The sequence below is a fragment of the Biomphalaria glabrata genome, chromosome 10 (genome assembly GCF_947242115.1).
Source record: "Biomphalaria glabrata chromosome 10, xgBioGlab47.1, whole genome shotgun sequence".
Lineage (NCBI taxonomy): Eukaryota > Metazoa > Mollusca > Gastropoda > Planorbidae > Biomphalaria > Biomphalaria glabrata.
Window position 1 is genome coordinate 15,264,025 of NC_074720.1, and position 120,187 is coordinate 15,384,211.

The window sequence follows — 120,187 nt, forward strand, 5'->3', positions numbered from 1 at the left end:
TGTTTAGGATCAGCAGGGGCGTCCCAGGCTCTGGCAGGGTGTAGCACTGCCTAAGGTTTCCCTGCTCCTGGGTGATAGAAAAGATGAAAGCATAATCATTGTAGATAAAATGTAAGTTGATCTTTTCAAAATCAATTTATATCATTCAAGTATATCAATAATCGTTTGCAATTTTAAGTGATGTGCAAACAGGGCACCTAATGTCGAAAATCAGGTCATCACCAATCGACCTCTTCAACATCAGGTCATCACCAATCGACCACTTTAACATCAGGTCATCACCAATCGACTACATCAACATCAGGTCATCAACAATCGACCACTTCAACATCAGGTCATCACCAATCGACCACTTCAACATCAGGTCATCACCAATTGACTTCAACATCAGGTCATCACCAATCGACCACTTCAACATCAGGTCATCACCAATCGACCACTTTAACATCAGGTCATCACCAATCGACCACTTAAACATCAGGTCATCACCAATCGACCACTTCAACATCAGGTCATCACCAATCGACCACTTCAACATCAGGTCATCACCAATCGACCACTTCAACATCAGGTCATCACCAATTGACTTCAACATCAGGTCATCACCAATCGACCACTTCAACATCAGGTCATCACCAATCGACCACTTCAACATCAGGTCATCACCAATCGACCACTTCAACATCAGATCATCACCAATCGACCACTTCAACATCAGGTCATCACCAATCGACCACTTCAACATCAGGTCATCACCAATCGACCACTTCAACATCAGGTCATCACCAATCGACCACTTCAACATCAGGTCATCACAAATCGACCACTTCAATCATCTGGACGTTTTGAAACCAAAAACAATTTTTAGTGATGTAAACAAATAAATATAAATATAAATAAAAGATTGTAAAATTTGAAAGTCTAAATGTAGAAACACCTCGAAGCTAAACAAAGTCAAAGTGTAGAAACACCTCGAAGCTAAACAAAGTCAAAGTGTAGAAACACCTCGAAGCTAAACAAAGTCAAAGTGTAGAAACACCTCGCAGCTAAACAAAGTCAAAGTGTATAAACAGCTCGAAGCTAAACAAAGTCAAAGTGTATAAACAGCTCGAAGCTAAACAAAGTCAAAGTGTATAAACAGCTCGAAGCTAAACAAAGTCAAAGTGTAGAAACACCTCGAAGCTAAACAAAGTCAAATTGTAGAAACACCTCGAAGCTAAACAAAGTCAAAGTGTAGAAACACCTCGAAGCTAAACTAAGTCAAAGTGTAGAAACACCTCGAAGCTAAACTAAGTCAAAGTGTATAAACAGCTCTAAGCTAAACAAAGTCAAAGTGCAGAAAGAGATTTCGTGAAACAACGACTAAATAAACACCTTTTTTTATTTAAAATCTATTAACAAGGTGCATAGGAAGTCAAGATATTGTTCTAAAGAATACATTCACCAAAAAAAAAATATTTCGTAGTGTTCATAAGTTACAGCTTTATCAGATGGCTGAAGGGTACACACTCAATAAATAGCATATTCCAACTCTTCATTCACTGCTGTATTTTAACTCTTCAGTCACTGGTCTATTTTAACTCTTCAGTCACTGGTCTATTTTAACTCTTCAGTCACTGGTCTATTTTAACTCTTCAGTCACTGGTCTATTTTAGCTCTTCAGTCTCTGCTGTATTTAACTCTTCATTTACTGGTCTATTTTAACTCTTCAGTCACTGGTCTATTTTAACTCTTCAATCACTGGTCTATTTTAACTCTTCAGTCACTGGTCTATTTTAACTCTTCAGTCACTGGTCTATTTTAACTCTTCAATCTCTGCTGTATTTAACCCTTCATTTACTGCTCTATTTTAACTCTTCAGTTACTGGTCTATTTTAACTCTTCAATCACTGGTCTATTTTAACTCTTCATTCACTGCTGTATTTAACTCTTCAGTCACTGGTCTATTTTAACTCTTCAGTCACTAGTCTATTTTAACTCTTCAGTCTTTGCTGTATTTAACTCTTCATTTACTGGTCTATTTTAACTCTTCAGTCACTGGTCTATTTTAACTCTTCAATCACTGGTCTATTTTAACTCTTCAGTCACTGGTCTATTTTAACTCTTCAGTCACTGGTCTATTTTAACTCTTCAATCTCTGCTGTATTTAACCCTTCATTTACTGCTCTATTTTAACTCTTCAGTTACTGGTCTATTTTAACTCTTCAATCACTGGTCTATTTTAACTCTTCATTCACTGCTGTATTTAACTCTTCAGTCACTGGTCTATTTTAACTCTTCAGTCACTGGTCTATTTTAACTCTTCAGTCACTAGTTTATTTTAACTCTTCAGTCTCTGCTGTATTTAACTCTTCATTTACTGGTCTATTTTAACTCTTCAATCACTGGTCTATTTTAACTCTTCAGTCACTGGTCTATTTTAACTCTTCAATCTCTGCTGTATTTAACTCTTCATTTACTGGTCTATTTTAACTCTTCAGTTACTGGTCTATTTTAACTCTTCAATCACTGGTCTATTTTAACTCTTCATTCACTGCTGTATTTAACTCTTCAGTCACTGGTCTATTTTAACTCTTCAGTCACTGGTCTATTTTAACTCTTCAGTCACTAGTCTATTTTAACTCTTCAGTCTCTGCTGTATTTAACTCTTCATTTACTGGTCTATTTTAACTCTTCAATCACTGGTCTATTTTAACTCTTCAGTCACTGGTCTATTTTAACTCTTCAATCTGTGCTGTATTTAACCCTTCATTTACTGCTCTATTTTAACTCTTCAGTTACTGGTCTATTTTAACTCTTCAATCACTGGTCTATTTTAACTTTTCATTCACTGCTGTATTTAACTCTTCAGTCACTGGTCTATTTTAACTCTTCAGTCACTGGTCTATTTTAACTCTTCAGTCACTAGTCTATTTTAACTCTTCAGTCTCTGCTGTATTTAACTCTTCATTTACTGGTCTATTTTAACTATTCAGTCACTGGTCTATTTTAACTCTTCAATCACTGGTCTATTTTAACTCTTCAGTCACTGGTCTATTTTAACTCTTCAATCTGTGCTGTATTTAACTCTTCATTTACTGCTCTATTTTAACTCTTCAGTCACTGGTCTATTTTAACTCTTCAATCACTGGTCTATTTTAACTCTTCAGTCACTGGTCTATTTTAACTCTTCAATCACTGGTCTATTTTAACTCTTCAGTCACTGGTCTATTTTAACTCTTCAGTCTCTGCTGTATTTAACTCTTCATTTACTGCTCTATTTTAACTCTTCAGTCACTGGTCTATTTTAACTCTTCAATCACTGCTCTATTTTAACTCTTCAGTCACTGGTCTATTTTAACTCTTCAATCACTGGTCTATTTTAACTCTTCAATCTGCTGTATTTAACCCTTCATTTACTGGTCTATTTTAACTCTTCAATCTCTGCTGTATTTAACCCTTCATTTACTGTCTATTTTAACTCTTCAATCTCTGCTGTATTTAACCCTTCATTTACTGGTCTATTTTAACTCTTCAGTCACTGGTCTATTTTAACTCTTCAGTCACTGGTCTATTTTAACTATTCAGTCACTGCTGTATTTAACCCTTCAGTCACTGTTGTATTTAAGCCTTCAGTCACTGCTGTATTTTAACCCTTCATTCACTGGTCTGTTTTAACTCCTCAGTCACTGCTCAATTTTAACGGTGTACTTTAATTTTGCAGACAAAGTTTCAGGGAGAATTTTTTTTAATGCCTTAGCTTTAGATAATATCAGTGTCAGTCTTAGTCTAGTCTTAGGGGAGATAAATGACCATGAAGATGACTTGATGATTAGTCTCTCTGTAGTTGAAAATAATCTTCTAGTAGGAGACAGCTAATGGTGTTGTTTCGGGGGGATGATGTGACAGGAAACTCTGACGGTAGAGAACATGCTGGCCTTTCTTTTCAGTCACTGATTTTTTTTTGTCTAGCTTATTTTTTTGTTTCTAATGTTTCACAAACAGACATGCCAACAGAATGTTTAAAGTAGCATGTGTGACTCTGGTTATGTGTGACTCTGGTTATGTGTGACTCTGGTTATGTGTGACTCTGGTGCGGTTCATACAAATATGTACTTCTAGACCTAATCTAGTGACACAATGTCCATGCGTAAGTCTGAAATTCGTAAAGTAGCATTAAATCAATACAAATCTACTTTAGAAAAGTGAATATAAAAAATAAATAACTTGAATTGTATAACAACTAGGCACACTCAGTACCTAAACTATAAAGACACACTATTAAACAATCTAAGTAATAAAGCCACATTAACAATTGTGAAATGAAGCACCATACATAAAAGATCTCGAATTTTCACGTGTTACCTTTTTTATACACTCGACCTCAATATACTTCTGGTAAAATCTGGATTTCCATTACATACCCTCACAGAGTACATTTAGATTCCCTAGGCTTCAAGAGCTATTTTTACTGCTTCCATAAGTTTTCAATTTGTGTTCTAGAAAATTATTCTAACAAAACAACTTTTGTTATTATTGGTGACATTGACACGTTTCATCACGTGACAGGATGCAACCAGTCAGAAAATAGGTCTGGGTGAGATAAACAGGTTGATAGATAATATAAAATTCAGACAAATGTTACCTAACATAGATCCTAGAATTTACAAACTTAAATGTAAATGAAGGTTGACATTGACAGGTGTCACATGCTTAACAACATACAATTCTCATTTCCATTATCTTCATAAAATTAAGTTCTGAAATATACACTATAAAACCATATATATTTTTTTTTAAATGTTCATGATATTGTGGGCTTTGTAAATGTTTGTGGTATTGTCTGCTGTCTACATGATCACAGCATTATGCAGCAAACTCTCTGCTAGTTTTTGTTTGTTTGCTTTCAATGATATTACAATGAGCGTAACGAGTTTCTTGTCTCTCGTCTGACAAAAGCAAATCTTCTTTGTCTTCTGATGCCAGTCCACTCTCTCTGTTTCCTCACAACTTTGTCTTCTGATGCCAGTCCACTCTCTCTGTTTCCTAACAGAACAAAAAGATCTTCCTTGTCGTTTGCTGTATGAAAACGTCACGTGACACAAGTGCATGCTTTGATTTGTACAGCAAACAAATCCTCGACATTCTATTGTTGTTTTTGTTGTTGTTGGTGTTGTTGTTTATTCCAGTCGTAAAAGTACAACCACAAAGACAAGACTGCGTCACTGTTTTCATTAGCCATTAAAGTTCGATAACTCATAGACCTTACGAGAGCTGGAATAACAAAAAAGAGGCGATCATTACAAACAAGGTTGTTCTCTCGTATCTCGATAAGATTAATTCCACCTATCCCCCACCCCCGGCTACAATTGTCCAACGTCTTTAATCAATTGGAAGGTCTTAGAAATCCTTGCAAGTCAATACGCAAGGCTCTATAGCTTTCCTCTTGCTTTCTTCTACGCCTTTCTTTCTTTCCTTTTTACTATGTCTTCTCTCTTTCCTTCTCTTGTAATGTGGAGATTTCCTAGTACAGTCACGTGCCATTGAACCTTCCCAGGCTGCCTACAATGCCGGAAGTGTGGTCCTGACGAGGGAAGTGACGTTTCCACTCTTGCTTCCTTCCATGAAAAGGCCATTAATGCTAGCGTCTAGCCCCCCGTCTCCTGGCCCCTATAATCTATAAATATAGACAGATTAAAAAGAGCAGTCGACCCGATTTCTCGGATATTATCACCTCGTTTGGGAGAATGGATCAGTGGTCATTATTTACAAATTAGCCTGTGGGATACCTCGCTGTCTGCTGGATATACATTTTTGTTAACCCATGACAGACGACGATTGGGCCGCAAAGTGTTCGTCAGCCACAAGGATAAAACCTTAAACAAAACTTTAACTTGTTTGTCGAATCTGTTTGATCTAATTGTAAGTGTGTCGATGTCGTCACTTGTTTATACATTTTTTTAAACAGCTATCAGAGGACGAATGGGCAGACCTTTAAAGTCGGCTATAAACAAACAAACAAAACAGTAGACACAATGCTTGCTTGTTAGACTGATGGCCTATGTAGTGTAGAGTTCCTACATCAGCCTAACCCCAAGGTAACACACCAGATCGCTTTTCTTTCTTTGTTTTTGTCTTGTTTGACATGTTTCTGATATTCCTTTAGAATTGAAGATTGTTACAACCTAGTTACAAACTCCCAAAGGAAAGCGGAAGTTCTAGCCCGGGCCTATATAATATTTAAAATCGAAATTCCGGGGTTATGGAGTGCATGTGTTTGTTTCTATGGTGACGGTCAGGAAGAAGTTAGCGATAGGTTGGTGGCTATGCAGTGGGAATGATGCAGTTGAGCGTCATTGTCTAAAACTGTCTTTGGTAGGCCAGATGATTCCAGAAGGCCAGAGTGAAAAGACGTGTTTTTGTAGTCAGTTAGAGTTTGTTCAAAATACCATTTCATATTATTCTAAAGGTCTTCTACATTTATTTCAGTTGATCTCAAGCTGATTTTGTCTATATTGTAATAAAAGTTACGCAAAGTATTGTTCACAAACAAGTTATTCAAGATTTTACACTTTGAAATATAGTCTTTTGCAGTTGCGGCTGTTGTGAAATAACGGGCGAAGCCGGTGAGTAATGCTAGTAATAATAATTTTTAAAATGGTTTTACAATTGGTGTGCATGACAAATAACAAGTCGTTGTAAGAGCACACAATGTATTCGATGGCAAATTACTTAACAATCAATTCATTACAGTCTCACTGCTACAGACATTACATATGTTACTTCATCACGGAAATTACTTCATTACAGTAATTACTTCATAGCAGATATTACTTTATCAAAGAAATTATTTCATCGAGGAAAGTACTTTAACATAAGGAAATCAACAGAAAGTACATCACAGAAGTACTTCATCAGGAAGTAATATACAGAAGTAATTCTGCAGAAGTACTTTCTTTATATATATATACATATATAGTTAGAAAAAAATCTAGTTGCACTCTGAGATCGAGGTTAATTATGACTGGAAACAAAATTCCTATCACATAACGTTAGGGATCCTAGACTTGCGCAGCTTTAAAGAGTACCGTACATACCAATGTACCTATGTATTCTATGTATACCTATGTATTCTATGTATACCTATGTATTCGCTAGTGTTTGCCATACAAACATAAATTGTTACAAAATATATAAATAAATGTAAATATATTATACCCAGGAACTTGCATCTAGCCAAGAAAAAAATCTAGCATAATCTGTTCTACCAATACAGTCTTGATTTTAGATATAAGATATTCTTTAAATCAGTGTTTCCCAAACTGTGTTCCGCGGAGCCCTAGTGTTTCGTGAGGCCTGGATAGGTTTTACACGAACTACTGGACTAATGAACTAGAAGGCCCCTACGTGAATTAAACTCTCTTTAAAAAATAAGTAATGTGTTTCGCTAAATGCTCAGAATGTGCGAAGTGTTCCGTTGTAGAAAAGTTTGGGAACCACTGCTTTAACTCATTGATTTTCAACGACCACTTAACTGACAAGGTAAAACTCAAGATGTTTTTTTTTTTAAGACAATCCACCCAGACCTACCCAACGAGAGTTGTGAACAGCCCTTCACGTCGCGCCACAATCATCCCAATGCACACACAATCTCAATCAAAACGATCAAACTGGTTCTGTTGATGTCCCGGGAACAGCAGAACATTTCATGTAATAGCAGTTAATGTGTTTCAAACGCACAGTTAAATGCGAACAGGGCCCGTAACCAAGTTACTGCCCTCCAAACAGTTTGCTCCGGTTCTTAAATTATGGCTAAAAATAAAAATAAAAAGAATAACATCTCCCCCCTCCCTTCATAGGCTGGTCATCAAATTTCCGCTTGTTTTTTTTAGTTTTTGATATTTATTCTGTTTCTCTTTTTGAGTTTGACCAATTCCGTGACTTGTAGATACCAATATAGTCACTGTTTAGCATTTAACATATTTACATGTAGCATTGGACTCAGAACGAGACTAAAATAGGACAAGAAAGAAAGATCAATTCATAATAATTCATTGTAGACTACAAGTCTAGTTCTGTACACTCACTTTGATAGCATAGAAAGTTTAGTTTAAAAAATAAAAAGTGACAACAAAAACAAATAAGCAAAATCTGAAAACTTTCGGTTGGAGATGAATCGACTATAATGAAATTGTATAAATGGATTCCTCGGTGTACTCGGTATAAGACACACAAGTATTGATGAGCTGCTATCTAGTTGCATAAAATTCTATAACTTTTTGTCTTTGCTGCACATCAATGTAGAATCCAACTGGTAAGCTCATTTGCTTGTAACACTATCTCATTAAATAGTTGGTAATAGTGATCGTCCACTAGAGCGTCTTTGACATTGTTTAGTTGGTCAGATCATTTCAAAATCTCTACAGTTCATTGTGCACAAAGAGTGGTCACATATACACCCTAGGGAACTTGAAAAAATTTTTTGTTACAGGTCATTGTGCACAAAGAGTGGTCACATATACACACTAGGGAACTTGAAAAATTTTTTTGTTACAGGTCATTGTGTACAAAGAGTGGTCACATATACACACTAGGGAACTTGGAAATTTTTTGTTACAGGTCATTGTGCACAAAGAGTGGTCACATATACACACTAGGGAACTTGGAAATTTTTTTTGTTACAGGTCATTGTGCACAAAGAGTGGTCACATATACACACTAGGGAACTTGGAAAATTTTTTTGTTACAGGTCATAGTGCACAAAGAGTGGTCACATATACACACTAGGGAACTTGAAAAAATTTTTTGTTACAGGTCATTGTACACAAAGACTGGTCACATATACACACTAGGGAACTTGAAAAATTTTTTTGTTACAGGTCATAGTGTACATTGGCCACATACACCGTAGTAAACCTGGTGCTTCCTGTTACTGGTCACTGTGCACAAGGAGCGGTCACGTACACCGTAGGGCAGAGGTTCTAAAACTGAGGTACGCGGATCCAAAGGAGTCGTCGAAAAAAGAGGAAAATTGTATACAACTAAATTAACCTCTTCTCTAAAAGCTGTTTATCCGGTCAGATAATTTTAATAATAAACTGACCCCTCACTACTGTCCAATGTCTATTACATACTATTCTATGACGACCTAATATAAAGATTTTAAAACATTCTTCATTTGGATATTAAAAAACCTTTGGCGTGTAAACAAACGTAGATCCCAAACACATATGAATCCAAAGTAATACAGTAGCAGCTTATTGAAATATTCACAATCAAGGAATTTAAACCGATGTTTGAACAAGACGATCACAAATTCTGGTTAAAGAAACAGATTTCAATTTCATATCCTGCATTGTGAGTCTTTGTACAGACATTTTTGACTGTTTTCCTGTTTGTTTGTTTTTTTATTTGGTACAACGTGAATTCACTGCTACATCGAGCCTCGTCTCAAATAAAAGATACTGCCCGAAATTTGAGATTAGCGGTTGATGCTTACAAACATTGAGCCGGACATAAATACACTCATAAAATTAATTTTCAAATTTTACTTTAAACGAAAGTTACAATCTCAATGTACAATCCTTAAACATTTTTTTTTGTGTTTTTTTTTACATAAATAACTTACTAGACATTTATGTAGCTTTACCACTAGAGGACCGTGGGCAACTTTTAACTAAGGGGTCCTCGGGTAAAAACCCAGTTTGAGAACCACTGCCTTATGGAACCTAGACTTCTTGAAACAGATCATTGTGCGAACAGGAAAAAATTTTTCCATGGCATCTTTAAGCAACTCAGCTAACTCAACTCAGCTGACACAACTTAGCTGACACAACTCAGCTGACACAACTTAGCTGACACAACTCAGCTGACACAACTTAGATGACACAACTCAGCTGACACAACTTAGCTGACACAACTCAGCTGACACAACTCAGCTGACACAACTTAGCTGACACAACTCAGCTGACACAACTTAGCTGACACAACTCAGCTGACACAACTTAGATGACACAACTTAGCTGACACAACTCAGCTGACACAACTTAGATGACACAACTCAGCTGACACAACTTAGCTGACACAACTCAGCTGACACAACTTAGATGACACAACTTAGCTGACACAACTTAGATGACACAACTTAGCTGACACAACTTAGATGACACAACTCAGCTGACACAACTTAGATGACACAACTCAGCTGACACAACTTAGATGACACAACTCAGCTGACACAACTTAGATGACACAACTCAGCTGACACAACTTAGATGACACAACTCAGCTGACACAACTTAGATGACACAACTCAGCTGACACAACTTAGATGACACAACTCAGCTGACACAACTTAGATGACACAACTCAGCTGACACAACTTAGATGACACAACTCAGCTGACACAACTCAGCTGAGACAACTTAGATGACACAACTCAGCTGACACAACTTAGATGACACAACTCAGCTGACACAACTTAGCTGACACAACTCAGCTGACACAACTTAGATGACACAACTCAGCTGACACAACTTAGATGACACAACTCAGCTGACACAACTGAGCTGACTCAAGTTTGCTCGACTCGGGTTTCGAAATCTAAATATGTAGTCAAGTGACGTCTCAGCCATTCATCCCGCCATTATTTATAATATAAATAATAAACATAACACAATGTATAGATAATTTATTGAACTACATTTTAGAATCATTCTTACTACGCTTTTTGTTTCTATTGGCCGTTGTCATTGGGTCTGCTAAATCTTATTCCTAGAAATCAAATCTTTGTTTACATTTTTGATTTGTTGATTCAAACTTCATTCTTCAGTGCTAAAAATGTACACGACATTGGTGCTCTGTTGTACAAATGTTTAGGTTAGTCATAGTTTTGAATAGTTTTTTTTTTTTGGGGGGGGGGGGGGATTTATGAAAATCTTCACTACATATACCAAATTAAGTGAGGCTAAGGGTTTAAGAATAGATTTAAAAAGTTAACGGCCAGTGAGTGATAGTCATTGAAATTTAGTCATAGACTGCAGATAGAAAATTAAAAGTTTGTCATGAAAGATGTCACTAGTTCCAGGAATAAAAAAAAATGATGCCGCAATCATAAAGACGTCACTAGCTCCGGAGTAAAAAAAAAAGGCTAAAACAATTATATAAGACGCCATTTACTGCGAGAGTAAAAATTATGGCTAAATCAATCAGCTTCAGAGTAAAAATGACAAAGCAATCCTAAAAGAGTCCATAAGCTGAAGAGAGAAACGCATAAAACAATAATAGAAGGAAATAATAAAAAGTATAATGATTTAAACAAAAGTCCATAAGCTGAAGAGAGAAACGCATAAAACAATAATAGAAGGAAATAATAAAAAGTATAATGATTTAAACAAAAGGCACCATTTACCACATGGTTTAAAAGTATAATGAAAACAAGAATGACGTTTTAGCTCTATTACTAAAAAGTATAAATGAATCTTAAAGGACGTCATTAGCTCCAGGAGTTTATAAAAAAAGTATGACGCTAGAGACCCTTAAAGAATAAGGCTCCTCTGTCTGAACTGTACATCACTCACTTCAGTTCATGGTGGTAATAAGATGGTCAACTCGATACAATGACATGCCCTGTGTCCTGCCAAACGAACATACTGCCTGCCTCGCATATCTTCTGTCACCACGAAGGACCTTTTGATTGCCCAACACGTAGGATATGTTGCGTGTGGATGCAGAGCGGCTGATAGATGTGGTGGGGGGAGGGAAGGGGAAGATAGGGTAGAATTTCCGAATTATCTTCTCTTGATTTGATGGCCATCTCTGCGCAATCTGCACAATCTTAGTGGACAGAGGTCTGCTAGAAATCGTATAAGTTTGCTGTCACCTTTCTGTCACACGCACGCGCGCACAACCAAAGTGTCGGGACTTCATTTTGAAAAGCTGAAGAGGGTAGGATCACAGGCAGAGATGAGATGATATCGTTATTTTCATGTTCTTTGGTTGTTGTTTGCAGTCTCTGAACAGACTTGTTGATATTACAAGCCTGGAGATGAAAATAAAAATATGAAGACCACAGAAAACAGACAATACAATGGTGACAAAAAAAACAAAGACATATTCTTATTAAAAACAAAGCTAACCCAAGGGAAAGAACCGCTAATTACTGCCATTTATCTGGAAAAGTGCATGGTTTTGCTCCCTTTCTGCTATATAAAAAATAATTAATTAATTAATTAATTAGTACTGATTAACTAATTGGTTATTTTTTGTATTGATTCGTGTACTGTCATCGACTAGGAGTAATTCTGCAAACTTTCAACTTCATTCGAGAGTCAGAAGTGGGAGAGAAAATGTGTACAACGTACTAAGGGGATTAACTCCACATCTCTCATTAAGTAGCATTTATTCCCCTTATTCCGATATTAAACAACATAATTTATCACCAATAATTAATTAACGTATTGGTTAATTTTTTTATTGATTCGTGTCTTGCCAGGTTCAATGAATAATTATGCTAAGTTTTAATTTGACCCGAGAATAGGAGTTGTGAGAAAAAACATGTTCAGACTTTTACCAGACAGAGTGACAGAGTGAGTTGATATAAGGTATGTAATACTTTGTGCTACAAGCGAAGGATACTAAAAAGTTTGATTCTACTATAATGAAAAGTGAAACAAAAAAAATTGTATGGTTTATTCAAATACTTTGTGTATCACTGCTTTCGTATTCTGTACACTAGATGCACCATTAAAAAAAGCTTGCTATTTATGGAATCTATTTAAGAAAATCTCTAATGAATTTAACATTTTTAAAAAATTGAAAATTATCTGACCTACATTTTTGAAGTTAGTATTAGTAGTTTTTGTTTACTTTTGGTTTAAAAAGAGTAGGAATCTATTTCGTATGAATACAAGTGGAATATAATTTTAAACAAGAAATAATAAGCTGTGATTCATAATATACAGGATAGGTGCAATTCTATCACCAACCGAATAGTAATAACATCAATAAATCTCTGTATCCTGTCATTAGTCGAACCAACAATACAACAGTATCGGCAACACTTTCGACACACGCACGTCTCTTCTTATTTGTATCGATGGATATGGGATATAGTTGTTGATAGTTTGTAGTCCATAGTTTCTGATATTCTTGCTGAAAATATTCAAACCTGTCTTTTTACCTGCCTGGGTGGGCCACTTCGGAGACCGACCTTAGAGTTTGTGTTTCCACACAAACTTTTTTTTAAACTTGTTTATGTGTTTGTTTTTGTAGGTTTTCTAGCATAATTTTTACTAGTTTTAAAAGTCTTCCTCTTTTTTGTGACTCACTCTACCTCTCTCTTTCCTTCTCTCTTTCCTTCTCTCTCTCTCTCTCTCTCTCTCTCTCTCTCTCCCTCTTTTGTTTTTTTGTTTGTTTGTCAAATGTTTCACATGTTTCTATGTTCCTTCAGAGTTGCAGACGGAGATGGTAGCTGGAAGGGTTTGAACCCACGACCATCGAGACGTTCTGAACGACAGTCCAGCGCGCTTACTGCGTAGTGATCTCCGCCGAACTGTAAACTATCTCAACTTTCTACATCACATTCTGGCAAAGTGTTTACACCATCCTCACTTTATGTCCATCCTAAAAGTTTTGACATCATCCTCACATTCTGTCCATCCTAAAAGTTTTGACACCATCCTCACTTTATGTCCATCCGCAATTGTTGCATCATCCTCACTCTCTGTCTATCCTAAAAGTTTTTACATCCTCTCAAGGTCTAATGAAAAACGACTCAGAATAATGAACGTTTGAAGCGAAGGACAGATGAGAAGGAGCCGGGTCGGAGTGTAATCTCAGTCCGGCAGCCGGTAATCTTTCTAAAAAGTCACTGACACAAGATGACCGGGAAAATTAGTTCCCTTTTCCTGCCAGCGCCTCCCTCCCCCCTTTCTGGCCCCCATTCTTTTCACACACATTTCCAGGCCAGCTGCATAACAAGTTCCGGAGTGTCTCTGGGAGAGGCTGCCTCTTTTTGTATTCACAGTGCATCACTAACAAGGGGGACAACATACAGAGGGAAGATAACTCTTTGTACACAATGCGTAACACTATACAACGCCACCTCAACGGGTTGTAAATATAGGTTTTACGAGCGTTGTCAACTATAAGGCTTAAAAACATTTAGGCAGACAATATGATGTCATTTTACAACACAACATAAGACAGATGTACAAACAATATATCGTAATTGTACAACGCACCTTTTTTTTTTATTTAGCTTTAACAGAACCACGGCTAGATTGTCTTTCCTTTTTGAGGTGCGGGAGAATCTTATGGCTAAGTTTACAGCTTGGTTTTCATAATGATGATCTAATACTTTGCCAAACAGCGTAAAATATATGCCTGTGAATAGGCCAACAGCTTGTACACAATGGCATGCGACTTATAGGCCAACAGCTTGTACACAATGACATGCGAAGTATAGGCCAACAGCTTGTACACAATGGCATGCGACTTATAGGCCAACAGCTTGTACACAATGGCATGCGACTTATAGGCCAACAGCTTGTACACAATGACATGTGACTTATAGGCCAACAGCTTGTACACAATGACATGCGAAGTATAGGCCAACAGCTTGTACACAATGGCATGCGACTTATAGGCCAACAGCTTGTACACAATGGCATGCGACTTATAGGCCAACAGCTTATACACAATGACATGCGACTTATAGGCCAACAGCTTGTACACAATGACATGCGAAGTATAGGCCAACAGCTTGTACACAATGGCATGCGACTTATAGGCCAACAGCTTGTACACAATGGCATGCGACTTATAGGCCAACAGCTTGTACACAATGACATGCGACTTATAGGCCAACAGCTTGTACACAATGGCATGCGACTTATAGGCCAACAGCTTGTACACAATGGCATGCGACTTATAGGCCAACAGCTTGTACACAATGGCATGCGACTTATAGGCCAACAGCTTGTACACAATGGCATGCGAAGTATAGGCCAACAGCTTGTACACAATGGCATGTGACTTATAGGCCTACAGCTTGTACACAATGGCATGCGACTTATAGGCCTACAGCGTGTACACAATGGCATGCGAAGTATACAGTAATGTCACTTTATTTGGTTTTACATGTTACGTATGCTCGTTCAGGATTGAGACATCCTAGCCCAAACAGAAAGCCGGACGGCAGGAGGGCAGGCTACGAAGATGTTGACTGATTTAAATTTTGCCTATGGTCTGGACGTAGCGACGCTTTAAGTCAACAGAGATAAAGAAGACCAAGAGACAAAGGCACATTCCTTTTTTTTTAATGCTAGGACAAATTTGTACAAAGGCCTCTTCCTCCCAAATGCTATTAGAGCATGGAATGGGTTTTTCAGTCAGCCAGGAAAATCAATGGCTTGTCAGAATTTAAGTCATTAATGCAAGACTAGATTGACCTAGAGACACGCCTAGAACGTAATCATCTTTTTTTTTAAGTAACGTCTGTATTTTATAAGATAATATAAGATTATAAGACTAGCTCCCCTAACATCCGGGAAGGAGAATGTTTGCAAGGGATGTATCCGGGTGAGAATGTTTCTAGAACTCATCGAAATGAGCCACGATCTAGAACAGAAGGTGGTGAATATCTGCTTGTACTGCAAACAATATGACATGAACATGAAAAACTATTTGAATGTATACACCACACGCAATGTGTTGATGGCTAGGAATTCGATGAAATCTGGAGAAATATTGCAAACGATCTGGATCGACAGATCTAAACCTATTTCTAAGATGTGTCCACTTCATGAAGCATAAGGAAAAAAAAACAAAAAACGGTGACGGGATGGGGTGGGGAAGGAGTAACCAACAACAACACTCAACAGAGAGGCACAAATTGATCTATCTCGCACAGAATTCACGCCCCGACAATTTTCTCGGTTAATTCCCTTTCTCTAGTAGTACATACATTTTGTTCTCTCCCTTGGATATGAGCAGACGTTATTACATTGACACGACAAAAGAAGTTTATTCAGGGGCCCGACAACCCGCCTAGACAACCCGCCCCAAGCTACCTGCCAGAGCACTAATACCGTTTTTCACTGTATTCGCATATTGGTCTATATACGACAGATATACAGTTATTGATTACCAAAATGAAAATAAAAAATTAGCCAAGCGTACTGTACCTTGCATGGTGTCTTACGATATTTTTAATTATCATTAAAAAAAAAATAGTCAATGTGAAATCTGAATTTAATCAAAGTCAACGTCGCATCGTTGGATGTGAGTGTACCGTGACCTCCGTGACCGACTGTACACATTCACTAACTATTGTATTCCCAACACTGCACACAATTTCCGAAACAGGTTTGCCAGATTGCCCGCCAGAATAAACTGTAGCAGACCAGGAATTTTTTTTTATTTTTTTCACTCAAGTAAAAAAAAAATCTGCTTACAATTTAGAATATCACTAGGGTCTCTAGACGAAAGTTTCGAAATTTATAAAACTACAGAAAAATAAAATTATAATACTTTTAAAAGAAACAAAACTGATATTAAGGGTAGTTGCATCAATGTATCAATTAGTTTGGATCAGCCATGTAATTACATTCGAATGATGGTAAGGACATACAATTATAAATCTGTGCCATTAGAAAGAATATTACCAATGGTTTCTGTTTAGTTCTTAGTTTTCTCAATACGATAAGACCCAAACTAACTGATGCAATTACACTTCGTTTAAGCTTTGTTTTTTCTGTTTTTTTTTTGTTTTATTTTAAGTATTTTTAGCGGCCCTTGAAAGAGGGAATAGACGCTATTACTTTTGTGTGGTCTGTCCGTCCGTCCCGTTTAGATCTCGTAGACTAGAAAATATATGAAAAATCCGACACCATGATATTTTAGAGTTAGACCATGCAAAGTTCTGATGCAACGGCTACATTTTTCTTTTCTGAAAGCGAAAAAATCAACTATGCGGACATTTTTTTCATAAAAATATACCAATTTTACAACTATTCACTATTAATAGTAACAAACACGGGAGGCTATTTAGTAAGGGAGATCGTTATTTACCATATTTTTAACACATCTATGCAAATGATTTTATTTTTTTTAATAAAAAAAAAAATTTTTTAACAATTGTATGGCCAAGTTAAGTAAGTTATTTCATACTAATCACTACGTTTACAAAAAAATAGTTTACTTTTTTTTTAAAGAGAAAAAAACTTATTTACTATGTACATAAATGAAACAATTTAAAACCACAATAAATAAGTAACAGTTTATATTATCACATTCACCCTAGTGTGATACCGTGCACATGGGCCATATAACCAAAGGAAAATAAGGACATTTTTTTTCTTGAGGCTTTGAATAAGAGATTGACCCTTTACAAAACAATTAGATCATTATACAATCATAATATGATATCATTAAGGCCAGGTTCACATCTAACTTCACATTCACTTTCAACTATCCCTTGGTCTGCTGAACAATTGGGGCACCACACAAGATCTGTCAACCTTCTTTCTCCCTTCTTCTCTGTCATTTGCCTTTGATATAATTTTATTCTGATATTCTTTCTGAAAATATTGAAACGTTTTTACCTGGCTTGGTGGACCACTTCGGGGGCCGATTTTGAGTGTGTGTCTCCAGAGTCTCCACACAACTGTCTTTGCAACCTTTTTTTTTTTTCTTGATCTGATATATTTTGGAATGCGAATTTTTTTTATTATTTTTAATACAGAATATAAATGTGCCCAGAAAATTGGACAAAATAATTAAACCCTGTCCATTTTATAAATGAAAGAGATGACAAGGACAACAAAAGTACAGCTGACCCAAAACATTTGTAAGACACGCTTGTACGTGTTGGGCTAAAGAAAATGTCAATCTGTCAACCTGGACACTTAATGTAGGCTTGAGACATGAGAATATTACAGTTCTGGCATATGTCTAGAGAAATGTTCTTAATTAATTTTTGGCTTATCTCACACACCACTTTCGCCAGGTTTCTTGCGAGATAATGAAAGACTCCCATTTTTTTTTCCTAAACATAGCTGTCCACGAGCTTGTGTGTATTATGCTCTTGGACGCGTTTTGAAGTTTGAACTCACATGTTCTATGTGTAATGGATGGTGGACTAGTCGTGTTGGTATGAGCACCGGAGTTACGTTTTGATTGTTCCTCCCCTGCAGTCCATTTATTAGAATATATCTGTTCACCAGCCACAAAACCCCAGTGTAAAGCCCTCAGACCCCTGGATGACAAAAGTGGTCATCATTGAACCACGATGGACGAACTCTATAAACTGGACATTTTACATCCATACAAAACATAATAACATGAATCAACCTTTAAAACAAAATTATTTTTGAATTTTTAGTTTTTAGTATCTGATATAATATTGTGCTTATAAATTATACAGAAAAAAAAACATTTTATTTGAAATTTATATTAACTATCTTGTTGGTAGCAGTGAAATTACAATATGACGTGGGAGACAATTCCTTATCTATATTATATCTGTAACTTACCACTCACTGACGACTCATTGATCAAGAAATCTCTTCAACTGTCGTACGGATCTCAAGAAATTTCATAAACTTCCTTTCATGTAGGAACATTAAAAAGCAGATCTAGAGTCTTTATCTTATCTTATCTTATATAATACAGACGTTGCTTCAAAAAAGAAGATGATTACGTCTTGCGCGTCATGCATTTAGTCATGCATATTAACCAATGACTTAAATTCTGCCAAGTCACTGGTTTTCCTGGCTAGCTCAGGCAACCCATTCCATGCTCTAATAGCACTAGGGACGAAGGAGTATTTTTACAAATTTGTCCTAGCATTTGTCCTAGCATATGGGATAAGGAATGTGCATTTATCTTTGTGTCTTTCAGAGTATTTTATTAAATTTTGTTTTTGTATTTGAAGATTATGGTTCAGTGTTTTATGTATAATTGCTACTTTACTTTGAGTCTACTGTCCTGAAGGCTTTCTAAATTTAGTGATTTTACTAAAGGTGTTACTCTAGTCAAATGTGAATTTTCCTTTGTTATGAATCTCACTGCTCTATTTTGTGTTTGTTCCAGTTTCTTAATGTTTTCTTGAGTTGAGGGGTCCCATACGGAGGATGCATATTCTATTATTGGCCTAACCAAGGTTAGTTTTATGTTCTTATTTGATTTATAGAAATTTCTTTTAATAAATCCTAATGCTTTGTTTGATTTTTTTGTAGTTTCATCAATATGTGGATTCCATGACAGTTTTTCATTTATTATAACACCTAGGTATTTTGCGTTTTTAGTCTGTATTACTGGTTTGCCATGAATAAGATAAGTGGCATTAATTTGTTTTAGTTTTTTTGTTACTCTTAACAACTGACATTTTTCTGGGTGGAAAGTCATGCTCCAATTTGATTCCTATTTCTGTAATTCATCTAATTCTCTTTGTAAAATATCTGTGTCTTGTGTTGTTTTTATTGTTTTATATATTATGCAATCGTCTGCAAATAATCTGACTTTTGTTCCTGAACTAATGCAATTTGGTAAATCATTTATGTAAATTAAAAATAGTAGTGGACCCAAGACTGTTCCTTGAGGTACACCTGAGTTTACTGTTATCGGTGTTGATTTAGAGCCATTTATTATTACAGTTTGTTCTCTCCCTATCAGAAAATCTTTAATCCACTGATGCAGTGGACCATTAATGCCGAAATATTTTTTTTAAGCAAATTATGGTGGTGAACTTTGTCAAAAGCCTTGGAAAAATCTAGTAAGATAGCATCTATTTGTTCACTATTATCTAAACCTTTTGATTATGATAACCTTTTTGTTATGATTAAATGATGCAAAATATGGTTAAAACTAAACATAGAAGCTATATATAGAGTTAAAGCAGAAAAGTGTATGATGATGGATCGATCACTCGAAGGATGCTAAATAAGTTAAGGGTTGTCACTCGAAGGATGCCAAATAATTTAAGGGTTGTCACTCGAAGGATGCCTAATAAGTTAAGGGTTGTCACTCGAAGGATGCCAAATAAGTTAAGGGTTGTCACTCGAAGGATGCTAAATAAGTTAAGGGTTGTCTTTTCTTTAAAAAAAAAAGCCGAAAAGCGTGAAAGATTGTGTGTGTGTGGGAGAGGGTTTGGGTCCAAAAGTAACATATGCTAAATTAAATATTGAGAAGCCGAAGAAAAATCAAAGATCGTATGTAGGACCTTTTTGTTGTGGGTGAGAGTTAGGTGGAACAGGTAAATACTATTGATTATTTGAAAAAAAATTACAATCCAGTCAACTTTAGTTTCCACTTTCTTTTGGTCGATGAAGTATTTCAATAAGTTCAATAATCGAAACGTAATTTTGGTTCTAATTGGAAAATAAATTTTAGATTATACAATGTATGGTTAGTTAGAGTTTCAAATTGATCCATAGTGAAGACTACAAAGATTTAGGTGGAATTAATTAAGAGATATCCTAGTAGGCCTACGCTGATGAAACCATAGACTATATATATAGAGAGAAAGACATGGATGAAAGATAACCTATAGCAAATTGTGTAGACAAACAATATATCAAAGTCGTGATTAATAACAAAGACTCTAGCCTAGGCCTCCAGTAGTGCCATAGTTTAAACAAATCTGCTGTGCGGCGTATAACTTTATAGCTCCGTACAGCTCTCTTACAGTGGCGGCGCAATACCTAAACTTTAGGGGGGGGCGAAGTATATTTTTCGAGGCCCTCTTGTGGCTAAAGTATGTATATGTACAATAAAATAATAAACACGAACCTGGAATATATATAATTTATTTTTAAAAAAAACTACCATTTAAGAAATAAAAAAAGAAGTAGGCCTACTTAAGCAAAAATGTTATTCTCTAAGCCTTACTGAAAACCTATTTTAAGTATTGTAATTTATCTTAGTGGTTCAGAGATTCTGATAATTGAATAGATAAATAGGCCACTTGTGCAGGTGACCTTGTAATGAATAAACCTTCGAAGCGCGAAACACCTAGAAGCGCGAGACGTCCGCAATCGCCCAAGTTGCCTACGCATTGCAAGGTACCAGACTCTCATGGTTTTATCGGATTTGTCCCAGGGTTTCAACCAGTTGTCATGCACTCACCTTCATTGGGAGTGGTAGCCTGGTGAAACTTGGGATCAAGAAAGCGTGCACGGCCAGCGCTCTTTCTCGAATTAGAGTCTAGACTACTCTAGAGCATCAACCGCCTCACAACAGATGTTGCAATGGTTTCTTTTTTAGGAGTTAGATGCATGTTGAAGAGTTCAAGAGCATCAAAGCTAAATGCATGCGCTCGAAAGAGGCGAAGGTCTGGGCATAGGCCCCATACCCAGCTCTCACTGGGTCCTTCAGAACAGACCGATCTGTATAGCCCTCGAAGGGTAGAAATTGTATGTGTTTAACGACATTCGTTTATGTCCGGAGGTCCCTTGGTCTTAAGTTAATGGGAGATTTGAGTACAGACTTCCATGGAGGGCTAGCGCTGAACACTCACCAGTCTCACGTCTTCCCCTATTTCTAATTTGAAAAACTGAATCCCTTTCCTTTTTAGTTTGTTTCTTTACAACCAGATACCCCCCCCCAGGGTCAAGTGAATATCTTATTGAACACACAATTGCATACAACATAAAGGGGAGCTAAATGTTCTTACTGCCAATTAAATAATGTAAATAAAAAGCCAATTATTTTATTTTGTTGGTTATTTAGCAATAACATTTTTTAACAAAACATAACATTTGAATGCCAATAATTTTTTTTAGTAGAAAATATCTCACTTCTGAAAATTGAATGTAAGCTTTAAGTTTAACAATCTATAATGTAAACACTAATTTAGTTACAAAATTGTAAAAAGATATATATATATAATAGCTTCGATATTCAATACACTATACCAAACATCCGGCAGTTAAAAATTGAATATCGCAAATTCTGAGTTTTTCTTTACAAAAACAAAAAAAAAATACCAAAGCGTTAATCGATTTTGTTAAAGATAATTATAGTTATCAAATGACTAATCGAACCAGTTATGGCCTGTTTAATTATCTGCAGCTGATGCAGATGGACGGTGTCCGCTGGGGTTTAAGTTGTTTTTTCGTCTTCTGCACCTGTCGTCGACAATGGCTCAAATGTGTGACGCGGTTTTTGTGAGAGCTCCTCTACTGTCTCTTTCAGAGGCCATCTGCTGCCCTCCTCTGTACCAGCAAGGGCGAAATTACGCCTGAGATGATCTTTATAGCATTTACGGGTAGGGGGGCACATCTATTGCGCCGTCTTCCTTGATGGTCGACAAAGAAGATCGCCCTTTAAATGCGGTCGTCCCCCATGCAGGATATATGTCCGACCCAGCGAAGCTGCCGAATCGTAATTAGTGCTGCTCCACTGTCCAATCTGGCTTCCAGCGGAACTCGGTAATTTCTAATGTAGTCTTGCCAGCGTATGCCCAGTGTGGAGCGAAGGCACCTCTGATGGAAGCGTTTGAGGAGCCTTAAATGTCTTGGATAGAGCACCCAGGTCTCAGACAACCACTGCTTTAGAAACATTGATATTTTGCTGCTAGCTGAAGAGATCAATTCTCCATAATCTCACTTGGAGGGTACCAAAGGTGCTGTTGGCCTTAGAGAGACGCTTGTGTATTACTCCTTACACTGACTCGACACTGTGCTGCCCAGGTAAGTAAAGTGATCAATACTATCACCAAAAAAAAGAAAGAGAAAATTTTAAATTTTTTTTTTTAAATATACAGAAAACTTTTGAAGTGTAACGATCACTTCATGTTTAGTTCTTTTAATTTGAACAATGCTCAATGTTACTGTATGAAGTTTTGAATCCCACAAAGCTATATTTTTATTACATAAAAAGTATATATCTATATAACAAGAACATATACAAAGTATATTCTTTTCTGAAGTAACGTCTGTATTTTATAGGATAAGAAGATAAGATTTATGCTCAGTATATGTTCATGTTATGTTCATCTTGTATACATTTATGCTCAGTTTATGTTCATATTAAGTTAAGTTAATGTTATGTTCATGATATATACAGGTTACGTTCAGGTTTATGTATTCCTCATTTATGGCTTCTATTTTCCCATTCCGATCTCTGAGCTCAAAATGGCGCTGCGGTAGAGGAAAGAAAAAAGGATGAGCTCTTTTCTAATTTACTTCCGGGTCTCCAGGAGCGTTTAAAAACAGTTTATGGCGATGAAGTTCTTGGCGGCTCCTTAAAGTACATTATTGCGGACTTCCTGATGCCCCTGAGGCTTATCAGCCTGATGGCTCCTTCCTTCCCTTCTTAAGAAACTAACAAGTTATCTTCAGGCACAGCCACAGCTGGACTTTAAGAACGGAATGGGGGGGGGGGAGAGTGAGGGGTGACTGGAAATTTTGGAGTTTTTGATTTATTGCGTTATGGCGCCAAGTCATATACGCGATGGAATCGCCAGGGGTCAGGCGGGCAAAGGTCGAACAGGGTCTTTATTTTGGCCACTGTGACTCTTTCAAGTCAATGTATGAAATTGTATGTGTGTGCATTTGTGTGAGTGCGTGTGTGATTGCTTGTCAGTAAAGGCGCTGGTAAAACAAAAAAAAAAAGCACAACATTTATTTTCGTAGAACAGAGCAGCTGGCTAGTTGTCTGTTTTCTTTAAGTTTAAACAATGCAGAACAGCGTGGAGCCTGGTCATAGCTAACGAAATGTCTTTGTCCTATATATTGTTTTTAGTCTTTTCCTGCGTTAAGAGAAAACTAATAGAAATAAAAATAATAGAGAACATAGGTTAATAGAACAGTCTACTAATTCTCCGCTCACTACATTTGTTACATTTGAATTTGGTGGGGACTACGTTTTGTTATATTCAGAAGTTCAATCTGACGACCCAATGTCCAAAATCCTTGAATAGGTTAAAAAAAAACAGAATTCCTCTTACGAAACACAATTATTTAATCCTTCAAGTAAAAGTCATAATTATAATTCAATTTCTACGATAGTTTCACAAAAGTAGACTTAACATAAAGTTTGAAGTTTATGGACTGAATGGATCATAATATTCACTTGTCTTTGCTATGTTTTAGTTTTTCAAACTGAGAGCTCTAGTAGCGGAGCAATTTATTTTCATATTTAATTATCTCCCTTACATTATTAACTCTTCTGTATAGAAACTCGAAGCTAATAGAATCCAATGTATCAAAGCTTCTTATTTGCATTTCTGTCACAACCGTGACGCGTACACCACGTGAGATTAGAATTCATTAGATAATAGTTATTTTATCCAAAAATCGTGTGCTATGTCGCCAAGTCTTCTGCCACTCGATACAGTTAAAAGTCAATTCTGAAAGAAACCATCTCCAAGTTTGTTGTTTACAAGTCTGGCATCGAACATTTCTGATGATCACTCCACCGAATTCGCTAAATATTCCCGAGAGCCAGCGTACTTTAAGTGGAGAGACGCTGAGGACAGTTTGAATGCATCTACCAAACCATTTTAGTTTCTGTGATACTCGCGATACCCATCCTCAACACCTCCCCCCCCCCACCTTCAATCTTGACAGGCACTGAGTTATGACGTCGACTCACTTGAGTGGGTTCATTGGAACAAAATTGTGTTGTCTACGTGTTATTGTTTACAGAGGCGGAGATTTCGTGGGAGTGTTAAAGTGCTTTCTGGTCAGTACAAACAGACATGTTGCAACTTCCTCTTCGTTCAATTTAAATAGAGACTTCAGTATAGAATTGTCAAGAATTGAATTGTATTAATACTAAAGGATCGAAGAAGTGAAACGCTTATTAAGAGTAATCACATGACCGGAAGTTGATGGTAAAAGTAGCGAGACAATCCAGGGGCGTAGCGAGATGAGGGTGGGAGGGGGAGGGCAAAGGAATGCTTCATGACCGGGCGCCACACGTAGAGGAGCGCCACACACAGAGAGGAGCCAAAAAGTCTCCAAGACAAACAAGATTTTCGGGAAATATAATTTTTAAATAAATTGAGTTCTGAAAAATAAGTTTTTAACTAATAATATTGTCTCGCTACTTGCTTCCTGGTCTGTCTTTTAAATTATCCGTTTGTTATTTTCAGTTCTAGAAGACATTCACCATCCTGCCTACCACCCACCTCTTCAAATACCCTCGAGTCACAAATACCCTCGAGTCACAAATACCCTCGAGTCACAAATACCCTCGAGTCACAAATACCCTCGAGTCACAAATACCATCGAGTCACAAATACCTTCGAGTCACAAATACCTTCGAGTCACAAATACCCTCGAGTCACAAATACCTTCGAGTCACAAATACCCTCGAGTCACAAATACCCTCGAGTCACAAATACCTTCGAGTCACAAATACCCTCGAGTCACAAATACCTTCGAGTCACAAATACCTTCGAGTCACAAATACCCTCGAGTCACAAATACCTTCGAGTCACAAATACCTTCGAGTCACAAATACCTTCGAGTCACAAATACCCTCGAGCCACAAATACCCTCGAGCCACAAATACCTTCGAGTCACAAATACCCTCGAGTCACAAATACCCTCGAGTCACAAATACCCTAGAGTCACAAATACCCTCGAGTCACAAATACCCTCGAGTCACAAATACCCTCGATTCACAAATACCATCAGGTCACAAATACCCTCGAGTCACAAATACCCTCGAGTCACAAATACCTTCGAGTCACAAATACCCTCGAGTCACAAATACCCTCGAGTCACAAATACCTTCGAGTCACAAATACCTTCGAGTCACAAATACCCTCGAGTCACAAATACCCTCGAGTCACAAATACCCTCGAGTCAGAAATACCTTCGAGTCACAAATACCCTCGAGTCACAAATACCTTCGAGTCACAAATACCCTCGAGTCACAAATACCCTCGAGTCACAAATACCCTCGAGTCACAAATACCCTCGAGTCAGAAATACCTTCGAGTCACAAATACCCTCGAGTCACAAATACCCTCGAGTCAGAAATACCTTCGAGTCACAAATACCCTCGAGTCACAAATACCCTCGAGTCAGAAATACCTTCGAGTCACAAATACCCTCGAGTCACAAATACCCTCGAGTCAGAAATACCTTCGATTCACAAATACCCTCGAGTCACAAATACCCTCGAGTCAGAAATACCTTCGAGTCACAAATACCCTCGAGTCACAAATACCATCGAGTCACAAATACCTTCGAGTCAGAAATACCTTCGAGTCACAAATACCCTCGAGTCACAAATACCCTCGAGTCACAAATACCATCGAGTCACAAATACCATCGAGTCACAAATACCCTCGAGTCACAAATACCTTCGAGTCAGAAATACCCTCGAGTCACAAATACCCTCGAGTCACAAATACCCTCGAGTCACAAATACCCTCGAGTCAGAAATACCTTCGAGTCACAAATACCATCGAGTCACAAATACCCTCGAGTCACAAATACCCTCGAGTCACAAATACCATCGAGTCACAAATACCATCGAGTCACAAATACCATCGAGTCACAAATACCATCGAGTCACAAATACCTTCGAGTCACAAATACCCTCGAGTCACAAATACCCTCGAGTCACAAATACCTTCGAGTCAGAAATACCTTCGAGTCAGAAATACCTTCGAGTCACAAATACCCTCGAGTCACAAATACCCTCGAGTCACAAATACCCTCGAGTCACAAATACCCTCGAGTCACAAATACCCTCGAGTCAGAAATACCCTCGAGTCAGAAATACCTTCGAGTCACAAATACCCTCGAGTCACAAATACCCTCGAGTCACAAATACCCTCGAGTCACAAATACCTTCGAGTCACAAATACCCTCGAGTCACAAATACCCTCGAGTCAGAAATACCTTCGAGTCACAAATACCCTCGAGTCACAAATACCCTCGAGTCAGAAATACCCTCGAGTCAGAAATACCTTAGAGCCACATATACACACCGACTCAATACATACACTGCACACTGTACACACACGCACAAATACATGCATACATATCCTCACACATATTCAGCCTCCTTCGTGCCCAACTTGCCAGATACTTTAAATTTGTGAAACAAAAGAAGAAAAAGATTTACATTCCTGTATTCTTCGATACATAATGATGAAATTGAATTATACGAAGCAAGGATCTAATTCTTCTTCATTTCCCTCCATTTTATTTCCTTTATGTGTTGTGTCTTTTTGTTTAAAGCATCAATAATATAGGTCGGTGTTTGTCTTAAGGGCTAGCTAATATGTCCAGATATTTTTTTTTATTCAATTTTACAAGTTGCTTAAACTGAATCGTTAAGAGAGAGAGAGAGAGAGAGGTGGAGAGAGAGAGAGAGGGGGGGGGTGACCACATCAATCTAAATTTAAACTTCACTCAATTCATCATACGATTTAGTAAGAAGAAACAAGGTCAAGGTTGATTTTTTAAAGTTGTTTTTCTTTGTTTGTTAGTTAAGTCGTTACTTGTTTGAGCTTGGATTTAGACTTGCGAAGGCCTTAAGCTATTTTGAGATATGGTGACCCTTTATATGCCCAGATATTATATTATTGTTAAATACGATATTCGGATGTCCAGAGGATTTAACTGGTATACAATTGTGATGTATTTAGATAATAAAGTAATAAATCAGTAATTCGAAATCTATATTTTCCTAACAAACTAGAGAATAGAAACTCTGGTTGGTGCTTTCAAAGGATCAAGGAATTTTAATAAACTCATCTCTGTCTTGTCTTGGCCAGTGCGAAGTGACTGATGATATCACCAAATGATAAATTTGTTAGATTGACACCTTTTGTTCATACGAGACCGAGGGGACATAATTTCTCTTGAGTCATTTTTTGTTCTAAATTCAAGGTTTATCCTCTTCTGCTGAGAAAAAGATCTTTCACAGAGCAATGTCATACTACGAAACGATCTTAAAATAGGAATGCAGATTAGACATGAAAGTGTTACACTATACACATCATGGTGTGTCCGACTATCCTATTCCACTCAGCCATAGGCTTGTTTCAAATGTTTTGAAAACAATGATTGTCATTTCCAACAAGGTACTTATCCATATCTAAAAGACATGTCCGTGAAACGGCAGTAGACACCTCACCCTTCCCAGCCAGGAAGTGTAGGGGAGCGCTGTGAGCTTTTTCTTTCTGTAAGTAAATGAAATGCATATTTTAAGATGTCTAGAGTACAATATCCTTCTTCTCTTCTATTAAAAAAAAATGTAGGTCAAATATCAAATCTGCTATTCACTTCACTTTATTAATTAAGCCTAGCGTGTGAAATATTTTATTTGGTGTAGGGCTGAAACTCAAGTTGTTGTTTTTAATCTGTGGTTTGAAATCTTTATCAATGGGTTAAGCTACTGTCAGAAAAGCGTTATTGCTAGGCTAAAATGGTAACTGCCCCATCGCTAGGCTAAAATGGTAACTTTATAAAAGGGGGGGGGGGTATTGGAAGGGACAGGTTACCACAAAAAAAACTTTTTGCTACGCTCATAGTAATTTAGTGATTGTAACTTAGTGATTGCAATTTAGTGATTGTAATTTAGTGATTGTAATTTAGTGATTGATTGTAATTTAGTGATTGATTGTAATTTAGTGATTGATTGTAATTTAGTGATTGATTGTAATTTAGTGATTGTAGCTTTGCTTTTCTTTTTATTGGAAGGGTTAGGTTTTTTTTACCTAAAAACACCCTTGGCTACTTTCATGGAATTTAGAGACTGGAATTGTCATTAAGCTTTTTATTGGAGGGGAGTTTTAGACTCAAGATCCCTCCCATGGTTAAGCTCATGGAATTCGGTGCTTGTAGCTTGATTGTTTTTTTTTTTATATTAAAGAGGAGGGTTTTAAACTGAAATCCTCTGGAGGGAGGGTAAACACATTACCCCCCACCTCTTGGCTACGCTCATAAAATTCGGTGACTATAGTTTGTTCTATTTTTATTGAAAAGGGGGGTTAACCTCTAAACACCCTGGAGGGGGGTAAACTACAACTTTAGCACTTGACATATGGGCGTATCCAGCATTTTTTCCCTGGTAAGGGTCCCAGCTAGGCCAGCCGATACTAACCGGGGGATAAACAATGACCCAAACGGAATCCCTTAGAGTTGAGATTGGGCTCAGTCAGGGGTCCAGAAAAAAACCTTGAGAAACCATTGTGGGGCCAGTAAGAGAATCCAACAGGGCCATAGATACTTTGGGGGGAATTAATAAAATCAGAGGACCCAGGTGAAGTCTTATTGGGGCCAGTTAGGGACGAACATTGAAGGGCCTGAAAGAGTTATACACATAGGGCCCGTTTGAGTCAACGTTCATACCCAAAAGGGCCCTATGCACCTATTAAAAATAATAATTCAAAATACCAGGAGAAATTATATACCTGTACTGGTACACTAAGAAAAAAAAGATTTTAAAAAATGTAAAAGCTACAGTAAACATATTTTCGGCACGGGACCTACTATGAATATTACAGTATACTTTTTTTTAAACAAATTATTTCAAGGTTAGTTACAATACTTCGTTTATTAATTCTTCCACGGTATGCACACCAGAAACACCAAATTAAAAACAAAATTTCTCATGTCGGAGTGTAGCCTTCATGTAGGCAAATGTGGACATCTCCAAGAATAACATTAAAGTATGTTATTTTTTTTTAACTGCTTGAAAAACGTGAAACAGGAAAAATCAGTATGCATTAATAAACAACATAGGTACCTTTTATAAAACTATTGCAATAAGTAGATATATTTCTCCTGTTTAAATCCTCTCAGGCACAATAGAGGCAAGATGGCCCATAAAAGAGGCAAAGAAAAGAGGCCTAAGGCCCAAGGATCCCTATGATGATACATCCAAAACTGAATGGCGCAAATTCTGAGGTTTCCTTTTTAAAAAAAACAGGGTTTTGACTACAAACATTTACAGCATATCTCTCTGGCTTAATGGATGCCATTCTATTTTAAGGTACCTCAGTCCATTATTCCTGTGTGTTATTATTATATGAAATTGATACTTAAGTAAGTAGAATTTTAAAATACTTTTAAAAATGAAAGTTAACATTGAGTGAAATTACAACGATTATTTTACTCAATCTTGAAATTGATTTTTCATTTATCAAGACTAACAATAATAAATAGGTACATGCGCAATCGTCCAATCACACTTGTAGAGCAGTTGGAGTAGGAGGGAAATATCAGAGGAGAATCGCGTTGTTTTTTTCTTAATGTTTTTTTTTCTTTTCTTTGTCAAAATCACGCATAGGTTAAGCTTTCTCAGGACAGACGATAGCATCAGAATTGACAGATGAAAATTGTTAGACACTTTATTTATATAGGTTAGTTATTTAGCGACGCACCATAGAAGACGCATATTGAACGGGACTAGTGACGTTTGGGATATGTTGGGTTAGAGACCGGAAAATCAGTTAGCGATAGAATACTCCAGGGTAACGACGTGTTTAGTGACAGAGACGCTTACTGTGGCCTTTTATCAGAATAAATATATGTGAAGTTGTTCATCAGTGTTGACTACATCTCTTCACTAGTTAAAACAGATGTTTATTGTTTATCTGGCTTGTTGTTCAACTACACGGAATACACCCGAACAATTACACCCAAACGCTTGCAGAGTAATTGCGTTGAAATTCAACAGCCATCCATAGATGACCTCAAGACAGTCTGAACAAGCAACATCACAAAATATAACGCTTTGAAAACAGACAGACAGACAGACAGATAAATAGATAGATAGATATATAGATAGATAGATAGATAGATAGATAGATAGATAGATAGATAGATAGATAGATAGATAGATAGATAGATAGATAGATAGATAGATAGATAGATAGATAGATAGATATGTATATACAATGCATACATAAAGAAATAGATAGATAGACAGACAGACAGACAGATAGATAGATAGATAGATAGATAGATAGATAGATAGATAGATAGATAGATAGATAGATAGATAGATAGATAGATAGATAGATAGATAGACAGACAGACAGACAGACAGACAGACAGATAGATAGATAGATAGATAGATAGATAGATAGATAGATAGATAGATAGATAGATAGATAGATAGATAGATAGATAGATAGATAGATAGATAGATGGACGGACGGGCGGATGGATGGATGGATAGATAGATAAAAGAGTAAAAGATACGTTTGAGATTGTATCAAGGCATGTTGAAATTTAACTTTTAAAAAGACAACATTTACAAATAGTACCGCGTGCACAAAATGTACAAAAGCGAAGTGATTTGTTCCCCCCCCCCCCCCCCAAGAAATGTTCCCCACTAGAGCCAGTAATTGCGCTGCCATTATTGCCAACAATTTGAGACTCCGTGAGGATTAAGTCAGAAATCTCCCAACCTTGTCCTCATACAGAGCCTGTTATTATGTTGGATACTAGAAGCTAAAACACTGCACGCTCGCTCATGAAATAGTTTTGTTTTTGCTTCTTGTACTTTTTGGCTCTGAATTAGCTTTGTGGAAAACATCAAAGTTTGGAGGATCTTAGTAGAGTCTTGAACATGTGACCTTCCATAGAAATATTTAGGGAGACCTCAGCCCACATACTTCATCCGGGTTCATGAAGAGTCTTTTAGATCTTTCTGATTGGACTATTTGTTGTACTTACTTGTGCTCCTACTTGTACGATAACCAAACTTTTCTACCCAGCAACCATCAGCAGTCTTATGAACTTTGTCATCACCTGCTGGTATGGTATTACTTCACTGGCACAAAGACTTAGAATAAATAGACTAATTAAAAAAGCATCGTATATCACTCAAGTACAGCTACCATCTCTTGAAGAGCTTTTTCAAAGAAAGATGCCTTTCCAAATCACTCACGATTCTTAAAGACAACCTGTACCCATTAAACCACTGTTACATCAGATCTGAACGAAGTGGTCGTCTCCTTTCCATTAGGACTAAAACTGAAAGATTTAAAAACTCCTTTATCCCACTTTCGGTCAGAGTGTTACAAGATCAGCTGTCGTCATCGAGAAGTACATAGAAGTCAAATTCATAATGTGAATGTGTATGTGTTTTCGTGTGTGAATGTTGTTCCAATTTTTAATCAATATTGTTTTTGTACAGTAGTTTCACTGAGCTTGTCAATTGTAGTCAGACTGAATTTCCATTAGATTGGATCAATAAAAATTATCTTATCTTATCTATCTATCTACTTAGCGTAAGACAGAACGTCAGTCCAAGTGGAGGACAAACGTCAAAGTCCTAGTGTATGACAAAACGTCAACTCAAGGATTCTACCAGCACCTGTTTGCTTTGTAGCTCATCAATCATTGAAGCCTATATTTATACACAAGTTCCTCAATACCAAAAGAAATTAAATCAACCTCCTTCCTGGCCACTTCAAGAAAGGCGGGGTTTCTTTCGTTGTAATCCAATTGGCTCGCTTTGTTATCATCTTTCAATGTGCTATCGTTTATATCAGTGTTTCTCAAACTGTGTTCCACGAGGCCAGAATACTAGATCTACACAGGAATTAATTCCTAATAAATGCAGGCCAGAAAATACAAATTAATTTTACTAACTCATCTCGGTAAATGAAAATAATTTCTGTAATATCAGTAGTGATGGACAAAAGTTAACTAAAAAGTTAGAAACTTTTAGCTTAAAAAAAATAATTAAGGCCATTGTTTAACAAGAAAAAAAAGGTTAGTTAAATTCGTACTTTAATTAATTTTTTTAGTTACTAACTAAAAAGTTTAATTAAAATTTGTACAAATTTTCAACATGTGGTCAGGGTTGAAACCCACATCCCTGCTTCCTGGTCATGTGATATCAATAACTTTGATTATAAAAAAAAAAAAAAAAAAACCTATTTAGTCAGTCTGCATTTGAAGAGGATTAAGTCAGATGCTGGTAGAAGTTTTGTAAAAAATGTTGTACATGCTTCGGATATCAGTTTGAACTGAACTAGAATTCATTCAGAATTGAGAACTTAAAGCATTGCTTGCTTCATGGTTTCATACAAAATATCGACTGTATGGTTGATTTAATGAGTGACACCGATTTGAGACAGAGATACAAAGGTCGAGTTTGTCAGAGGAGTACCACAATATTTCAAAACAAGCAATCCTTATTTTATTTCCCCTTTCTAGAACCTATTAGTGCGAAACAGGATTTTCCTATTGTATTGTAAAAAAAAAAATCTAAGTATAACAATAAGTCGGTCCCCACACCAGATAGTAGAATTCACCTGACCTATATCGTACCTGTTATCAAGGAACTATGTTCTTCAAGGAACCAATACCTTCAGGGTCGTGTAGGTATATTTCTATATAACTTTGCGTATGTATTTTATTATAGCTTTCTTCTCTCATATCGTCCGCGTAGCGCAGGGGATAGCGCGCTGGACTTCTAATCCAGAGGTCGCGGGTTCGAATCCCGCCGTGGATGACATATTTTTTTGAGGAGGGCGGTGGCTGAGTGGTTAATTGCTTGAGTTCCGAACCTGGGTCCTGGGTTCGAATCTCGGTGAAAACTGGGGTTTTGAGAGCGCCCCAGAGTCTACTCAGCTCTAATGGGTACTGACTTTAGATGGGGAAAAGTGCTGGCCACATGACACCTTGCTCGTTAACCGTTGGCCAAAGAAACAGATGACGTATAGATCACAAGGGGAACTTTACTTTATACTTTCAAAAAAATAATAATAATGCTAAGAAAGGTTTTTTTTTCTTTTTTTGTTTAAACAAGTTTAGAATTGAGCATTGTGTTCTAAATTGTACGAAAGTGCGAAATATTCTCTAGCGGTGTAAGTTTGACTGTTGTTTATTTGCGATTACATTTGAAGATAAAACAAAACCTTTTACTGTTTTGTTGCGTGTAAAATTAAGATGGTTGGTTAGTGTAGTTCTTGTCCAAATAGAAAAAATGTTTGACTGGATGAAGGATGTAATGAAGTGGGGAGGGGTGGGAGAGAGAACGAGGGAGAATTGAACTCTCAAGGGATGCAACTCGTACATGAGAGCTTGTCAGATACATTGAGCTATCGGCTATTAGATTGCGGTTCTTGATCGTGTACAACATTAACTTGGTTGTCTCCCTTCCTTTTCCCCACGGAGATTGGGCCCCAGGATTGGCGAGTCTTTCTCAACACCTTCATCATTGCTGTGGTGATGGGACGCGTTTCAGGAAGCAAGAAGGGAGGGGAATAAGGATTGGGACAGAGCGCTTGAAGTCTCGTATCAAAGGTCAATGCAAAAGATAATTTTAAGAAGAAAACAAAATGTAGAAGTAAAATAAAACATTGACTAGAAGAAACTCAGTTATGCATATTATTTGTATCTGAAGGGGAGACAAACGTAATGCCGCTTTCATAAAAAAAAAAATAACATGAGTTATCTTTCTTCATTTGTTCATGTCTATTTCAATTGACCCACTAAACGGTCCAGTAAGGGGAATTACATCATTTAATTTTAATATCTTGTGTTTGTCTAGAGTCTACGGTGGCTACTGCCCTGGTTTGTGTCATGGTTAAATATACTCATCCTTTTTGTATCATTCCATTAATGAGTTTAGACTCTTGAGGTGTTTCGTTGGCTTGGGTGGACACATCCCAGAACTCATTATATGTGTCTCATTGTTTCTTTGTAGGATCTTTCAAGGCGCTCTGATCAGACTATCTAGGTAGTGGAAGCTTTTTCAAAATCATTGGTCTACACTTAATGCAACTATCGTCTCGTCTTCTCCAAATGTCAGGTGACAAGTAGCTATAATGAGAAGATTACGTACAGTAAGACATTGTCAAAAGTCATTCTCCAAGGCACAGTGGGGGGACACGAAGAAAGGGTCATCTTAAGCAGAGCAGGCTGGACAACGTAAAAGAATGGACCAGCCTCTCTCTCTCTTGATATCCTTCGAAGAACAGCTGCTGACCAGGAAAAGTGGAGGGATTTGGTTACAGCACCCTTACAACGAAAGTGAAGTAACAGAGGATGGTGGCATGTCTGAATCACTCGCGAAAATGTTTCATGTAATCTCAAATCAACTTAATAGTTCCTAAATCTTTGAATCACTCGCGGAAATGGCTCTTGTAATCTCAGATCTACGCAATAGTTCCTAAACTTTTGAATTACTCGCTGATATGTCTCATATAATCTCATATCAACGCAATAGTTCCAGGAAATGTCTCTTGTTATCTCAGGTCTACAAAATATTTCGCGGAAATTAAATATTTAACTTCAGATCAACGCAACAGCTCCATGTCCATTGACATGCTCTTCAATCAACGCGATAATGCAAGGTTTGAACCCTGCCCTTCGCCTTCCATTGCAGGACGTTTGAGCTAAGACGTATTACTCCTCATGACGTGAGGGAACTTTTCAAACAAAACAAAACGTTTTTTTTTAAGTTGTTCACTGGCGTATTGGACATTTGATCAGATCATTAGAATGTTCAGGCTTGTGTAGATCATTAGAATGTTCAGGCTTGTGTAGATCATTAGAATGTTCAGGCTTGTGTAGATCATTAGAATGTTCAGGCTTGTGTAGATCATTAGAATGTTCAGGCTTGTGTAGATCATTAGAATGTTCAGGCTTGTGTAGATCATTAGAATGTTCAGGCCTGTGTAGATCATTAGAATGTTCAGGCTTGTATGAATGTGTGCTAAGGATAATCTAAAAGGTTAAACTATTTGATAGCGAAACAAATCAACCAGAAAACTTCCAATTTAGATTTACTTTTTATTTCGTATGCAGCTAACATTAGGCAGTAACTAAACGATTCAATGGTCGAGATTAAACTGTCACATGCAAATAAACCAGCTGACGAAATATATAATTGACTTTAAGTCACCCTGTATTACTCCGTTCAAGTTTTCTTGACTTTTACTTTTAAATAATAGATTCAGTGCTACAGGTTGTGTAGAGTGAGGTGGAATGTAAGGGTGTACAAGAATTGTGTTTCCTATGTTTAGTATAGATCTAGAATTGTGTTTCCTATGTTTAGTATAGATCTAGAATTGTGTTTCCTATGTTTAGTAGGCCTATAGATCTAGAATTATGTTTCCTATGTTTAATATAGATCTAGAATTGTGTTTCCTATGTTTAGTATAGATCTAGAATTGTGTTTCCTATGTTTAGTATAGATCTAAAATTATGTTTCCTATGTTTAGTATAGATCTAGAATTATGTTTCCTATGTTTAGTATAGATCGAGAATTGTGTTTCCTATGTTTAGTATAGATCTAGAATTGTGTTTCCTATGTTTAGTATAGATCTAGAATTGTGTTTCCTATGTTTAGTATAGATCTAGAATTGTGTTTCCTATGTTTAGTATAGATCTAGAATTGTGTTTCCTATGTTTAGTATAGATCTAGAATTGTGTTTCCTATGTTTAGTATAGATCTAGAATTGTGAACTGCTTTCAAAATGAGACTGCACTCTGTTACATGGAGCGTTTATTCATTAATATAGTCTCCTCGCAGACGACTTGCCATGGTCACTAGCTTTCACACAACAAAATATGGAAATGTATTTTACAAAACAAGAATAATGAATAAGTTATTTTCAATCATCATTCAAGTCAATTTAGCGAGGTCTTAATAGGCTCACATCTACTCTCCTTGAACAAAACCCCTGCAGTGGTGCACATGTCACCATACGCATACAGGTCAAGGGCATATGGCTTCCTAGTTCTATACGCATACAGGTCAAGGGCATATGGCTTCCTAGTTCTATACGCATACAGGTCAAGGGCATATGGCTTCCTAGTTCTATACGCATACAGGTCAAGGGCATATGGCTTCCTAGTTCTATACGCATACAGGTCAAGGGCATATGGCTTCCTAGTTCTATACGCATACAGGTCAAGGGCATATGGCTTCCTAGTTCTATACGCATACAGGTCAAGGGCATATGGCTTCCTAGTTCTATACGCATACAGGTCAAGGGCATATGGCTTCCTAGTTCTATACGCATACAGGTCAAGGGCATATGGCTTCCTATCAAATCGGAATTCAGCGAGTCTCGGACAGCCAGTCTATTTCAATCAGGTATTTTAAACCAGGCAGTTATTAATGAAACCGCCAAAGTATTAGCTAAATAAATTTAGCTGTGTTAGATCTAGTAAACCAAGTCTCGTGCCACTTTATGAAACAGAATCATGTATAATACAGTTTGACTTCACGTTTCAGACACAAACTGCTAGATGTAACCAAACTGCTAGATCTAACCCAGACACAAACTGTTAGATCTAACCCAGACACAAACTGCTAGATATAACCCAGACCCAAGCTGCCAGATCTAACCCAGACACAAACTGCTAGATGTAACCAAACTGCTAGATTTAACCCAGACCCAAGCTGCTAGATCTAGCCCAGACACAAACTGCTAGTTTTAACCCAGACCCAAGCTGCTAGATCTAACCCAGACACAAACTGTTAGATCTAACCCAGTGTAATAAGAAATAAAGGAACACTGAAGAGTAACCTAAAACAAGGCTTTATTAAACTAGAACGACACATGAACTGACGAAAGAGACTTGGACTGTAGCACACTAAATCAATGTTGTGAACACATTCTCACGACGTTACACAAACATAAACAAATAGCAACTATTTCACCACATTCACCCCGCCTAGAATTAAAATAGCAAGTATAGTAATATAGTAGGCCAATAGCATAAATAAAAGAATGCCAGTGCCTGTAATACAATAGATCAATAAATAGTGTCGAAATATTAATTTCTCTTGTAAACAATAGTGAATGGTGATGCAAAGAAACCTAAAAACCAGTAGGCCCTATCTGTTGTATGAATTATAAACAATTGCTAGTTTCTGTTTTAAATATTAACAAATAGTGTAGTAAGTAAACATGTACGTAAATAAGTGAAAAGTAAACTCTAGTATCAGTAGCAAGAGATAAACAATGCCAGTTTATGTAGAACATATGTAGTGCAATAAAGGAACAACTCTAGACTCTATAGTTCGGTCTTGTTCTTCTTTCTCTCAAGTTGTAACGGGGTTGACTATCCTGTTCTACAGTTTGGGAGTCACTAGTGAGTTCCTGAGCGTCAAGTGGGGTATTTTCAAGAGGAAGCGCTCGGAGGTCCTCAGAGCCTACCAGGGGTTCTTTCCTTTCTTGTATCACCGTAGGGGTGTTGACTGGTACTTCCGTGTTTTGAGTTTCTGGAGGATATTCATTATCCTCACCCTGAGGGGAGAACGAAGGTTCACTTGTTGTTGTGGATGGGGAGGGGGTGGGAGCCAAGCGTCTTAGAGAGACCGTCTCCTCTTTACCGCTGGGCAACCGTACGACAGCATATTGGGGGTTGCACATCAGCAATTCGACTTCCTCCGTGAGAGGATCATACTTTGAAGATCGGTTCTCTCTTCTCAGCAACACTCTACCTGGGCTAGATAGCCAAGTGGGGATAGATATCCCGAAGGAGGATTTCCGGTTGAACCGGAAAACTCTCTCATGTGGAGTTTCGTTTGTTGCCGTAGATAGTAATGATCTAATCGAGTATAGGGCCTGGTTCAAGACAAGCTCCCATCTCGAGATCGGGAGATCGAGGTCTTTCAGTGCTAAAGTAACAGCGTTCCATAGAGTTTTGTTTAGTCGTTCAATTTGTCCGTTTCCTGAAGGATTAAAGGCGGTTGTTCTACTTGTAGCTATTCCCCTCTCGTGCAGAAAGGATTGCACCTCCCTCGACATAAAGGACGTACCTCTGTCAGAATGGACGTACTCTGGCATCCCAACAAAGGAAAACAGCTGATTTAAACACTTTATGACAGTGGATGAGGACATATCGGGACATGGGTAGGCAAATGGGAAGCGTGAGTACTCATCCACCATTGTTAATAAGTATTTATTGTGAGTAGCAGATGGGAGTGGCCCCTTAAAATCAATGATTACTCTCTGAAATGGTTGGGTAGCTTTGATGAGGGTGCCTGAAAACTGTTTGAAGAATCTAGGCTTCAGTTCAGCGCAAGTTTTACATTGGTTTACCACTTTGCGGACGTCCTCGCAGGAAAAAGGTAAGTTCTTAGTCCGAACGAAATGGAGGAGTCTCGTGACCCCGGGGTGACAGAGGTTGTTGTGTAACAGTTTGAGGTCTTCTCCAGTCATTGCTGACGCAAAGTGGTTCCTTGAAAAGGTATCCGCCGCAGCGTTTTGTTTCCCGGGTCGATATACGACGTCATATTGGAAACAACTAAGCTCCAGTCGCCATCTTTGAATCTTTTCGTTTTTGATCTTGCCCTTGTTCTGCTGGTCAAACATAAAAGACACTGAGCGTTGATCTGTAACCAATGTGAAGGGTCTACTGATAAGGTAATGTTGCCATTTTCTCAGGGCTTCTACGATAGCGTATGCTTCCTTTTCCACTGCTGAGTGTCTGCGTTCACTATTAGTGAGTGTTCTTGAAAAGAAGGCGACAGGACGGCCGTCTTGATTAAGAGTGGCGGCAATCGCGATGTCAGAGGCATCTGTTTCGACTGTTAGTGGTCGATTGTAGTCTATCGTCGACACAGCAGCGTTTTCAAGTTCGTGTTTTAGCTGTTTAAAAGCTTGTTGTACTTGTTCAGGGGGAGGAAAGGCTTTGTTGTTCACCAATAAATGGATCTTGTTGGAGAAATTTGGGATCCATTGAGAATAATAGGACAGTAGTCCAATCACCCGCTTTTGTGATTTCATGTCTTGTGGTGGAGGTAGGTTTCTCAATGCTTGAAATCTTTCGGGGTCTGGTCTTAATTGCCCTTGTGAAATTTCGTAGCCTAGGAGGCATACTTTATTAGTCGCAATAGCACTTTTATCATTGTTGAAGGTGATACCGTACTTTTTAGCGGCATTGAGAAATCTCTGTAGATTCTGGTCGTGGCTAATGGAGTCAAGTCCGCAGATGGTAACGTTATCCACGTAAGCGAACGTGTCCTGTAGCCCTGCCTCCTCAATTATTGTGTTGATCGTCCTTTGAAATGCGGCGACTCCATTTGTCACTCCAAAAGGAATGCGGCAAAACTGATAAAGCTTTCCGCCAGCCTCGAACGCCGTGTACTGCTTTTCATCATCCCTGATAGGTATCTGGTGGTAAGCGCTTTTGAGGTCAAATGTACTGTACATTGAGTATTTAGATATTTCCTGCACCAGTTCATCCACTTTTGGCACGGGATACGCGTCGAGGTAAGTGAATCGATTGATGGTTTGGCTATAGTCGATAACCATTCTCTTTTTGTGCCTTTCATTCGTTGTTACAATTATCTGGGCTCGCCACGGGGACGTGGAAGGCTCAATAATTTTGTCAGATAGAAGTCTCTTGATTTCAGTTTGAATGAATTTGGAGTCAGGCATAGAATATTTTCTAGATTTAGTGGCTATGGGATGGCAGTTAGGAGCCAGATTAGCGAAGAGGCGAGGGGCTTCAACTCGTGCAGCTTTCAGCGTACAGACCTGGAGAGTGCTTCGTTTTCCTTCAAATGGGATCATCAGTTTTTCGTGCTGGCTGATGAAATCTAGCCCTAAGATTACATCAGATACTAGTCCATCTAGTAGTGAGAGCTTAACACTTTCATATTGTTCATCTTTGTACTTTATTTTAGCGAAAATATGGCCGTGAGTAGTGCGAGAAAGATGTGTAGAGGCCATGTAGATTCTGTTTCTGGACGTTTCTAATTTCCATTTGTACCTTTTAGCTATTGAAGAAGATATATAGCTTTCACTGCTCCCCGTATCTACGAGAGCCTTTAATGGTACTCCATTGACGAGTATTGAAATAGTAGATTTAGTAAGACCGGACGCTGGTGTCGATGCCCAGGAAGATCCAACGGTTGTAGTCCGAGACGTGTCATCTGCTTTCACTATGGCTGAGGTTGTAGATTTGAGTGTCTGTCTGGTCGATTTACAGACTTTCTGGAAATGGCCCCTCTTACCGCACAAGTTGCATGTAGCGTCACGGGCCGGACATCTAAAGCGTTGATGTGGGCTGTTTCCACAAAAGAAACATCTTGTACTAGTCGCCGCACTCACCTCGTGTTCTACTTTTGTCATTGGAGAAAGGCTCTCCACGTCGGCGCTAGCTCCACAGGGAGTTTCAGAGTGGATGTTATACGCCATGGCATGGTTATGGGCATATTCGAGTTGTCTTGCCTCTTCATAGGCGCACTGTAGAGTTAGAGTAGATTTCTCTAAGAGTCGCAGCCTTATGCTGTTTGAAGCCAGTCCAGTAATGAAGGCGTCTCTTACGAAGATATCTCTGTGTTCTTCAGCGGTGACAGCTTTGAAGTCACAGTCTTTGGCCATACTTTTAAGCTTAAGTAGGAAGGAGTCAACGGTTTGTCCGTTCTCTTGTCGACAAAGAGTTATCATGTGCCGTGAAAAAATTTCGCTTTTAGGCTTCATGTAGACATTTTGTAGAACTTTGATTGCTTCTTCGAACGTGGTACACTCACTTATGTACTGAAATACGCTCGAAGAAACGTAGTTTTCCAGTAATTTCTTTTTGTCAATCTCACAGTGAGAGACTGAGGAGATGAAATTCTCAAATGTTCTGAGCCAGTGCAGCCACTTCTCGGCAGCCGATGGCGAGCTAGGCTCTATGTCTAGCTCTTTTGGCCTAAATAGCCGTTCCATTTGTATAATTACTTTTACTTACAGACTGAGAATAGTGTTGAACGAAAATCCAAAAAAGATACGTAAGGCACATAGATCCATAGAATTGAAAATTTCTAGTTTAATAAATTGTAATAAGAAATAAAGGAACACTGAAGAGTAACCTAAAACAAGGCTTTATTAAACTAGAACGACACATGAACTGACGAAAGAGACTTGGACTGTAGCACACTAAATCAATGTTGTGAACACATTCTCACGACGTTACACAAACATAAACAAATAGCAACTATTTCACCACACCCAGACACAAACTGTTAGATCTAACCCAGACACAAACTGCTAGATCTAACCCAGACCCAAGCTGCTAGATCTAACCCAGACCCAATCTGCTAGATCTAACCCAGACACAAACTGCTAGATGTAACCAAACTGCTAGATTTAAACCAGACCCAAGCTGCTAGATCTAGCCCAGACACAAACTGCTAGTTTTAACCCAGACCCAAGCTGCTAGATCTAACCCAGACACAAACTGTTAGATCTAACCCAGACACAAACTGCTAGATCTAACCCAGACCCAAGCTGCTAGATCTAACCCAGACACAAACTGCTAAATCTAACCCAGACACAAACTGCTAGATCTAACCCAGACCCAAGCTGCTAGATCTAACCCAGACACAAACTGCTAGATCTAACCCAGACCCAAGCTGCTAGATCTAACCCAGACACAAACTGCTAGATCTAACCCAGACACAAACTGCTAGATCTAACCCAGACCCAAGCTGCTAGATCTAACCCAGACACAAACTGCTAGATCTAACCCAGACACAAACTGCTAGATCTAACCCAGACACAAACTGCTAGTTCTAACTCAGACATAATTGCATACTATTTTATTTTTAGCGATTAGGTTCAGAACTCAATTGTGTAACGAAGAGAGACCAATGCAGCGACGTAGAGTTTGACCAACACTCAGATCTGCTGAGAAGAAGGAAGTGAAGACACAAAGTAAATGTCCAACACGTTTGTCAAATTGTTTGTTTTGTAGCAGTCGCTGGTGATAGCGTCTCAAAAACAGGATGGGTAATTGCTTCAAATGGTTTCTACATCCATTGTGTACTACTGACTTTGCAGCTAAATAGACAGACAGCTCAAGGAAAAACTAAATAACGTTAGAAACTATTGACATGATCCTGCCCTATCAACATCATTGGACAATTCGCTGGGTAATAGAATGGAGTTTTTGTGTGGTGCATGCAATGTTCTTCAGCAACAGTGGTATCAAGAGACAGAACAGTACAATCATCTCACATTATCCATCTAGTCTCCAGGCAGAGCCTTGTCTCCCTTTCCTCTCATTAAGACCTTCTGCAGGAAAACCATGTCTGATGAACAATGACTAACATGTGATCATACCACTTGTTTTAATAGTTTTATAATATGTTAGTTTGACAAACACTAGGTCTACTCAATATAGTATTGAAGAGTTCCACTTGTTAGTTTGGCAAACACTAGGTCTACTCAATATAGTATTGAAGAGTTCCACTTGTTAGTTTGACAAATTTTGTATAACTACTCAACAATTACAGCCCAAGAAAAAAAGAAAATCTAGTTCAGAAATTGAGTAAGCTGTAGAAGTATTCTGTTTATTGTAATAGGAAAAAAAAAATTGATGGCTGTACAGAACAAATCAAAACTATATTTTGTTGGTATAAAGTAAACAATATTAACAGCACCAGTTTCAATGTGACCATAACCTGTCAATTGTGTTATGACCTATGACCCTTCAAGAGTTCTAGGCTATAATAAAGCCTGTCAACACTGGTTAGTGCTAGAAGCAGTAACAGAATGGTGCATTATTTCATCTTTGCCTTTCCTCCTAACAGTTTCCTTAACTGAAGGATTGTATGACAACTTGAGGAAAGAAAAAAACATTTCCAACTAATTTTAAGGGGGGAATGGGAAACTTGCAATAGAAATCTCTTCCTGGTGTTTTGGAAGAGACAAAAGGTTATAAATGCATGTCTACAAATTTCAAACAAATATACACGCTGAAGAGTTTGAAAACACTTGCCTGACATTTGGCTATGTAAACACAATTCTATTTTTGTCCAAAAAGTTTCAGGGTTATGATTGTTCTCAAGTATTAAGATTTAGCAATGCTAGGAAAACAACAAAAAAAGCAGCACCAAAACAGACCTGTGATTTGAGCATCAGTAATTAGGTCTGTATTTTATACCTGCTGCTAACAGAGTAGGAATCTATCTGGAGCATCAGTAATTAGGTCTGTATTTTATACCTGCTGCTAACAGAGTAGGAATCTATCTGGAGCATCAGTAATTAGGTCTGTATTTTATACCTGCTGCTAACAGAGTAGGAATCTATCTGGAGCATCAGTAATTAGGTCTGTATTTTATACCTGCTGCTAACAGAGTAGGAATCTATCTGGAGCAAAATGGTGAGCCCAGAAAAGTGGAAAAGTGTCAAATAAAACCCAGACTTTGATACAAATCAGATTTAGCAATGAAACAAACACAAATGACTGTATAAGATGAAAAGTTAATTAGTGCTATTGAAAGTGTATTAATCAACAGTTTGTAAACATAGTTACATTTCCCTTTAATTAGAAATCTTTGACCAGCCAACAAAAGGGCAACAGAAGCAACAATTTTCATTTGAAATAAAAAAAAATATAGACAATGTACTAATAGCATGATCTGTTCAGCGCACTATGAAGTCAGATATTTAATTTAATAAAATGTATGCTGAACAGTTAAACACAAAACAATAACATTTAGAGTTGGCAATGTTTTGGAAACAAAAGTTGTCAAAACAAAAGTTGTCAAAGCATAAAGCATCATGTAAACATAAATATATATATAACAGAATTCCAAGACACAAGTATCATAATATATTTAAAATGAAGAGTTTGGTTTAGGTATTGTAAACTTCAAATAATGAGAGTTCCATTTAAAGTGCTTATCACTTTTTATAGAGCTCTGAACCTTTGACTTTCACAGCCAACACAAGACTGCATTTCAAATACATTTGTTATGCCTAAGGGCCACTGGCCAAAGTATGGCAGCTGTCTACATTAAAGTTTGCTAGGTGTTCATATATGAGCCATAAGAAATATTTCCAATTAAAAGATATAAAATTTAATGCAATATGAAAAATTGTTCTTTGCTTATTCCTCAAAAGACTTTTTTGTTGGTTTTAAATAATGAAAGTATTGATCAATTCTCTTCTTCAGTTATATAAACGTATGAATAAAAACAATGTATCCAGAGAACTTCTATAAAGGTATGAATAAAAACAATGTATCCAGAGAACTTCTAAGATTCAGTTAACCAAAAGGTTAATCATTAGAAAAATTGTATTGCTGGCTTTGTTCTTTGATTCTAGTTAATGCAGTTTATTGTTTATTTATTTAGTTTATTGAAAAGAAAAAAAATTAAGCAAGTGCTGAAACAGATTAAGAAATATTTAGCTCTCAGAGGAAATATTTAGCTCTCGGAGGTAAATATGTATAAACATTCCCTGATCACATGACTTATTGTATACATCAATATAGTTCAGTGAATACTTATACAATAACATAACAAACATTTATTTATTCTATTGATCAATAATGTCACCAAATTATGCAGCACAATATATATATATATATGTTTCATAATTCATATAGGAAAGTAAGGCTTTAGTATTGTACTGAAAAGCTAAACAGCCAGACAGACATGCAATAAAAAAAATCGAATAGAAACAGTTCAAATGAGAATCTGATGAAACAAACAAAAAAGGATCATTTATTAAAAATGTAGTGGTGGTAATAAAGAGTTAAAAATCAAGTTACCAATGTAGCGTGGCAGACTGGGTCTACAATTTCAACCAGCAGTCTTGGCTGAGCAAGTCATAGACCTAGAAGACCTTCAGAAGCAAAGAGAGGCCATTTTACTCTAAGGACTAGTGGTAAAATGACATCCAAATGTGCAGTTGGTGTGAAGTGCTTCCTTATATTTAAAGTCTTTCTCAAAGATAAAAAATGAGAAAAGCTTAAAGGCAGCCAAGTTATGATTCAAATGTCAAGACCCTCAACTATATGTAGAATAATAGAATAAGTTGTGCTAAAGGGCTTAAAGAGTTTAAATCCAAGTGAAGACTGGGATTTTGAATTTCTGGAGTTTTAGGGCACCCCTGAGTCTACCTAACTCTAATGGGTACTTGACATTAGTTGTGGAAAAGTAAGACAGTTAGTCACATGACACACTCATTAACTGTGGGCCACAGAAACAGAAGATCTTTACATCTGCAACATAGATGACAAGGTCTGAAAGGGAAACTTTTGATTTTTGAGCTCCTTTTTATGAAACATCTCTACTATATCTACTCTAAGCCCAGCTTAATCTATGAGTCTGCTTCACAGAACAAAACATTCATATTCCAATCTGTTCAATGATTTCTTTTCATAACAAGGTCGGACCATATCAGAAACACATAAAACGCTAAAGGTGTCTTGAAAAAAGTCATTTATTATGCTGCTAACATATATAATAGTAAAAAAAAACAACTCCCTAGCCACTGTAGAACTAAAGAAAAAACAAATTTGGAAGCCCCTTTAACTTCAAAATACAAAAAAGAAACAAAAGTTTGCAATAAATAGAACAACAGAAACTAAACCCTCTACTGTACAGTAATACATAGATAAATACAAAGATAAATAAGAGTGTATATGAATACAAGAATGCTGTCATCAAGGTAAACAATATGAATGGTCAATATGAATGGTCTATATGAATGGTCAATATAATTTATAGAATATAGGAACTAATATTGTAAAAAAAAAACATTTTTAGAAAAAACAAGTTATAAATAAAGTTTGCTCCAAGTCATTTCTCCTAAGATGATCTAAAGATGTGGGCAAGGTGGTGGACAAAGACTAAGGCTTGTTTGGTCATTTTACAATCATACAAATTAGGATCATTCATTATGGTTTGTACATTAACATCATTTCTAGAATAAACACCAGGAGTGAACATGGACATCACACAATGATTTCTATATTGAAATCACTTCTCTTTCATAAAGACTTCACATAATTAACAACACAGTATATACTTGAACAGAATCCAACAGTTCCAATGAAATTTCAAAACAAAAATCTGACAATAACCTAAATAGCATAACAAGCATAGGCTGGTGGTTTTAAATAACATCAACAGACATTAGCAATGAAATTTATATATTTATAAACAGTTGTATTTATATGCTCCACATATTACAACATCCAACGCTATGTCTGACAGTGGCCGTAGCCACATGAAGTACAGCACCCCATTTTTGGACTTGAAGACAAGCCTTATATACACATATATAAATATATAGATTTTATTCTTCCCTTCATGGTCTTCAGGGGTAATGCTAATAACTAAGATATCAGTATCTATTTATTTGACTGTTTCATTAGTCACAAAAAGATAATTGCAATACACTCTGGCAATAGATAATCATCAGGCAAACAGGCAACTTTGGCAGCATCCTATTTTGCTGCATATAATCTGGCTAAAAGTGATTACATTACTACAAAAATAATTTAAAAATGAAACTTTATGTTGAAGGTTACATTTTAAAAATATGAATCCATAAAAAATAAATAATGATGTAAAGTAGTAAGGTAGAAAACCTGAAACACAGAATGAAGTTTAAAAAATAGTGAAATGATATATCACAGAAATGAAAGAAAGGCATGTAACATAATAAATACAAAGTGCATGGTAGCTATTATGTAAGTGACTGACACATATATTTGGCACGAGCGAGAGAGGAGACGAGGCAATCTACAAAACACAACAGGAAGAAACAATCCAGACATTACTTCAACTCAAAGCAATTATTGCACTGACCTATAACAAGGGTAAATATGTAGCAGGTTTTTTTTAAACTGTAGTACTGGGCCATATATTTGTGTATATAGTTGGGGGGGGGGGGGGGGGGCGCAAACTAAATGAATAAAAAGTTAAAAATATAACATATACATGTGAAAATACTTGAAGAATCAGAATTTAAGTTGGTAATTTGCAAACCTTTCTTATTTGATTTCATATTTTTGTCAACAAGTAATTTTATTGCTCAGCCCTTTACCTGTTTGACTTTCATAATTACACGTGAAATCATTCTACATGGTTCACCATCAACATGTCCCACTTTGGTTCACAATATTTCACATTCTATTAGCTATAATGAAATGTCTTAGATTTGTGTGATATATAAATGTGTAAGTCAATAATAATAAATGGCTAGGAATTTCAAAAGAACAGACTTAGAACAAAAAAATTCCTTTTTCGTGAAGATGGACCCAAATTTTGGATAACATCTTATGATTATTTTTAAATGTTCGTAGCATCAAAAAATAAACTTTTTTTTAGAATGTGTATAATTTGAGTATTACAAGAATGATATATATAAATTATTTACTTTCATTGTTTTTTTTTGTTATTGTTGTTTTTTTTTAATGAACATTGTGCAAGATAAATATATAATAGTATTTGAAAACCCTTAGGATATTTCCTGGTTTTCTCAAAAGTAGTTGTGTGTGTCCTTTGTGGTTTGTGCAATCTACAATAAAAGACAATTAAAAACAAAATTTGTGAGTACAATTAAGTAACCAACAATGTTCTGACTTTCAGACGTCATGTAAAATTAGGCATCTGAATCCTGCCCAGTTTGTGCCAGAAGGTGTTATCTTTGACCAAGTCCAAGTCTCGCAGTCTGACATAGACAGCACCCAGAAAGTTGTTCTCCTTCAACACAGCACTGTCCCACACTGTCACCTGGAGGATTTTAGTTCGGATCTCACGCTCTGTTAGTTGGTACTGCAGCTGTGAAGGGAATGCACTATGTAAGATACAGTAAACATATTTTTTTTTTTATTAAACTCATTTGTCAAATATTTATTTATTATTAACCCCTTGAGATTAATGAACAACCAAAGATAGTGTTGTCAGGCTAAGACTTTCTGTTTAAACCAAAGGTATTGAGTTCACATTCTGGTGTAGGCTGAGCTTATTTATCTGGGATGATAAGGATGTCCTCTAATGACACCTGACATTTGTTGAACAAAAAAAAATTTTTTGATCATTGTACTGACCACAAGTCATTCTTTTAAAAAAAAAAAGCAGCCATAGAAGCATGTTACCTTTTCCATACACATGGCTGCCTCATCAGCTACTCCATCTTCAAGGGAAAGTTCAGTTATTGTAAACAGTTTCAAAGAATTTATTTAACAAGGTGACAGCTTTCTTGTAAGAAGTGATTTATTGCATTGATCCTAGAAATGAAATGTCCTAAAACAAATGTTTCATTGTGTATGCATGATAATCCCTTTAAATGTTTGTATTCAATGTTGCTGTTGTCTCCCGTTTAGATGAAGGAATAAAAAAAAGAAGATAAATGCAACAAGAACTGTAGATAGTGGAATGCAGGCCATGGATTACATTAAATATATTCATGTATATATCTGAAAGTGTAACATCAGTTTCCAAGTAAAACTTAAAGCTGTTTCATTAGTGGTCTCATATAGCTGGTTACTGAACGCTGAAGCTGAAAGAAGAATTCAAGCCTTTGAGACTCAATGCTACAGAAAAATGCTGGGTATCAGATACCAGGAGAAGAAGACAAATGAGTTTGTATTTGTACAAGTCACACTTTGGCTGGCAAAAAGGAGGAACTCTTCAATACTGTAAAGAGAAGAAAGCTGAGCTGGTTTGGTCCTAGTGTAAGACATGAGTCACTTCATCCTTCAAGTCCACTGGAGGAAGCACAAAGAAAGGGTCATACAAAGAAAAGCTGGCTGGACGATGTCAAAGAATGGACAGGCCTCTGTCTTGATATTCTACTAAGAACAGTCGCTGACAGTGTAGGGATTTGTTTACGTGAATTGTCACAGCACCTCTAGGGGCTGATGAGAGAAGATTAGATTTTTTGAGACAAATTCAGATGAGCTCCTTAAAAAGATAAAAGACATTTGATTGGTGCACCTACCAGTTCATTAAAAGTTGGGCAGGTGGTGTTTTTCACCACTTTTGTCTTCAGTTTGGTCTGTTTCTCAGGGTCAGGAAGTAAGTAGGTCTTGGCGTAAGGGCTGGGTAATTCTGAGGCCTCAGACTGTGGACACCAAAAGTTATCTTAAGACCATTTTTAAATGACCAGTACTAGAAAAAATATTTAAAAATATGGAGATCTTACAAATTTTTTTTGCATTAAACGGTAATTTTATTTCTAGAAGTAAAAGTCTATTTTTAAAAAATGTAAATGACTGACCAGTCCTCGGACATGCATGACCATGACCTGAAGAGCATCTCGTTTGTACTGGATGGACAGTTTTATCTCGCCTTTAATCCCAGTGTTACCAGCATTGTTTAAATGTTGTACATTCGGTTCTGACATAAAAATAAAATTCAAACAAGATTGGTAAGGCAAGTAGATGTCTGAATGAATTCCTAAGAAACACATTTTAAACTAATTACTATGTTATGAAAGAATATAAGTTCACAATCATGTTTCATCTAGTAATTTTTCTCTACCTACCCCTGAGTTTGGTAACTTGTTTATTTTTCTCTGCCTCCTGCTCATCTCGTAACATGGGATGGAAGAACGTGTATACTAGATCACACTGACAGATGAAAAACAGTGTTGAACATTAGGAGAAAATGGATGTGTGAAATATTTCTAATGATCTAACTAAATTGATTAGGTTTATGAGAAAATGTTTGAAGTAGGTTTTTAACATTTTAACTTCAATGAACTGATGATTTTTAATGGAATGACAAATACAGAAGTAGTGAGAGAAAGATTTTTTCTCTTCATAACCAAGAATGTTAAACAATGGAAACATTATGATAGTAAACAAATAAATTAGTGCTCCTTTTTTTTTTACTTACTTCTGAAATTTCCGCTGACAAAGAACGAAGATACTTAATAAAGCTAACAATTTCTGTTTTCCTACTTTCTGCAACTGGTCTTATATTGCTTCGTCCAATCACAAGCCTTCAAGAAATTAAATGACATGATCAATAAAAATTTTGACTTGTCAAAGTAAATTTATTTATTAGTGTGTCTAGCTATCCTCGATTGTAAAAAAAATCGAGACAGGTGTGAGACAGGGGTGCATCTTATCTCCCTTCCTTTTCCTCCTAGCCATCGACTACATAATGAGGAGAGCAATGAACCAGACTGCCTTTGGTATTCCATGGCATGAACAACTCCGATTGATGGACTTGGACTTTGCTGATGATGTTGCACTACTCGGGGCTACAAATAAATGCATTCAAGAAATGACGGAGAGCCTAGACAGAGAGGCACCCAAAATTGGCCTCCGCATAAACTTGGATAAGACTAAAATTATGCGAGTGGGATATAAGGCAAAGGGTGTCCCCATCAGACTTGGCGAGTCAAAGCTTGAAGAGCTGGACAAGTTCACGTACCTTGGCAGCATCATAACAAATGATGGAGATGCTTACCATGATGTAGCATGTCGAATAGGAAGGGCAGGGAGCATTTTCCAAAGGCTGCAGCCTATTTGGACTAACCAAGCCATTGGACTCGAGACAAAAATACACCTTCTCAACACAATCGTCATTCCAACTGCTACATATGCATGTGAGACGTGGAAGTCATCTGTCAAAATTGAGAAAAGACTAAATGTGGCTCAACAGAGATGGCTGAGACGGATTTTGGGAGTCAGTTACACAGACCGGATCTCAAACAAGGAAATCCTATGCCGAACTGGGAGTCGAACACTTAGTGAGGTTGTCACTGAGCGTCGCATGAGGTTTGCGGGACATGTTCTACGTCAAAATGAATTACGCACACCAAGAGTTGCGATAACCTGGAAGCCAAAACGAGGAAAGCGCAAACAGGGACGTCCTCGTATTACCTGGCGACACACCTTCATGGAGGACCTCAGAACAGTGGACACCAGATGGGAGGAGGCTCCAGACATTGCCAGTGACAGATCATTATGGAGACAGCTTGCCGCCCAATGCGCCGAACGGCGCGGGAGGACCTAAGTCTAAGTAAGTCTAAGTCTAGCTATCCTGGATTAGTAGTTGATTATGATATTATCCCTGGTCTATCAGACCATGAGATCATAAAAATACACAGTCAGATAAAAGCAGTAGCCAATACAAAACCCAAAAGAAAAATCTTACTCTGGAATAAATGTAACCTAACACAACTACACCAAGCTGCATTAAACTTTCAACAAAATTCTTATTAGAAAAAGACATTAACCAACCAGTCGATGACCTCTGGAATTTCATTAAAAACCATCTTAAAAGCATTATAGAAAATCATATACCAACTAAATACACATCAAACAAAATAAATAAATGCTGGTTTAATAATAGACTAAAGAAGCTTTGTAAACAGAAGGAAAACCTATATAGAAAATTTAAAGAAACTAATGCAGAAAGAGTTTACAAAAAGTATATAAAAATTAAACACTTAACCCAAAAAGTAAGCAGACAGCTGCAGAGTGAATACATAAACAATGTAATATCTAAAGATAACAACAAAAACCTATGGTCATACATTAAGTCTAAGAAAATGGAAACAAAAGGCGTAGCGCCATTAAAAGATGAACATAACATAATACATAATGATAATGAAACTAAAGCAAACATTCTAAACAAATACTTCGCATCAGCATTCTCAGCCCCAGGAGACAAAGACATATTACTGAATTTGAACCAAGTAGACAACATAGAAGATATAGTAGTACAAGAAAATGGAATTCAAAAACTATTAGCCAACACCAAACCAAATAAAGCTTCTGGACCTGATGGTATTCCAGCTAGATTACTCAAAGAACTAAGTAATGAGCTAGCCCCAGTGTTCAAAATACTCTTTCAGGCTTCACTTAACCAGGGCAGAGTACCAAAGGACTGGAAAGAAGCTAATGTCACCCCCCTATTTAAAAAAGGAGAAAAATCTGACTCAGGAAACTACAGACCAGTATCACTTACCAGCATCACATGTAAAATCCTAGAACACATAATATGTAGCAACATCATAAACCACTTAGACAAACATAATGTCCTCACACCATACCAACATGGCTTTAGGAAATATAGATCATGTGAAACACAACTAATTGATGATTTTTCAAAAGGTTTAGATAATAGTGAACAAATAGATGCTATCTTACTAGATTTTTCTAAGGCTTTTGACAAAGTTCACCACCATAGTTTGCTTAAAAAATTAAAATATTTCGGCATTAATGGTCCACTGCATCAGTGGATTAAAGACTTTCTGATAGGGAGAGAACAAACTGTAATAATAAATGGTTCTAAATCAACACCGATAACAGTAAACTCAGGTGTACCTCAAGGAACAGTCTTGGGTCCACTACTATTTTTAATTTACATAAAAGATTTACCAAATTGCATTACTTCAGGAACAAAAGTCAGATTATTTGCAGACAATTGCATAATATATAGAACAATAAAAACAACACAAGACACAGATATTTTACAAAGAGAATTAGATGAATTACAGAAATGGGAAGCAAATTGGAGCATGTCTTTCCACCCAGAAAAATGTCAGTTGTTAAGAGTAACAAAAAAACTAAAACAAATTAATTCCACTTATCTTATTCATGGCAAACCAGTAACACAGACTAAAAACGCAAAATACCTAGGTGTTATAATAAATGAAAAACTGTCATGGAATCCACATATTGATGAAACTACAAAAAAATCAAACAAAGCATTAGGATTTATTAAAAGAAATTTCTATAAATCAAATAAGAACATAAAACTAAAATGTTATTTAACCTTGGTTAGGCCAATAATAGAATATGCATCCTCTGTTTGGGACCCCTCAACTCAAGAAAACATTAAGAAACTAGAACAGACACAAAATAGAGCAGTGCGATTCATAACAAACGAATATTCACATTTGACTAGAGTAACACCTTTAGTAAAATCACTAAATTTAGAAAGCCTTCAGGACAGAAGACTCAAAAGTAAAGTAGCAATAATACATAAAACACTGAACCATAATCTTCAAATACAAAAACAAAATTTAATAAAATACTCTGAAAGACACAAAGATAAAGGCACATTCCTCGTCCCATATGCTAGGACAAATTTGTACAAATACTCCTTCTTCCCTAGTGCTATTAGAGCATGGAATGGGTTGCCTGAGTTAGCCAGGAAAACCAGTGACTTGGCAGAATTTAAGTCATTGGTTAATATGCATGACTAAATGCATGACGCGTAGGACGTAATCATCTTCTTTTTTGAAGTAACGTCTGTATTATATAACCCATTAACTACCAAAACTTTATTACTGCATTAAATATAAATTTTCTATTAAATATCAATTTCTATCGGTCAAACTAAGACACTGCAAAAAGAATTTTTGAAAAATTCCATATAGTAACGATTCTGTGAGATGTACACTGGCAGTGTACGTGGCAGGAAGTGGCCCCGTGAGGAACATTATATAAAAAAAATAATATTTTTTTTTTTACAATCTTTAAGTGAAAACAGTTTAGTTAATAACATTGAAAAACACACAAATAAGCATTTTAATGCAAAAAAAGTATATTTTAATGCTTTTTTTTTTACTAAAAATTATAACAATATAGTAAAAAAATAGGCATCAAATGTACAACATTATATGGTACTAACCAGTACTATCCAGCTACATTTTTTACAACAACAAATAATACTACAATAGTGAGATATTCAAAGATCATGTCCATAAGCAAAGATTTTAATATTTGAAGTGCGGTTGAACCAAACATACTTTATATATTGGTATATTCATATATTCGTATATTCATATGCTTATCAGTTATGTAATAATCATAAATTCCATTTTTTTTCGAATTCTTTTCATTGGGTCGCAGTCATAGTTTTGGCATTTTCAAGTTTGTTAGCTTTGATAAAGTCAATAGACTCAATTCCCTTGTGATATTAGCTCTGCTAATTAGCTATACTAAATTGTGACTAAATTGTAAAAATAAGTATACATAATAAATAACGGTGTCATAGAGGTAAACATATTATGTTATGATATAACACAAGGACCTAATAACAAATTATAAGATTCTAATGTCATTGAAACTCAATCATGCTTTTGTCTAATTCATTTATTTACTATTAGATATCAGGTTCTCATCTTGATTCTTAATGATGACATTGTGAACTGTTAATATTTACTTGAGACCCTAAAAAAATATTATAAATATCTATAATTATTATTATAATTTTTTTTTCAAAAAAACATACATCAATAGGATTATAATTTGCTAATGGGACAAATATTTTTCTAAGTAGTCAGTTAAAATACTATAGCCTAGGAGAACTGCATGAAGTAAAATAAAACAAAACAAAGAAAATATATAAAAGGAATTATTATATTATTGTTTATATGTTTTCAAATAATAACCTTATAATCATCATTATTAGTTCTAAAATTCGCAATTATAAGGGTATCTATTATGTATAGCAATAATATATGATAATATTGGTTAAAACAAACATATCTATGTTCTAAATGAAGTCTTGATTTATTTCGATTCATATATCAGTAATCGATTCCTACAGTGGCATATCCTGCCATGTACACTGGGAGTGTACGTTACAAAAAATTAAAATTTGAAAAGACCACGCTATAAATGTTAAATCTATTAATTAATTATAATACTAGGATACTTTATGTTTCTAAATCAAGTAGTTTTATTTGAAAATATTTATATAAATGTGTTATTACTTACATTTTCCGAACAGGTTTCATTTTTTTCAATTTTTGACAATGTTGTCACTTTCAAGTTCAATAAAATACTAAAACGCAATTGTAAAAGTCAAACAGCACGTGGCAAAACGTAGACAAACATGTTCTTAAACGAAAACAAAAGAAAAAATAGAAAAAACTTTAATATTTTTTTTTATATAAGTTTTTGAAAAACGTACACTGCCAGTGTACAAAGACACAAAATAGAGCAGTGCGATTCATAACAAACGAATATTCACATTTGACTAGAGTAACACCTTTAGTAAAATCACTAAATTTAGAAAGCCTTCAGGACAGAAGACTCAAAAGTAAAGTAGCAATAATACATAAAACACTGAACCATAATCTTCAAATACAAAAACAAAATTTAATAAAATACTCTGAAAGACACAAAGATAAAGGCACATTCCTCGTCCCATATGCTAGGACAAATTTGTACAAATACTCCTTCTTCCCTAGTGCTATTAGAGCATGGAATGGGTTGCCTGAGTTAGCCAGGAAAACCAGTGACTTGGCAGAATTTAAGTCATTGGTTAATATGCATGACTAAATGCATGACGCGTAGGACGTAATCATCTTCTTTTTTGAAGTAACGTCTGTATTATATAAGATAAGAAGAAGATAAAATTAAAAAACATTATAGAAAAAAAAAATACAGATACCAGGAAAAGAAGACAAATGAGTTTGTATTGTTACAATACAAATAGAATTCTACAAAATGTAGAGGTTCTTCAAGACTTTTTGTCACTTTTGTGATCATTGTTTGACAAGTGTGAGTTATGAATAATAGCTATTAGTTTACTTTTGTTTGAATAACATCTTCATACATTTATTCAAGTGTGTCTTTTAAATCACAAAGAAAGTCTGATAAATAGTGTGGTACATGGTATGCTACATGTCGTACATGGTGTGGAACATAGTGTCATACATGGTATGCTACATGACATACATGGTGTGGAACATAGTGTGGTACATGGTATGCTACATGTCATACATTGTGTGGAACATAGTGTGGTACTTTGTTTGTTATATCTCTACTAGTTTTGAAATGTATTGGGTTATCTATGAAACTATTTGAGACAAACAATACATATTCAATCATTGCTTTTAAGATAATGTCTTGGCAAGCTAATTTGAGTTTCGTATATACATATATGAATGAGGACAAAAAAATAAAGACCTAACTGGCAAAATAAAAAAATTAAATGTAACAGATTTTGAATTCACCTTGTAGAAAAATTTGGCCATGTGACTAGTGGAAACATTTCATTGAGTTTATCTCTAAATTCAACAAACTCAGAGAAGTGGCGAAATATATACATTGGCACTTTCTGGTTTTCTCTCTCAATCAGCAGGATGAAGATCTACAAAGACAATTAGTGCAAACCAAAACAGTTGAAAGACAATTTGTGTAAACAAAATCAGTTTAAATACAATTAATGCAAGCCAAATCAGTTTAAAGATTATTAGAGCAAGCCAAATCAGTTTAAAGACATATAGTGCAAACCAAATCAGTTTAAAAACAATTAGTGCAAGACAAATCAGTTCAATTTTTTTTTTTTATTCAAATGTTAGCATGTTAGCTAAGCAATAATTGTTTTCTTTAGTCAGAATGGACATGAAGGAAAACACTTTGGAATGCTAATACATCAGAGTTTTAGATGCCTGCCATGTTGTGTGCTCTGGACATCTCAATGGTCCTGGGTTTGAACCCTGCCCACTGCCAAACACCCCCCCCCCCTTTCCATTGTCCTGCAGGTGGCGTGAGCTAGGAGGTAATTGAAAATCTGAAGGAACATCCAAAACATGAAAAACAAACAAACACTATGAAGCCTGTTCCTTCACTCTGGTTGAGGTTTGGTTAAAGAATGTAATACTATGTAAGATATTATTATTATTACATTTATTTTTAATTATAAAGCACTTTTATTAAAGTAGATAAAATTTATTTTTTATTAATAAAAACAGCCCTTAATAATTCATTTTCCTCCATCTTACAAAATCCCTAGATATCATGAAGTCTTGAATAATGTTCAATTAAAACTAGTTCTCTCTAGGTGTTGATCTACTCAAACTAAGGCTACACTTACATAATGTTTATCTGGAGTATATCTCTTCTGGTAGCTGTGCATGACAACATTTGTAATCCTGCCATCTGTGTCTTTGCTGCATGGGAAATAGTTCAAGGCATTTAGTTCTATTTAGGGAACATTTGAAGTTATGGCTAGACTCTTCCATAGTCTACAGCCTCACCTCCTGTTACTGAATTACCATACATTTTTGTTAACTGTGTTATTTAATATCTAACTCCATGACACAGATGAGCCTAAGAGATGAACTGAAAGAAGCAATCTGGCAACTTACAACTTTACAAGCTTACTGTGTCAGTCAGGATTCAAGGTGTGTGTCTTTATCAAATTTATCAAAGGGAATCGTGACTAAAAAGCCCTTAGCTTCCAAACTAAGGAATCCAGAGTTGAATCTCAGTGAAGACTGGAATTTCAAACATTGGGATTATTAGAGCACCCCCCCCCCATGTCCACTCAACTGGGTATCTTACACATGTTGAGGAAGTAAAGGTAATTGTGCTGGCCACAAGACACCCTCATTAACCATCAGCAATAGAAACAGTTGAGCTTTACATCATCTGCCTTATAGATTGAAAGGTCTGAAAGGGTTACCTACCCAAATTTATCAGTATTTTAAAACATCCTCTAAGCAGGTAAATATCTACCTGTGCACTTTGGTCACAAAAGATAAAAGAGTTCCTTCATTATGACTAGAAAATTTCAGCTGGGCCAGATTGTGCAGAAAAAAGTTGAATTGTGTAAACATTGACTTCATGCTTTCTTCAATCATCCTGTAAAACACACAAACAAATGTAATGATCATTTCAAGCCAAACAAGTATTTTATTTTATTCTAGTTTGGAGCTGAATCCTGTTCTTCTTTCGTTAACAAAGTTTTGCCTTGCTTTTGCCTTGAAAGAAGAACAGGATGCAAGATGGGTAGAGCACTTTAAAGAGACCCTTAACCAACTGTCGCCAGACATAACTTACATATTCAAGGACCCCTCTCCAGACAATGATCTCAAGGTCAAAACAGACCCAATAACTGCTGAGGAGGTTACCATGGCCATTGCAGTGCTAAATAATAACAAAGCACCAGGACTAGACATGATATCAGCAGAAATGCTAAAATATGGGGGACAGTGCATTGTTAACAGAATGACTGATCTCTTAAATCTCTGTTGGCGAACTTCAAAAGTCCCAGAGGACTGGCAAAAGGGAGTGATTGTAAAGCTTCCAAAAAAGGGCAACTTGGCAGACTGTAACAACTGGAGGGGCATTACTCTCCTCTCTGTCCCAGGCAAAGTTTTCAGCACTGTTTTGTTGAGACGGCTTCAACAGTCTGTAGATGAAAGGCTCAGAGAAGAACAAGCAGGTTTCCGAAGAGGCAGATCATGTACAGAGCAGATTTTCGTTTTACGAAATATCATAGAACAAAGTTTTGAGTACCAACAACGGCTAACGATCAGTTTCGTGGACTTCAAAAAAGCGTTTGATAGTGTCCACCGAGAATCACTATGGAAAATAGTTAGAGAATACGGTATACCAGAAAAATTCGTCCAGATCCTACGACACCTTTACAGTCAGTCTAGTTGCTGCATTAAAACAGAAGAGGGAACAACAGAGTTTTTTACAATCGAGACAGGTGTGAGACAGGGGTGCATCTTATCTCCCTTCCTTTTCCTCCTAGCCATCGACTACATAATGAGGAGAGCAATGAACCAGACTGCCTTTGGTATTCCATGGCATGAACAACTCCGATTGACGGACTTGGACTTTGCTGATGATGTTGCACTACTCGGGGCTACAAATAAATGCATTCAAGAAATGACGGAGAGCCTAGACAGAGAGGCACCCAAAATTGGCCTCCGCATAAACTTGGATAAGACTAAAATTATGCGAGTGGGATATAAGGCAAAGGGTGTCCCCGTCAGACTTGGCGAGTCAAAGCTTGAAGAGCTGGACAAGTTCACGTACCTTGGCAGCATCATAACAAATGATGGAGACGCTTACCATGATGTAGCGTGCCGAATAGGAAAGGCAGGGAGCATTTTCCAAAGGCTGCAGCCTATTTGGACTAGCCAAGCCATTGGACTCGAGACAAAAATACACCTTCTCAACACAATCGTCATTCCAACTGCTACATATGCATGTGAGACGTGGAAGTCATCTGTCAAAATTGAGAAAAGACTAAATGTGGCTCAACAGAGATGGCTGAGACGGATTTTAAGAGTCAGATACACAGACCGGATCTCAAACAAGGAAATCCTTTGCCGAACTGGGAGTCGAACACTTAGTGAGGTTGTGACTGAGCGTCGCATGAGGTTTGCGGGACATGTTCTACGTCAAAATGAATTACGCACACCAAGAGTTGCGATAACATGGAAGCCAAAACGAGGAAAGCGCAAACAGGGACGTCCTCGTATTACCTGGCGACACACCTTCATGGAGGACCTCAGAACAGTGGACACCAGATGGGAAGAGGCTTCAGACATTGCCAGTGACAGATCATTATGGAGACAGCTTGCCGCCCAATGCGCCGAACGGCGCGGGAGGACCTAAGTCTAAGTCTAAGTTGGAGCTGAAATTTTCCAAGTGAGCACATCACATTTTAAAATCTGGTTACTCAGAACCCCAAAACAATAATTTGGTTGCAATGAGTATACTAAAACTGCATGTACATAATTCTATTTGTTGGTGGATTTATAATGTTGGGATAAACTTTGACTAATGGGGAAACAAACTAACAGCATGAGAGAAATGTTTAAAGTAATATCAGCACTCTTACAATATCAACTGATTGTGAAAATGAATGTGTCCAATTGTCATACCTAGTGAATGTAGCTGTGGCCTGGGCATCTGTCTGTCCAGGAAGGAGTGCATTCTGGACATACTGGACAGCTCGTTCATTGACACCAGGTATCCCAGATCTGATCATCTGTGAAACAAAACACTCAACAATAATTTCTAGCATTCTTATTTAAGTACTAGCTTTATTCTGCCAGTTGTAAGAAATAGAAGACAAACATACAATCTTTACTGGTTTCAGGTTGAGACTGTATCAGCTATGGGAAACATAAAAAAAATGATTCTACTAAAACCCAAACAACTCACCAGTATAAACAGACCCAAACAACTCACCAGTATAAACAGACTTCTAAACAGATCCGCATGATTTCGCAGGATGTTGAAAGCCTGACAACACAAATCCACAAAGTGCTGGAAATTATGACCCTGCTTGCCTCCATCATTGATGACATAGCCCATGTCAGAGGTGAGAACAAAGGGCACCCTGTCTCTGGTCATTTTAAAGTAGTGAAACACACATGAATTTACATAATAACTCACTGATGTAATGTAAGGATCATTCAAAAGAAGTTTTTTATTATTACTTATCAGTAGAGATGCCTTTAATAACTATATAACTTCCCATAAATGCTTGTACCAACTCTCTTCTACATTGTATTCTATAAACTTATGTTTACATAAATAACTAGGACCAAAGATAAACACAGTGGGAACCAGCTCAAAAGCTCTGATCACAGCTCAATATGAAGAAACTACAGAGACTAAGGTTTCTTTATGGAAGTTAAATGACACGCTAAACAAATTACAACTGTCCAAGTCTGGCTTTCCAGGCTTATATTTTAAATACCCTCAAAATGAGAGAACATCTTTTGCTGGTGGGTTATAAGGTTTTACTGAAGGCACATTTCTCCAAGTTACTATCAACCAATAATTTAATGAGAAAACAAAAGAGAGACATTTAGATACTTTAGAGGAAAAATAGAAAGTTTCATACAAATTAAGGTAATTAGGAACAAATTTTATGGTGAATATGTTTGTGAGTATATTGTGGTCAATGACATGATCAATCACTTCCACTTTATTCAAATCAAGTACTGAATATGATTTGTATTGAATGAAATTAATAAAGAAATGCATCCCCAAAAATATAAATTTGCAGACTAAATATTTAAAATGTGAATTAATGGCGCAAGAACTTAGTACAGAAAGATTCTTTAGGCCTTTATTAAAATTAACTATTTCTTTTTACTTTTGCTTTTTTGTAAGTGACACCATTGCTCAACAAAGCATACAATCAAACACAATTGTATCTAACCAAACCATTAACCTTTTCTTTGGCAGAACTTATTTATTCCTTGGATTCAGTAGTTCATTTAATAGTCTACAGGCCAGAAAAATAAACCTAATCTCAATTATGAGGGTAAAACACTCAATCTTGAGGGAAAAACACTCAATCATGAGGGAAAAACACAACTCCTTTGTTTATGTCTGCTCTGTTTATGACTGCAGAATAAAAGCCCAAAGCTTTTACTTTTACCAAGATAGTAAAAAGCACAAAATTATTGTTATTGTTTTAATTAAGGCAGAGGAGTTTTAGTCTAATTACCTCTTGAAGCTGCCAAACATCTGAGCGTCTCCTAAAAATTTGCTGAAGTCAATGTGGAACATGTGACCTGACTGCTTCAACATGATATTGTCATTGTGTCTGTCACAAACTCCCAGCACATAGGTAGCAACACAGTAGCCAGCGCAGGAACGAGTGAAATTTTCAACAGCCTAAACACACACAACCAGAATACAAAAGTTAGAGTGAAGTTTTCAACAGCCTAAACACACACACAGAATACAAAAGTTAAGAGTGAAGTTTTCAACAGCCTAAACACACACACAGAATACAAAAGTTAAGAGTGAAGTTTTCAGCAGCCTAAACACACACACAGAATACAAAAGTTAGAATGAAGTTTTCAAACACACACACAACTAATACAAAAGTTGGTGAACTAAATTTATATCAAAAGTAATTTTATTGAAGATAATTTTTTGTAGTCATATAATTAAAAGTATACAATTATATAGGTTCTTACTGTACTAAGTAAAGAAGACTATAACTAAAGATGGTATCTTATACCAGCTTCAACTAGTCACTTTTGTAAATATGGTATCTTATACCAGCTTCAACTAGTCACTTTTGTAAATATATCATTTAGGGGAGACTGACAGGCTAACAGGCTAAGTTCCTGTGGGGGGTTCCACAGAATGTTCAAGTGAGCAAACATCCAATGTGAAGAGGAGGCTCACTAAACACCCAGCCCCCCCCCCCCCCCACCACCACCTCCTATCTCTCAGCTTGGGTCCTACAAGTAGTGGGAACTAGCATGGGTCAAGGACTCACAATCAATGGCTTGGAATAAATGATCAAGTTGACAGGAGACCTCCTGAACGAAGGGTCAATGAAATGTAAGTATTATATTCTATTTGTTTGGAGAGAGAGAGAGAGAGATTGTCTAGACTCGTTTTTCACCATCAGTGAGGTGACTTGATGCAATGTCGGGCATCTGGGAACGTACCTTCTAGAGCCTACACTTTGTAGATGTATATTACTTAAATTGTATTCATTTATTAAATTATTTATATAACCCCCCAAAAATTGCATTTTAAATAGCAAGAGAATTTTCAATTAGAGACATTGACCAGAAGATAAGAAGTTGAAACAGCAGTATGAAAGAATTCTTGAAAAAAGAGTCAAAAGTTAATGTGGTATTCTTATTTAGTCAGTCTAACTACATTATTGTCAGATTGTACTAATATTACACACCTTTTAGCAATTGAATGTGTTTGTCTGTCTTGTAAAAAATTTGAACATGTTATTTCTCTCACACCCATTCTCGGATCAAGTTGAAACTTTAAACAATTATTCATTTGCAAAGACAATACATGAATCAATAAATAAATTAACCGATTAGTTAATTAATTACTGGCAATTAATTAATTATTTTTCAATACTGACAAAGGAAGTTAATTCTTTAGTATTGAGAGATATGGCTAAATGTTTAGGGCTTTGTCCCCTAAGATAATTGTACACGTTATTTCTCACACAGCCATTCTCAATCAAGTTGAGACTTTAAAGAAATTATTATTGTGCTTTGTTGTTATTTTTTTACATTTTAATTAGTATTTTTCAAGGATTATTCACTGTTCAGATTTCTAAACTTATTCTGTGGATGGGGTTTGAAAGGGTTAAGCTTCAATCTAGTTCAAAGATTTGTTACTTCAGTGTATAATTCACTGACTCTGTATGTAGGCTGAGAGATTTAAAAAAAACAAAAACATTTAAATATTTCCACTCTCACAAACAATGCTACATTTATATAAGACTAGACATGACATTGACTTTGTTTATACAGCCATGGACCTTGTAGTTCTTTTCAATCATATAAGCCAACAGTTTTTTCCCTTTCAACTAAGAAACATGGAAATGAACTAGACCTCATTGTCTGTCCATTAAGTGCCTAGAAGACTTGTAATGAAATGAGAAAAGCCAAGGCATTAGCTAATGAAATAACAAGCTTTTTACCCTTTTATACTCCAACTCTGTAGGATTGTGCTTCTGAAGCCATTCTTTGATTGGTCGATCTTTGAAAGAGCCAGTCAAGCCGTAATTCACTTGAATCTTCCTCAAGGTTTCAGACTCTGTGATCAGCTCTATGATACCTGAGGAGACCAAAAGAAGATGAGCCTCTGCAACCAGTTTGTAGATGTTTATCTTCTTACCAAAAGATCATCAACTATGTTCTAATTCTCCATATAATACATGCAAATGTTTTAACATATGTGAATCTTGTACATTTTCAATTGTTTTTAATTGAATGTTCATTTTATATACAAGGCTTTATGCTGTTCATAAGTTTGTACTAATTTTGCAAATGGTCTCAATTGAAAAATTTCCCTTAAAAAGCTGTACAGATCTTTAGGGAATCTTAAGTAAGAAGACTCCCATCTTGAGGACTATGATTTACATGATGTTAAAAGACCAATACAATGTCCAACTTTGTCAAACAGAAGTTAATGTTGGTTACAGAAATGTCATCAATGAATTGAAATGCTGTACCCCACCATGATATGAACTATTAGATTCATCAGCAAGACAGCACTATCACTCAACATCAACGGATGAGCAGATTTTGACTATTAATTACATGTTGCTAAACCTTTCTATTCAAGTATCTGTTGTTTCTAAATAATGTTTTCTCATAATTCATCAGAGTACATTCACTAGTTCAAGCCCGATACCAGATTATTTTGTAAATGTTTGTAAAATGTTGTACGTGTTTTGAATGTTCCTTAAGAGTTGAAGATAATTTACTTCCTAGTCCAAACTCCTACAGGACAAGGGGGATGGCAGCTGGCAGGATATGAATCCGGGACCATCAACAAGTCAGAACGACAGTCCAGCGCACATACCGCAAGACCAGGCAGCCACCCTATTTTCAGTTCTAAGATATACTAAAACTAATACCAATCTTGTATGTTCAATTCCTCACCTCTCTTGGGTCCAGTAGCTAGACAAGCAAACAGTATCATCCTGAGATCCAAACCCTTTTGTAGCCACAGGTTGTCCATGATACGTATCATCTGCAGTGTCAGCATGTCTTGCCGAAGATCATCCCCAACCTAAATGTATCAATACATTGCAATTACTTTTAACTCTTTCTCTCCTAACCGTTAATATCATCGTTGATTTTATCCCATTATGGAGCCTAATCAGCGATATTATCCTCTATGCTTAAAAAGTCAGTTATTTTGTTATCTTTCCTTACAAAATGCTTTTAATTGGTTATAAATAAATCTTGAGTAGTTTCCTTATGGAAAAAATACAGATTTTTGTCATTTTGATTGTGTTTTTACAAAAAAAAAGAGATGTTTTTAAAGAGTAAGGACTAAAAAAGGCTCTATTTTTCTAAATTAGTGGTAGTGGAATATATATGAGCAAAATTAATAATTCTGTCAGAACGTGGAAAATAATTACAGAGAGAAAGAGTTAATTAATGGAAACATTAAGAAATAAAAGAATGTCTCATCCCTCAGGGTCTTATAAAGGATAGGCTTAGTTTGGCTGTTTAGTAAATGAGTGAGCCATTTGAAATTTAAACATATTACACAAGGTAAACAAAAAGAAAAAGTAAACACCTCGTTGTCCTTAAAGCTATTAATGTAATGTTTGCTTTATTTCTGAGACCCATGGTTTACAATTTAATTTATATGTGTGTTATGTGGATATTGACAAACCAAATTAAAATTTTGCTAATATTAAATCAGGGAGGACTAGGAGACATTTTCGTATTGTATTCTCGAAAAAAAACAACATTTGGAACAACCATTGGCTACCAGCTGGAACATTTAACAACTCTAATCTAATGTCACCATTTCATGTGTATTATGGTTATTAAAATAGAATACTATGAACTTCACTAAATTACAAGAATGATATGTAAAACCTATGCTATGTCAATCCTATTACCTTATATATAATATAATGTGAATCAGCCTTTGGATTAGCATTTTTGAAGACCAGCCTCAGAGGGAATGCATTGGATGTGAAATAAGAACAAGACTGAAATACAGAGACCAGACATTTTACAAGGCATAGCATCATTTATACTGTTCACTTACACAGTCTATACATGACATTGAGTTGTAATAAAATGAAACAAATGAGTGATAGAAAATTTAAAGCTTGAAAATCTTACATAGGAGATGAATTATGATTGATCCTATAAAACTGTTACATAGTGTTTCAACTATGTTCATTAGACAATATTATTTTTAGCAAACAGATGAAGAGGTGCTTGGCTGTGGTCATGTATGTAGAGGGATGGGCGCCATCATTTAGTATCTATCCTCATTACACCAGATGAAATGATGACATATAATCATCACTTCCAGAATTGTTGTACTAATAGAAACTGTTAATAATTTCATTATAATAAATATTGTTATTCCTTTTTTATTCCATAAGTGCTTTAAGATCAGCCATGCCTTTGCCCACTGGACTGTCGTTTGGATTTATCGATGGTCTTGGGTTCAAACCCAGCCCGCTCCCATCCCCCGTCGTCCTGCAGGAGGTTTGGACTAGGAAGTAAACTATCTTCAACTCTGAACATCTGAAACATGTAAAACATTTTACACTAATCTTTACAAAACAGTTAAATTGACCTTCATGTCAAGTCCCACAACCTCAACACTAGGATTTATGGGTAGCAGTATTCTCCCTTTGTGCTCCAACATTTCACAAAGTGGTACTAACTCTCTTTTCAGTGTAGCCTGAAAGCATTCAAAAAGAAACTCCATAATTACCAATATATAAGTATGCATCATTGTTATCAATACTTACAAGCAAAAGAAAACAATTTTGACAATTTTCAATGACATCAAAATGACTAGTAATTTATGCTACTTAAAATATTTTCATTAAAATTAGGTCATCAATTTTTGCAATGTACAACCCAAAGAACAAAATAGAATGTGAGGTCATGTGATGCAACCAAAGTATGTTCATCTTGTAGGATGTTTAGAAGCTCATTTTATGTCTACAAATATTTCAGAACAAGAGCAGATGTGCTTAAATAGACAGACAGAAAGGAGAATATACCCCCTCATCAGTGTGCAATAAAAACATGGTTTCAAAGTAATCTTAATCCAATTAATTTTTAGAGGTACTGTATGTAACATATTTTTTCACATATACATATAACCAACACCCATGTGTACAAACATGTACATAAAACATTAATAGAATAAACAAATTTATCTTGGACATCTTGATAAAATGATTGAGATGGTCTGTTCCATAAAACTAGGGCAGAATTTTAGAACGAAACTAAAACTTACATCTTTCTCTTTTGAGACCTTGACTTTCTCAGCTATTGAGGTCACAATCTTTAAAAGATCTTCCTGCTTTTTGAATTCCTGATAAAGAGTGTCCCCACTAACATTTGCCAAGGCAGCAAACATCAGCTCATAGCGGCGTTTAAAAAAACGATCCTGGGGTGCAGGACCTGTGATGGAAGTTTTTTTCAAATCAAACTTGAATTTTTTTTTCCGATTTCTTTTTTCCACTTTTTAAATCAAATTTTACAAGTAATAGATCTATTTATTATTCTTTAAATATCTATCTCTCAAATCAATTAATATATAAAGTAGGAAGAATAGGTAATGACCAATATTAATGGAAGAAGCCAAATTTAGTTACTGCAAGCATCAAGAAAATCTTGTCCATAAAATGCTCTCACTTTACTATCTAAAGTAAAGTGTGAAAAGTGTATCACAAAATGATAACTTTGCTTTAACATGAAACTTTTTGTAAAAAAAAATTAATCTACGAGTTTGATTAAATCACAAACACACAAGTTCTACATACAAAAAAAAAATACTTTTAAATACAGCTATTTAACTATTAACTAATGATCTCCTTGGTCTAAGTAAGATCATTTACTGAATATAAGATTAAAGTTTAGCTAATCTAATGTTTAGGGAAAGCTCATTTTTATGATGCGTCTTTACAGCAATAGATTTTAGTTAGGTTTTCGGAAGTAGAATAGAGCTTTAGATTGAGCTATTTGCAAGTTATAGAGATATAGGTGGTCTCAGTAAAATTAGAATAATGTATTTTTTCTTATGTCACACAGAAAAACATATCCCAAGGTGATAATTTATGATTTCACCAAATGGGGCTGAAATGTTCAGTGACATTCCTAACATTTTAAATTTTTACTGATGAGTAAAAAAAAAAGATTATGCTAGAAATGTTAGAATTTATATATATTTCTAAAATATTATTGCCAATAGCTTTTAAAAACTTTTTATTTGTGGGTTTCTCATCAATGATTATAACAAAGTAGGTCTCAAATGTTGCTTTCAATAAAATAACTCTTTCAACATTAAACGTGTTACCTTTTAGAAGCCAGAAGAACTGGTGAGCAAAGCGAGGGCTTTTACATGACTGCTCTAACAAAAGCTTGGCCAGGGGGGAGTTGTGGTAGCTCTCAAACTTTAAACCCTGTACATGGGAGAGCATAGTAACAAATAGAGTCAAGCTTTAAGCAAATCAGAGATTTAAAGCCAATTAGAAACTAGGTTAATTGTATATTATAAATTGATTTTTAAATGTCTAAAAAAAAATTGTCAGAATTCATGACTGTGAGTTCAAAAGAGAAGCAAAAATTGTTTGGCATGTACACAGAAATTGTTTGGCATGTGCACAGAAATTGTTTGGCATTTGCACAGAAATTGTTTGGCATGTGCACAGAAATTGTTTGGCATTTGCACAGAAATTGTTTGGCATATGCACAGAAATTGTTTGGCATATGCACAGAAATTGTTTGGCATTTGCACAGAAATTGTTTGGCATGTGCACAGAAATTGTTTGGCATTTGCACAGAAATTGTTTGGCATGTGCACAGAAATTGTTTGGCATGTGCACAGAAATTGTTTGGCATGTGCACAGAAATAGATTCCATTGAAGTGCTAGAACTTATAACTGAGAGGTGGCTCAATAGGCGCTATTAATAGCTAGTAATAGTAAGCAGCTCAGTAAGAGATGATGGCTCTTTGAAACAACAGTTGTAAAAATTAGTTTTCTTAAAGCATTCATGAGAAACAGATCAAATCAAGCAGTTCAACAAAATGATGTTTTGCATAATTTAAAAACAAAATATTATTTTTGAATATTGAAAAAACAGCCCCACAAAACAGTCTAATTTTGATAAATCAATTTTATAAGTTACAATAACTATATTATAAATCAACTCACAACTTTTTTAAAAAATCAAGAATGAGATTGCATACTTATACTTTGAACAAGAAATTAATAACTGCCATCTTCAATATACAAATAGAAACCAGTTCAGTTCTTAAAAAAAAAAAAAGAAGTCTATTATGTTCTCCATATTTATATATAGGTATTGTCTTCAAGACCAAAGATTAAGGAAGACTGCAGTATATTCCTTCAAACATTTCAAAAGAGTGTACTATTAAAGCTTAAAAACCCAACCTTTTTAATACCAACACAAAACATTTTGTCATAATCATAACCGTGTTCCTCACTGTCAATTTTGTTTTCTTATGATTAGTAACTTGAGTAACTTGAAAATATTAACCAGCGGTTCTTAACTTGTTACATGACAAGCCCCATCTCGAATGAAAAAAAGGACATCTCCTCTCCTTGTAACCAGCAATAAGCTACCCCAGTGAGATCAGAAGTGGAGTCTTAGCACCAATTTACTTCCTGCATTTTCTAGCTACACAAATGTTTTTATATTTTATGTACTTAAGATCTTACTATAGAACAGAAAAACTTGTCAAATTATATTTCAACCATGAACTTCAAAGCATTGTTTACTGCCCCAGATAACTGCAATATGACTAGGTCACCAGACACCAGGTATAACAAGGCATAACAAAACAAGACAAAGTTAACTCTACTAAAACACTCTTTCAGCGTTAGCATTTGCCCAGAAATGCAAAATTAAAATCATTGATCACGAAAAGCGCTGATTAATAAGTTTCTTCTAAGCTTGGAATATACAAGTAAATGTTCATGAAAAAGGTTGACAAAAAACATGCAGTCTTTCTGCTTTTTATAAATGAGTTTGTTTCCTTAAACCAGAAGATTTGAAGGATTGAATTTGCATGATTGACAAAATGATATTGATATTCTAATATGTAAACAAAGTGAAAGCAGGACATGTTCACAATTAAGACCAATGTCTTGCCAGACAGAGTACATGATTCCATAAAGCTAACATGTCCTCCCTTTGCTTGATGTCTGCTAACCCTAGATAGGACTGGGAAGATGTGTACATATTTACATTGTAAACATTTAAAAAACTTATAAAAGAAGAACAAAACTCTCCATGCTAAATGAGACAAATGAAAAAAAAAAAAGTAGCAGGTAAAAAAAAAGACGCAATAAAACTAAGTAATAAAGCTGAGTCTATTGCTCTAGTGACTAACACATTAAGTCACTCTCTAACCTGAATCATCTGGGGTAAGAAATCAATCAGGTCATCGGATGGGATTTTGTTCAGACAATCTGTAGCAAACTGGCGAACTTTCAAGTCTGGGTACCTTAGTAAAAGTAAACAGTACTGATATTAAATTTCAACAACTAAATTTGTGGTATCCACTAGTTTTAATCTTTTAACTTCAACAGGGATACTTCAATAAACTATATATATATATATATGATATAAATGATGTCTTTGAGTTCACCTAGACCTACATGGCATTTGTGTCTAAAATTAATGGCAGTTGAATATTACGCTGAACACAAGTCAACTTTGTAAGCACTTGGACAAAGAAATATGTGAAATGTACTACCCCACTTGACTTAAGCTCACATAACTTCATATAGAAAAAAACAATATTTAAGACTAAGACTAAGACTGCTTTATTGATCCTTAAGGAAATTTGTTGTGATTACAAGGACTCGTTTCTCATATAAAGACAACACAACAGAAAAATACACATAAATACAACAGACAACATAAAGAGTTCATTCAGCGACTACACACAGGTATCTTGGTGCATTTCATGTTCCCTGATCAATGAGTGGCGGTGATAGAGTCTGACCGAGTGAGGTACGAACGAGTTTTTGTACCGCTCCGTTCTTGTTTTGATTGACAGCAGTCGCCCACTTCGCGACGACCTGGCGTAGTTTTGATGGAGCGGGTGGCCGTTGTCTTCCAAAATTTTTTCGATTTTTCTTAGGCACGTTTGTTCAAAAAGTTCCTTTAAATGTGGTAATGTTGTGAGTGTAATTTTTTATGCTTTTTAGCGGCCCCCGTAAGGAGAAAAAGCCGCTATTAGGTTTGTGCAAAATGTCAGTCTGTCCGTCTGTCACACCCAGATCTCGAAAACTAGAAGAGATATGAAAAATATTATTTCATCATTAAATGCGGCTTGAAAAGTTTAGGTGCAACGGCTACTTTTGGTTTTCTAAAAGCAAACCGTTTAATTTATAAAATTAATTATGCAAGCGATTTTTTCATAAAAATACACCAATTCTAAAACAATTACGTAAATGTAAGGGAGGCAATGTTACAATATGCTAACAAAGATGGACAATTTTTGTGTATTTTCAGTATCACTAAGTCAAATATATTTTTAAAATGTACAGGAAATGTTTACAACAAATATAAATAATAGTTAAAGATGTTTTTCTGGTCAACTAGCTGCTAAAATTAAAAAGAAAACATTTCTGTTTGTTTATAAAGGCTAATAATGCACTTTGTATGTAAATATCATGCACATTTTTAAATGGACTTTTTATGCAGCGATTTTCGTGCAGTAGCGTAACGTCGCAACATGATCAGGTGCTAAACCAATTCCTTAAACTTTTTTAAAAAATCAGATTTTATTTATTTTTTGTTTAGTGCCCCCATCCGAATAAAAGAAGATTATTTTTGTGCATTTTGTCTGTTGGTCGGTCTGTCCGTCACGATTAGATTAAAAAAAGTTGAACTCTAAAAGCAATTGAAAATCTGATTTACCCTTTAATTTTCCTCCAGTAACATCTCAATAGTTTTAATTATCTAAAAATTGATTGTTCCAGATTTTTTATTTTTTGTTTATTTGCTCTTCTAATTTATATTACATTCAATTTCCATGCTTAAACGTTGCAAAAACACATTATCAATAATATGTTGTTCCGTTTTTTATGTAAATAGCATATTAATGCTAAATCAAAATCTCTATACTGACTTATATTTCATTAAGTGTAAAAATGTTCCGGATATTGTTTTATAAAACATGAATTATGCCTAATGATTGTTTGAAATTGCATAATTTACTAATATTACACTTATATTATTTGACAATGTGTCACTATAATTTGGTTATCAATATCAAATTGTTCCATATTTTCATCTTTAAACAAATTTTTAAAATATCGACAATAGGTTGTTCAGGGCTTTAAAAAAAAGTAATTTACTAGAATTGATTACTGAACATTACTTTTTAGACATTTAATTTTCTTGCTGAAACATAACATAGAAGTTTTGTAATCGATAAAGAATGTTCCGGATTTTGTTTCTTATAAATCATCGCCAGAAAGTTCCGAATTTTTTTAAAAATCTACTAACGCCAAATAATTGTTTGATCTCCCTCTTCTAATTAATAAACAAATAATCTTCTCATTTACGAAATAATGTTTTTACGGATTTTTATGAAAAATATTTTAACTCACTACTCTCTTACAGTACATTTAACTTTCTACCTAAAACATTAAAAAATCTAATTATCGTTAATATTATGTTCCGATTTTTAAGGAAAACAGAATCCAAACACCAAAGTAAGGTAAGAAAATCTCTCCACATGGCTGTAGTACATCTAATTTTTATACGAGACCATCCAAAAAATTTAATTAACGGTATTACATTTATCTGAAATTCTCTTTTTCTTTTACTATTTATACAAACATCCGGAACAAACTATTATATAAACTTTTCAATTGTATTCATACCTAAAAATTATTGCGATGTTTTGAAACGTAAAATAAAGGTTAATCAATTTTTAATAACTTTTAGTTGTTGTTTTTTTTATATCAAGATTTTTTCTTTGTATGTTTTTTTCCCTTCAATTATTGCTTTTCTCAGTTTATTTTTAGAATTTATAAACTCTTCGTTGCTAGCCTTATACTTTGTTTTCTTTTCAGTAATAAGGTGTTTAATTTTTTTGGTCATCCATGGTTTATTGTTTCCATAGACTTGTATTGTTTTTGTTGGAATTGTTAACTCCTCGCAGAATGATAGATATCAGTTAACAGTTTCTGTTAGTTCGTTTATGTCTGGACAGTTCTCAATAAAGATTTCCCAGTTAGTGTTCTCAATGCATCCTCATAGTTTTTCTACAGCCTCTTCAGACCACATCTTGACCGTTTTTATAACTCTCTTTGTAGTTTTAAGAGTAGGTTTGTAATTTGGTATAAGATGGAATAATACATGGTCAGATTCTCCAAGTGGGAACAAACTTTTACATTTGTAAGCCTGCTTAATGTTTATGTAGCATTTGTCGAGCGTTCTGCCCTGCCTTGTTGGGAGGGAGACATACTGGCAATAGATTGACAGTGTGTTGTCAATATTTAGGTTGTTGAAATCTCCAGTTACGATACAAACAGAGTCCGGGTGTTTTGATTGTACATTGTGAAGCACATCAAAAATTATTTCCGACGCAGTCACTGTGTCAGCCGTCGGTGGTATGTACACAACAACAACACACACCTGGGTGAATTCTCTAGGCAAGTAGTAAGGCCTAAGTGTGACACACATAAGTTCAATGTTAGGGTCACAAATTTTATTCCTGATGTTCACATTATTGGCGTTGCAGTATTCCTTGTTTATATAGATTACGAGTCCTCCTCCTTTTGACTTTCCACTATTAATTGTTCTGTCTGCTCTATAAACGTAAAATTTATCGAGATCAACAAAAGAGTCAGGTATCGTATCATTGAGCCAGGTCTCAGTGAAACACATTAAGGAACACTCTCTAAATTGATACAGATGTTCACAGCAACCTGTTAATTCTTCCATCTTATTTTGTAAAGACCTAACATTGCCTGTTACGATGGGTGGAAGGAAGCCTCTTTGTCCTCTTCTTCTACACTTAACTCGTATTCCTCCTCTACGTCCTCTCTTCTTACGTTTTGTGCTAGGGATTTGTTTGGTTAAAGCCTTGGGCTTAAGCTCGTTATTGGGTTCCAAGATGGCGGGTGTGTTGTCCATACTGTCAAGCGTCTTACCACAAAACTCCACTGGAATACACGTTTCCACACAAATTAAAATCCATACCAACATTAGAATCCAAAAGACACATTGCACATCCATTGAAACATTGGAGTAGTAACAAATTACATGAAATATTAACAGAAAAAAAAAATAGAAAAAAGAGTCCAGTATAATCAGGTCGCCTGCTGTGCAGCGCCCCGGAAGTTAAAAAAGTGATTTGTAGAATCTGATATGCTCAATTTAAACAGACTTACTGGGGGAGAAGCAGCTCAAAGGCCTGCATTGGGGGTAAAGGCTTCCAGTCCCTGAGCAGTGCATAGATCTCTGGCAGACTTGCCCAATCCCAGCTGTGAGCTGCCATGAGAATCCTGGGTAACAGTGTTGGGTGATCTTTCATATAGTGGCGATGTGTCCACAAGATTTCAAGCTCATCAGAAGTAAACCTGACAAACAGGATATATACGTTTACATACAACATTCAATATAGATATGTATTAAATAAATCTCTGTATAACTGCACTTAGAATCCTATTAACAGTTTAAAAGCCTATATGGAATAGCATTACAATGCACAGGATGAAAAAGAAGAAGAAAGATTGTTTGTAGTTGTTTTTTGTCTGGGGGGCGGAGAGATAAGTACTACTAGAAATCACTGGCCAAAAGTATCTGTGTGTTAGGGGTATCCTAAAGTGGGTCATTCCAATTCAATGTAGCAAATATTAGAATTCACAGACTCAAAAGTATGTGTGGGAATGTTAAGAATTGGGCTATTCTACTAGAAGTGCAATAAAAAGTGGTGACAGGTTTTGGCCAAAATAAACATTTTATAGCCTGGGAACATATCAACAGGCATAGCTGGTGGGTAAAGCTAGTATATATATATCTATATACATACAAGTACATTTTCAGACTGATCAAAAAGTCCTACAGGTTTTAATATGTTTGATTTGATTTTAGGCACACCGGCACAATTTAGGCCATGTCGTGCCTGTCAGGTTTTAATAGCAATGAGAGTTTTAAATCAATATTTTCTGTGAAAGAACTTGATGTTTAATGATTTTATTTAGCTAAGATTTGTCAATTTATTTGATAGCTAAAAATATTTGGTTTTTAGTTACTATATGATAAAACTGAAAGAATTTAAGTTAAAAGAAAAAAAGATTTTTAGCCTTATTCAGTTTTAGTAATCAAAATGTTCATTTCAGTGGGCAGCATGAAAACAAAACCCTCAAAGCTAGTGAAAACTTTAAAAACCGACCCAAAAAATGTAATGTAATATTATAAGAAATAAATAAAGAAGAAAATAAATTCATTCAGCACTTACCTTGTTAATCAGATGTCTTTAATCTATATACAGCACAACCATTAGAACTAAATACTATTAAAGTGAACCCTGTATCTTGACCATTGAGAAACCTTCAGAAAAAAAGGCAGGGGTCATGAGTCTCTGCTTCAATCCAGGTCGCTGGGAGAAACCCTACTGCTGAATAGCCATAGGGTTTTAAGTGGCCTGGTGTTAGCTCCAGCCATGAACAGACTCATTTCAGGTACCAAAGATTTTAGAATAATCCTGTTAGACTAGAATGCTACAACAAAATCAAATGTTTAACTCACCCCAAGCAAGTTTCTTTCTCCATGACACCATACACCAATAAACGCACCATTTCTGTGAGAGTATCAAAGGATTTCTTGGGGCTATACATTGAAATGAAAGAAAGATCACAGACTTAGAGCACTTTCCAGTTATATTATTCAATAGTTGATTCAAGAGTATAATGATTAAAACATTCCTGTTTTAAAAAAAAACGCATATATATATAATTTGGTTTAAATTACCTGAATGCACAATTTAAAGGTTCTGGGAAGTAAATAGTTTTATCAAAATCTGGAAGATTTACCTGTAAAAAAAATTATTGCATTGGTTTAATTGGGACCAATGGTACAATCAAGGAATCCATGGTTACTTTTTCTAGAATGTCTAGGCTAAACATTTAAGTTTCATTTTATAATTATAGAGACAAATGACAGAATTTTAGCACTGTGTTTCACATTAAAGTACTTAGCATCAATTGCAAGTGAGATGCTTAAATGAATTAAATCAAATTAAAACTTGGAGCATGCAGACCAGAGAGCTTAACAAGCAATGACATGAGTGCAAATGAACCCTTGTATACATTGTATGATGTCACACAGCCAGACTTTATATTTTACTTAACTTTTTACCCACTAGCAGGAACCCAAAGTCTGAAAAATATTTCCCTATTAACTGCTGAAAGAATACAAAATACTTTACTCAGTCTAAGGGTCATGATTCTAATTTATCCTTCCCTCTGCACCTAAATGTCCCCCAGACTTCTGTTTCTGCAGTGGTACCAATTATTACATTTATTCAAAATGAATTATTTTTATTAAAAAAATAAGGTATTTGCATAAACCTGCATCAAACCAGCCAGTCCTTAGCCCTTGTCACTGACTGTCCCTGAGCTCACAAGTCCATTTTCCTCTTCATCTATCTACATAAATCCAAAGCTCTGACTGACTCAATGCTCTTTAATGTTCCCACTTAGAGGCAACGTTAATAAATTTCCTCCATACTGACTCCGAGAATTCAAGTGACAAAAAAATGTGTGGTGTGGTATTATAAAGCAAGCCTTCTATTTCAGGACACATTAACAAGTGTTTCAGTTACAGCATGTACCAGCTTTTTCACAGTGGCCAAACACAATAAGCTATTAAATTGTTATAGATTGTTATATGTTGCATCTCAAATTGTAAAATAAATAAATTTAAAAATATATATATATATATATATATATATGGCTCCTTTTGTCTCGAAAGGCAATGGATGCGCCCAAATGAGTCACTGGTTTTGGCTTAATCTTGAGACGGGGCAGAATCTGGTGTGGCTAATCAAGCCAATTCTAGAACGGCAGACTTTGCCACAATTCGTACATGTGTATGCCTCTGATTTAGGGCTAGCAGACAGGGCAGCTTTCTTTTTATCCCTCTTGATTAAAGCCGCTTCAATTCTTTTGTTCTCAGCAAGGGTTGTCCCAGCACGCACAGTCTGTCTCCATGCACTCCGGTCTTTGGCTATGTTTTCCCACATACTTTCGCTGATGCCTGAGGCTCTCATGTCTCGCTTGCAGACATCTCTATATGTTAGTCTTGGGCGGCCCTTGGGTCTGACTCCTTCCACAAGCTCAGCATATAAGATATCTTTCGGGATTCTGCCATCTGGCATGCGGGTGACATGTCCGAGCCAGCGTAATCTTCTTTGTGTCAGGAGAGCATACATGCTGTTCATATTGGCCAATCTTAAAACTTCCTGATTGGAGACATGGTCCCTCCAAGAGATGCCCATTATGCGTCTCAGGCAGCGCAAGTGGAAACTATTCAATCTGTGCTCTTGGTACATGTTTCACATAGTAATTTTGTGATATTACTAGCCCCAAAGATTTGATTAAACTAATGAAAACTTACATGCAGCAGAACTGAGTCTGGCAACACTGTTTTGCAAGAAGGCATGATGGGATCTGAGCTGGCTCCCATTATTAGAGGAACTAATTGTGGGCCTTGGTTCAAATAGCTGAAAAGAAAATATGAAAATAAGCCTAAGGTAAGCTGGTACCAGGCAAAAAAAATGTTTACAACTACACAATTTATAAATGTTTGCTGAAATCTTAGTTATTTCTGCTCCCAATCAATATTTGAGCTTGTTTGTTGCTGTTTTTTGTTTCATCTTGTTTTTGTATAAAATTTTTTTAGTTACAGAAGCTAGAATTTGTTAACTAAAACATCTATGGGTCAAATCAACCAATCACAATCCACAATACAAGAATGTTCAATAAGTCTTTTAACAAAAAATTCAAACATAACCAAAAAAAAATTTAATACAAAGTGTCGTCAACATTGTTTACTTTACATAAACATCATTAGCTCACAAACATAAAATTTGGTGATGCACTTATAATTTTAAAAAAGTGATCATTTAACAAAAAAAATGTACAAAGCAAAATAGATATAATTAATTAGCACATTCATAGTAGCATAGCTTCATTAATGAAACAACAGAATCCCAAGTCTGTATTTTCAGATCATTACTTAAAAATGTTTTTAAAAGTCTTACCCTTTCTCATTAAAGAGTTGAAGAGAGGCAGCCCCCAATGGTTTCAGTAGCTTACTGACCTCCCCAGCATCCCCTGCTCTGGTCACGCCTCCTGGCTTGTCAGCTGTTCCTGGGGCACTGGGAACACCAAGAAGCATGAGACATAGACGTGTTTCTCTAGGCATGATACACAGAGGCATCCTCTCAAAGTTTAACCTGAAATGAAAATGTATAGAAAGTTACACTTAAAAAAATGAAAAAGAGATCAAGTTTTGTACATCAATAATCATAACATCCATTTCATTAAAACATAAAGCATGGTGATGGTGCTCAATATCAACTATAAAATAACATATTTTAAAACGCATAACATTATATACATGTATACATATGATGTGTTGTGAACTCCTGCCGTGGCTTTGACATGGACACATATATAAACTTCTTTCAATAATTCATAAGACACCAGGGATCAATTAATAACAGAAATATAAAAATCTAATAAAAACTATCAGTTAAAATCTAATAAAAACTATCAGAGTAACTGTAATTGTAGACAAAGGCATCAAATATTAAACTATTAAATATACACAACTATGAAACTGACTTCTATAGTACTTATACGATTGGAATCAAAACTCAAGCCTCTGACAACAATAGCAATCTTTTAAGGTTTGTTACTCTATTTTAACTAATAGACCAACGAAATCATAACAAATAAACATAGAATTTGTTATGTCTTAAAACCAAGATTCTATCAAGTGCTATTTACAATCTTAAATACAAATACAATCATCACAATATGTATAACATTAATATTAAAGACCAGAACCACTTACTATGCAACTATCTGATATTTAAAGTCATGTGACAAACATCCTATAGTAAATGCACAGATATACAGGCACAGGTGGTTTTTCTTGTATGCGTTTGGCACCTAATCCAAAAAAAATAAGTAAAACCCCTTTTAGGCCTTGCAATCTATAGTGCAGACAATATATGGTCATCTGTTTCTATGGTTGTTAGTAAACAAGGGTGCCATGTGGCCAGCACATGGACCAACTGCCTTTATTTTCCTTCAAGTACCCATTAAAGTTGGGTGGATTCAAGGACGTTCTAAAAATCCTGAAATTCAAAATCCCAGCCTTCAACGAGATCTGAACTCAAGACTCCCAGGCTTGGAAGCCAAGCACTTTAGCACTCAGCCACAAAGCCACCATAAACAAATCAGCTCCCTTTAGTTTATGAAACACCATTTTACTAGGACACCTGTGTGTATCTTATACTTGTCATATTCTACTGCCTAGGTGCCACTAACCATTCATCCCATGTGATTTTCTCACACAGACCACTGGCCAATGGTTTCAGTGTAGTGGACATATCATCAACTAGTCTTTTAGTCCCATGGTAAAGACTGCACACTATCTTGTAACTCTCATATCTGAGGAGAAATAAATGCACCAAGTGTCATAATAGTTAAAGGAAAATTACTTCTCTTTCATATCCTTACAAACAAAACTATCTCAACAAACAAAAATAAAGTGAACAGCAGATTTAGTTATTGATTGTAAGAAGACAAATCAATGAATTCAAAATCACAAAAATAAACCCAAAAAAATAAATGCACCAAAGAAAGACAATAAACCATGTACAAACTAATAAATGTACAAACTAATGAATGTTTTTGTTATTTAGCCTGGAAGCCAGTGGATTAAGGGAAGGCATTGCATTGAAAATGTTTTTCTTCAGAATGATTTCAAATGTTTGAATGATGTTTGTAGTACTAGATGGGAACACAATGCTATCTTGAAAAACATCCATTAAACTAAACAAACTGCCAATTTTATAACAGCTGATAAAAAGTAGCCTTTTGACCAGAGCTACTTTTATAAAGTGATCAGTCTAGAGTAGAGATTGCAACATGAGAGGGGGGGGGCCAAGTGAGAGAACCTAGTTGTTAACATGGACAATATTTGCAAGGAACTTAAATTAAGGCCAGTCATTTTTAAAACAAACTCAATAACTAATCAATTTTCTTTTTACGAGTCCATAAACAAAATTCAAGATCTCTAGCTCCTTAATTAAATAATTAAAGCAAAAATTGAAGAAAAAAAAACAAGTAAGTTTCCTATGAATAAATACAAATCAAAAAGATGTAATCCTTATTCTATAATAAGTGAATGGTGTTTGGTTGTTGCTGTGTAGTGTAGTTTTAAGAGCAACACTTTTCTAGAGGAAAAAAGAAAATACAATATAATCACAATCTATATTTTGATCCTTAGAGAAAATTTTACTTTATATTTTTAACAACACACAAGTATTATTTTTATAGAAATGTTAAGAGAAGCATGACTTTAAAACAACTGAATATATATACACACACATATATACAACATATATATATATATGGCTTTTTTTGTGACGGTACGCACCTGTACGACGTACCAGAATAACGTATATTATTAATTTTTAGTAGTTAAAAGTTGGGCAATCAACTACTGAGTACTGGCACCTAATCACTGAGTATCGGCACCTATTTTTTTTTTTACAAAAAAAGCAATAAATATATATATATTACTTACTTAGTTTTCCATGCAGCTGGGATTCTATGTGCTGAAGACAAATCAATAATGAAGAAGTCTTTCATTTTGACTATTTCTGTGTGATCTATAAGACAATGTTAAATGTAAACATTTTAAAACAATATTAAGGTTATTTCCAATATTTTCAAATCAATACATCTCAAAAACATCGTGCAAGTGACAATTTCAATTCAATACTTTTGATTACTATTTTATTACTTCTACAAAGGCACTTGCAAAACAAAATACTGACCGTGAGGAATTTCGATGGATGACCCCAGGAAGAAATCGGTCAGGAATGTGCGACAGTACATGCGTACTAAAGTTTTGACAGCATCTAAAAGTGCATCCACAGCTGCCTGGAGGTCCTCCAGAAGGGAACAATGCATGGCAACACTAGGAATCAAAGGAAGACACACTTTAAATACAGTTCAGGATATAAATGACAATACGAAATGATAGAGAATAACAAGCAACACAATAAAAAGGTGCTGTATTGACAACTGGTACATACAGCTTATGGCCATAGAACATTGAGGGTAACATTAGTTAGATAAGTAGCCTGTAGTCTATTAACCAAATAAAACAGTTTTATTCTGTTAGTCCAAAAATACAGATCAGCATTGCATCACTGTTTACAATATAGAAATAATTGTAACAAAACTAGCTCATGAATTACATTTATGGATCTATTTCAAGTATTACAGTTTCTAGGATTAGGTTTAAACTTAGGACTTGTATGGGTAGTATTAGAATGGATTTAGAATTATGTTTAATTTTAGAACTATTAGGTTTAAACTTAGTACTTGTAGTAGCAGTGATTACTTATAGAAGTCATTTACAGTTAGTTTAAACTAAAAACACTTAGGTCTAGGGCAGAGCTAACAAGTATTAGAAGAGTTATATGACAGGTTTTATTCAGTGGTGAAACAGTTTTTTGCTATTACATGTGAATTAAGTTGAATTATGAATTATTTAAAGACTAAATGAAGTTGTAAATACATATTTTGGAGGCTTATTACTGAGAGTACTATGATTTGAATCAAAAATAATTTCTTAACAATGGCCAGCAATCTTTAGCATTTAAAAACTTAATGAAAAAAAATGAATATTAAAAAGATATACAATTGTTTTTAGAAAGAAACTTTGGTTTTGAATTTCATTGTTCTAGTCCCAAGCTATTTGTTCTAACTTACTAAATAGCCTCCTGTGTATCCTTGTCTTGTCTTATTTCCTCTGACATAGTCTGGGGCTTTGGGCTGGGACTCTAAACAATAAACAATATACAATAAAAATAAATCTCATGCTTTTCAGTTTTTATCATTTTATAGATGCATTCAGACACATGCATATAGACATAGAGTGAAATCCTAAATTTTCTTTCAAATTGTTCACAGTCATCCACAGACTCAGACACGTATGCATAAGTAAGTGGGAATGTAAATGGATCAGTATGGAAATAGATTAGGTCAAGATCTTTTTTTTTTGGTCTTCTGCTTCCTTCTGTTACAATGGAGTGACCAAATTATTTATCCTGTATCTGAAATGAGCTGTAACAATGGAGTGGCCAAATTATTAATCCTGTATCTGAAATGAGCTGTAACAATGGAGTGGTCAAATTATTAATCCTGTATCTGAAATGAGCTGTAACAATGGAGTGGTCAAATTATTAATCCTGTATCTGAAATGAGCTGTAACAATGGAGTGGCCAAATTATTAATCCTGTATCTGAAATGAGATGTAACAATGGAGTGGTCAAATTATTTATCCTGTATCTGAAATGAGCTGTAACAATGGAGTGGTCAAATTATTAATCCTGTATCTGAAATCAGCTGTAACAATGAATGGCTCAAATAATTAGTCCTATTATGGGATCAATATTAACAATAAATAATAAGTCCTTATATCTGTCAAGTACCCCGTAGATTCAAAATCAGACAGTTCTCTGTGAAGTTTATCTTTGAAAAAGATATTTACAGGGTCTCATTACAGTTAACAATAATCATTGGAGTCATTAAGACCCATTACAGTTAACAATATTCATTGGAGTCATTAAGACTAAGTAAATACAACTAAAATGCTTTATTGACAAGTTATGCTATTTCAGTCAATTATTTCATAATACTTGTTTAGTCATTCAATAAAAATAATTGGAAATATTATTTAAACCATGCCTATAATAATACTTTTTACTTTTATTTTCTTCAGTCCCATGAGTCTGTTACAATTATTGAAGTAACAAAAACAAAGTTCCCTACGTTATGAAACTACAATGAGTGGAGATGAAATGGAACTATAGGAGGCCAATAAATCACTGGAGTGATTAGGAAACAGAATAATGACTAAATATCTCTGGATCTCAATTGATTTGCAGTCTTGAATTCCAGTTCAAGGGGAAATAATCCCAGTGCTCACAAGTTTTTCAAAGAAGAAGCCAGAGTCCCATTTAAAGACACTACATTACCATCATCTCCGAAACCTGGCGCCGAAGATTCATAAGACATTTGGATACATCTACAGTCTCCACCCCAGCCAAGCTGACACATATTGCTTTAACTGACTGCTGCAGACCTTGGAGCTGAAAACTGTCATAACCAGGCTGAAATACAAAGAACTAGTTGTGTAAAATCATAAAATTTAAAATGTACAATATAAAAGGTAGAATAACTTCTCATAGAAAAGTATACACACAAATTTCATTTTTTATGAAATGTTTAAAAGCCTTTACCAAAGAAAAATGTTTCAAAAGCTTTTACCTGACTGAAATGTTCTAACATAACATTTATTTCATGATAGAATGTATCCAAGTAAATAGAGAGGTCCTGCCTGGGAACACAAGAAACAATGTGTTGTGGACTAGCTTTCAAACAGAATTAATTGAAAATGGTAATGCATGAGATCAATCTATACTTTCCTACATCCTGTTTTAATCTATGCAGCAGATAAGATGTGCCAAGAGATGTACAAAATATTAAAGGGAAAAAAATCTGGAACCAAATGGATTGGAATGGGTTAGATAAAATAATTTGATGACCCAAAATGTTTCTGCTAAATTTCTGTATTCTTAAGCAAAGTTTTCTACTTCGCATGAAATGTATTTGCTGGCATTTTCTGCTTTAATATTTGTGATGACACACTTTGATGGTATGGTATGTATTTAAGACACTCCTTCACATAGTCCCACTAAACATACTGAACATTTTGCCACCTCATTGTTAACAAATATATCCTAACAAAATATCAATTAAAGGTGATGACCAAAATCGCTAATTACTTTAGACAATGGGTTATGTACTGCTTACTTTGGACAATACATTATGTACTGCTTACTTTAGACAATAGGTTATGTATTGCTTACTTTAGACAATAGGTTATGTATTGCTTACTTTAGACAATAGGTTATGTATTGCTTACTTTAGACAATAGGTTATGTACTGCTTACTTTAGACAATAGGTTATGTATTGCTTACTTTAGACAATAGATTATGTACTGCTTACTTTAGACAATAGGTTATGTATTGCTTACTTTAGACAATAGGTTATGTATTGCTTACGTTAGATAACAAGTACAGGTTATGTACAGCTTACTTTAGACAACAGGTAAAGGTTTTGTACTGTTACTTTAGACAATAGGTTATGTATTGCTTACTTTAGACAATAGGTTATGTATTGCTTACTTTAGACAATAGGTTATGTATTGCTTACTTTAGACAATAGGTTATGTATTGCTTACTTTAGACAATAGGTTATGTATTGCTTACTTTAGATAACAAGTACAGGTTATGTACAGCTTACTTTGGACAACAGGTAAAGGTTTTGTACTGTTACTTTAGACAATAGGTTATGTACTGTTACTTTAGACAATAGGTTATGTACTGTTTACTTTAGACAAAAGGTTATGTATTTCAATCATTGACTCTATATACTATGCTACTCAAGCATGTTTACTACATTATAATAATGGTCATTAACCATTATTTGTTGATTGTTGATTCAGAAAAAGAATGTAATGGTATACTTGAGATGAACTACTCTACAGAAGTCAATACAGAGACATCAGAATGGAATATTACATAGAAACCCTCCATGTAATTCTGAAACCTCTCTTCAACAGCTGAAAAAGAATAATGCATGGTTGCTTGCTTGTGTGATACTGTCCATTTATCCTCTCAATAGTCCATTTTTTGAACCCTGCTTCTGCCATCTCCAATCCTTCCTTTGAAAGGTATGGGCTAGGATGTAATAATCTTCCATCATGAAGGAACATCCAATACATGTATAACTAAACAAAAAGTCAAAGCTGATGATAAAATGCATAGAAAAAACTGAAAAGTCTTACTCTGATACTGCAGCCCCCTCAGTGTTGATGTACTCTTTAGGAAAATATAAAACTTGAATATCATCATCTTTCTGCAATACAAAAAAAAACACATTCATCCATGATCTATTGATTAAAGAAACTTCAGACTGATAATAAATAACCTCATTTCATTTATCTTTGACTATGTTGAATATTAATTCCAATTTAGACATTCCAAAAGTTTCATCATTACTTCCTACAAATTAAGATGTTGTAATAATGAACATTGACTTGCATTAGACACAAACTAAAGCGGTACATGACATTTTGGCTAAGCGATTTTGGCATGACCATTTTAGCGTGAGCCGTTTTGACGCAGGGTACGTTTTGGTGCGAGATATTTAAGAAACATAAAGCTTTTATAATTAAGTTTATTTCACTAGACTATATTAATGTATGTATAGTATGAATTCAACCTCCACCCACCGAATTATTATTTGATAAAGGTTTTGATTATTTCATGAATATATAATAAATCATATTCCTACAAGAGAACACAGTAATAACATGTTCCCTCTTCCCCTTATTATATGCTAGTTCTATGCATTGGATTGCATTGGATTACATCCATTGATTTCTATGTCCAAAAGACAATTTAACAAAAAAAAATATTGAAATTAGTTTAATGTCTGTAAAAGCTAAGAAACTTTTTAAAAGATAGGTTCTAATTGATAAAATTATTTTGGGTAAGGGTGATTTGGGTGACCGAGCTTCTCTTGGCTAACAACTGAATCCAAGACTTCACCGAACATATTTTAAAAATACATTTAATTTAATTAAATAAAACATTTTTTTGTGTGTAAACGAAATATTGCATTAATTTGTTTTTCTTTGTAAATTAGTGTAATTAATTAAACAAATTTTGTTGAAAATAAAAATGTTCCATTTAATAAATAAACATGCACAAGCCAACATATGTGAAACACAAACACGCATATACATACAATAAATAGTATATCACATTTATTAATAGCCATAGTGAGAACTATGGAACTATGTACGGCTGCCTGGTTGTGTGGTATTGTCTCGTGATATGTGGTCTTGAAAGTCTCGTGTTCAAGCCTTTTCCGCTGCAATCCCTAATATAAATAGTAGAAAAGGTCAAGATTTCTACCTAGGACCATGATATGCTTCCCTAGTCCCAAAAACTATATGTGAAGTGTGCACAGGATGACATTCATCAGTTTTCTCTCCTTTTTATTGTTGAAAGTATTTTAAATAAATCCTTTTTGTTTCCACTTAAAATTGCATCAATTTTTTTCTATCATTGTTTTCTTTTGATTTGGGCAATATTACAACCCATACTCACGCTATAATGTGATTTAACAATAATTACAAAACAAAATTAAAGACAAAAAATATGGACACAAATATCTCTTGTTCTATACATGAATAATACATTAGACAAAAACACACATACAAAACAGATATGTATCATTTTTCTTTAAAGAAATAATACAATGTGCTCAAAACATTTCACGCCATAACGTCCCCTGCGCCAAAACAGCCTGCTTCACGTGTAGGATGTGATTATCTTCTGTTTTGAAGAATGTCTTTAATTCATAAGATAAAATAAAACAAGAATATTCATTTAGAACTAAATGAAGCAAGATGTTTACACCACAACCTGAAAATAAGTCCTGAAGTACTTGAATGTTGAGTGAAACAATCACGGCCCGGTTTTAGCCCATTCAACCAATATGACTGTCTACCGCTGGGAGTCCTCAGACAGGACTCAGGATGGGGAATCCCTTGTCCAGGCCTGGTTGTTGGATAAAAGCCTTTCTAATGACCAACAGGATAATGGCACCCACGTAGGGGCCGATTCCCTACTGGACTTCAATGAAAGTGATGGAGAGGTTTGGACTGCTGAAGTACTTTTGAAAATGCTACTTGCGCAAAGGTACATGAGGGTTAAAAGTTATTGGAACACAAAAGAATTGTTTGTAATATAAAGATTTTTTTTTCTTACTGTTCTAATGAAAGGTCTTGACACTTCTTCACAAGTCACTAGTTCCAAACAAATATCACGATCCAATTTTAAGCAGCTGTGTGTGTAGTCAAACTTGGCCAAGGGGAGGTCACTGGAAAAATACATGTTTTTCCTTACTAAAGTAAAATTTGTAAACATTTTCAACAGAAATAAGCACAATTTTCTTAAAATAACAAATTAATTTTTAAAGTTTTCTAAGCTGCATATAAATTATATTAAATATTTTAAACATTCAAAAATTCAAGGCCCAAGAAAGGCTACTAACTATTTTTTTCCAAACTAAAACAAACAAACAAAAAATATGTATTGACAATTTTACCAATATAGTCTTCACTTTTCTCTGTTATTAAATGAATTAGCAATGAGTATACACTGATGTACTTACTTTAGGTTAGGTCACATAATGTGACAACCAACTAAAAACTATTTTTAAATTGTAAGACCAAATCTATTTCTAGTACATTTATTTACTCACTTAACCAGATATTCAGCCCGGTCATAAACTTTGAGAATAAACAGTTCTGTGTTAGGCTGTGGGTCTGCAGGGGCCAGTGTGTAGAGTACATGGCTAATGACGTGCTCCACCAGGGCATCAGCTGGAGAGAAGTTAGAAACAGTTGTAACTTCTACAGAATAGTTCCCATACTATAATACAGTTAATAAAATTTCATAACTTTCTAATTTCTTCTTAAACATCTCTTGTTGACACTGTTTATATGAGTATTAAAAATGATTCCCTTAACGAGGGGGGTACATGTTTCAATGTTGTGTGTTATGTGTGTCAAGTGAGTGTGTAAATAAAACCACTCATAAATTCAGTGGTTTGTTGATAGAGTCACTTATTGAGTTAGTGCTATTGGGTGTAACATTAGACTAACATCACTTAGCTGACAGTTCCTGTCAAACAATATTTTAAAAAAATCCATCTAACATATTTATACTTCATACTTGTCAAAATGCAGAAAACATACTTTCCCTTGGAACTAGGTTTGAACATTTTAACACACAATGAATATTACATAACAATGGCATGAATTAATTTATGAACAATAAAATGAGCAAAATGAGTTTTATAGTTTTATGTACAACAACTTAATTGACTTCACAGGAGTCCTACATTTTCCAAATAGAGAGTAAAGAAAGATTAATTTTAATAAACATAGCTCACTATCACAGATGAATAAAGCATAATGTAAATCACAGTTGAACATACAATAAACTTACTATCACAGGTAAATATAACTGGCTCTGTGGCAAACATTGTGTGAACAACCACTTTAACTTGTATGGAGCTCATGTGACATTCACGGATCTGGTTGACCAGAAAGCCTTGATTTGTTTTCTCCTCAGAGGAAGGGTACATTTTCTTCAAACTATACACACACAAACAATCAAGCATGACACAGTATCTACACTTAATAATATGCCATAAACCTATTTAGTATCACCCATAGCCTTTACATACAACTTAAAGCATTTAAAATAAGGTTACAACTATGGATGCTGCAGGAACACTCAAGTCATTTTTTTTATTTCAGAATTTAAGCTAAATATATAACATCATTAGGGTTAGGATTTCTCTTTCATGTCATATAGGTCTACAAGTCAGATATATGACCCGTGGTCCTTAGTTTGGGCATCACTGATCTAGTGCATATGATTTATGTCAAACATGTTCCATATGTCAGAAAACATCATTAGGGTTAGGGTTTCTCTTTCATGTCATATAGGTCTACAAGTCAGATATGACCTGTGGGCCCTAGTTTGGGCATCACTGATCTAGTGCATATGATTTATGTAAATGTCAAACATGTTCTGTATGCCAGATAATGATGATTTAACATCTTTAATTTTACCAACGTAAAAAAAAAAAAAAAAAACAGGCTGTGAAAATGGGTTTATCCAATTTCTATTATAAACATGGTTTCTTTCTTCTATAGCGATAGACATTTTAGTTTATTTCAGGGTCCTCCAGTTGTGAGAGGGAAATTTAATTAAAGAAGTTTCATCAAATTGGTTAAATTGTTTTGATTTCTATGAAAGACATACCTAAACCTGGTGACCAGTCATTTCATCCCTGGTCACTTCATCCCCGGTTGCTTCAATCCCAATGAAATATTTTGTTCTTATCATTGTGTAATTGTTTTGTTGTTAAGGGTTTGCCTCTAAGCACTCACTTCAACTAGGCTTATTTAGAATACTTGTTGAAATTTTGGAACATGTTATTCTAGTGTTCCCCTCCTCTCTTAATTTCATACTTGTTGAGAAATGAATGAATAGATGTCAATAAGTAGATATATGTAAAGCAGGGTTTGTGTTTAGTTATATTGTTTCTATTTGATGTAGGGATGTCAATATTATCCTGTGCAAAATGCGTGATGTAATGATCATAGGCCAAGGTGTAAATCAGAAGTAGGGAAAAGATAGAGATAGAAGTACATTTAGAATAATTGTGATCATGCCGCTGCCGCTCTGCGCTCATAATTTATCATCAAAGGCCAAGGTGTGGTGGAAGTAGTGGAAATCTTTTGAGAGATGAGAATGAATCTTTTGAGAGATGAGAATGATAAGAATACTTATGATCTTGCCGCTGATAACTTATCTCCTGACGGCCATCTTTCACTTTATGTCAATTGTTCTTTCTAGAATATAAGCGTGTCATTTCATATAACGTTTTATTTATTCTAATAAACCCTGACTTCAAGAAATAGGCAACACTGGCCAAGAAATTACAAACGATGTACAGCAATAGAAATGAATGGATCATCTTCTATCAATAGCCTATAGATTTTATTGATTTCAATTAACACGCAAAAACAAGTTTTACATTAGCTCTATATCTATAGATGTTAATTTTTTTTATTTTTAATGACATTATATGCTATTCTTATTTATTAATATGCAATTCTGTTGTCATGTAAATAAAAATTAATATTTGAAATATTTTTAATTTCATACTTTTTACAATTACTATGATGGATTAAAGGATGAAATAACTTGCGGATGAAATGACCGGGAACCACCTTACATTCTACTTTATATATCAGATGGAGAGAAACATTTTTATTTCTTTTAAACAATAACAGCAGGTCTGATACAATAATGAACTTTCTGACAGCCAAGAGCTCCACAACTTGACCTATCCAGTTTTACAAAAAAGTATGAAGCATTTGAAACCTAGGGGAATTCTTAGTTTTCAAATGAATTACTGGTCTTTCCAAACCTAACCAACCTCTTATAATGATAAACTTGTTCAAATATTTCCTACCTGTAAATAGTGGCATTGTTTAAATGTTCATTTAAAACTTGGAATTATTCTCAATTAATAATAATAATAATGTTATTAATAAAGCGCTGTTAATAAACATAATGTGGCATTATAATAACATAAAACAGATATAAACACAAGAGTGAAAATGACAAATTAATCTAAAAAAGTTTTGAACCGACAGGTCTTAATGTTCTTCTTGAATGTAGTGAAGCATGTTGTCTGAGATTAATGGGAAACGAGTTCCAAACCTTTGGTCCAACACAAAACAAACAAACAAAATTTGTTGTCAATACTTACTCAGTGACCATTTGACAGAAAGATTCAGATTCAGGGTCAATGAACTTGCGCTTCCGTAGTTTTTCAAAGCGTTTGTCCTAATTTTAGACAAAAACAATTTTGGTTCACAAAAAGATACATCTATGAATTTTGCTTTTTGTCACAAGTTAAAATATAAACTTTAAATTCAGCAGAAAAAGTAATGGGCAGTGAGATTTCCAGGAAAGATCAATACCACTAGGTTTAGTCAATAAATACTTCATTGTATTCTTTATGTAGACAATACCACTATGTTTAGTAAATAAAATACCTCATTGTTTTCTTTATGTAGACAATACCACTAGGTTTAGTCAATAAAATACCTCATTGTTTTCTTTATGTAGACAATACCACTAGGTTTAGTCAATAAAATACCTCATTGTTTTCTTTATGTAGACAATATACTATGTTTAGTATATAAATACTTCATTGTATTCTTTATGTAGACAATATCACTATGTTTAGTAAATAAATACTTCATTGTATTCTTTATGTAGACAATATCACTATGTTTAATCAATAAATACTTCATTGTATTCTTTATGTAGACAATACCACTATGTTGCGGTTTAGTCAATAAATACTTCATTGTATTCTTTATGTAGACAATACCACTATGTTTAGTCAATAAATACTTTATTGTATTCTTTATGTAGACAATACCACTAGGTTTAGTCAATAAAATACCTCATTGTTTTCTTTATGTAGACAATACCACTAGGTTTAGTCAATAAAATACCTCATTGTTTTCTTTATGTAGACAATACCACTATGTTTAGTCAATAAAATACCTCATTGTTTTCTTTATGTAGACAATACCACTAGGTTTAGTCAATAAAATACCTCATTGTTTTCTTTATGTAGACAATATACTATGTTTAGTATATAAATACTTCATTGTATTCTTTATGTAGACAATATCACTATGTTTAGTAAATAAATACTTCATTGTATTCTTTATGTAGACAATATCACTATGTTTAATCAATAAATACTTCATTGTATTCTTTATGTAGACAATACCACTATGTTGCGGTTTAGTCAATAAATACTTCATTGTATTCTTTATGTAGACAATACCACTATGTTTAGTCAATAAATACTTCATTGTATTATTTACGTAGACAATACCACTATGGTTAGTCAATAAATACTTCATTGTATGTAGCCAGCTTTTTGCTGCTGAGTTGTTAGCACTTTTTACAGTCTGTGTCATGGAGAAGTAGCATGCTGTTTTTCTCAGCTCTTCTGGATTGCCATACAGAGTGATGGTTACTTGGTTATTTTGTGAGGTAAATGAAATTGTACCAAACCAATCTAAGATGCTATGCTGACAGTTTTGTATGGGTGTGTGCTTTTTGTTTTTTTGTTGTTTTTTTTTTTTTTGGGGGGGGGGGGGGGAATGATACTGTCCAGTTGGCTTGGCTTGGGAATTTCTCTGTAAATAGCTCTGCTTATGCTTCTTGACACCCACTGGTTGAGCCAGTCTATTTTTTTTTGTATTGCTAGCGAACATTGACTCGACGGTATTGTAGTTTATTTGTCTAATCATGTTGATCCATAGATGACCCAACTAAATAAATAAACTATATTAATTTCATTTAGGAGAGAAAAAAATTTCATGTCTTACCTTTGGTACTTTCCAGGAAACTGGTCTATCTGGTTTGGATACACTTTTAGTGCTTTCATTAGAAGTCACAGGACTGTCATAAGCTGCAGAGGAATATCTCTTTGTTAATTCACCTTCACTGGACACAAACTTTTCCTGCCCAAATATATCCAAATTAAATGCTTCAAAACCAATAGAAAGTTTTCTTCCCTGGCTGGCAGCATCACCCAGGGGTCCCCAAATGTGGTCATCATTGGTGGCAAGCTCATCTACCTTGTGGTCATAAGCAGCTGAGTCCCCCACATGATCCTTGTACAGATTTAGAAAAGCTTCCCCAAAAGAGAATGTCATTCGTGAAGACTCCTTTGGAGTATAAGTATCATTGGCAGAAGAAATGGACTCTTTTCTTCCTCGTGAGTACAAGGGGTCAAAATAGTCTAGAGATAAGTATTCATGCTCAGGCAAAACCTCCCCTAAATCTATCAAATCCCTCTCTTCTAAAGATGTAGCTCTATCTGGAAAAGGCTGACCTTCACTTGAACCCGCGACGACCGTGGGTGATGGCAGATTTTGATCTTTCTGAGGACCAAATGGATAACTGGGTGTTCCCGACATTTGTGCTGGTAGGTTGAAACCAATGTTGGGGTTAAAGTTCATTGTTGACCCTGCTACAGGGTACTGTGGTTTATTTAGAGGATTTTGGTCATAAGCTGCAAAGGTTGTTGGATACAGGGGGTTAAATTGTGACACATTCACTTTAGAAGCATCACTAGACACTGAGACACCATTGCCAGCAGTACCATAAGGCTGATAAGGGTTATAAAAACCTGAAGGCATATTGTTAAAGTTTGTAGAAGAGTTCAATAACTGTCCTCCACTGCTACTGGTATAGTGTGGAACATTCCAACCATAATTTGTTGAAGGTGGGACAGATGTCGGTCGAGACAAATGGGCATGGTTAGAAGTATTGCCATAGGTGAACTGAAGATTGTTGGTCTGGAATTCAGCCAACCCCACAAAAGCATGCCTGATGTCTGGGTAAATAGGCTTCTGGTTAAGCTCTTCCATGGAAGCACTTCTTGGCCTTTGCTCTTCCTTCAAAGCTGGAAAAGCTGAAGAAGAGAAATCCAGCCCATCTAAGTCCGGGTGGTTTGTGGTTGTTGGTAGTGAGAACCTGTTACTGACTTCAGTAAAAGGTGCAGGATCTTGAGAATACATTGAATTAGACTTTGGGACGCTAGACTTGAATGCTTCATCAGAATATCTGTTCTTTAGACTGTGTCTTGGAGCTGGTACTGGGGGACTCTTTGGTGGCTCACTAGCCTCTTCACTTAGAATATTTACAGGACTACGGCGATTTCGAGGTGCAGCTACAGGCGGTGGAATAAGCCCAGCTGGAGGTGTTCCAGAATCTCTACTTGATGCCATGACATTAAGTCTTATCTGCAAACAAGTAAATAAAGCGCATATTTGAATTAGGCTTTATATTAAAAATAAATGTTCACTCAGTATTTTTAAAAAATTGATATTGTAAATGATTAAGAGAAAAAGTTTTTGGTTGTTGTTTGTTTTTATAGTAAAGTAACAAAAAAATAATAATAAAGTTTCTCTTTCAGACCTTGCGGTCTTAAGGGCTTATGATGTTAAGATCATCTGTTTCTTTGGCCACGATTAACATGCAGGGTATCATATTGCCATCAAAAGGACCAACCCCTTCACTTTCTCCAACTAAAGTCAGGTACCCATTAGAGTTGGGTTGACTAAAAGGTGCCCTAAAAATTCCAAAATTCAAAATCCCATTCTTCAATGAGATTCAAATCCAGCAATCAGAGATCCTCAGAAGAAAATATCTAATCCTATTGCACAAAGTTGTAGAGTCAAATCCATAAATTTATTAGGATATTTTATTAGAAACAGATAAATCACATATGTATTAAGTCTAGGACATATTGATAAAATCAGATACTTAATCTGAAATTTATAAAATAATATTTTGAACATTATCAAGATTAGACTCATGTAAATAGTCAAGAGTTTGTATTAGATATAAAATTGATTCCAGAGAAAATTACCAATCAATAAAAAAAAAAAACATTGTGATAATATCTGCACAACATTTCGATATATATAATCCTTTCATTTTTAGCTTATCATACATTCAAGACTTATCAATATATCAATATAACCATATATCTATCATTCATGATCAACATCATTGTTAACCAATCTGCCATTAAGTCAGCACACATTCCTAGACAAACAAGGCAAAAGCAAAACAAGGGATGACTATAAAAAAAGAACAACTTAAGACAACAAATCAACAATTGAAAAATCCTTTTCACTGGCAATATACTAAAGTAAAGAAACACTGCAAAGAAAAAAAAGCTAATGAAAATTGTACATCAATAGATTGCATAAAGATCTAATGACACATATTACTTAACCCGAAAAAACTCCATATATAGTTGTCTGTGTATATATACAGCGCCTCCTTCATGGTCGAACATGAGCATATTTCTCATTTCCTATGAACACAAAGATGACTGTAAAGTCCAAACCTTGACTTGAAAGGCCAGCTACTTACGTGGCATGAGTAGGTTTGGTCAGTTGCAGATAGGCCTACTTCTCCTCTCAGCTTTTTGTTGGATCAGCACTCTTTCATGCTGGCCACTCTGCTTTCTTCACATCTCATGACTCTGACACTCATGGCTTCACACCATAAGGAGCATACTAGGTGTCTTGCCCATCCGAATTGGGACCTTTTTTTCTGTGGCATGAATACTTCTCATGTAAGACAACTGTAGGATTTTAGTACCTGGGTATCTGGTTGGGCATATGTGATCACCAGGCGCCGTTGTATTATCACCCTTCTTTCTGCTTCAATAGTGTATGGCATCTGCAACCCTTCCTTTATAAATGATCTCTCTCCATTTAGATCTATCCAGTGCTACTTTTTCCCAGCTGCTAGTGTCGATTTTGAAGAGCTTCGTGTCATGTTTGCATACATCCGTATAATGTAAAAGTGGGCGACCAGCAGCTCTCCTGCCTTCTAATAGATCGCCATACAGAATGTCTTGTGGAAGTCAACCTACTGGCATTCTGCGTAGCCAAGCCAGCCAAGGCATCTGCTGCTGATAACAGAGCGAATGTCCTGGCATCCTGCTCTTTGTAGCACTTCCTCATTTGTTATCCTATCTTGCCACCTTATTTTAAAGATTTGCTATGGTTCATCTCAGAGCACACTTCCTCATGTGGCTGTGGAGCCCTATTTTGGAGAGACACTCCCGTCCACAAATATACAATTATAGATTATAGATCTATACATTATACTATAATGTGACATTATAGTTAATATTATACTTGTAGATTTATAATAATAGTAGGTACTAGATAACTAGATCTACAATCTACTAGTAAGAATCTAGAGAGTAGATCTAATCTAGATTTTATAGAATCTAACATTATGATTATGTTTTGTAAAATTTTTTACATGTTTCGGATGTTCCTTCAGAGTTGAAGATAGTTTACTTCCTAGTCCAAACCTCCCGCAGGACGACGGGGGATGGGAGCGGGCAGGGTTTGAACCCTCGACCGTCGATAAATCCGAACGACAATCCAGCAGGCAAACCGCACAGCCAGGCAGCCATAGATTTATACATATACTGACTGGACTGACTGAAGTCTAGTGAGACTCTAGAATCTACATATTTATTTTATTCTAGATCTAGACTAGATATCTAGATCTAGATTTAGACTAGTCACATCCAGATTCAGATTCCTCACTGAACTTATATTTCAATCATTCATATATTTATATATTATTATGTATGGTATAACCAGGTATATTATCACATGACATATATAGGAGATCTCTATACTTATACTGAAAATACAGAAATTTAAACTTACTCTGTAAGTAGTGTAAGTGGCGTACTAACTACAGACTACAGCAACAGTGACTAACACTACTATTTAGATCTAGTACTAACACAGTGAAATGAGTACACACGGTAGTGCCAATAAACTATATATGATAATATATCTAGATCTAACTAATAATATAATTATAATAACTCAAATAACTAATTAACTGGACTCTCAATAAGTTGAATTCTCCTAATTTAATTTTTACAACGCGAAGTGAGCTCTGACTAATTTAGTCTCATAAATAAAGGTCGCCATTTTTATGTAATGTAACTTTATTTGATTGACGCTTGTAAGCAATAATAGACAATGTAGATCTAGAATCTGTCATCTATGTCTAGATCTATATAACTGTATTTATTAGTATTGTACATCCAGGGTAGACTACTCTTAGCAACAGAAGTAGTCTAGTCATTTAAAAATATGTCTAGAGGGTTCTGTAGTGGGATCAATTTGTTATAATCTAGATCTAGATCTATTATATTTTTAAAATATAAATCTAGATTCGGTTTTGTAATTAAAATTATATATGCTTGTTTTTAAGTTTAATGGTATGATTCTAATCTGTGAAATAAAATCTTCTAGAGTGTATATGTACTATTATTATTTCAAGTTCAATTTGTTCTATCCACATTTTTTCTTCGTTCAAAATATAGATTACACATCTAGACTATCCAGAGCTACATTCCAAATATAGACACCAGTTGCTTTAATTGCTAGCTTGAATATCAATATGGCTGATCTAAATTTAAATCCAAGTCTGATACATATAGAAACATTGTGTCGAAAACCAACATTTTTTTTTTTACTTATTATAGAAAGTAAAATGAAACGTTTTCATTTATAAAGATGACAGACATACCCCCAAAGGTTAGATCTAGATCTAATTCGTGGGGACATTTTTAATAATCGTGGGGAGATAATAAGACCTATCAGATACGCCCACTAACTATTTATTTGATTTATCTCCCCTCGAATGTATTAAGAGGCTGTTGAACACTGCAACTAGAATTTCGACCAGTCAGACAGTGGTAAAAAACTACGACTCGAAAGAAATACCTCCAGCAAACAAAGCAGCATAGATACATATGTACACTTTTTTTTTTGTCTTAATTTGTTTTACCATTATTTAATCGGTCGGGCGCCGTACGGGGAAGGGTCGGGCAATTCTTGTACTAAAATGTACTAAAAGGATTTTTTTGGGTAGGCCTATAATAGGCACTCAAGGGTCAAACTTGTGGAGTAAATATTCCTCAATAGATTATATGTTCTTTTACAACAAAAATTGTCTCGTTTTCAACAAAAGGAGTGAAAAGTATAACAGGTGCTAGAAGTGGGTTTGTCGTTATTTTGGATTTTTTTTTTTAATTCACGAGCTGCTTCCAACCATGGTCGCCAACCAAGGTCGTGCACGTGCACATCCCCCCCCCCTGGATTTTGAGCAGCCGAATTCTAGTCAATTTGTTTGCATCTTCAAAGCCATTAATTTCTTCAAAGTAGCAACGAATTGCTTCCATTGAAGTACAATTGTAAGGATGAGCTATTGCATTAGACTAATAATAATAATAATAATAATAATAATAATAATCTTTATTATTGAGAAGGAAATTTCTTACAAGTTGTGCGTAGGCTTTTCAACTGATGCAGACCATGTACGTGCACCCCGATTCTGAATTCCGAGTAGCCAAATTTTAGACAATCTTTTACACCTTCAAATCAATGAACTTCTTGAAAGCAACTTAATCAGCAATTCTTCCACTTAAGTACAGTTGCAAGGATAATCTATAATTGTAATCAACTAGAATGCGCTAATCAGGAGGCTAGAAATAAACACCTCCAAGACGGTCTATTCTCTGTTCACGCTCGGGACTGGCATTCTCGGGCAACCTTTCCAGCTCTCCCTCAACGGAGTGGCTCTCATCATGGAAAAGCTACCCAAGTACCTTGGTGTAACTTTAGATCGCAAACTAAAAATGTGTGAGCACATCCAGGATGTTGTAAGAAAGGCCTCAGGGAAACTTTGCATTGTGCGGAAGCTGGCATCCACGAAGTGGGGAGCCCGAGCAGACATGCTCCGATCCCTGTATTTAGGAGCAGTCCGATCACAGATAGACTACAGCCTACCTGTGCAAATTTATGGCTCTAGGACTGCTCTTGAACAACTTGATAAAATACAGTCCCAAGCACTAAGATTTGTCTGTGGAACCTTTAGGACAAGTCCAGTGAATGCGGCTGAAATAATGGCTAATATAGCTCCACTAACCCTTAGGAGGGAAAGGTCAGTACTGACCTGCTATGAGCGGTATAAAAGGCTGGATGAATACCTCCCAGCTAGAAAACAAGTGGATGGTTGGAGATGCAGAAGACGTATCCAGATGCAGTCTTTTATGCATCATGCCACTAGACTATCTGATGAAGCTGGCCTCTCCACCAACCGACAAAACATTCAACGCTTTCATCCCCTTCCCCCTTGGTGTCGCCCAACAACCCCAGACATACGCTTGAAATTAGTAGACCCTAATGCCACTAAGCAAAGCCGTTCATCTAACGACCTTCAAATCCTAGCTCTGGAGACCATTAATACCTTCAAGCCCAGTGCTATTTTTGCATACACTGATGGATCGGCATCAATAGATTCTGGAAGAGCAGGCTATGGAGCCTACATCGACTTTCTTGGCTCTCACACAGTCAAAATCTTTGGACCATGTGGTAGTGTTTGCAGTTTTGATGCGGAGACCATGGCAGTCTGTGAAGCCTTAAAAGTCATTGACTCTCAACTCGGCGAGGGACATTTGAGGGCAACACAGATTGTTGTGGTCACTGACTCAAAATCTGTACTACATGCTTTGCAAAGCCCCGGACCATGGCCCCCCGATATCAACACTGTCATCATGGCTTCACATAACATCAAACAACGCTATGGCACCCCTGTAATAATGCAGTGGGTACCAAGTCACATAGGTGTGACTGGCAACACAATCGCAGACTCTTTGGCCCACCAGGGAGGGCAAATTCCACCCACTGATCAGGCTGTAAGCTTTCATCAAGCCCTGGCTATAATACAAAAAACAGAAATGGAAAAGTGGTTTGAGTGCTGGGACAAGTCCCAAAAAGCCCGTGGAGTCTGGGAGCGCATGAGGCGCCCTGACCGCACTTCCCCGTGGTGGAGGCTGTCCAGGCCTGAGCAAGCTATTATAGCACAGTGCAGGACAGGCCACTGTCCTGTTGGCTCATATTTCTCTCGGCTATGGCCAAATTTCGATTCACGGTGCCCTCGCTGCGGGGAAGAAGAGGAAACCGTGCCTCATATTCTGTTTGACTGCCCCAGACTTGCTGATCTCCGTCTCGACAGGTCTGGGAAACCCAAAATTCTCGACCTGTATGGCGACATTCATGCACTACGCAAGACAGCAGGGTTTCTGTCCAGGGCTTTTGCAAGAGAGGATTTGAGCCTCTCAAGCCCTGACTCTAATGGAGTTTGATGATGATGATGATGAATCAGGAGTTGATGGCCGACCATGTCTGTGGCACTCCCCGAGAGGCGATCTTTTCCTTGACTGGGGGAAAGCCTGGCTGGTCAATTTGCGAAAGTCGAGAGGCCCACACGTGAATAATCGCCTCTCTTCCATACCCACCAGATCCAAAAGGGTGGATGGAGAGCCATCGCAATTTGGGCTCGTGTTGATGAAGAGCTTTTCCTAGAGCAGTGATCGTACCACTGCCCCCCCCCCCCTTGCCTACGAGGCTCCAAAGTCGGATTTTCTGTTAGGGTTCCTAAAACAGCTGGAACGTGACGAAGACTCTCAGCAGTGTGCACGATAAGCGTTCATAGCCAGCTTGTCCATCGCCACAAGAAGCAATTCTTCAGTAAAGTTATTGATAGTTTCGATAGCCACAGTCAACGTTTGCAGTCGTTTTGTTTTTTTACCGTAGGGAGGCACAGGTAAATTAAACAGCGTGTACAGTAAATAGTTTGTTTGCTTGTTTTTATTTCATGAAACAAGCGTTTACAGTGCTCTTAATATCACTAATAGGGGTGGGGGTAGGGTGGCGCACTAGTTCTTTACTTTAATAATCTGAGTAGCAAGAAATTTAAAGCTATAGGTCGCAACTTGCACCCCCCATGCAAAAAATCCTGCGTCCTGCTTCCAATCATTATATTATTAATGACGAAGCATTTTTGTGAAGACATTTCCTGAAAAAAATTGTAGAATAGCGGAATCATTTCCAGCCATCTGAAGCTTTTTACCATTGCTAATTTAAAGAATTTCTAGCAGAGTTAGAGAGTAAGTAGTTCTTTTGCTGCAAACCAAGGTTTGTTGGTTATCAAGAAGAAACGTCTCAAAGTTCACTGTGCAGAGCTGACACACGATAGGTTCACTGTGCAGAACTGACACACGATAGGTTCACTATGCAGAGCTGACACACGATAGGTTCACTATGCAGAGCTGACACACGATAGGTTCACTGTGCAGAACTGACACACGATAGGTTCACTATGCAGAACTGACACACGATAGGTTCACTGTGCAGAGCTGACACACGATAGGTTCACTATGCAGAACTGACACACGATAGGTTCACTGTGCAGAAATGACACACGATAGGTTCACTGTGCAGAGCTGACACACGATAGGTTCACTATGCAGAACTGACACGCGATAGGTTCACTATGCAGAGCTGACACACGATAGGTTCACTATGCAGAGCTGACACACGATAGGTTCACTGTGCAGAGCTGACACACGATAGGTTCACTGTGCAGAGCTGACACACGATAGGTTCACTATGCAGAACTGACACACGATAGGTTCACTGTGCAGAAATGACACACGATAGGTTCACTGTGCAGAGCTGACACACGATAGGTTCACTATGCAGAACTGACACACGATAGGTTCACTATGCAGAGCTGACACACGATAGGTTCACTATGCAGAGTTGACACACGATAGGTTCACTGTGCAGAGCTGACACACGATAGGTTCACTGTGCAGAACTGACACACGATAGGTTCACTATGCAGAGCTGACACATGATAGGTTCACTGTGCAGAACTGACACACGATATGTAAACTCAGACTTTGTATTTCATGGTGGATGTTAGTTCTCATCCAAATAAGTTGATGTTCAAAGAAGTGATTTCATGCGAAAAACAGTTATCGCTTTTTGATTTAAATCATGAAAGAGAAACTCTTATTCATTTTCCCATAACTATTGAAATATTATCGAGAAAATTCTCGTAAAGACTTTTTGTATTTCAGAACAACATTGTTGAATGTGAAGGAAGTTTTTTTTTTTTGTCTTTGACTTTAGAAACAGCCAAGCGACGTTAGCATTGTTTGAAAAAAACATCTTCTACAATCCACGGTAACAGAAATATTTTTTGTCCTATACTATTGATATTAGAAGATTAAAAATGCATTTAATGGATTAAAAAAAAATTGTAGAGTTAAAAATTGTGCCGATTTAGGCGAAAATAATGGGAAGCCACCTTAACCTGCGCTATTTGTGGACGGGAGTGTCTCTCCAAAATAGGGCTCCACAGCCACATGAGGAAGTGTGCTCTGAGATGAACCATAGTCGTTCTACGACTGAAGGAGGCCAATATAATATAATGGGAAGATGGAGCCAGAGCACCTGAGATGAACTCCAATTGGCTTCAGGACAGAAAGGACTTCCTAAGTTCCCTGACGAGAAACTCTGCTGTTCGAAAATTCGAATAGAATCACTTTGTCGAAGACGTATACAATGTCTTATAAAAAACTACAGCCAAACATTTAATGTTGTTTAATTTTACATTTACACTAACTAGCAAGGAGGACCTGGTGGAGCACTGTAAGTTTCCCCAACGGGGTCCGCCATTTTTATATTCAGAAATTCATTATTCTGGTTTTGTTGGGGGGGGGGGAGGTCTCTAATTTAGAAGAGCGCGTGTTAGAAAAAAAAGGTTAAAGTATAAAAAGTTGGAGCAGGCGAATAAATACTCGTCTCAAATTGAGTGAGGCAGCACTGGCCAATACCAAATCTATTATTCGAATGATTTTCGCGGTTGTATATTATAGGCCTATCTAGTATAGGTCTTTATTAAAAAATGTTTAGGCGACTGTAAAAGCAAAGTGGTGGCCAAGCTAGAGGCGCTTAAACATCTTCTGTTACAAAGGCGTAACACGTTGGCCCAAAATGAGACGCTTTCAAAAATCTCTTTTCAAATCAAACAAGCATTGTATTTCACTACCATTATATTAGATGACCTCCGAAAGTCGTAGTACGACATATGATAACTTCCTAACATGATTCTAGAGCCCTATCCTCGAGAGACAGTCTCGTCCACAAATTACCCAGGTTAATGTGGAATTCGTTTAGGTGCTGGTGCTAGAGGAATCAGCTCTGTTTCCTTTGTAATGCTTTGCTAAGGCAAAAAGAAGAAGAAAGCAATGGGAAGACTTCATCAAAGAATGGACGCGGGCCTGTCACTGAAAGACGTTACATCCAAGGTAAAAGATTGTGCATGGTGTGCCCCAATGGTCCAACAGACTAAGGGATAGGTAAAGGTAAAAAAAATGCCTTTCTACTAAAGCTGAGGTTAATGCTTTTTTTCACTGTCCATAGCTTTCTTTGTCAACATTTCTCTCCACAATAAATTAGAAACAAGAAGACAATGTCAGGAGAGCAACTTTAAGATGACGGACTAACAATTCAAGAAGAGCACTTTGGTGCCTTTTTCCTTTTCAGGCTCTCAGCACGACTCGCAATTAGTCATTGTACTCTGAGTCATCTATGAGAGAGAAAGGTGGGATTGAATGGACACGTTGATTATCTCCACGCACACACACACACTCCGTAGACCCCATTAACTGTTGTTCATTTCTGTTCTGTCCGCTAATGTTTTTAGATTTGGGGAAATCAACTGTGCCTCCCTTACTATTCTCTTGGATCCGCCACTTCCGTGAGGCTCAGGGTGAGTTCTTAATTAAGTAAGACCAATCGTACTCTGAGACAGCATCTTTGACAAGTTTCCATACCGTCTTAATACAAACCAAAAAGTAGTGCTTCGTGTAAAAAGCAGCGTGTTGCTTTTTCTTTTTTAATTACTAGCTGTCATAAATAATTACTTAACAATTCTATCACACTTAAGCCTTATCACAACACAGAACTATTTCAATATATTTTACACCAGGTATTAATCCGTCACTCGGTATGCACTACTGATAAAGCGCTACCTACTAATATCGTCAAATTATCCCAGACGACCAGCAGGATGTGCACTGGTAACTCTGGCGCGCTTTGTTTTATCAGTGTTTTAAATCAATCCGTGACGTAATCTCATCATCATCATCATTCCTTTGAGTTCCTCATGGAACATAGGGCCTCGACATAAACACGCCACTCTCCACGGTCTCTTGCTAGCTTTTTGATGGTGTCCCAGCTCTTCCCGGTCTTCTCTGCTTCTTCAAGTACACTGCGTCGCCATGTTCTTTTTGGTCTTCCTCTGCGTCTTGTTCCCTGGGGGTTCCACTCTATGGCCTGCCTAGCTCTGTTGCTGGTATCTTTTCTAAGGGTGTGACCAATCCATCTCCACTTCCTCTCTAAGATCTGCACTTCTATATTTTTCTGTCCACTCATCTCCCACAGTTTGGTGTTTTCTACTTTGTCATACCAGTGTATTTTTAGGATATTTCTCAGGCATCTGTTGATGAAGGTCTGTATTTTTTTTGTTGTGGCTTCAGTTGTTCTCCATGTAATCTCAACTTCTTTTTATTTTCTTCTTCATGTGAATTAAAAAGAGAGTTTAAAGAAAGCGGACTACAAGTGATCTAATAAAATTAGCAAATCTAGATCTAGATCAAGTCTGTGACTCAAATATTATCGCATGCTAATAAAAAAAAAAGCGTAAATAAGAATTAAGGAAAAGGAAGTGTTTTTTTAAAACCATCTCATGCATAGACATAAATAAATATAGACTGGCCGATTAAAGAGTTTTATGAAACGAAATTTTGTGACTTGCAATTTTGTGTACTTTATTATACAGCATTTATGAGCAGTATAAAAGTTAAGTATTCATATCTATTTCAGCCACAAACCTATATATATTGTAAATAAGGAGGCAGTGTAGTTTTGTTTAATCTCTAAGAATGAAGATCATGCAATTTTTCATAATTCGGAAATCCGAATACAACAGATATACATGTTTTCAAGTTACATGAAGTTACTTCCTTCGGCCAGTCTATATTTATTTATGTCTATGATCTCATGTTACTGAATTTTTTTTATATTTTAGTCCAAATTAATATGGTCCACTAGTTTTAAAGATAGCAGGGGTGGTCCATTGCTCCCCACTGTCCATTTCTCCCCTCTCTCCCCTATAGATCTAAATGTACTTAGCAGTTTAGCACTCATACCATACAAGAAGTACCCGTATAATATGTTTTCTTGAAAACGGTATCCTAGCCACTGGGACGGGTGTCTATTGACAGAGAACCAAAGACCACTTCAATGCGCGGTGCACGCGTTTAGTAACCCGTACCGTGTTATCGCCTCATCCATCGGATCAGATAATAAATTCACTTTTCTAATAAAGAAACCTTCGCTCGTGTTGGTGTGGGAATGTGTGTGTGTTAAGTTCTATTGTGCCATTTAAATCGTCTGCTGCCAATACGTGAGTCTGTATGTGTGTGTGTTTGTGTGTTTAAAACTTGAAACTTCATTTCCAGGTGTCGTAAGTGTGTCACGTGCGTCATATAGGCCTACAGTGACAGATTTCTGAACTTGTCAACACGAGGAGGGAGGGGGGCAATGGAATGAAAGGGGGCGGTCAACCTCTGCGTCGTTTTGTTTAAGTTTCTAAATCTCCAGATGTTCCAAGATTCCACTTATGAAGTGGGCAGAAGTGATGTTAATTGGGAAAGTTTAAACATGGGCACCTCTTGTAGGAAGCTTTGAGAACGCTGCCAGAAATGAGGTCAGTAAAAGCTATGAGAATGCTGCCAGATAGGAGGTCAGTGAAAGCTCCGAGAACGCTGCCAGATATGAGGTCAGTGAAAGTCATGAGGACACTGCCACTATGATGTCAGAGAAAGTTATTAGAACGCTGTCAGATATGAGGTCAGTGAAAGCTATGAGAGCGCTGCCGGATATGAGGTCAGTAAAAGCAATGAGAACGATGCCAGATATGAGGTCAGTGAAAGCTATGAGAATGCTGCCGGATATGAGGTCAGTAAAAGCAATGAGAACGCTGTCAGATATGAGGTCAAGGTAAGCTATGAAAATGCTGCCACGCCTGCCAGATATGAGGTCAATGAAAGCTATGAGAACGATGCCAGATATGAGGTCAATGTAAGCTATGAAAATGCTGCCACGCCTGCCAGATATGAGGTCAATGAAAGCTATGAGAACGATGCCAGATATGAGGTCAATGTAAGCTATGAGAATGCTGCCGGATATGAGGTCAGTAAAAGCAATGAGAACGATGCCAGATATGAGGTCAATGTAAGCTATGAAAATGCTGCCACGCCTGCCAGATATGAGGTCAATGAAAGCTATGAGAACGATGCCAGATATGAGGTCGGTGAATGCAATGGGAACACTGCAAGATATGAGGTCAGTGAAAGCAATGAGAACACTGCCAGATATGAGGTCAGTGAGAGCTACAATCGCTTCTTCCATAGGAGATATATATACTTGTCTTATTAAGGACCTAATGGAGTGAACCTTTACTATAATATACAGAGTATGTATATGGTGTACACTACAATGGTTAGATTTTACTATGCATTTATATCAACCAGGAAGTGTCAAAGTATCAGCCTCTAAAAACTGTTTGTAAATATAGGAATATCATTTTATAACCTTTTTCAATAGTATCCTTCTTTTCTCTGTAAACAATTTTATATTAGTACTTTTCATTTGGTGCGTTGGAGCCCATTTGCGGCCTCTGTAAAACAAACACGTTTTAAGTGTCGGATAAACCCAGGTAATTACTTTCATTATCGCCCTTTAGTTTCCAGTGCAATAAATCCTCCTGCCCATTTTATTGACTACAAAAACTTGGTTCGTTGTTCCAGATTAGTTCAACGTATGAGCAGGTAGCTCTTTTGTGTTGAGAGTTAATTACATTGAAAAGAGGTCCTTTGCTTTGCTTGTTCGAGCCTGCTTTCCCACAATTTTAGTTCATAAATTCAAATGGCTGAATTAAAAATCGACATCTTGGAATGATTGATAATCTTTTATTAGGCTCTCGAGATTCATGTACGGACACATACTGTGGAGTTAATCTGCGATTTGAAGCAAGAGATTTTGTAAGAGTCATACAAGCAATAAAGCTGGCAGGTGCTTGGTTTATTTTGGTCAAACTTCGATGTTACCTTTAAAAACACAAACACTTTTCCAAAGATAAAGTCATTGGAGTACGAAAAAAAAAAGGATCTTGTTAATAAAAGAAAAATTTGGTTTTAACATGGTTCTAAACTAGATCAACACTCCTCCCCCCACCACCACGTCTCTCATGAAAGAAAAAGAGAAATGTGACGGTTATGTTTATTTGGCACATCGACACTTTTGGCAAAATCGTGTCCTTTAATCTTCCAAGCATTGTCTTCTTCTACTCAGTACAGACAGTCAGGACATTAACAATTATATAAATTACAATTCAAACCTTATATAAAGTACACATATTGAAAATTATAGTTCTAGATCCTGATAGATAGATAGATAGATAGATAGATAGATAGATAGATAGATAGATAGATAGATAGATAGATATCCCAGTTGTCGATTCCAACCTATGGTGTACGTAAACAAGACTCAAATGTTCATAAAATTTATTTGGAGTCAATGTCCTAGATATCAACACACCTCCATAGATTATGCAAGTTTAATGTTTTTGTTATCGTCTCACAATATCTTGGCCCTCATAGAGCTAACAGAATAAGTCGCAAACTTAGGGAGAACAATTCGTTTTGCTAGCTGTCGATGGAGTTTCCAAAATCAGTGCCAACAGTTCTTTAAGTGTACTTCAGAGAATCTCGTTAAGAAACAACAGTACTCGAAGACTTTGAGACAAAGTGTAGCAGTATTGAACATTTCTGCTACAATTAAATTTCTCTTCCCTCAACTTGTTTCAGTACAGTACTGGTTGAGTCAACTTCACTTGATCGTGTATCGCCGGTTGTTGCAAATCTGGATGTTTTTGTTTGATGTCTATCAAGCAGTTATCGTTGCGGAAACCTGTTTAACAAACGGAAGTCAAACATTGAGAAGCTGACATCATGATATTCGCTAGATTCACAAAAACTCTAGAATCATTCTAGCTATTGTATTGAAGTGATTCTCATATATGCTTTTCTTCATTGTAAACAAAAAATTGCTTGTTTTCTCGTGATATTTTTAATATTAGAAAGAAAACTGCAATATTTGAAAATTAAACAAGCATTACATAAATGGCTAATTGGATAAAAAGCATCAAGTGGTTGCTATATGTAATACACAACGCTTTTTTTTTATTTAGCTATAAAGAAATGGCGTATCGATTAGTAGTAGTTGGTACATTTTTTGCAAAGCTTATATTAAGACACCCCGTCTCTCTAATACACATTTTGTACAAGTTATTTCTCCCATTCTCGGACACAGATGTATATTATATATAGGTCTGTGTTCTCTGATTAAGTTGAAACTGCATAATTATTCAGTATCTCTAAGAAAACATGAATCAACAAAAAAAAACCATATCCAATTAAATAATTAATAAATTAATCGCAATTAATTTTTGTTTTGTTTAGAAAAAGGTAAATATATCTTACATAATTGAGAAAAAATAGAGTAAAGTTCCCCTTTTAGTTTGGCCAACGGTTAACAAGCAGGATGTCATGTGGCCAGCACAACGACTAACTGCCTTTACTTTCCATAACTAAAGTCAGGTGCCCATTAGAGTTGGGTGGGCTCAGAGGCACCCTTAAAATCCCGAAATTCAAAATCCCAATCTTCACCGAGATTTGAACCCAGGACCCCAGGTTCAGAAGCCAAGCGCTTAACCACTCAGCCACCGCGCCCCACAAAATTGAGAAATATGTCAATCAATGTGCATTTCTTTCCCTCATATAAGAGCTTTTTTTTTTTAAATTTATTTTAATATTTTGTTTGTCAAAGACTTTGTTTTGTTATTTTATGAGTTATTGAACACAAATACAATCTGGCTAAAGAGATTGGGGCGGGGGGGGGGTAGGGGTAGCTACTTATAATCTTATTTTCTTGCTTCAGTTTCTAGTTTTACTGTAGACACGGGTATAATTACCCCTGTCTTTATTATCTATGTATCTCTCATTGTTTTATTGCTTTTCTGCAAAGGTCTTTATCAAAATATCCTCTCCACAAATAGACTGGAGATCTTCAACAGTAGTTAGGGCAGTTAGGGCTTATTGGCAGCTTTATGGTACCTTTAGATCGAGAGCGAAAGCCTTAAGTGGTAATTTCTGTGACATTTTGGGCACCAACTCCTATATTGATAGACTATTCTAATTTCGTTTCTTATCAATTGAATAGATTTGAACTCGAAGGGATCATTTCACCATGCGGAGATATCAGTACACGTGTGTGTTTGTGTGTATAAATAGTTTTTATGGGAGGTGTATGCTGTTGTGCATGAGGAGGATGTATATGTGTGTCAGAAAATGTGTGTAGCAGTGTTTGTGTAAGTGTGTAGCTGTTTCATAGATCTAATTTATGCGTTACGTAAGAGTTCACTTATAACGCCTGTACGTAAGAGTTCACTTATAACGCCTGTACGTAAGAGTTCACTTATAACGCCTGTACGTAAGAGTTCACTTATAACGCCTGTACGTAAGAGTTCACTTATAACGCCTGTACGTAAGAGTTCACTTATAACGCCTGTCCTGACCAAACAAAAAAAAATTTGCTGTTTTGCTTGGAATCTTTTTTTTTTCTTTTTTTAAATCCACATTTGTTTTTCATTTTATTCACATTTGTTTTTAAAATATTTTTTTTCACTCCAACATTGGTATCGTTTTATTAGAATTATTGTCATTATTATTTTAATAGCGCGTCTCCATGCCCCATGGTTCTAAAATATACTCGTGGACATTGGTTTCCAATATATGTTCAGTTCTTTCTGGTCTCCATGCTTCTAGAGCATGTTCAGTTCTTTCTGGTCTCCATGCTTCTATAGCATGTTCAGTGCTTTCTGGTCTCCATGCTCCTATAGCATGTTCAGTGCTTTCTGGTCTCCATGCGTCTAGAGCATGTTCAGTTCTTTCTGGTCTCCATGTTCCTATAGCATGTTCAGTTCTTTCTGGTCTCCATGCGTCTAGAGCATGTTCAGTTCTTTCTGGTCTTCATGCTCCTAGAGCATGTTCAGCTCTTTCTGGTCTCCATGTTCCTATAGCATGTTCAGTTCTTTCTGGTCTCCATGTTCCTATAGTATGTTCAGTTCTTTCTGGTCTCCATGTTCCTATAGCATGTTCAGTTCTTTCTGGTCTCCATGTTCCTATAGTATGTTCAGTTCTTTCTGGTCTCCATGCTTCTATAGCATGTTCAGTGCTTTCTGGTCTCCTTGCTCCTATAGCATGTTCAGTTCTTTCTGGTCTCCATGCTTCTAGAGCATGTTCAGTGTTTTCAGGTCTATATGCTTCTATAGCATGTTCAGTTCTTTCTGGTCTCCATGCTCCTATAGTATGTTCAGTTCTTTCTGGTCTCCTTGCTCCTATAGCATGTTCAGTGTTTTCAGGTCTCCATGCTCCTATAGCATGTTCAGTGTTTTCAGGTCTCCATGCTCCTATAGCATGTTCAGTTCTTTCTGGTCTCCTTGCTCCTATAGCATGTTCAGTGTTTTCAGGTCTATATGCTTCTATAGCAAGGGTGAGCAAATTACGACCTGCGGGTCACATGCACCTACAGAAATCAGATTAAACATATTGAAAATTCAAATATATTAAAAATACATAAATTTAAATATATCTATTTAATAGGTATCATCTTTCTCGTGATTCCTATTATATAATAGAAAGAAAACCATATGGAGAGCTCCTTGATCTGGAAACCACTGCGCAGTTCATCTCATATATTGGTCTAGTCATGTGAACGCTCCAACATAAAAATGAGAAGAAAAATGTCTATATAAATTATTGAAACTTCTGATTCTTATCACATATGATGAAAAGGCTAAAGAAACTTTGTCTTTGCATGTCATTCAAAACAGTTTATACGAATATTATTTTTATCGGCAATATGTTGTAGTATTCAGTTGAGGACACAATCTCAAGCAAGTATTTATTAAATCCTATGAAGAAATGTATTAAAAGTGGCTTGGAACACGATGGCGAGTGTAACAACTGATGGAGCCCATGCGTTGACAGGTTCTGTAAATGAGCAATGTCCGAATCCTAAACTCTAAACACGGGAACGTTGGCACAAAGCTGCATTAAATTTTAAACAATTTATTGACCCCAACTATTTCAGTGATCAAACAGAGCTTTTTTTTTTTAAAAAAAAAGGATTTTTTTTATTTTGCTGGTTTTGAAGTTCTATTCTCTTAGTGTTCTCTTTCATCCACTCTCGTGCCGCAGGAGGTTTGGATGAGGACGGAATCCTCTTTATTTCGGAAAGAAACGTTTCAAAAAAACAGAACTGTTGAGGCAATCTAGTATCAGTCTACTACAGATGTGTTGAGGCAATCTAGTATCAGTCTACTACAGATGTGTTGGGGCAATCTAGTATCAGTCTACTACAGATGTGTTGGGGCAATCTAGTATCAGTCTACTACAGATGTGTTGGGGCAATCTAGTATCAGTCTACTACAGATGTGTTGAGGCAATCTAGTATCAGTCTACTACAGATGTGTTGAGGCAATCTAGTATCAGTCTACTACAGATGTGTTGAGGCAATCTAGTATCAGTCTACTACAGATGTGTTGAGGCAATCTAGTATCAGTCTACTACAGATGTGTTGAGGCAATCTAGTATCAGTCTACTACAGATGTGTTGAGGCAATCTAGTATCAGTCTACTACAGATGTGTTGAGGCAATCTAGTATCAGTCTACTACAGATGTGTTGAGGCAATCTAGTATCAGTCTACTACAGATGTGTTGAGGCAATCTAGTATCAGTCTACTACAGATGTGTTGAGGCAATCTAGTATCAGTCTACTACAGATGTGTTGAGGCAATCTAGTATCAGTCTACTACAGATGTGTTGAGGCAATCTAGTATCAGTCTACTACAGATGTGTTGAGGCAATCTAGTATCAGTCTACTACAGATGTGTTGAGGCAATCTAGTATCAGTCTACTACAGATGTGTTGAGGCAATCTAGTATCAGTCTACTACAGATGTGTTGAGGCAATCTAGTATCAGTCTACTACAGATGTGTTGAGGCAATCTAGTATCAGTCTACTACAGATGTGTTGAGGCAATCTAGTATCAGTCTACTACAGATGTGTTGAGGCAATCTAGTATCAGTCTACTACAGATGTGTTGAGGCAATCTAGTATCAGTCTACTACAGATGTGTTGAGGCAATCTAGTATCAGTCTACTACAGATGTGTTGAGGCAATCTAGTATCAGTCTACTAAAGATGTGTTGAGGCAATCTAGTATCAGTCTACTACAGATGTGTTGAGGCAATCTAGTATCAGTCTACTACAGATGTGTTGAGGCAATCTAGTATCAGTCTACTACAGATGTGTTGAGGCAATCTAGTATCAGTCTACTACAGATGTGTTGAGGCAATCTAGTATCAGTCTACTACAGATGTGTTGAGGCAATCTAGTATCAGTCTACTAAAGATGTGTTGAGGCAATCTAGTATCAGTCTACTACAGATGTGTTGAGGCAATCTAGTATCAGTCTACTACAGATGTGTTGAGGCAATCTAGTATCAGTCTACTAAAGATGTGTTGAGGCAATCTAGTATCAGTCTACTAAAGATGTGTTGAGGCAATCTAGTATCAGTCTACTACAGATGTGTTGAGGCAATCTAGTATCAGTCTACTACAGATGTGTTGAGGCAATCTAGTATCAGTCTACTAAAGATGTGTTGAGGCAATCTAGTATCAGTCTACTACAGATGTGTACAGTGCTGCAGGCAGAGATTCACCAGAGGCTTTAGCCACTTTTAGACAACTTTAGAGAAGTTGATAATCTAGAAGTCTAGATCTACATCAATTTAATCTCACTTACACAAAACATCTTCATCTTTTGTTAAACATAGGTCTATAAATTAGCAAACGTTAAATGCCAGGTAGGTTAACTACATTCTTTAAGGATCTACAGACTGGGTTCCAAAAGATAAAGAACTTGACCGTCTCAAGATCGATCTGAACACTTGGCTTTTATTATCGAGATTTCAATTATTTTTGTAAAGACTTAGTCGGTTTGATTCATTTTAATCACGTAAAAGACTTTTTAGTTGTTAGCCACAAAGTTTTTCCCCAATAACATGTCACGTAGAAGAAACTTGAGTAGCTTCAATTTTCTTGTTTTGTTCCGAACTCTCTTGGAGTTTTCTTTCTCTTAACTTTACGAATATTTTTTTTAAGAGTTTATGTTTCAACTAATGGTATTAACAGTAATGAAGTATATTCTAATCTTTTGATTCGTCTGTTTAAAAGACAGTTTTGTTTGTTATGGATTGTACTATGAAACGAGAGCTTCCAAAATTCTCTTGCAGAATTGGGATGTGTTACCATTACTTGATGCAAAGCTCCCTTCTTGTCTGTACATGTTGTGTTTTAGGTCCATCAGTGCACGAACCTCAAACGAATTGAATTCGAAAGCACTTTAGCCAAGGCCAAAACGTGAATAAATTATATACCACAGCAATAACAGATAGTGAATTGTTTACCATCAGCCTACAGTTTTAGTTACTTTATTTTATTATCTCCTCTTGATGACAATAACCTATAGAAATCAGCCACTAAAATCTGTTTGAACACTATTTTCAAATCTCCATTTTAAAAAAAAACAGAACACCGTGTTTAGAAATTTAGGCATTTTATTGGTTGTTAAAATTTACTGCCCGGACTTGTAATTTTCAATTTCACGGCTATCCGTATTATAAATTTAGATTGTTAACTTTCGCATTTTTAGTTTATTTTAAAAGTGGAGAATTTATTATTTGTCCTGTGCAGACTTGGTGCATTGCCAAACGAGATTTATTGAGCACTTTCCCTTTGTAATCTTTAGAATTTTGGCGACCAAAGACATGAACAAGATGTTGTATGTTGTTTTATTGGATGTATAGTGCCGGATCTAATAATAAGGGAACGAGGCGCGGTCATCAGTGAGACTGAAGATGTTATAAAAGTTTTCTTTTAATTTCAAAATTTGAATTGAACATTTTTGATGTGATATGAGCTTTTGCACGTATGATCACGAAATCGTCTGCAATAACTGGTTTAGGGATACTTATGCATACGTGAACATAATATCCTTTAGGAACTCGACCGATATTTAGAACATTAAATGACGCAAGATACGTTTTTACAACACAGCAAATTAACAATCCATCGGTTAAAATGTTTTTTTTTTATTTCAGGATATTTTCTACTCTAGAAATTGATATAAAAAGGCTTTATGTTTTTATGCTTATTTATAGTCATTTTCTATTTTAATGCTCTTCTTGACGTACAAATTTCAAGATATAAGTCAGCTTTACTTTTCATGGAGTTTCTTTAGTTCATGAAGTTCATAGAACACCGTTTTATATAAATGACTGTTATATACGTTTTGGCATAATAACTGAGTGGGGAGTATCTATTCGACATATTTTAAAATAAAGCATCATTTTGCTTGTAAACGTTTTTACCAGTTTTATGAAATAGAAGTTTGTTATACAAAAAAAAATGAAAAAAAAAAAAACTATATGGAGAGCATTTCATCTAACACTTTGGTCTTGGTCTAAAAAATATGTCCGGACAATTCTATTCTGTCTTTGCTTTACTTATCACCAGAGAACTGTTAGCGTGCATACCAGAGAACTGAAAGTCCCTAGAGTGGTGTACCCATGAGAGAGCAGAAAGTCTCTAGAGTGGTGTACGCATTAGAGAGCAGAAAGTCCCTAGAGTGGGGTACGCATTAGAGAGCAGAAAGTCCCTAGTGTGGGGTACCCATTAGAGAGCAGAAAGTCCCTAGAGTGGTGTACGCATTAGAGAGCAGAAAGTCCCTAGAGTGGGGTACGCATTAGAGAGCAGAAAGTCCCTAGTGTGGGGTACCCATTAGAGAGCAGAAAGTCCCTAGAGTGGTGTACGCATTAGAGAGCAGAAAGCCCCTAGAGTGGTGTACGCATTAGAGAGCAGAAAGTCCCTAGTGTGGGGTACCCATTAGAGAGCAGAAAGTCCCTAGTGTGGGGTACCCATTAGAGAGCAGAAAGTCCCTAGTGTGGGGTACCCATTAGAGAGCAGAAAGTCCCTAGTGTGGGGTACCCATTAGAGAGCAGAAAGTCCCTAGTGTGGGGTACCCATTAGAGAGCAGAAAGTCCCTAGTGTGGGGTACCCATTAGAGAGCAGAAAGTCCCTAGTGTGGTGTACCCATTAAAGAGCAGAAAGTCCTCAGTCTGGTGTACCAATCAAAGAAAAGAAAGGGATCTCAGAGGATGCATATTTAATATTGGCCTAACAAAGGTTAAATAGCATTTTTGATTTGTAAAAATTTTTATTTATAAACCCTAATGCTTTGTTAAATTATACTATGTTGTATTCCATCTTTTCATTCATGCGTACATCTATATATTATGAGTAATTAGTCTGTGCAATTGGTTTACCATGAATAAAATAATTTTCGTTTTTTTTTTTAGTTGTTTTTTGTTACTCTTAATAACTGGCATTTTTCTGTGTGGAAAGACATTCTCAAATTTGATTCCAATTTCTGTAATTCTTCTATTTTTTTATTATTATTTTTTGTATATTTACAGCATCTTATGTTGTTTTTATTGTTCTCTATATTTGTCGTGAATTTGTTTATTTCGATTGTCGCCCCTAGTTTTTGTTTACATTTGTTTCACGTTACATTGTGTACTGACTACATTCCGTGTCTTGATCTTTACTATGTGTGTAGTTATTTTCGTCATTCAGTGTAATAAAGCTTTAGATGTTGACATGGTTTTTGTTATATTAAAGTACGTCAATTTATTACACAGCATCTGTGAGGTGTGGTATAGATTCTAAACATGGATAGACTGTTTCGACCGGAAAGGTTTGATATTGAACCTACCGCACTACAAGCATCAGAAAAGTGGCTTCACTGGTATGAAACCTTTCAAAACTTTTGTCTGTTATTACCATAGAAAACATTGATAACAAGAAGCAATTAATAAACTACATTTCGCCATCGGTGCCCCAAATAAGTGACAAAGAAACGTATGAAGATGCAATTCAGTCACGAAATAACATCTACATTTAGCCGAAGAACGAAGTATTCGCAAGGCACAACTTAGCCACTTGTAGACAGGAACTGGGTCACGGTATTGACGTCTTTCTTCAAAAACTCCGCAATCTATCGAAGTACTGCAACTTCAAAGCCGTGACAGCTGAGCAACATCGTAACGAGTCCATACGTGATGCATTCATCACAGGAATTATCTCCTAGAGAAAACAGATTTAAAGTTGAAGAATGCATTTGAGGAAGCCTGAGTACTTGAACATGCCTATCAACATTCGTTGTAGTACGAGTTACAGCTAGAAACCAGTTGTGGGACTACTACAAATGCTGTAAGAGAACATTCTGCTGATTCTGTCGCTCCCCCAGTTGCCTGACATTCGAGCCTCAGTTACTTCGGCTCAAGCAAAACAAAAGGTAAACGCTACATCTAGCAAGTGCTATTTCTGCTGCAGAGGAAGACATCCTCGTAATGAGTGCCCCGCACGTGAAGCCACATGTAATCTGTGTGGCAAGAAGGGACATTTTCAGAGATCTTGCAAATCAAGAAAATCTACAGCATTTGCCCTCGCTACGTTGCACTCTTTAGGACTAGGCAAATCAACCTCCTTGATCCTTCTCAATGGGGTGCCACTTAAAGTCTTGTCATAGCTAAAGTAGCTACACTTAACTTGACTTAACCAAGATGGCGGCCTGTGGCCTTCTTTTCCCGAACACTATCGCAAAGCGAAAGGAGACACTCATCAGTGGAAAAAGAAGCATAGATCTATGCAATAGTAGAATCTTTGAGAAAGTGGAAACACTTTCTTATCGGAAGACCATTTACCCTTGTCACAGACCAGCGATCCGTGTCCTTTATGTATTGTAGACAAAATAAAGGCAAGATCAAGAATGAAAAGCTTCGATATGATTTGTTAATTAATGCTGTCATATTTACGATTTTCACAAATTATTTCCTTTTTAAAACATACTAGAGTCTATATGGTACGGTTGGTACCACTGTATGACCTTTTGATCCGCAAAAGTAGCACCTCTTTTTCAGACCTTGCTATCTATAGGAAAGATGATCTAAAGGTCAACTGTTCCTATCGCCGACGGTAACGAGGGTTTCATGTGGCCAGCACAGCGATTAAACACCCTCTGATGGGCACCTGACAAAATAGAAATGACACTTTCTACCAGAGGCTAGGGAGGCGCGGTGGCTGAGTGGTAAAGCGCTTGGCTAATGAACCCGGAGTCCCGGGTTCGAATCCTGGTGAAGACTGGGGATTTTATTTCAGGATCTTTGGGCGCCTCTGAGTCCACCCAGTTCTAATGGGTACCAACCATTAGTTGGGTAAAAGTTGTGCTGGCCACATGACACCCTCGTTAACCGTAGGCCACAAAATCAGATGACCTTTAGGCCTACATCATCTGCCCAATAGACCACAAGGTCTGAAAGGGGAACTTTACTTTTTTTACTTTTACCAGAGCCTAGACCTCAGCCATCACGCTCTTTGACTCTTCATCCTGTGGAGGATTTCTGTTGTTTTTTTCTATTTGCAAGTATAAACTCCAATCTGATTGGGCCTTATTTCACTATCCCCATAACCGCAAATGCTGAAAAAAAAAAATAAATAAACATCCATCAGAAAAAGAAAAGCTTTGTCTTTGTTGGTTGAGGTTAAATGTGTTGATCGCAGCTAGGTCTACGTTACCATCATATGTTTGGACTTGTAGACACGCACTTACTATTATTATTTAATTATTATCACTACTGTTTTATAAATGGGTGTAAGCCTAAACAAGAAAACAGTACAATTCCCATAGAAAAGTGTTCATTTTTACAAAGCTTATATCATCTCACTCCGTCTTTCTGTCTGTTTGTCTGTCTGGTTCACGTTTTTAAACATGCTATTCCTCCCACTTCCCCTTCTAGGATCAAGTTGAAACCTCACAAAAGTGTGCATTGTCCCTAGCAAACCATTAATGAATAAGAAAAATAACCAATTAATTAGTTAATTAGTGGTAATTTATCACATCCTAGAGATACGTGGCTGCAAATGTGCAGTTCTTTCCATTATATTAGTTTTTTTTTTTTTTTTTTTTTTTTTTTTTTTTTTTAAGTATTGTTTGATACTGTTCTTCTCATAATCTATATTTACCACAGCTAAAAAGAACATTTTGATGTTATCTTCTGTTATGAAGGGGACCATCATTTATAGATATTTAATTTCACCAAACTTGTTCAAGGGGCAATAATTCAAGTTAAACCTTAAATATATAATGTTATTTGTTTAACATATATAAAAAAAAAATGGGGGGGGGGTATTTTTATTGCTTTACTGATAAGTGTAGAGATTTATGAAACAGAAGAAAATTGTTTTGTATAGAATAAAATAATAAGATAAAGACAGACACATTTGTCCACTTGTATCGATTGATTTATTGTACAAATACAAAGTTCTTTGCGGACGAACACACGATTGCCAGCAAGCCTACTTCTATAAATGACCCGCTGCACAGTAGTGCATGTTTCTTACAAGTTGATCATGCTACTACTGTAGGACTTGTCCTTTTGTTATGGATTTGCACACCAAAATTACAGTTGTGACGTATTAGAAGTAGTTTAGCGCACCAAGAAGTACGGACTATGAACACGTCATTAAAAAGGACGTAATTTAGAGTAAGGTCTACTAAATAACTGTATCAGATGACCTTTACATCATCTGCCCTATAGACCATAGGGTCTGAAAGGGGGAACTTTACTTACCTACTTTACTACTACACAATAGTGGCATACAACAGAGTAACAAGAGTTTTGTTTCTAGAATGGTACTTTTTTTTTTTTTTTGTTATTTAATGTCTGTACTTATTTGCACTATACAGTGAAGTCATTTGGTTTTTGCCCAAGACAAGATCTTCAAGGTGTTTGCAATCTTTCTTCGAACTAATGGAGAAAACAAAAGGTCTGGCTACAAGCAAAGATTTATTAGGGCAATACTTTAGAGAGAAAGGAAATTTCGTTTCCCATTCTTATCTCGACTGAAATCCATTTTAGTATTTAAATAACATTAATGAAAATCACGTTTGGTTAGGCCTACTCTTGTAGTGTTATTAGTTTAGTCCTTTCTACATAGAATGTAGTAACACAGTAACCATAATAAGACAGTTTTTTTTAAAGTTCATCTTATCAGCTTGCAAATTCTTCATGGGTTTCTTAAAACAAAAACGAATCTCACAATTTATCAAGAAATTTGACAGTACACGTATATCTTTCAGAAAAGAATTATTAGGTAACTGGCCGCACAGGGAAAATTCTGGTTTGACGTTATAAAGTTCCCCTTTCAGACCTGATGTAAAGGTCATCTGATTATGTGGCCGACGCTTAACGAGGGTGTCATGGGGCCAACACAACGACCACCAACCGCCTTTACTTTTCCCCAACTAATGTCAGAGCTGGGTAGACTCAGACTCAGGGGCGCCCAAGGATCCCGAAATAAAAATCCCAGTCTTCACCAGGATTCGAACCCGGGACCCCCGGTTCAGAAGCCTAGCGCTTTACCGCTCAACCACCGAGCCTCCGGTTTGACCGTTATAATTTTTCAAAATATAATCTTCTTAAAATTAAATTTGGCTTTCGTCTTTTGATTGTGAACACACGTCAGTGGGTATTCCCGCATGGATTTATTTGTTCTGGAATATTTTTGCGCATAGTCTTTATGACTTCATTAACTCGGCTGATATCATTAATTGGTGACAATGTACATGTTTATAATGCTTATGTAATGTATTCATATACGACAAAAATGTTCCTGTTGTATCTAGTATTCAGTAGTTATTAAGAGCAAAGTCATCAGCTTCTTAAAGGAGGAATAGTCTTCTTTAAACTTAACAAGTACTTTGTTGAGGTTTTTCTATCTCATTGTTTTAAAAAGACTACAGTATTCTTCAGAAGTCTTTGATCTGTTCACATTTTACTGAAACTCGCCAAGTCATAATTCTCACGCGCCTTTTGACAAATTTAACTTTGTGGTATTGTAGAGGTCCTGGTCACGACTTTTGTGGAGACCCCATCCCTCTATTAAAGTTTAAGTAAGATTAAGTCTGATGTAATGACACATTACTTGTCCATTTAAGATCATTCCCTACATTAGTATAGTTACTATGCATATTGTTTTTTTTTATTTTGTTGACCCACCGTTTCTCTTTTCGAGGGTGAAGCCCTGCGGTGATTCGGCCCTGTCTTTTGACCCATCTACACTAAACGCAAGGTTCAGTATTTCAAGTGACTTGCAAGTCGGGGACAAACCTACAAGGTCAGAGTTAGCCTCCGATTGGTGGGGGCATCGCACAGGACTCGAAACAATTTTTTTCAGAGAAGAAATAGTGAGACTTGTGCCCAATGTTATTGTTGTGTGTTAGAGTACTTTAGCCTGACAAGGTTTGAAATACATTACGTCATTTATTTTTTTCTCTGTTTATTTCTTTTTATAATTTGGGCCCGCCAAACTCACTTCTCCTATGGCCTCCAATTATCTAAGTCCGTCCTGCCGACTCCCCCAATAACTAATTAGCTCTTAGAGTATACTTCATCGTCTCCTGATTGACAAATTAGCAATTAGAGTTAACT

The 120,187-nt window shown here is 36.0% G+C and overlaps 3 protein-coding genes and 1 non-coding gene across 6 annotated transcripts; 1 reads left to right on the forward strand and 3 right to left on the reverse strand.

Moving 5' to 3' along the window:
* The first annotated feature begins 33,356 nt into the window (after nt 1-33,356).
* Nucleotides 33,357-33,429, forward strand: Trnar-ucu (transfer RNA arginine (anticodon UCU)). Its single transcript has one exon. It is a non-coding gene; the product is annotated as a tRNA-Arg (tRNA).
* A 4,027-nt stretch (nt 33,430-37,456) lies between these two features.
* On the reverse strand, nt 37,457-41,890 carry LOC129928652 (uncharacterized). The gene has a single exon (XM_056043766.1). It carries the CDS (start codon nt 41,597-41,599, stop codon nt 37,943-37,945), a length of 3,657 nt encoding a protein of 1,218 aa, XP_055899741.1. The 5' UTR covers nt 41,600-41,890; the 3' UTR covers nt 37,457-37,942.
* A 2,247-nt stretch (nt 41,891-44,137) lies between these two features.
* Nucleotides 44,138-97,101, reverse strand: LOC106069895 (phosphatidylinositol 4-phosphate 3-kinase C2 domain-containing subunit beta-like). 3 transcript variants are annotated; one of them, XM_056043764.1, is made up of 36 exons: nt 97,060-97,101; nt 92,295-93,716; nt 90,647-90,723; nt 88,303-88,451; nt 87,554-87,674; nt 87,058-87,169; nt 85,065-85,135; nt 83,482-83,551; nt 83,190-83,324; nt 81,922-81,992; nt 80,979-81,121; nt 80,726-80,810; nt 79,462-79,584; nt 78,165-78,359; nt 77,519-77,624; nt 75,872-75,933; nt 75,650-75,730; nt 74,290-74,478; nt 70,286-70,379; nt 68,205-68,310; nt 67,143-67,309; nt 66,468-66,575; nt 65,773-65,865; nt 64,796-64,925; nt 63,829-63,965; nt 61,861-62,030; nt 60,561-60,744; nt 60,278-60,384; nt 58,113-58,238; nt 57,469-57,544; nt 56,606-56,742; nt 50,515-50,620; nt 50,162-50,246; nt 49,895-50,013; nt 49,616-49,738; nt 44,138-48,453 (listed from the first exon to the last, which is right to left on the reverse strand). In XM_056043764.1, exons 2-36 carry the CDS (start codon nt 93,699-93,701, stop codon nt 48,265-48,267), a joined length of 5,454 nt encoding a protein of 1,817 aa, XP_055899739.1. In that variant the 5' UTR covers nt 93,702-93,716; nt 97,060-97,101; the 3' UTR covers nt 44,138-48,264. The 3 variants fall into 3 exon arrangements, with proteins under 3 accessions (XP_055899739.1, XP_055899738.1, XP_055899740.1); XM_056043763.1 differs by lacking the exon at nt 97,060-97,101 and adding an exon at nt 96,183-96,640; XM_056043765.1 differs by lacking the exon at nt 97,060-97,101 and adding an exon at nt 96,183-96,638 and having other exon boundaries at nt 60,588-60,744.
* Nucleotides 97,102-109,543: 12,442 nt separating this feature from the next.
* LOC129928763 (110 kDa antigen-like) lies at nt 109,544-112,923 on the reverse strand. Its single transcript, XM_056044565.1, has 2 exons — nt 112,887-112,923; nt 109,544-110,082 (listed from the first exon to the last, which is right to left on the reverse strand). Exons 1-2 carry the CDS (start codon nt 112,921-112,923, stop codon nt 109,544-109,546), a joined length of 576 nt encoding a protein of 191 aa, XP_055900540.1.
* Between the last annotated feature and the right edge of the window lie 7,264 nt (nt 112,924-120,187).

What these genes read in the sequence shown, in the direction of transcription:
- LOC129928652 (XM_056043766.1), bottom strand. Translation starts at nt 41,599, where the DNA reads ATGGAACGGCTATTTAGGCCAAAAGAGCTAGACATAGAGCCTAGCTCG.
- LOC106069895 (XM_056043764.1), bottom strand. Translation starts at nt 93,701, where the DNA reads ATGGCATCAAGTAGAGATTCTGGAACACCTCCAGCTGGGCTTATTCCA. An exon ending in CAAGACCTTTCATTAGAACA is followed by an intron (nt 85,136 to 87,057) that starts GTAAGAAAAAAA and finishes TTTGTATTGCAG; the next exon opens with AAAGATGATGATATTCAAGT. An exon ending in GCCACAGCTACATTCACTAG is followed by an intron (nt 58,239 to 60,277) that starts GTATGACAATTG and finishes TGTGTTTTACAG; the next exon opens with GATGATTGAAGAAAGCATGA.
- LOC129928763 (XM_056044565.1), bottom strand. Translation starts at nt 112,923, where the DNA reads ATGTACAGACAAGAAGGGAGCTTTGCATCAAGTAATG. An exon ending in GAGCTTTGCATCAAGTAATG is followed by an intron (nt 110,083 to 112,886) that starts GTAACACATCCC and finishes TGTGACCCGCAG; the next exon opens with GTCGTAATTTGCTCACCCTT.